Source organism: Megascapheus bottae, chromosome X (genome assembly GCF_031878675.1).
Source record: "Megascapheus bottae isolate mThoBot1 chromosome X, mThoBot2.hap1, whole genome shotgun sequence".
Lineage (NCBI taxonomy): Eukaryota > Metazoa > Chordata > Mammalia > Rodentia > Geomyidae > Megascapheus > Megascapheus bottae.
In genome coordinates, this window is record NC_143547.1 from 33,971,861 (window position 1) to 34,114,433 (window position 142,573).

Here is a 142,573-nt window from a genome sequence, read left to right on the forward strand (position 1 = left end):
TCCACAGTAATGTGGAAAAACACCTCATATTTTACATTCCATTCTTTTTATTCCCAAGTGAACAAACACAAAGTATTTTCCACTCATTTTATTTAGATCATGTAGAATTAAAGTTTGATTTTTTTCTGTTGTGTAAGATGTGAATGAACAAAATAGTTCCAAATGGAATTGTACCTTCTGTTCTTCTCTGCTAATGTCCTAGAACTAGGTAACTGAATTTGCTATCTTGTCAAGAACATAGGAGTTAATATAGCTTCTATCAATACTGTGGCCAAAAGATACCTGAAAATCTCACCAAGCCTGTACCAGTGCAGGCCTCCATTTGTCAATCAAGCAGGTATGTCAACCATGTCCAGGTGAATCAAAGATGATTCTTACGTTAAGGGAAAAATTGACCCCAAAGGTTTCCTGGGAAGAAAGTGTGTGCTAATTCCTCATCTCAGATCCTTTATTTAAAAATTCCTTCCATCCAAAAAGGCCAAGTTTTAATGTGGCCATGGCTACCCAGGAGAAGGTGAACAAATATCAGAAGGAGGCAGTCTGCTACCAGTGTTGGCTGGAAAATGAGTCATTATGTCAGAACCCTCATGGCTCTAATATATAATTCTCACTAGATAGAATCATGTAGTGATTCTGACTGATTTTCCTTTTTACATAATCAGTCTTTTCTTTCTGTCCACTTTAATGATCTTTTCCTTGTTTGCTGATGATCCTGTGCAGATAGTGTGGTGGCTGGACATTCTTTTCTATTCTAGTCTATTTGCTGTTCTAACGGCTTCTTGTAGCTGAATGGGCCTATCATTTTAGATGTTCAGGAAGTTCTCTGCTATAATTTTGTTGACTGTGTTTCCTATCCATCGCTTTAGGTGCCTGCTTTTCTCCTTCTGCAATACTCATCAGTTTAAATTAGATCTTCTGATGGAGCCCTGGGGTTCTTGCAAGCTCATCTTGTTTCTTGGATTTGTTCTGGATAATGGTCCTCTCTTTCTCTGTTACATTTAATATGTCTTCAACCCTTTAGACTATCTTCAATGTCATCTATTCTGCTGTCAAGGCTTTCTTTGTTTTGTATCTTTCTCCCTTCTAATTAGTCATTTTTGATGGCTTCTATCTTTATTAAAATTTTCTTTTAGGTCTTATATGGACTTTTTACCTCCTTGATTTGTGTATGTGTGTCTTCTCTATTACTTGGCTGGGCAAATAGTTTTTCTTTAGTCTCCCTTTCTGTCTCTTGGAATTCATTTAGCTTTCTGTTTTCAGACTCCATTCATTCTTCTAATAATCATTGGCTAGTCTCATGCTCACAAATTTCCTGGTATAGGCTTTTTATTGTATTTTATTGTCGGGATAATGTACAGAAGGGTTGTAGTTACATTCGTCAGGTAATGGGTACATTATTTCTTGAACATTGATACCACTTCTCATTTTTTTTGTCCCCCATTCCTTCCCCCACCCACGCCCAATCATCTTGTTTTCCCCTTTCCCTTCTCAGGTGGAAAAAGTGTAGGCTTTCTATCTTCTCATTAATCATACTCTCTAGTAGTGTTTTTCAAACATTTTAAGAACAGTCTTCTAGGTTTTTAATTGTCTGCTCTGCTGACTGGTTATTTTCTGTTGGAATTAAGCTTCCTTGACTTGTCATTTTTCTTGTGCTTCTATGATTTGTTCTTCCCATTTGGAAACCCTTTTTGTTTTATTTTTGAGAGGAACTGTGGTCTTCCTAATATGTTTGTCGATTAGCCAGTCAATGGTCTGATATTCTGTTGTGTTTTGTTCATTGGGATCCTATTTTTTAAGTGTAGGATTAGAGTTTAATCCTGTTGAGTCACTGTGATGTTAACACTTGTCTGTCAGTTGAAAAAAATAGAGGTTGTTGGGCAGAGGAATTTTGGGAGGGTAGATTTTCAGAGTGAATTATGGGTGAAAGAATCCTAATATTATAGAATATTTAGCTGAAAAGGTTTGAAAAATAAGGTAGGTAATAGCTGAAAAGGAAGAAACAAACAAGGAAGAGAAACCTTATACTCTACACTACTGAAGAAAATCAAGTTGAGAGGCTGTGCATCAGATTCTTTAAACACTAATATTGCTACTCTAAAAAATGGTCAGTTATTCTCCTACCTAAATACAACTTATTTCGGGTGGAGAAGGGTATTGTGATAAAGAAAATGAGAATTCATTGTAACTGTTGAATAATTCAATTGTAAGAGTCAATATGAGCCAATGCAAAAAAAAGGAGACAAAACTGAAATGACAGGACACAATATAAAGTCAATAATACACACATACACACAAAATACAATTACATAGACTTTCAATCAATGGTTTTACATCATAGATAGATATTCCTCTATCTAATATGCCTTCCTTTTGGGGGAGGGGTATTATTGTGCACTAAGGGAGATTACACACACACACACACACACACACACACACACACACACACACACACATATATTTGTACCCAGTGAGCAAATCACTTTTAAGGGTCAGGATAAACCAAAGCAAAGCAAAATGATAACAGTATGAACCAACTAGACTGAACCAAAATGGAAACAAAGACAGACAAATAGAAAGGGAACAAAAGAAACAAAAGAATAAACAAAAGAAACAAGATGAGAAAGACCAGAAAAGGAGGGAAAAAATGATAACAATGATAAAACAGAAAAATAAAGTAAGGAGGAAAAAAAGGAAAGAAACAGATGGCAAAAATATTAAACTTTCAAAACTGTAGCCAGAGTTAGGCATGCACACAACTAAGAAACAGGCTTAGCAATCACCATAGACTATATATCTAATACAAAATAGTTAAAAAAATAGTAAGTTCTCCAGTTTGTTTGAGGGATCTTGTGTCTCTGGATGTGAGGCATACAATATCTCAGTAATCTCTGCTTTAGTTGCTGAAATATCCAGATGTCCTCGTAGCCAAGGTCTGGGCAGTATTAAGGGTTATAGTTCCTTACTTCATTGGTAGCAGGTGTCTCTGATAGTTGTAGGTTGGTTCTGTACTGCTAAAGTACAGGAGGCTGGGTCATAATTGATTTCTGAAGCCTTCCTGTTATGGGAGTATGGCTGTTACCTAAATTCCCACTTTAATACACTTAGGAAATAACTAGTTTGTAAAAGCCTAAGTGTATTAAAGTGGGAATTTAGGTAACAGCCAAAATAAAAGAGAAAAGGTGAATTCTTTAACCAATTCATTTGCAGAACCAGAAAGATGCCCTGCAGCTCCTCTCCAAGACTAAATTAAGCAGCACTGGCTTTTATCTTATCTGTAACCTAATTTCTGCAGAAAGCTTAGAGGGCTTGGGTATAGGCAGAGCTGTAGCATAACTGGAATATGTAGTTTCCCAATATGGCAGTGATGAGGGGCATTAGTACCTAGGTTTTGACTCTCAGTATAGCCTGGAAATACATAGGCTTTTAAGAGCTGTCTAGGTTTTTTCCTCTTTGTTTTTTTTTTAATGTATAGAGGGGTTACAGTTATAGTCACCAGACAGAAGATGCATTACTTCTCACACATTGATACCCCTTCTCATGTTTTTGTCCCCATTTCTCTCCCCTCATCTTCCCCCCCCCCCGCCTTTCCTAGTTCAAAGAAACAAATGAATGTATGTACAATATGTCGGGTAACAAAGTCAGATACTGTAAAACTATGAGGCTAACCAAAGGGCAACAAAAGAGAAGAGAAAAAAAAACATAGTACATTAAGAACATCAATCACTCATAATTAAGCTTTTGTTTCCATGTCCTAGAAGTCCATTATTTTTGCCTCATCCTCTATGGCCTTATGTATCTAGGGTTTGAGTCTGTCCCCTATATGAGAAGTGTGCCATTTTTGAAAAGAGTAAAGGAATCTAATACCCTTGTCCCATCCCTCTCTGTTGGCTAACAAAAGGCCAGCCCAGTAGGAGGTAGCCCTGTCCCATAGCAGTGAGCAATTTGAAAGTTGGCAGCATTCCAGACGAATTCCATAGATAGGGTTCCTGGCCAGAAGCTCTTCTCCCAGGGGGGGTGTCTTCAATGGGATACTCAGGGTTCTCAGTGATGATTCCCATTGTCCCATGGAATGCGGGATTGTCTGTGTGTCTGTGGCTCATTTGGATGTGCATTCTTATTCCTACTTTGTCCTATGTGGGCTCGTTAAGTTCCACATTGAGTTATATGTAAGCCAGCAGCTCAGCTGCCACACTGCTTTCTGTCTTATTATGCACGCACTATATAATCTTCTTTGTTAGTGTATATCTCTAGATAATTTTAGTTATTTGATGTGACTTTCTGGGTATGGATTACCTACTGGGACACTAAATCTCTCCTTGGTCTGAGAGCTTAAATTGTTTCCCGTTCTCAATCCATCACCATTGAGCAACTCTGCCTATTTCTTCTAAGAGTGTCTCAGTATATTGTTCTAAAACTACATTAATTTTTTACCATTCTTGGCATTAGTTAGGATATCTCGCAGGATCTTTCATGTGCTAGGCACAAGCTCTCCACCTTGGCCACACTTCTTGGTCTAAATGTGCAAATTTCAGTGATATAAACAGGTCACCTGATCTCTGCAAAAGGGTTATTTTGTAGGAAAAAGAACATGTTACCAAAACTAACTCTACTCTTCAAAAGATGGAATTACATGTGAGAAAATACAATGTTAATACCAAAAATGTGTATTTGTATTTAAGCCAAAATATTATCACCTATGTTTTTTGTGCTGTCCTGGGGCTTGAATTCAGGGCTGGGATACTATCCCTGAGGTTTTTTTTTTTCCTCAAAGATAGCATTACAACCATTTAAGCCACAGCTCTACTTCCAAATCAACTGGAGTGATTAATGGGAGATAAGAGTAGTAGGGGCTTTCTCAATAGGATCTTCAGATCCCAGCCTCTGGAGTAGCTGGGATTACAGGCATGACCCACTGATGCCAGGCTAACCAAATGCTTTGTCAGAATTACACAGCATTTCCATAGAGTCTAAAGAACACTCTCAAGAAGATTGAGTACACGGTATCTGAATCCCTTGAAGCATTTTAAGGCAAAATAATACCCTTGGTGATATAAAAAAGTGAGGAGAGTTACTAGAGAAAGCTATTAAAACATTGATAGCCCCCCTGTATGTAATTGTTGCTGATATTGAGTTCAGAGCAATTTCAGCCATTTCCCTTCACTACAATAAATTTCAGTGTTGAATTGAATCCCGATTCTGATAGTTTACAAAACTAAATCACAATTTGGCAATATTCTCATTTGTTCTTTCATGAAAACTATAGACATTTTACTAGGCTATGGAAATTTTCAAAGAAAGACTTGTTTTATTATTTTTAAGAGAGAAATAAGACATTTTTATGGGACTTGGCACTCTCAAGCAGTCTTACAAATGTTGGCACTTAGGTATCACCCAAAGAAACAATCTAAACACTATGAATTCCTCTGAAAGTAAACTTTAAAGGCTACAAACCTATAATTCTTCAAATGTATATATTTTATATATACATATAACTGTTCTACTCTTTTTTTCTCAGCCTTATAAAAATGTTGTGCCTTTAACTGAACATTCGTTAATTGAATATTTGTTCTTCTAATATATCAATGATGCTTTTTTTGCCAGTCCTGGGCTTCAGCTCAAGGCCTGAGCACTATCCTTGGACTTTCTCAAGGCTACAGCTCTACCACTTGAGCCTCAGCACCATTTTTGGCTCTTTTTTCTATGAATATGGTACCGAGGAATTGATTCTGGGTTTTCATGCATGCTAGGCGAGCATTCTACCACTAGGCCAAACTCCAGGTCCAATGATGCCTTTTATGAATTTTTATTTTTGTTGTAAAGGTGATTTACAGCGGGGTTATAGTAATATAAGTCAGATAAATAGCATATTTCTTTTTTTAACAATGTTACTTCTTCCCTTCTTTCTCCCAGTTTTTCCATTCTGTCCTCAACCACAAGTTGTGGTGGTTGTAGTTCATTTCAAATGCAGTGTCTACTGAGTATCACTGCTGCATTTGTTTATACATTGTTGCACCATTTCTGTTCCTCCTCTTACCCTTCCAGCAATAGATAAACAAGATGAAAAGAAAAACATTTTAAAATCAATAAAGCAAAAGCACCTTGTTTCCATTTCTTGGTGCTCATTTCAATAAATATTTTATATGGTTAGATGCACATAGGTATCACACCTTTGTGTTCCTCTCCTAAGATTATTCTAGTTTTGTCTTACTGTGCATAAATGCTTAGAGACCTGAATAATGTATCATGCCATAGTGTACTTTTAAATCATCTTGTGTGTTTACTTGTAGATTTATAGGCACATTGTAGCTGCCACAAATGAGAGAAACCATGTAACCTGAGTCTGACTTACTTTACTTAATATAATTTTTCCAAGTCTTTCCATGGTACAGTATTATTTTTTCTGATGGATGAATAGAATTCCATTGTGCGTATATGCCACACTTGTAAGACTAAATTTTAAAAAGATTTTTGACAGGGAAATTCTGATAGTTTTAGAAAACTAGCTTAAATTGGACTTAGTATGATCTTCATATACTGATAAATATTTGGCATCTTGCTATCAAAACATAAATTTAATACTCAAGATGAAATTTGTACTATAAAAATGGCTTACAATTCTTATTTGAAATTGCACTCATGTACCAAAATTCTTCATACAATTTCCCATTCTCTTGTTACTTAAAATACAGTCCAAAGAAGAGAAAGAACATGTTTATGTATACTCAGGTAATTTTATGAATTAGGTTAGGGTTGGAACCAGGAGCTCCTAGTTCATCACGATGGATATAGCCCCCGCTGCTGCAGGCTATGGAAGTGAGCCTCCTTCAAGATCTGGTTGATGTAGATGTACAGATCTTGGCACAGCGGGGTTTCCTCATGGAAAGATGGAGTGAGGTTGGTGTTGACATCAGCAGTGATCATGGTCAAGTTTCTTTCTGGTGCCCTGGATGCCTCTGGGCTATCAACGCTGCTGTTGTTCCTTTCATTATCAGTGTAGGAACACTGGAAGGAGAAAGACAGAAGGAGCATGTAGCCATTATGATACTGCAAGAGTTATCCCACTCAGCACTGTCAGGAGAAGCATCACACTTATATACGTGGTTAATTTACAGAGTAAACTGTAAATTACTAAACAGGGAAGGCTGTTCATCCTGTCCTCACTACACAACTGTAAAATAAGTTAGGATCAATAATCTCTGCTTTAATGAACTGGAAGCAAATGTCTAAGTTGCACAAAGTCATGCAGCTAATAGTGGTAGGGTGAGTGTCCTAAACATGTGCTGGAGTTCCAAATGCCTATATAATTTCTCTGTAAATGTTAGTACCATTTGTTTCTATCTCCTGCATCAGACAATAAGTACTTATCCTCCTAGGAAGTCATTAACTAGTACTACAAAATGGAGTTGAAATTAGGGCCATAAATGTATAGTGGAGCATGAGTATAATTGCAAAGATCATGAATAAGTTGCTACCTGCATACATCTACTCTTACAAACATTATTATACACTAATATATGATTATATTGCATATATATGCTGAATGCAGACATATATTATCCTTAGATGTCAATTCAAACTCCACACATAACCTTAAAGGCATTATGCATGTTTTAGGAAAGTTATATATTAATTATGCATAATGAATTTTTCAAGTTGGTTATTTCTTTTAATTTTTAATTTGAAATAACTATACCTTCACAGAAAAGTACAAAAGTTATATAGAAAGATCCTAGGGACTCTGTACTCTGTCTCCCCAGTGTTTGTTTTTCATGTGGTATAATAACCACATCAAGGGATTCCCATTCAAAAAATGTGTTTCACAATTCATGTTTGTGATGCTTACCATTTGTTGGTCTCATATTTGTAGACATGGTATATTGTGTGTATGTGTTGTGTATTTCAGATTACTTTTCAATGAAGTGTTTATGCATCTGTTTTAAAAATGTTCATGACTCGCTGAGTGTTGGTGGCTCATTCCTGTAATGGTAATTACTCAGGAAGCAGCGATCTGAAGAAATAAGCCATGGTAGGAAAGTCTATGGGATTCTTATCTCCATTTAACCACTCAAAAGCCAGAGGCAGAGCTGCAATTCAAGTTGTAGAGTGCTAGCCTTGAGCACAAAAAATTTCAGGGTCAGCACCCATCCCAGGAGTTCAAGCCATAGCATTGGCACAGACAAAAAGGTTCATGATAGACTTTGCATGGCACTAATGAAATGATGTCTGAGAGGATATCAGCAACAGCTTTCCAGTGGATTAAAGGCAATGGAACAAAATCAAATCCAAAAGAGAAGAAAAAAATATACTCTCACGCTGGGTGCTGGTGGTTCACATCTATAATCCTAGCTACTCAGGAGGCTGTGATGTGAGGATCATGGTTCAAAGCCAGCCTAGGCAGGAAAGTCTGTGGAGACGCTCATCTCAAATTAACCACTAGAAAATCAGAAATGGTGCTGTGGCTCAAAGTGATAGAACACTGGCCTTGAGCAAAAAGAACTCTGGAACACTGTCCTAGGCCCCAAGTTCGAGCCCCACAACTGACAAAAAAAATGTACTTTCAGCCTTGAATACAATAATCTAGGACATGCAGTGTCACAATATAGCCTAGTTGTAAATATTTTAAAATTAAGTAAGCTGATATAATGAAAAATATATCAAAGTAGAAACATAGGTAATCCTCACCTACAGGAAACAAGTGAACCTGTAACTGTTAGTCAACAACTTAGTTGGTAACATCTGGTCAAGTTACAAAGTTCTGGCCATGCTTGAGGTGCTCTGGTCCAAGGAGAGGACATGGAGTGACAGTCCTTCTACCTGGTGCTCATAGGAACATGAACAGTGGCTAGTCATTTACTCTTAAAATTCATGCAGAAAACTTTATAAAGCTCCTTTATAGTCTGCTAGTAATGTATAGCTTAGTAAAATGGTCAAATGAGAAGAGTTTTGTGATATTTTTGATTTTCTATTCAATATGAGGACTGAATTGTATGATTTAATGTATGCAGTAAATTAAAAGGAGAAAGGTTCGGGCCAGGAGTTTGGCCTAGTGGTAGAATGCTTGCCTAGCATGCATGAAGACCCGGGTTCGATTCCTCGGTACCACATACATAGAAAAAGCCAGAAGTGGTACTGAGGCTCAAGTGGTAGAGCTCTAGCCTTGAGAAAGTCCAAGGACAGTGCTCTGGCCCTGAGCTCAAGCCCAGGACTGGCAAAAAAAGGAGAAAGGTTATGTGGCCATATCACTTACCTCTTCAGCCTGAGGATCTGGAAAGTCCGGACTTCGCTTACTCCTTTTTAAGTCAAGAGCATATTGGTTTCCTTCTGAATTGCTGCTTATTTTCCTTTTCCTGAAAATAAATTGAAAGAGAGAGAGAAAATTATATCATCCACCAGGCTGATCTTCTGAACACATCAATTGTAAGTCTATACCAATGTATAAATTTGAGATCTTGCCTGAGTAAATGAAAGCCTTTGTCTGCTACTCCAAAAGTTGTTAAGTTGGAATCATCCATCATCAGACACTGAGGGAAAAACAAAAATTGTCATTCAAGCCTGGTGCTAGCGGCTCATGGTTATAGTCCTAGCTACTGAGGAGGCTGAAATCTGAGGATTATAGTTCAAAGCCAGCTTGGGCTGGCTCTCATTTCTAGTTAACCACCAAAAAACCAGTAGAGTATTTGTGGCACAAGAAGTAGAGCACCAGCCTTGAGCCAAAAAGCTAAGAGACAGTGTCCAGGTCCTGACTTCAAGCCCAAATACCCCCACACACATACACAGAAAGAGAGAGAGGGAGGGAGAGAGAGAGAGAGAGAGAGAGAGAGAGAGAGAGAGAGAGAGAGAGAGAGAGAGAGAGAGAGAGAGAGAGGGAGGGAGGGAGGGAGGGAGGGAGGGAGGGAGGGAGGGAGAGAGAGAGAGAGAGAGAGAGAGAGAGAGAGAGAGAGAGAGAGAGAGAGAGAGAGAGAAACCCTGGAGTATAAACTGTTTTAAGTTTCCCAGACCACCCTAATAACAATAACTGAAGTTTGAGGAGGGAAAAAAACACAGAATATTAGAGCTAAAATTGTAAAACTCTACCTAATTTGGTATAGCATCTTCATTGCTGTAAATTCAAGATTATATTATTTTCTCCCCTTCCATATGATAATTCTTAAAATACATGAGGTATATGGACACTGCAAAGATATTTCCTGTGTACCTTTTGGCCTGTGCTGTTGCCATGCCAGTGAAGCATTATGTCATAGTAGTTGCTTTATTTGCTTATCACCAGGAGGTTGTGGTTATATCCTTGGAATGTTGTTCTGTTAAAAATGTTGCCTATAATCCCAATTATTTGTGAGGCAGGGTAACAGTCCAATGCTAACCCCAGAACTTAAGAAATCATATGTCAGAAAATCAGGCTGCGCATGGTGCCTCAGGCCTGTCAGATTATTCAAGGTATATGTCTGACATTATCAGGAGGTAAAGCTCCCCTGCACTGGCTGTTCTCACCAGGATTTCATAATATTCACAACATCTTACTTACACAGCTTACCCACAGCTATGAATTCCCACTCTCTTATACACTTCTGCTCCTTTTTTCCTCCTCCCTAACTACCTGGCAACACTTTTTTATTTTATTTATTTTTTATTGTAATTAGTAAAAGGGTTACATGATATTTGCCAGATAGAAGGTGCATTAATTCACATACATTGATACCCTTTCACATGTCTTGGTACCCATTTCCCTCCCCCCCCACCCCCCACCTGTCTTGGTTTTCCCCCCTTTCCTATCAAATTTCAAATATCCAAATACAAATAAATTCAATATATCAGATAACAAAGTGTGATACTATACCAATATGAGATAACCAAGGGTCAGCAAAGGAGATGAGAGACAACATAGTACATTAAGGACAACAATCATTCATTATATGGCTTTTGTTTCAATATCCTGGAGGTCCTTTCCATTAGCTTCATACTATATGGCCTTATGTATCAAGATTTTGCTCTATTGCAGATCTCTGCTAATAGAGCCCAAGGTTTCTACTGATTATGACGAATGAGGGAAACCATTGAGCCTAATTTCCTTTGAGTCTGGCTTACTTCACTTAATATGATTTTTTCTAAGACTTTCCATTTCCTAACAAATGGGGCGATGTCATTCTTTCTGACAGCAGCATAGAATTCCATTGTGTACAAATACCACAACTTGTTGATCCACTCATCAACTGAGGGACATCTAGGTTGGTTCCATATCTTTGCTATGGTGAATAGTGCTGCAATGAACATTGTTGTGCTAGTGGGTTTAGTATGTCCTTGTTTCTGGATGGTTGGGTAAATGCCAAGTAGTGGAATTGCTGGGTCATAGGGGAGTTCTATGTTTAGCCTTTTGAGGCACTGCCACACTGCTTTCCATAGTGGTTGAACGAGTTTGCACTCCCACCAACAGTGTAGTAGTGATCCCTCCTGGCCACATCCCCTCCAGCATCTGTTGTCATTCGTTTTCCTGATCCTGGCCATTCTAACTGGAGTGAGGTGGAATCTTAGAGTTGTTTTGATTTGCATTTCTTTTATGACCAGAGATGTTGAGCATTTCTTCATGTGTCTATAGGCCATTTTTGTTTCTTCTTCAGAGAAGACTCTCTTTAAGTCTTTGGCCCATTTTTTAATGGAATGGTTGTTACTTTGGAGGTTAGTTTTGGAGTGATTCAATTTTTTGAGTTGTTGATATATTTTAGATATGAGGCCTTTGTCCGTCCTGGCAACACTCTTTAGAAGGACTTCACTCCTTCCATATTATATGCTCTTTCTTAAAAAAGTAGGTTTACTACCAAGTCACCAAAAGAATACTTGGCAAACTAACGCCAAAGAAACTGATACATCTTGTAAGTTTACTGTTATTTAATGAAATCTGATGCTGTGGAAAGATAAAACAAAGCAAAACAAAACCAGGGTTATACAAATTTCCCATTATATATGAGAGCTCTTAAAATGTATGTGGTATCAATCCCTTATGGAAGTAGCATGAACACTGAAGACATAGTTCCTATGTGAGGTTAGGCCATTGCAGTTGCCATGCCAGTAAGCATTATTATTTGAGATTGTATCTGCATTCCAAACTAATTCTGAGACAGAGACAGAAGGCTCACAGTTCAAGGCTATCCATAAGCAAAACCTTATGTCAAAAAAATCATCTTGAAATGGTGTCTTAACTACTTAGTGGAAGAAGTAGAAAGACCATATCTGGGGCAAGGCATCAAAAATGAGCAACTAGAAGCAAGGGAGATGAAGAATAAAGTAGATAGCTTTGATAGCAGGTTGGCATAGAGGAAAACAGTTGATTTTTGAGGGTTAATTTTATAGCCTGATATCCTTCCAAAGTTTTGGATCAGCTCCTGAGCTCAAGGAGCTGATTCAAAACTTTGTGCCTTCACATTTCCCGAGCCAATTTTAGGGCAATGTTTGACATCCCTTTCTGTCATATCTTTCAGTTTTTCTCAGCCCCTTACAAATAGAGCTGAGCGTTTCCTTTTCTCCAAGGAGGATGGGCTTTGATGGACCTCAGCAAGGTAGGCTCTAATGAAACATATTCATTTTTAAGGGAATGACTTGATAAGAATGTTCTGGAGAATCTCAAAATGGTTAACATTTCCCTTCCTCTGATGAGACTTCTCTTACCTTCACTGCAAAAACTTAGAGATCACAGAGGGAAGACACACAAGGTGTGTGGTTCCTCTCATCTGGGTGTATTGCAGTTTTGTCCTCTGAGACTTGTTTACACCAAGCTGCCAGAGATTCCTCAGTTAACGGTGAAGCTAATCCCTACCCAATTACTGACTCCCATAAAGGTGTTAACTCTACCAAGGTATGATATTTTTCTTTCTCTTTTATTTCTTCCCTTCTTCACTTTCCTTCCTTCCTTTCTCCTTTTTTTCCTTCCTTACATCCCTTACTCCCTCTTTCCCTCCCTCTCTCTTTCTCCTGTCCCCTTCTCTCTTTTGGTGGTACTAGGGTTTAAATTTGCCCTTAGGCTAGCTAGACTGGCTTTCTACTAGCACCATTTTTGTTGGTTATTTTTGAGATAGATTCTCACAAACTTTAATGCCAGGGCTAGCCTTGAAGACTTGAAAAAGTCTTTTGAATATTTTTTTAGTGATACTGGGGATTGAACTTAGGATCTCATGAGCAATACCTGTAACTGTCCAATCTGTGACATTCTTATTCTACGTGTCTTCCTTTAGGGGTGGTCAGTGATGGTTTGGTACCTGACCTCAGTTCTCTAGTGGATTTAAGAAAAGCTGTTTTACTGTTCTTGGGAATGTAAATGTATTCAACCACTCTGGAAAGCATGATGGAGGTTCTTCAAAAGACTAAACATAGAGCTCCCCTAGGGGAAAAACAAGAGGATGGGACAAAGAACAAAGAGTGAACCCATGTAACAGTGATAGTCACAAGACAATATGTTGGAAATGAAGTTTACAAGTTGGGAGGGAAGGGAAAGTGGGAGGAAAAATATGTGAAGTTGTAACAATGTTCAAGAAGAAATGTATTCCCTACCTTACAAATGTAACTGTAATCCCTCAGTACATCACCTTGATAATTAAATAAAATTTAAAATTAAAATATAAATAAATAAGAAGAGCTGTTATGTTTCAATTTGTTTAGTTTTTACTTGTTAGGATGGTGTTCCAGCCCTAATCTAATAGGAATAATCCCTAAATATATTGACAACTGTAATTTTAGCCTATTTGTTTTTAATTACACAGAGAAAATTTTGTTCTATTATATTTATTGTTCTCCTATCACACCATCCCTCCATTTCCCATCTGGGAAAATTCAAAATGTCTTTATGTTTCCCAAGTATGTCACTAAGTTTCTCTGCTTATCTTATTTGGTGTGAAATTAAGAGATTATTCAGTACAACAACAACAAACAATACAAACCTAAAGACCAATGTCAACACATCAAAAAGTAAGTGGGCCCAAGGTTGCCATCCAGAATGAAATTATGTTCAACCAACCATACACGCAGAAACCCCAACACCCAATTTTTCCTGTAAAAACCACTCTTATTAAGATTGTGATTTTTCCCTCAAACAGTAGAGTATCAGTCCTCATTTTGCCTGCCAAAATTAGTAAATCTTTATTTCCTTTTCACCAAGACTCTGATCTCCTTAATTTTGACCAGGCATTGAGTTTGGTGAGTGAATTATTGACAAGAAATTGGATTACAATGAAGAGATGCAAGGAGAATACACACTCTGAAATTCTGGACTAGAAGAATAGAAGATAGAGGGGCCAGGAGAGAAGGGGCAGGGGGCACCAGTACAAAAGGAGGTGGCCCTCTTATCCTGCTGAACTTCAACAATGACAACAGCCAGAGTTTCCATTCAGAAGGGTCCCTGAGAAAAAAAGACATAGAGCCAAGCCCTGGCGGTGGGTAGAGGGTTGGGGGGGGCATTCCCCATCCCAGCTACCCTGTGTCACCGGATAGACCCCCCCCCAAAAGGGTCACTACTTGGAAGGCTCAGCCCCCACAGCTAGGCCAAGAGAGAAACCCTAAGGGCCCACCTACAGGCAGCACTGATAACCTCCCATGCTCACCCAGGAGGAGCCTGTTCGAGAATTGCTGGAAACAAAGGGTTTCAGAATGAGGATGACAAGAACTCTCCAAGAAAGCCGCTTGAAAAAGAGAACCCCTTGGGTGGTCCTGGAGGGGCCCAGTTCAATGGTATTGTTTTCTGGGGGAGGAAACAAGACCCTGAAGGTGCTCAGAACCAAGTAAAAGGGAGGTGAAGCAGCTTTCTAGAAAAACCCCATGCCAGTTGCCCGCCCGCCCCCCCCCCCCACCTCAGCCCTAGTCCACCCATGCCCATAAGCAGACAGGGCTTCCCTTATGCACACGCTGTGCAGAAACGGACGGCATCAGCTCTGCCTGCCCCTACTTAAGGGTCACTAGCACCCTACCTATGGAATAGGCCTGCGGGGAACTCAGATCCCAAGAGCCCTGAGAGGCCTCTGGTGAGACCCAGAAGAGCACGAAAGTCCTTTACCGCAGCCGCCTTCTCAAGCACTAGGACCGTTTCCCCAAGGACCGTTTCCTCACGGACCCTCCACACCTTACTTTGCTCTCGCGAGAGCTACAGAAGTAGTTAAGAACTGCGTAGGCACAGGGCGGAGGGCCTGGTGGGTTGCCACGGGATGCCACACTGCATTTACGAGGCTTGCCCACGCGGACCCCACAAAGCAGGTGAGTGCTGATCGTCATGTGAGTGGGCTAGGCTTCCCGCCAGATCTCCCACCTGGAGTACATCTCAACAGTTAGCCTGAGAACCTACCCACAGGCCATTTTGCCAAGGTACCTGCCTCTTGCCTTGAACCCCTATGGAAGGACAGGACGGAGTCTGGCAAATAAACTATTTGAGTAACTTCAAAAAGCTTCCTCCAAATTTTTGCTTCCTGACTTTCCTGACATCCTAGGAAATTTGTGTCTTCTGTTGAGGGCTTATTCCACTCCAGGCATTGCAATCTATGGGAATGAACCCATTTAATCATCACAATCTCCCTGTATCCTAGATCATTTCACGTTTTGCACATGGAAAAGTTGTCTCCAAAAGGTTAAAGGACTTACCCAAGATATCATACCCAGTGTGGTTGAACCAGAATTTTGGCTCAGGTCTGCCTGCCTGACTCCACAGGGCATACTACTATCACATGTCTTGCAGGACATGCTGGATTGAAGCTGTGAATTCATCTGTTTTAGGTAGCAGCCATTTTTCTTAGTGGTAAGTAATACAGAACCGGTTTTTTTTAAATTCTATAGTGTGCCTAGTGCCAGTGGTTCACCCCTGTAATCCTAGCTACTCAAGAGGCTGAGATAGGAGGATTCACAGTTTGAAGCCAACCCACTCATGAAAATCTGTGAGGCTCTTTCCTCCAATTAATCACCAAAAAAGCTAGAAGTAGGGGGTAGGTCAGGTGGTAGAGCACTAACCTTGCACACAGAGGCACAGGGATCACACTCATGTCCCAAGATCAAGCGCCAGCATCAATACACACACACACACACACACACACACACACACACAAACACACTAGGTACTCTGTGGGCAAAGTGAAAATTTCTACCATTAATTGAGATGAAACTTTGAGATGACATAGAAGTTTGAGGCTTAAGGTTAGTGCTTCTGGCTCAGCTCAAGTTCCTGGGATCCCTTTGGGACCTCTTTAGAATGACATTAGTGAAGGACGAACCACTCCAAAGCCAAATCCTGTGTGGATACTCCCTGGAGACCAAGGTCGATGGCCTCTGTACTATTTCCTATACTACTGGCTGTTTAGGAAGTTCAGGTAACAATGATTTATTAATTAATACTTCCAATTTCCCAGCACAGCTGAGATTTTCAAATTCCCAATCAGATATTCATCTTCAGAATTTAGGAATGAAAAATTGGAACTGTTTCTGGATATGGTAGCTCATGCCTGTAATACTACTAAGGACACAGATCTGAGGATAGCAGTTCAAAGCCAGACCATGCACAAAGGTGGTAGAGTGCTAGCCTTGAGCTGAATAGCTTAGGGACAGCACTCAGGCCAAGAGTTCAAACCACACAACTGACCAAAAAAAAAATGAAACGGCTGAAAACTCCTGAAATCTTGTTATTCTGTATTTTTCACAACATTCTGAGCTTTAAAACAAGAACAGCATGCCCCTGAACATGTGGCTTATGCCTGTAATGATAGCTGCTTGGGAGGATCCTGGTTCAAAAGAATCCCAGGCAAGAAAATAGGTGAGACTCCAATTAACCACCAGAAATCCACAATCTGTGCGACTCAAAGTGTAGAGTGATAGCCTTGAGGAGAAAAGCTCAGGGACAGTATCCAGGCCCAGAGTTCAAGCCTTACAACTAACGGACAAAACACAAACACACACACACACACACACACACACACACACACACACACACACGGCTAGATTGTAGCAAATATTTGAAAACTGTAGCTGGACATTGGATATAAGTAACTCATACCTGTAATCATAGCTACTCAGGAGTCCAAGATCTAATTATTGAGGTTTGAAGCCAGCCTAGACACTTAAGTCCAATTAACAGGCAAAATGTTGGCTAGAGCACCAGCTCTGGGTGAAAAAGCTGAATGAGAGCTTGAGGCCCTAAATACCAAAACACACACAAATACATAGACAAACAATAACAATAGCAACAACTGGAAAATGGCAGCAAATGCTACTGGATAATATCTGAATAACACAAAATGTTTAAATGACCAACTAGATTAATAGCACTTCATATAATTTAAAAATTGACAGTATAGGGGATGACTTATATATAGGGTTTTCTTGGTTTTGTTGTTTTATTTTTGTTTTTTTTTGGGTGGTACTGGAGCTTGAGCTCAGGGCTTTGTCTTTGCTAGGCAGTCAGTGTACCATTTGAGCCATGCCAGCAGCCCAAAGTTGATTTATTTTCAAAACATGTTGTTTCTTGCAAAATCAATTGTCAGGGCCAGGATCTTGGCCTAGTGGTAGAGTTCAAGCATGCATGAAGACCTGGATTTGATTCCTCAGTACCACATACATAGAAAAAGCCAGAAGTGGCACTGTGGCTCAAGGGGTTGAGCTCTGGCCTTGAGAAAGCCCAAGGACAGTGTTCAGACCCTGAGTTCAAGCCCCCAGGACAGGCAAAAAAGCAATTGTTGGATTTGTATAAAAGACACTGAGTGTAACCATATTCATATTCACCTTATTTGTGAATATGATTCTCTGTTAACAGCAGACAGGGCCACAGAATACAGTCTTAACATGTTAAGAACAATTTTAACCTATCATAAGCTATGAAAGGACTGATTATATGTAGCAACTTCTCTCCTAAGCTCCTGTCCCAAGTTTTGGAAATGTCTACCATAATTTCAGATTCTATGTCAGCTGTGATTGGATTTTGAGGCTTCTGTTCCCAAGGGCTGCTGGGCCATAGATAAAGGAGCCGGTGGCTCACATCTATAATCCTAGCTTCCCAGAAGGCTAAGATCTGAGAGTCTTGGTTCAGGCACTCAGGGTAGAATAGGCTGTGATACTTAATCCTGCAAATAACCACTAAAATGTCAGAAGTGGAGCTATGGCTCAAATGAGTGCTAGCTCCCAGCAGGTAAGTTCAAGAACAGATCCCAGGCCTTGTGTTCTAACTTCAGGAACGGAATACACACAGAAAAAAAGTAACAATGACAGTGACCTGAGAACAGGATCTTCCTGAGTTAAGTTTCTGGGGAAAAGAGGTAGAGTATGTTCAAGTTGAATGGACAGAACTTGGGAGATTAATTACCTGCATTAGGGGTACTGAAAGTTGGAGAAGAGTCTGAGAATGACTGTTAAGTGTCTATGACACCATCAAACAAGGTTTTCTTAGAAGAGGGAGGGCAGGACCATAGGATATCCATGTACAGGCCTTTCACCAAAGAGAGACTGAGATGCCAGTATGAGCCTAAATGTAATCTATGGGTAGCATGCCTCCAAGCATGAAGGATGAAACTTATCATCTTAGACACAGGAGGTGAAAGTCATAAATATACTGTTTTGAGGCTATCCTGAACAACAACAACAAAAAAAGAGTTAGTGAAACCCCGTCATAATAAATAAGCTGGTTAGCATGGTCAATTCCCATTGTCCCCGTTACACAGGAGGCCATGGCAGAAGAATTATGGTTTAAGTCAGGTTTCTGTGCAAAAACCTAAGAACTTATAGGAAAAATAAATTGGCCACAAAAAATGCATAACTCAAGTGATAGAGTGCCTTCATAGAGGGCAATGGTCCCTAGATTTAAACCCTCAGATTTCCCACACAACTCTGCAATTGTGTCCAGGCTTCAATGCTTATTGTATGAGTCTATCATTCTGAGGCCTGTGAGCATCAGTTTCATGTTCTAAACAATGAGAAGTATGGAAACTTTCTGGGATAATCTCTAAATACTGTTTGTCATCATTTAGTAAAAAAAAAAAACAGGTTCTATCTGTGTACTATAAGTAGATGTTCAAGTGTGCAGTAGTTTCTTGACAAAAGAAAAGCCATCTTATTTCTATAGCTTGAATACATATACAAGATGTCTAAGCAGTTGCCATGTGTTTTCTTTTTTGTAAACAAATGAAAGAATAGTGTAAAAGTAGTAGAAACAACAGCAAGGCACACATACCTGCCTAACTTGAAAACTTCTACCATCTTCTCCCCTGTATGCTTGCCACACCCTCAGCAAAAGGTGCGCTTTATGATGACATCACGGCACTGTTATGTCACTCCCATAACTGGGAAAGTATTCTTTGATCACCAGGGTCTCAATTCCTCACCAGCACGGGCAGAGGGCCCTGCAATGCTGTCACACTATCCACTGGGTTGGGGCGGAGATGTGTGGGTTACTGGGTCTCCATGAGGGATGAGTGCTGGCTTGCTCATGACAAAGTGAAGGACATCAACTGTTTTGCCACTCTAAGAAACTGATCCCCATTCAGGCCTTGAATCCTCCTCCTGTAGTCAGACACAGTGAGTCCAGCACAAAGAGTGAGTCATAGAGTCTCGAACAATGTTAATCTAACTAACCCCATCCATTCAAAGGGAGAGACCTGAGCTTCCATCCAGAATCACTCACCACAGCAGATGATTGCCAGATACTCCAGCTTCTCACTCGTGTGTTGATGACTTATCCTCAGGAGGCCTAACTGTGTCTCCCAGGGAAGCATGTCATATTGCAGAAAGAAAAACTCAAGCACCGTTGAGAAAGGCAATCTCCTGAAAACACGCCAGGTAAGAATCACTTTATCCACACAACCACACACAAGTGGTATTTTTCTGGGTAACTGTAAGTGGGCTTCCTGGTCCAGGTCTTGTATCCTATCTTCAGTGATTATACTGGGAAATAAGGAAGAGCACCCTATCCCTGAGTCAGTAAAGGAAATCCCATAAAGAATTACACTGGTTGAGCTGGGCGGTGGCTCACACATGTAATCCTAGCTATTCAGGAGGCTGAGATGTGAGGATCAAGGCTCAAAGCCAGCCCAGGCACAAAAGGACCTGATAGTCTTATCTCCAATTAACCTCTAGAAAAGGGAAGTGGGGCTTGGCCCAAGGGTAGGGTTGTAGCCTTGAGCTGAAGACCTCAGGGACAGCGCCCAGGCAGAGTTCAAGCCCCATGACCTCCCACACACACACACAAAGAATTAGCAAGGCTTAAAAGGGGTGTAGGAGAGGAGAGCTGCTAAAGTGCCCGGTGGAAGAAAGGGGCTCAGCCTAAACTGGATTCATAGCCAGGTCCACAGTGGGATGACTGAAGCAAGAGCAGCTTCAGGGTTAGTCACACTGTAGGAACTCTCTGCAGGTGGGGACACTATGGGGTGGAGGCTTTTGTTTCCACAGCAGTTGGGAGTTTCCTCTACCTTCACAGCACCGCTGGCCTGCCTGGCTCAAGACTTTGGAGCTCCAGTCCTTCTCCAGTGTTCACTCTGTAGCTAATATTGATCCGGTGTGGGACCTCCAGGAGGGGACCCAGAACATTACTATGAGTTGTTAAAAGTAGTATCAAAGTTAAGATGACTCACAAAAGATTAACTCTGCTTTCCCCATACAGCCCTCTGGGGAGTGCCCACCCTTACCCACACTAGTCAGCTAAAGACAAACAATTAACATCCTTCGAAAATATGGGGGCCCTACCACCTTCCATGCTCTACACCAGTGAAGCCAACCAGTATCATGCATATCAACAAAGTACTTCTGATGAAGTAAGTCCACACGACTCTGTTATGGTATACACAGAGTATTTTTTTTTAGCATCAACTCCTTTACCTGAATCCTGATCACCTGCTATATTTAATGTGATGTGTCCATGTCTAGGAGTGACAAATACATAGTGTATGTGTCAATTGGGCTCATTCCCTGTTCTGTTTCCAAAGAAAGAGTGCAGCTGTTTGGATGAAGGGGGATGTTCCAGGCTACATATGATGATCTGAGCCTTTATTTCAGCTCTTACTGTGTCTTTCAGTTCTCTGTCTGGCCTGACCCTTGCTGTCTCCTCATTCTAAGCCCCTATACTCTTGCATTCACATTGTTTATTGGCATGTACTTTATATAATAGAGGACACAGGGATTCAAAACCAGATCTCAACACCTAAATCGTTCTACCACTCAGCCTCTTTTCTCAGTTGTGACTAATACTATCTCTCAAGGATTAGGGACAGGCTTTAAAAGGTAGTGGATATAAAACACCTGACATTCAGTCTGGAGATGACACCCAATAAATAGTATCTGTTGTGTCATCAGGCACAGGAAAGGGTAAACACTAGACACTTAGGAAACATATTTAAGAATGGTTTAAGGCAAATGCTTAAAAATATTTAGAAGACATAGGAAACCACTTGCCAAACCAAATGTGTGGCCAGTGACTTCACTTCAAATTCTTTCCTCTTTTCTAAATTATTTTTTTCTCAAAAAGGGTCCAACTTGGTGAAGCTCATCCTAAGTTAGGGCAACTGAAAGTTCTTTGTTCTAAGCAATCAAGACCTTTATCATTCTGGGTGAAGGACTGTGGGTGAAATTAAGTTCAACTAAGGGGAGATAAATTAAGGGAAGCTATTCCATCATTGTTGCATTCCTTTGCAAACAAGTGGCAGCACTTATTCCCTAGGTGTGAGAACCTCAAGATGCCCACTTAGATGGGACTGCCTCACAGAATACATTGGGAAAATGGGGAAGAGCTATGATATTAAAAAGAGAGTTAGACACCTTTTGAGAGCTATGGACATAGATTAATTTCAAGAACACCTGTCCAGCCTGCATGAGGCCCTGAGTTCAAACCTCAGGACCACCAAAAAAGTAAAAGACACTTTTGATAAAGCTGTGGTTCAAACTACATTAGTGTTTGTTTACTAAGAAATGGCAACCTAGGTAAGTGCTGGTGGCTCACTCTTGTAATTCTAACTACTCAGATATCTGAGGATCAGGGTTCAAAGCCAGCCTGACAGAAAATTCCACAAGACTGTTTCTTAAAAAAAAAAAAAAACTAAAAGTAGTCAGAAGTGGAGCTGTGGCTCAAGTGGTGGAGAGCTAGCTTTAATCAAAAGAAGCTCAGGAATGACACTCAGGCCCTGAGTTCTAACCCCAGGACAGGCAATTTAAAAAGGAAAGAAATAGTTGCCTGCCTTGTCCACTTAAAGGGCTGTAACTGGGGTTTCTTTTGGTGTGTGAAGTTCAATAGGGAGCAGATTGTGTTAAAACCAGTATTGCAAATATATATAACAGTCTATTTTCTTGTTGGTACCTATCCAGAGGAATGATGGAATACATTCAAAGTATAGATTTCGGTTGCTGAAATTGACAGGAAGTCTTCTTGAACTATAGTCTTAGTGTGAGTCCCAAGAATATACAGAATAGTATATAGTTACTACAGATTGTGTGTTTCGTGTGTGTGTGTGTGTGTGTGTGTGAGAGAGAGAGAGAGAGAGAGAGAGAGAGAGAGAGAGAGAGAGAGAGAGAGAGGGATGAAGAGAGGGGGAGGGCAGAGGGAAGGGAAGGAGAAGGAGAGAATGTGTGAGTGAGTGCTGATACCAGTGTGTGAACTCATGGTCTTCACTTTCATGGTTTCCTTGACCATGAGTGGTGCCCTACCACTTGAGCCACACCTCAAATCTGGTTTTTTGTTGGCTAAATGGAAATAGATTTGCAAGCACTTTCTGCCTGAGGTGGCTTCTAAAATCAAACCTCGACATTTCAACCTCCTGAGTAGCTAGAATGATAGATATGAACCTGGTTTGGAGTCTGTTTCTAATATGTGGTCTTTTATTGGAGAAGATGGAAGAACACAAACCATGGGAGATCTCAACATCGACTCAAAAGAAAATGAAACTCCTGAAACACAGAAGATCGAGCTATGTCAAGGCCTCAGGACCTTTCTGGCGTGGCAGAAAGGTAAAGTCCTTTTCTCGTGATGCAGAGCAGAGGAGATTCAAGTGTGAGTGCTATTACTGCAAGAAGTATCCAGGAACATCTTCTGGAGTCTCAGTGGACAGGAAAGCCACCTCTCATTCTTCCTCCCGGGATAGTCTCTCCCTGAACTTCAGTAACTTGACACTCAATTCTGGTACCATCCAACCCCCCTTTGGGCAAGAATGGACCCAAGAAAGGGAGATGAGAGAGGAACCCTGGCAGCAACATCCTCAAAGAGCATTTCAGACACTTGTACACACAATGGGCAGGATGTCACTAAGATCCTCATCCTCAAGCGAAGGAGGTGCAGAACAATTCATGTCCTGAATAACAACGTCTCCAGCCCCATGTGAGACATCCTGATAGGAACAGGATCAGGACAGTGACAACATTCAGCCAGATGGCAAAACATATAATCAGCTAGCTTTTCAACCCAATTCTATAATCATAGCAATCTTTTGCTAGAGTCTACCCTTCTCGGGCATGTTGAGAATAGCTTCTGAATAGCAAGAACAACTATCTAGTAATTATTCTTTCCTCTGCCTAGTACAATTTCCATGGGGTGAACTGTCCTTTTCCTTCCTCGACTTTCAGATTTTTCTCCATTAACTTATAGCCAATAAAGTGTACAGCATCTACATCCTATTCATGCCTTGCTGTTGTCCAAGTTCTTTCATTTCCTTTTCATTGTGGTCCAGAAGAAGCCTTGGGGATGTGGATGAAGAGGAGGTTCACTTTTACTTTGAAATCTTTGTAGATGAGTAGATAGCTATAAAGACAATATATACATATATATACATATATATATATATATGTATTGCCAGTCGTGGGCTTGAGCTCAGAGCCTGAGCACTGTCCTTGGACTTTCTCAAAGTTAGAGCTCTACCACTTGAGCCTCAGCACCATTTCTGGCTTTTTTCTATGTATGTGGTACCGAGGAATTGAACCCGGGTCTTTGTGCATGCTAGACAAGCACTCTACCACTAGGCCAAACTAAAAAAAAAAAGACAATATATTTCTCCTAAGCCTACCATTGTAGTACAATATAAAAGATAAAAGCCAGAATATGAGCCTGGTACCAGTGTCTTACATCTGTAACCTTAGCTACTCAATAGCTGAGATCTGAGGATCATAGTTCAAAGCCAGACTGGGCAGAACAGTCCAAGAGACTCATCTCCATCTACCTACCAGGACAAAGCAGAAATAAAGCTGTAGTTCAAGTGGTATAGCACTACTCTTGAGCAAAAAAGCTCAGGGATAGCACTCAGGTCCTGAGTTCAAGCCCCAAGACTAACACACGAAATAAAGCAGTATATAGATACTGGTACGATAGGTATATATAATTTCCCTATCACTTCATTGTATGTGTAGTTTTGTATTAACCTCCTGCAATAAATTCACAAAGCTGTTCCAGCCCCACAAAAACTTCACCGTAAAGACTGTAGCTTTGTAGTCACTCGGCACCATCCTTAAACTGAGTAACCACTGAAACATCCTCATTTCTAGAATTGTCTCATTTCTTGAATGTTATACAAAACAGAATTATGTATGGTGGCAACCTTTATGAGTTGGCCTGATTTCCTCTCCACAAGGCATTCAGTTCTATGCATCTATATTCCAAGTCTATGCCTTGGAGATACAGCTCAGTGGTCCCATATTTATTTAGTATGTATGAGGCACTAGGTCAAATACTTAGCAATACACAAAAGACTCGTATCTACTCTTTTGCTGTAATGCATTCAGAGTAAAGATGCATCATCTTTTATCTATTCACCTGTTGGTGGGTGTTTTGGTTTCCAGATAATGGAAACCAAATTATTACAAACTATTAAACTATTACAAAGAAAGCTGTTATTCTGTGTACCAGTCACTTACCTCTATAATCCTCGCTACTCAAGAGGCTGAGATATAACTACTCTGGTTGAACACCTGCCTGGGCTGATAAATCCAAGAGACTCTTTCTCCAATGAATCAACAAAAGTACAGGAAGTGGCAAAGTGTCAGCCTTAAGCATAAAGGCTAAGCTATACAAAAGAACCTAAGTTTAAGCCCCAGTACCATCAAAAAACAAAGCAATAAATAAAGCTGATACGAAGTACACTTAGTGAGGACTGAACCTCTCACTTCTCTCGGCATGAATCCAGAATTGTAATATGTAGGTAATACAGAATGTGCATGGTGGAGTTGGGAGCCTAGCCTAGTGGTAGAGTGCTCACCTAGCATGCACAAAGTCCTGGGTTCAATTCCTCAGTACCATATACACAGAAAAAAGCCAAAAGTGGTGCTGTGGTTCAAGTGGCAGAGTGCTAGCCATGAGCAAAATGTGTCCAAGGACAGTGCTCAGGCCCTGAATTTAAGCCCCAGGACTGGCCAAAAATAAAAGAATGTACATGTTTTGATTTTTGACAGTCCTGGGGCTTGAACTCTTGACATAGACACTGTCCATGAGCTCTTTTGCTCAAGGCTAGTAACCTATCACTTGAGCCACAGCACCATTTTGAGCATTTTCTGTGATTGATTGGAAATAAGAGTCTCACAGACTTTCCTGGCCAGGTTGGATTTAAACTGTAATCCTCAGATATCAGCCTCCTGAGTAGCTTGGATTAAAGGTGTGAACCACTAGACCTTGGCTCATGTTTTGATAATTTAACTTAACTATAGAAATGTGTCCCAGATTTGCAGTTACATTTTCTACACAGACCATCAATATATGTGACATATCAATATGTCATGCCTATACATGTAACAATATATGTCACATACATTTTTTCTACAGCATCTCGATGATGGGAATAGTCACATTTTTGGCCAATTTACCATTGTGGCCAGTGTCCTTATCAGCCACCTTTATAGCCCCTTTATGGGAAAAGGTCTGCTACACCCATGATCACTTTTTAAATGCTACTCATGCCCTTCATTCCCATGGATAGAAATTGCTGCTTGGGGACGGGAGTTTGGCCTAGTGGTAGAGTGCTTGCCTAGTATGCATAAAGCCTGGGGTTCGATTCTTCAGTACAACATACATAGACAAAAGCCAGAAGTGATACTGTGGATAAGAGGTAGAGCTCTAGCCTTGAGAAAACCCAAGGATAGTGCTCAAGCCCTGAGCCCAAGCCCAGTACTGGCAAAAAAAAGAGAATAAAATATCATTTACTTGAAAACAAATAAAAGTGTAGATTTTATTGTTATTATCACTACAACCGTGAGTAATGTGGTCTACTTAAGCAGTTCCATTTTACTCTGACATAACCGACCCTTGGTACTTGAAAATTCTACAATAATTTACAAAGTACACTATTTTTATAATGCTTCAGTTTCTTTATCTGTGAAACCCAAATAGTGATGTTACTAAAGACAGAGGAATGCAGCTATAAAAAGAATAAATTCTATTATGTTGATAAAGAGCAGAAAATACTTCCTAGTATTTTAGATTGACCTTTTATGTCTTGATACTCTAAATAAAGGCATCAATTGAAATAAGGGTGGCATTTGAAAAGGATGATCCTGGGTGGATATATTTGAAAGAATATGAACCAACATACCACAGAGTACTTGGATATCTGTGTTTATATCCGTACTGTTCATAAAAACTCAGCTTCCGGTCTAGTGCCAAACAATTTATCAACAGATAAAGAAAACAATGTATGTATATATACATAACAGAATATTACACAGCTGTAAAGAATAAAATATCATGGGCCGGTAGTTTGGCCTAGTGGTAGAGTGCTTGTCTAGCATGCATGAAGACCTGGGTTCGATTCCTCGGTACCATATGCAAAGAAAAAGCCAGAAGTGATGCTGTTGCTCAAGTGGTAGAGCTCTAGCTTTGAGAAAACCCAAGGATAGTGCTCAGGCCCTGAGCCCAAGCCCAGGACTGGCAAAAAAAGGAATAAAGTATCATTTACTTGAAAACAAATGAAAGTGTAGATTACCGTATTTAGATTTAAAGCATGTTCACTAGGCTACATATGGCATTTCTTCACTCATATTTGGAATCTAGACCTGAAATAATAATAATAATAATAATAGATAGGTGGAAATGCACCTTGGTCTGATGTGGAGACCCATTTCAGTTTTCCCACTTGCATTTCCAATCATTTATTATTATTATTATTAATATTATTATTTGAAAGATTTATTCCATGGAATTTCACTCCTCCATATAATATTCTTTGGGCCACCAAATTGTTTATATAAGGCAAGAGGGGAAATAAGTTTCAAAATTCCATAGTGACTACTCTCATTGTGTGAAGTACACTATGGAGATTCAGTAATCCTGGTTAGTAACCCAGTTGCCTTTTTTTTGTTTTGTGCCAATCCTGGAGTTTGAACTCAGGGCCTGGGTGCTGTCCTTGATCTTTTTTGCTCAAGGCTAGCATTCTATCACTTGAACCGCAGCTCCACTTCTGGCTTTCTTTGTGGTTAATCAAAGATGAGAATCTCAAGGGCTTTTCTGTTCCTTCTGGCTTCAGCCTCTTGAGTAGCCAGGATTGCAGGCATAAGCCACTGGCCCCTGGCCCCCAGTTGTCTTTTATAGATACCAAAGGCATGCTGAAACACACAGGCAGGAGAGGCAAGGTTCTTGGAGAGATGAGGTTCTTCCTGCTTTACCTTTATGTCAGTTCAGCAGCCAGGTTCAGATCACTGTCAGTCATCCTAATCACCATTTCCTTGCACTCAATCGTGTGCATGTATTAACTCAGTATTGAAGTTGATGAAGCAGTAGCAGAAGTTGCCATGTGAGCTCTTCTGGCCTGTAAATTCTATGAAGATATAGAAACCTGATATATTAAAATAAAGACACTACATGGATATGTGGTGAGTTTGGTCAAGATACCTTTAGAATAATTTTTTAGAATGATTCAGAGATCCAAGAGTTGTACTTAGAGGCTGTGTTAGCTGATACTAATGAACATATAACTCTGTCTCTGGTAAATCTGACAGGACATCTCATCTGTGATTACCCTAAAGAGCAATCATTCAAGTGTGTCTCGTTTAGTCTCACAAGGATCTCAATAGAAGATTGCTTTCTTTGTAGGTAGAAGACAACAGATAATAGAAGGTTGAGACTTGATGCACTACTGCTAGTTTTTGAGTATAGAAGAGGTACATGTAATACCACAAAGTAGTCATTAGACTATGATCATTATTCTCTGTCAAAGATTCTGAAGGAATTGTAGACCAGTGTCATGTGCCTATAAGAAACTGAATTTTGACTCTGATTGATTGTGGAAGTGATTCCTCCCCAAACGAACAACTAACATCCTATTCTAGGTCACATCTTATTTTCTGACTAGTGAGCTCCTTGCCAGAGAACCCAAACAAGTCTTTCTCTCGACCAAAAGAACTAAGAGACCCTTATCATGGAGTACAGATCATGGAGTACTCATTAATACTAATACAATTTTCCCTCTGTTCCATCACAGAGATTATCCTTATTAAGAAGTACCCTCATCCTCATCATTCTTCTATTACTGACCCCAATTTATTATTCTCCATTCATCTTAAACAAAGGTCCTGCATCTCGAATTTATGTGTTCTTTAGGCTTCTTTGTTTATCTCTTGGTAGAAAGTTGAAAATCCTTTCCAACAACAATCTGACTAATCACCTTTCAGTTATTTTAGCACTGACCTCATCAAAATTCTGAGTTCTTATGCCAAGTATCAGATGAACCATTCAAATTATCTGTGTTTCTGAGTAGGGGAAAAGGAGAAGGGAAGAGGACTCTGTTCTAAATATGTGGATTTGACTTTTGTTGTTTATGGAGTTATTTTACTTTTTTCCACAGCTGTGAGTTTACATCCCTAGTGCCCTAACACCCTTCAGCTCCTTCCTGAAAGCCTTCTCCAAGTCCTAAAGCCCAGTACGATGTCTAGAAAACCTCCAGGTTTACCCTTAGTTTAAATTTTTCTCTCTCCCTCTCTCCTTCTCTCCTCTCCTCTCCCTCTCTCCTTCTCTCCCTTTCTTCTTCTCTCCCTCCCTCCTCCCCCCGCCTTTTTCATTTGAATTCAGTACTTGGCACTATCCCTGTCCCTGAGCTTCTTTCATTCAAATCTAGCACTTTAGCACTTGAACCACAGTTCCATTTCCAGGTTTTTTGGTAATTTATTGGAGATAAGTGTCTTATGGACTTTCCTACCTGGGCTGACTTCAAACCAGAATGCTCAGGTCTTAGCCTCCTGATTAGGCAGGATTACAGACAATCATGCAAATTCTTTTTTAGTGAAAAGACTAAACAAAGAACATCAGACTTAACTGCTTCCAGTGAGAACACCTGTGCCGCGCTCCATTATCCATCTGATGAAAAATCCTATCCGTTTCCTAATCAATCCTTAATCTCAGAATAGAGATTTTTATCCTATAAGATTTGGGATAAGTGTCCTTTAAAGCGTCAGTTCAAGAAGCCTTTGATCTATTTGTCAAGAGTAACTCTAATAACTCCACAAGAGCAATACCCCTAGTTCTCTGGATGTCTCTTGGTTGATCTTGGCCACAATGAACAGGGGTGTATCACAGTGGGGTTGGATGATAGTTCATAGCATAGCTCTTATTAGAGTAAAGGTGCAGGATGATGACAGATCACATTTCTGATAGCAATTAATAGGTTGTAAAATGGACATATTTTAAGTGTAGGAAAGAAGCGAGTTCTTAGTGATGGCTCTGGTGTAGAGAGTAGGAAAAGGTATCAGAGGGAGCTAGAACAGTGTATACTCAGAAGGGGAAGATAAGTTAATGTTTCAAAATGTCAAGACTGAGATGCCTGCGAAATTTAGATGAAGAGAGGCTATGACAGGGTCTTTAAAGACCTGGCAGAGAGAAGAGCACATCAGCCAGGAAAATTCATTTGGACTATCAGCATAGGAATATCACTCAGAACCATTAGGAACTAGATGACATCACTAATCACATCACATCACCAAAGATTGTGCCTTGGGAAATTGCCAAATCTCCACGTCAGATGGAGGATTTGATTCAACTGAGAAGGAAAATTGAAGGGCAAGAGAAAAACACGTGTAATGGTGGGACATAGCTATATGAGATATATGGTAGCTTATTTTCATGGCAACCTTGATATTTTTAAGTTCAGATATCACAACCTGAGGACTCAGTCTCTCTAATAGCTTTACCTAGACCCCTCTAAGCCTGTCTTAGAATCTGAGTATTGTCAGATGGTTTTGATGTGCTAGGTAAGGGAAGAACTTGAGCACTTCAAAGGGTGTCTTTTATAAACTCCAGTAGGCCATCATTTGTCTTCATAGAATTTCTTTACTCGCAGGATTGTGTCCTAGAATACTGAGTTTTGATCATTACCTTGATATCCAGCCTCTTGAGCTGGATATCATGCTTCAGATGATAGGGAATAAGCTCACAAGCAGTGGTAATGACCCCTTTGGACTCTTTGTAAGCCCTACAGGTTTCTTAATAAGAAATAGGGAAAATTCTGGCTTCCAGGAGGAAAAACAATTCCCTTTGCTCTGATCAATTAAAGACTTCCTAGTTTGGAAATTCTTTTCTCATTCTCTTACCAGCTCATAAAATGGGATCAAAAGCCCCATGCAATTAGTTCTTGATTTTACCTTTTTAAGTTCTTGCCATCAATTCCATTCCAAATAAGGTGATGTACACAAGCAGATCAAACATGTATATACTGTTCCAATATGAGAATTTAATGACTTGGCCTCTCTTGCTGCCTGTGAACACATGATGAGCCTAGGTCTGGTCTGTTTGGTAATGTTGGCTTCTCTCTAATTACTCATCTCTTAGAACTTGTGGATAGAATTCTTTTGACATTGGATTTCAAATTAGTGGGGTAATTACCACCTGAATTATCTTCCCTCTGTTGACACCTATAAATCCAAAGAAATCCTCACTCAGCCCATCACATACTCCACTTTTGACAGTCTCCTAGGTACTGGTACTCTGCAAGAAATGCTCTCAAATCAGTTTGTAGAGTTCATCAAACACATACTGTACTGGATCAGGGCATAGATGCGGAAAAACAGAAGGATTATTGGAGGACCAAAAGAAATTTACAATAATATTGACATGCACACAGTCCTTTATGGGGCTAGATGCTACCCATCACTGAAGAGCATGCTATTTAAGGAAATGCATTTGATACTCTTCACTGAGATCTGAGATAAGAGAAACCAGCAAAGATATAAGGAAACAATATAAGGCATATAGAACCCAAAGAAAATGAAGAGATAACTCTGTTTGAGATAGGTTTTTGGAAATTAATGATTCAGGCCTAGGGAGAAGGACTTTCAGGATCAAGGGTTAGTAAAGTGAGTGGCATTTTGATATGGAATGATTTGGTTCTCATTTTTTTTGCTTTGTGTATAACATTGTATTTTTGCCTATTTCACGAACTCCCCATAATAATGAGAAAGTATTTCTTATTCACAACTTTAAATTCATTTGATTCATAAGAGACTGTGCACAAACAAAGTATTTTTAGATAATGTAGACTAAAAGTTTGATCATTTTTCTGTTCTTTTAGATAATAATAAAAGGTTCATGAAAAAGGCTGTGCTGGTATCGTGGGAACTGGTTACTAAATACGCTGTATAGTCACAAACATGAATGTTATCATAGCTTCTAAAAACATTTGGCTAGAAGATGCCTGGAAATCAGCAGCCAGTCAAGCCAGGACCAGGTGTGCTAAACATGTCCAGATGGGTCCTCGATAATTATCTTATTTAAAAAGTGAATTGGGAAGACTAAACTTTCAGGGATCATTTCTATAGTATGTTACTAGAGAAACTCCCCTGGTTGTGTAGAGTACAGCAAGGTGACATAAATATCCCTTCGCTTTGTGTTCACAAAATTTGAACTCTGTAACATGTATAGTTCACTAATTTGAATGTTTGTTCAATATAATGAACTAGAAGGAATGCAATTTTCTGTAGATGAATGAACCAAATGGTAACCATTAAATAATTGCATTTATATGTTGCAATACATTTCAGAGGAAGCATTCACGCTGCAGGGAATAAGGTACCTCTTTTAGCACCTTAGTGCAGTTTATTGTGGTGCTATTTGTTTTTACCTGAATTCTTTCTTCAATGGAAAATGTTATTAATCTTCCTTTCATAGACCTTCTATTTTTTGTTCCCTAAGTTAGTTTAAAAGTCCTTGTTATGGGGCCAGGAATTTGGCCTAGTGGTTAAAGTGCTTGCCTAGCATGCACGAAGACCCGGGTTCGATTCCTTGGTACCACATATATAGAAAAAGCTGGAAGTGGTGCTGAGGCTCAAGTGGTAGAGTTCTAGCCTTGAGAAAGTCCAAGGATAGTGCTCAGGCCCTGAGCTCAAGCTCAGGACTGGCCAAAAAAAAAGTCCTTGTTATGTTTATGATAAGGTATGGTTAGCATGCTTAAGACCCTCTCCCAAGTCTCAGCACTTTAAACAAATTCCAAATTTTGAAACTTGCTTCCTAAAAAGTCCATAGAAGTCTGATGAGTATGCTTTTAGTGGAATATGGATACATTGATACCATTTAAAAAAACAACTTACATATTTTAGACAACCTTACATACTTAATGCTTTCAATATAATGTTAAAAAACATTTTGTATGCTAACAATCAATATATTTGTTACAAGTTATAAAGTTCAGAAGTGTATACAACATTGACAGTTCCTATTTCTTTTAGTCACAGGAAAATATTTGTTAATTTTGTTTCCAAAGTGTCAAAAATCATGCACCCACTTTTACACTTACAAATTTTCATATTTATTACAAGATGGTTTGAAGGTCCAAGAATAAAAACAAATTAGGGAAGATAATGTATAACAGTTACATGATATGTTGTTTTAAGGAACTTAGCTAAATGTTTTTTAAATTTGTCCTAATGAATGTGTCAAGAATGAGTTTTTTAGTGGCTAGTAGTTTTAACTCCCCACCTCCGGATTTTAGATAATTTGAAATAACTACTCCTTTATTGGAGAGATGATTTATTTAAATTCCAAAGCAACCATAAGAAAGATTTTATAATTTTAAAGCTGCATCTTCCATGCTTATAACATGTTATATATGTCAACATTTTATTAAATCTATTTTAAGTGAAGAAAAATAATTATGGTTAAAAATTCAAAGACCTATCACTACCCTATGTGCATCTCTTGAATTTTGACAAAAGAATGGGAAAACAGGTAGATTTTTTTGTCGTTGTTGTTGTTGATTTAGGGGCTTGAACTCTTGACCTGGATATTGCCCTGGAGCTCTTCAGCTCAAGGGTAATGCTCTACCACTTAACCAACAGTACCATTTCTACTTTTCTCACCATTAATTGAAGATGAGAATCCCAATAGACTATTTGTGCCGGGATGGCTTTGAACCGCCGGCTCATAGGTAAATTTTTTTTTATTAAGAGTTGATCTTAGAATTTAGGAAATGGTGAGTGATCAACTGCTCAAGGGATTGAATTGTCCAGTCAGTGGTTATGTAAAGTTTAAGACTCTGAAAGGCATTGGCCACTAATGTTTTTTAGCCTCTCTTTGTTTTTTAGGAATGTGGTATACTTTCAGGAATATACTGCACATTTATGAATAAGTATAGACAACTGGGGAACACTGGAGATAGGAAGACTATTGAAACATTTTGCATTTGAATTTGGTTTTAAGACTTAAACTTTTTTTCTTTATAAAATAGTAGAATCAGACTGTCCATTCCAAAATGTCTTTTCTCTAAACACAAACGAAAACTAAATGTCAGTATCTCATGATGGTGGACAAAAGGAGTTAATGCAAATAAGTAAATAAACTTTTCACAATGTTAAAAAAAAGTGAATTGGGGGAACAGGAGTTTGGCCTAGTGGTAGAGTGCTTGCCAGCATCCACGAAGACCTGGGTTCGATTCCTCGGTACCAAATACATAGAAAAAAAAGCCGAAGTGTGATGTGGCTCCCTGTCCCTGAGTTCAAGGTCCAGGACTGGCAAAAACAAAGGGAACTGGAAAGATTTTGGAGAGGGTGGGGATATTTGCATTCTATTCCTAGTCTCAGATTCTGTATTGAAACATTCCTTCCATTCAGAAAGCCCAAGTTGTACTGTGGCCACAGCTACCTGGGGAAAGGAAAGATAGTTCAGAAGGAGGCAGTCTGCTATCACCATTAGCTAGAAGATCTTAGGTATTGTGTCAGGAAACTCGAATCTCTAATACAGTGTCCTCATTAAAAAATGGATAAACAGTGATGTCATGTAGAAAAAAATGAGAATATAGGCTACATTCACCATGTATGCATCACTTCCAGAAATGAAAGGCTGGATGTACATACCGCTTCATTATCCTTGGTTAGGTGAATAGGAAACTGTCCTATGGGAACAATGTCAAGATTGTGTTATTGTCTCCCAATAATCAGGTGCTGTTTAGAAGGAGCAAGGTCTCCATGTAAATTAGGAGACCATGCAAATAATTGTCACTGCTCTAAAGAGAAAACAGCAAGGTAAATCCCAATGCTACCCCAGGGAAGAATGACATATGTCACCTAGCCAAGGTGTTTGGCATCTAATAAATGTGGAGGTGCAAGTTTTATGCAGATGAAATGGAGAGACCACACTCAAGCAGACAAGTAGCTCATGAGTAAGAAATGTTATTTAGCAGGTCATCGTTAGAAATTCCAAGTGTGTGTGTGTGTGTGTGTGTGTGTGTGTGTGTGTGTGTGTTTCCCATTGAGTGTGTATTTCTTCTTTTCCCCCAGAAGGCATTCTGGGTAGTGACCATAACTTGAGAAACCAGGTATTTCTGGTAATGAGCACATTTGATGTTCACAATTTTTATACACACACACACACACACACACACACACACACACTTTTTCCTAGGTGTTTGAGTTCTAGTTTAAGTGTTCAAAGCACTGGCATCACTCAGCTCAAATGCTAGATTTTAGCTTCTTTCAAAATACCCAGTGAGAGCCAGGCACCACCAGTGGCTCACACCCATAATTCTCTCTAGACAGGAGGCTGAGATCTGAGGGTGGCATTTTGAAACCAATTCAAGATGTTGGAAAGTCTGTGAGAGTCTTATCTCCAATAAACTACCAAAAAAAAATAAAGCTGGAAATAGAGCTATGTAGTTGTGCCTCATGTGGTAGAGCACTGGACTTGAGCAAAAAAAAAAAAAAAAGCCCTAAGTTCAAGTCCTGTGTTTTCCAGAATAGTGTGGTGTGTATTTCAGGATTCAAACACCTTGGGTTATTATTCTTATTTGAAGTGTACATATTTTGGAGTCACTATATTAGTTGTTCACTGAACAGTATTGCCTGTTTCTTTATTGTTATAGAGAAATTGGTAGTCAAGTATCTTTTCTCTGATTCCTGTTATGTGTGTATTTATATACACATATATAATATATACATATATAGTACACATATATAGCATATATATTTTATGTGTGTATTATCTATGCACATATGTACGTATATATGTGTGTATGCACATGTGTGTAGATGTATATATGTACATGCATATGCAAATATACCTGTGTTTGCATGATTATATATGCATATATAATCATGCATACACATATATACACACACTGTTTTAATTTTTTATTGTTGGGGTGATGTACAGAGGGATTGTAGTTACAGTCATCAGGTAGTCAGTACATTACTTCTTGAAAGTTGTTACCCTTTCCCATGTTTTTCTCCCATGTTCCCTCCCTCCACCCCCTCCTACCCATCTTGTTTTTCCCTTACTTTCCATTTTTCTTTTTTTTTCATATATTTTTATTGTAATTAATAGAAGGGTTACATGATATTTGCCAGATAGGAGGTGCATTAATCCACATACATTGATACCCTTTCACATGTCTTGATCTTACTTTCCCTTTTTCAAATAAGCATATATACAATATACCAGGTACCACAGTCAAATGTAGTAACAACATGAGATAAACCATAAAGGGAAAGAAGAGAACAGGAATAGCTTCATACAGTACATCAAGAACAACAATCATAAAGATAAACTTCTGGTTTTCATATTCTGGAGTTCATTTAGTTTAGTCCTTATAGGACTAATGGAATTTGAATGATGATTTCCTTGAAGCACCTGATTCCAAGGTGGTGGGCTGTGAGATCAAGAGACCAGGATGCATCAGGTTTTCTGCCCAGAAAATAGTAGTTGTCAGTTTTCTCTCCTTTCACAGCAAAGTACCTTAGGATTAACAACCCACTCTTCCTAGTGGAAAGTTCATAAAGCATAAAAAGTCAGATCTGAGAACTATGAATAAATAGAAATCATTTTTGCCCCTGGCAAGCTTTGAAAAAACACAATATTAAAAACTGACTACAATGAGATTTTTTATTCAAAGATATAACATTTGAAAATAAAAATTATTCAAGGAAACATGTGAGTGCGCACACACACACTTTTAATTTCCAAGGTAGATTCTAGGGAAAAAATATTCCAGTCTGATACCTGAGATTTTTTTTTTGCTTAGAGTAGAATATTTACAGTATTAAAAGTTCCAATCTTAGCTCTAGACATTCTATCCTGCCTTGATTAGCTGTTTTTGTAAGAACATTTCTTTGGTTGCTGAAGCTTCAAATATTGAAAAGTAGACTCTCTCTCTCTCTCTCTCTCTCTCTCTCTCTCTCTCTCTCTCTCTCTCTCTCTCTCTCTCTCTCTCTATCTTTCTGTGTGTGTGTGTGTGTGTGTGTGTGTGTGTGTGTGTGTGTGTGTGTGTGCAGATAGTGGTGCTTGAAGTAATGTCCTCACATTGGCACTGGGTTTCTCCTGCTCAAGACTGATGCTCTAGCATTTGAGGTATACATTCACTTCTTCATTTTTGCTGGTCATTTGGAGATAAGTCTTACCAAGCCAGGAACTGGTGGCTCAAGGCTCTAATTTCTAGCTACTCAGAAAGTTGAGACCCGAGGATCTCAGTTACAAGCTACTTGAGCAGAAAAGTCCATGAGACCTTAATCTCCAATTACCAAAAAGAAACCAAAAATGGACGTGTGACTCAAGAGGTAGAGCGCCACCCTTGAGGGGAAAAGTTAAGGGACAGTGCCAGACACTGAGTACATGTCCCAATATGGACACCAAAAATTGTCTCACAAACTTTTCTGCCTGACTGACTTTAAGCCATGATTCTCAGATCTCAGCCTTTTGAGTAACTAGGATTACATACTTGAGCCATCAGAGGCCAGTTGAAAAGCCAGATTGTTTTTGTCAGTCTTGGGGCTTGAACTCAGAGCCTGTGCACTGCCCCTGAGTGTTACTGCTCAAAGCTAATGCTCTACTACTTTGAACCACAGCTTCACTTCAGATTTCTGGTAGCTAATAAGAGTCTCATGGACTGTCCTGCCCAGTCAGGCTTTGAACCATAATCCTCAGATCTCAATCTCCTAAGCCACCAGTGCCCAGATTGAAAAGCCAAATTTTTAATAAAAAGAAATTTGCATTATATTAAAACGTGGTGCCACATCCCTCTGAATAAATACTACTATTTCTTCCAATTGTGTCTCATTATTATTCCCAAACCACATTTATTTGATCAATATTTTCAGCACTAGCGATGGAGCCCAAGAACTTTCATGTGCTAGGCAAATGCTCTATCACTGAGCCACAACTTCTAGCGTAGATGAGTCCATGTAAGTAATGTAAGATTTCAGCTAGTACTCATTAGAATTTTTGAAAAAGAAAAACAGACAAGCTGGGCATGGTGGCTCATGCCTGTAATCCTAGCTACTTAGGAGGCCAGCCCGGACACAAAATGAACTGAGACTCTTATTTCCAATTAACCTCTGGAAAACGGGCAGTGGGAAACCATTTCCCTCATGTGTAATAATTAGTACACACCTAGGAGTATCCTAGCAGAGGATTACAATAGTGCAAAACCTAGATACATAAGGCCATATGGGATGAGGCTAAATGAAAGGACCTCCAGGATATGGAAACAAGAGCTTTATCTTGTGTGATTGTTGTTCTTAATATACTATGTTATTTCTCTTCTCTTTTGTTGCTCTTTGGTTAATCTCATATTGTTACTGTATATGACTTTGTTACCTGGCATATTGTATATACATTTATTTGTTTATTTGAAATAGCAAAGAGAAAGGGGGGGAAACAAGATGTTTGGGAGGGTGTGGGAGGAAGGAAATGGGGACAAAAACATGAGAAGGGGTATCAATGTGTGAGAAGTAATGCACCTACTATCTGGTGAATATAACTGTAACCCCTCTATACATTATAAGTTAAAATGTTTTAGAAAAAGAACAAAAAAGGAAAAGAAAATGGGCAGTGGGGCTGGGCTCAAGGGTAGAGAGTTAGCCTTGTCCTGAAGAACTCAGGTCGAGTTCCAGCCCCATGACCCACAAAAAAAAGAAAGAAAAACATGGGCAGTTGTTCTCCTATATAATCTTACAATGCATTTTAAATCAGACATCAGTTCATGTGGTTTACATGCTTTCAACAGTAACTTTAGATATGTAAGACTGAATGTCAAAAAGTTGAATATCAAAAGTTTTTATGCCAAAATTTTATTTATTATAACCATTTTGTCTGTTAGAGTTCTACTAAGTCTGAGAATTGAGAGAACTGGAGAATTGAGAACATACAAGGTGTCTTAATATTCCAAAATCTTAGATATGTTTTCTCTGACAGTATGAAGAAAGTGTGTAGACAGTAAAAAGAGGTATTCTACTATTCACAATCTTGACCATGTATAATTACATTGCTGGTACAAACAACAATTTTAGTAGAACCTCTTACTTCACAACATTTCCTTTCAGTGAAACACTGAATCTTATTTCCTGTACTTTATAATATGAAAGAGGTATTTCTACACAGGAAATATGGGCTCTTTACTCACATCCCTCCCTATATGTGCATGGCTGTGTCAACTGACCACTCTTCTTCAAACTGAAGAATTAGAAAGTTTAAGGAAGCAAACTGATTCAGATAGTAGCATTGGGAATTTGGTAGAGCTAGCTTAAGAAAGTAAGCTCTACCCCAAAGCCCACCATTGGACTTTCAAGAACCTGGAAAACAGTGATGGTCAGCATGTCTAAATTAAACAATGCCTTTAAGTAAGGATGTTGCTAATAAAAATGGCTCATATAATTTATGATCCTTCAAAAAGAAAATGTTGTGAAAAATTACACTTGTTTTCCCTTAGTAATCAGACATGACATAGTTTCAGTCATTATGCTGCCATTGAGAAGAGAAAGATCTTTTCGTTATATTAGACTTGCCGGGAGTTTGGCCTAGTGGTAGAGTGCTTGCCTAGCATGCAAGAAGACCTGGGTTTGATTCCTTGGTATCACATACACAGAAAAAAGCCAGAAGTGGTGCTGTGGTTCCAGTGGTAGAGCTCTAGCCTTGAGAAAGCCCAAGGACAGTGCTCAGGTCCTGAGTTCAAGGCCCAGGACTGGAAAAAATGTTCATTTACTGTGAAATGACCATGTCTATTGTTCTTATAGCATACCTAACATTACATTGAACTTTGAATCCCAAGATCCCCATTGCATGATCCAAATCAGTGTTGAAGGCTAACATAACTTTAAGTTACTACATTAAATAATGTTAAATGCCTCCCAGTTATATTAAAAATTAGGAAAAATTACACCACTTCTACATCTCTTTTTTTGCCTGTCCTAGGGCTTGAACTCAGGGTCTGGGCACTGTGGCTGAGCTTCTTTTGCTCAAACTAGCACTCTACCACTTGAGCCACAATACCATTTCCAGCTGTTTTCTGCTTATGTGGTACTGAGGAATTGAACCCTGGGATTCATGTATGCTATACAAGCACTCTACCACTAAGCCACATTCTCAGCCCACTTCCACATATTTTAATAGCCTATTTTCTTTTTTTCTAAATTCTTGTTGGTGCTGCAGCTTAAACTCACAATCTCCCTTAGCTTTTCCCCCCAAGTTTGGTGCTCTACCATATGTTCCATACCTATACTTATGGGTTTTGCTGGTTAATTGGAGGTAAGAGTCTAGTCTGGCTAGAAACTATGATCCTCAGATCTTAGCCTCCTGACTATTTAGGATTATAGGCATGAGCACATGATCTCCCGGTACCTTACAACAGTCTCCCTTTCAGTGAAAATTATTTTCTGAAGTATAAAACTCAGTTTCAAAAGCAGAATGTTGAAATCATGTTATAATATTAATCTTGATTGTTCTAAACACACCTGTAGGAATGAAAAGCCTCTGAAACTGATCAGAAATGATAACTCACAGGGGGCTGGGCGTGTGGCCTAGTAGTAGAGTGCCTACCTAGCATGTACAAAGCCCTAGGATCAATTCCTCAGTACTAATACATAGAAAAACCTGGCAGTGGTGCTATGGCTCAAGTGGTAGAGCTCTAGCCTTGAGAAAGCCCAAGGACAGTGCCCAGGCCCTGTGTTCAAGCCCCAGGATTGGCCTCCAAAAAGGAAAAAAAGAATGAAATTATCGTTCAGAATTATGGCTTTGTATGAAAAAAACAATTCTGATCCTTCCAGTTCCCAATCTACAGCCCAAATCCACAATCTCAGGGCTGCGATTAAGAGAGGCTTTCTATTACACAGTGAACTTTTCCACAGTGAGGCTGAGAAACTGCTGTTAGGATGAATAATAAACTGATAAGGTGCATAAATCCCAGGAAAAGTTGGAGATGAAAGACAAAATCATTCAGAGAGGCAGAAATGCAAACTGCTAAAGTATCTAGGCAGCTTTGCAACAGACTTGCTAATTTAAAAATGCAGTTTTGAGTACAAATCTTGCGTTTTCCTAGGGAGCTCCGCAAAGAGGACAGCGCCACCTGCAGGATCTGTTGCGTGTAACTAGCGAAAGTAGCTTGTTCTCCACAAAAGAACCTGAAGTCCATTCTTTTTTCAAGCTAACAAAAAGGGAGTGGGAGGCTGATGAGGGGCTCAGGCTACTGTAAGGAGCAGCACTGCCATCTACAGATCCTGGAGAATGAAAGCCACCAACCCCGGAGAGAATCCAACATGTTCACTAGGATTCTGTCTAGACCACCCAGATCTAGAGAAGCGAGGATGGCTGAAGTCCACGAGCTAAGAATGAACTGTTAGCCGACAGCATTAGGTCCTGTGTTCGGTCTCCAGTGTGGAACCCCTCTCTAGACCCTCCCTCAGAACTATACAACAGCAGTGGGCAGGCCCAGTTCTGCCACAAATGTGCAGATGTTCCTGGATAGGATTGGCAGATTACAGGTCTGCGCTTTGGCCACCAGTGAGGTTACTGCCAGTCTTTGTCTGGGGTCCTTCTGCCCTTTTCTTCCAATCCTGTTCCCTTTATTATAATGGACAGAAGCAATGATGTCCAGGACTTGGCTGCCCAGCTGTCACAAAGTCTGAAACCACCAATTCCTGGATATTGTTCTCTAACTCACTCTATCCTTGGGTAGTCTTTGTCACAGTGTTCCTCTCAGCTCCCTCTGCACTTATCCTAACTGAAGGCTTCACCATCCACTAGGTTCAGCAGCTAGTATTGGAGCTTCTCACCTGAAATCTTCTCTTCCCTATGCAAATGTCTTATCTGAGCTGGTGCCCTGGGGAATAGGGAAGACTACAATACAAGCATGCACACATGATGTCTGATTCTTTGGCCCACCCTCTCTTTGCCTGAAGAGCCACCTCTGGTCTTCCAGCTCCTAATCTAGAGCTCACATCCACAGATTTCAACCTCCTGAAAGCACCCCCCCCCACACACACACACACCTGCCCATGCCTCTTTCTCCCTCCTGCCTAGCCTCCTGGCATTAAAATTAGCCCACTCTGCATCCATCCACACATATATCTTCTCATTTATCTGTATGCAATAGCTCTTTTTAAGTAGATGCAAACTCTTAAAAGAACATGGACCTCAAATACAAGCTCCCAGATAAGCACACAGGAGCACCACATGCATATATATATATGTGTGTGTGTGTGTGTGTGTGTGTGTGTGTGTGTGTGTGTTTGTGTGTGTGTGTGTATGTTCTACATATACATATATGTGTGACCAATCTGACTATATATAGCATATGGTAAATATAGTCCATGAAAGAGTGAAACTCCATGGTATAAACCCTGTGACTGCTTAACATACATTATAACAGAATGAATATCATGAAGTTATAACATGTTTCAAATGTCGGGGCAGTGGGAGGAGAATAATAAATGGCCAACATCTAGTCTTGCAGAGTCACATTCCACACTTTATTTTCTTTTTTTTTTGCCAGTCCTGGGCTTGAGCTCAGGGCCTGAGCACTGTGCTTGGACTTTCTCAAGGCTAGAGCTCTACCACTTGAGCCTCAGCACCATTTCTGGCTTTTTTTCTATGTATATGGTACCAAGGAATTGAACCCGGGTCTTCGTGCATGCTAGGCAAGCACTCTACCACTAGGCCAAACTGCAGGCCTCCACACTTTATTTTCAAAGATGAACCTTATAGATGCTACATTGTAGTAGTTCTAATGAAGTTTTTTCTGTTCTTGGGTTGATTTTATTTTTGTGTTTGTACTGAAGATTGAACTCAGGGCCTGGGCCCTGTCTCTTAGTATTCTTGCTTAAGGCTGGTGCTATACCACTTGAGCCAAGCTCCACTTCTGGCTTTTTAGTGGTTAATTGGAGATAAGAGTCCCATGTGCTTTCCTGCTAGGATTATCTTTGAGCCATGGTTTTTAGATCTCAGACTCATAAGTAACAAGAATTGGGGTGTGTTCATCAAACACATATTATACTGGACCAGGGCTTAGATGTAGAAAACCAGGATTATTCAAGGACTAGTCCTAGCTGTTGTTGTGTTTTAGTTTTGTATTAAGTGGCAAATATCTTGGCCTTGACAGGACACAATCTATGAAACTATTGACTCTTCTGTGGGAGGCCATGTTATTTCTGCTGAGTATATACATATATTTTTTTTCTTTTTTTGTGGGTCATGGGGCTTACACTCGGCTTGGGTGCTGTCCCTGAGCTCTTCAGCTCAAGGCTACCTCCCTACCCTTGAGCCAAGCCCCACTTCCCATTTTTTAGGGGCTAATTGGAGATAAGAGTCTCAGGTTCTTTTATGCCCAGGCTGGCTTTGAACCTTGATCCTCAAATCTCAGCCACCTCAGTAGCTAGGATTACAGGCATGAGCCACAGCACCTGGCTCTGCTGAGTATATTTTTAACCATTCATTTGTTGGATAAATACAATATACCTAGAAAAATTGCAAATATATAAAGAATTTTTATTATATCTGAAATCTAACCTAAATTAATACTTTTTGTTTTGTTTTCTAAAATGGGTAGTCTTACTCAAGCCAATAAGGACACACTTAAGCTCTATCAGGGTTGAATGAATGCATTCTTAAGTCTTCTGACACTTTCAGTAATTCAGTAATTCACTGATTTATCAGACAAACTTCATAGTGTTGAGAATTCATTATCTATCACGGTCCTTCTCTGAATCATCACTTCATCAATCTCCTTATAAAACTTGTAGTGGTCCACCCAACACATACATACTGAATTTGTTTGAAGTCAAACAAATCTCCTAATGACATCTGATCCTGACAACAACTACATTTCCCATGTCACTGACAAGATAGAACATGATTTCAAGGAGGGTCAAGGCACTTACTAAGCTTGAAGGAAATAACTTCTTCTTAAGGCTAAGAGACTGAAGTCATTTTAGGAGAAAATGAGGTAGGACAGATTAGAGGAAATGAGGTATGGTAAATAGCCACCAGGAATTCAGAAACAGTATATTTAGAAACATAGGAGTATTACCTTCTTTTCTCTAATCCTTATACTTCTTCATAAATTGTAGAAGGAAATAAAAAACAGCAAGAATAGCTTTCTCCATCTGCCCTTGTCTTCTGACCCAAAATAACTAATGGGCTCTGAAAACTGAGCTAGGATACCATAAAAAGACATGTACCCTGGAAAAGCAAATAAGAGAATGACTCCTCCAGGCACAAAGTACTTATCTCAAGGATAGACATCTGCTTTATGTCAGGATGCATTCTTTCCTTGAAAGGATTCCCCAAACATAATGGTCAAAAGTTTGAAGAGCAGGTCAATCTTCGAGATTGTGAGCCCAAGTAATAAAAGTATAAGACTAAGAGTGATTACAAGCAATGATAAACAAACACTTATCTTCGAGGAACTTTAAAACAGACACTGCCTTTATCACACATATATATATATATATTTAAATATATTTTTATATATGTGTGTATACATACACATATATATATGTGTGTGTGTATATATAATCCATGCTGTGGAAGAACTCATTGTGTCTCCTTTTGAGCACCCACACTGTTAGAGTGTGCCTTTGCCTTTCTGCTTGCAGAAATCTCTGCAATGTTTTCTTATCATTTTGACTGTTTGAAATTCCTTGATGAAAGTGAAAGGTCCTAAGTGAAGAATCCTTACTACTGGAGGTCCCAATAACAAGTTCACTGCCTACATAAAATAGAGCTGTGGAACTTCACTTTCTGAGCTGGAAAGTGGTCATAGGAACATTCCCACAGTAAACAATTACAAGCTTACCTTATGACAAAATGAAGTCATAGTATGTATTCCTGAATCAACTCAGTTGAAGTGTTTGACACAACTAAATATACATTGAGGAGAAATGTAACAGAGTAGGAATGAACTTTTTACAATCTGATAAACTGTACTTTTTAAAACTAGGTCTCAGAATAAAAAGTATAAATTTTCCATTTATTATGAGGAATAGGGAAATGATTTTACTATAAAAAATTTTACTCAAAAACTTACAAGGTAGTGAAATTAGGAAAGGGTGGGGCTGGGAATGTGGTCTAGTGGTATAGTGTTTGCCTAGCATGCACAAAGTCCAGCATTTGATTACTTGGTACGACATACACAGAAAAAGCCAAAAGCTGTAGTATGGCTCCAGTGGTGGAGCACTAGCCTTGAGAAAGTTCAAAGATAATGCCCAGGCCCTGAGTTCAAGCCCCAGAACTGGCAAAAATGTTAGGAAAGGGAATAAAACAAAAAAAATTAAGTATCAGAAAATAAAGTGTTATTTTTTTTCAGAGACTGTATGCTGATCACAAAGAAAAAGTAAAATTTTGAATTAAGAACTATATTTTGAAATGTATTTGGATAAATCAATATTCAAAATTTTAGTAATATTAGAGTTTGAACTAAAACCCTAATGTTTGCTAAGCATTAGACTCCAACATCATATTCAAAAATATTTTCTCTACCTACCAACTCAAAACAGAAAGTTTCATTGGAGACTTAGATGGACATCTTAAATTCTAACCCTCTTGTATAACATTTTAAAGGCACAAAATAAAAAAAAAATTATAAGCCAGAAGCTGGTGGCTCACACCTATAATCCTAGCTACTCAGGACGCTGAGATCTGAGGATCACAGTTCAAGGCCAGCCTAGACATGAAAGTCCATAAGACACTTACCTCCAATTAACCACCAAAAACCCAGAAGTGGTGCTAAGGCTCAAGTGATAATGCACTAGCCTTGAGCTGAAGAGCTCAGAGACAGAGCCCAGGCCCAGAGTTCAATCCCCACAACCAACAAATAAGTAAATAGTAAAAAAAAATTATATATACATATATAATACCTACAATTTCAAAAATACAATTTTCCATAGGATCAATATAATTTTTCATAGAATTAAATAACTTTGACATATGGTGCATATGAATTTTTTGCATGTAATTATAAGTTTTTATTGGAAATAATTGAATAGTAAAATATCTGATAGAAGGACAGCATTTGTGTGGTTGCAGATGTCTCATTTACACCCGTGATTTCCCTTTATCTGTAAGAAAACATAGCATTTGGGAACATTAATTAGTAAAATTTCATTGAGAAGATGCCAAAGGAACAGAAACAGCACACACGAAAGGGTTTGAAGCAGAGACCCAAGAATGAACTTTTGGCTTGTATACACAATGAACCCCTACACAGAATGTGAAGATAGAAGTGCACATCCATTAGTGGTATTCGAAACATAACACTTTCTGATTAAGCAAGGAAACCTAAGAGACACTTCAATATTGGATGAGCTGATATAAGGGAAATTTTCAATTGAAAGTCAGAATCGAATATACTATTGGAAAAAATTCAACCCCCCCCAAAAAGCAACTGTCATTTAGATGTTTGAATCAAAATTATATTATAAATATTAGAATAAAATGTTAATGTCACTGTTGAAATGGCTTAAGTGAAATCTGTATAATTTATAAATGATAATGTTGTATTTGTTTGATTCCTACCATAGAGAAGTAAAATATATTTCTTAGGGATATTTTAGCTCCTGGGCAGTACTTTTTATGCGACAGTGATACTCACAAGACAATATGTTGGAAGTAAAATTTACAACTTGTTGTGGGGGGAATTGCAGGGGAGTTAAATTGGGAGAAAAACATGGGAGGGGGTAACAATGTTCCACAAGAAATGGCCTTATTACCTTACATATGGAATGTTACCCCTCTGTACATCACCCTGACAATTTAAAAAAAAAGACTCCTGAAAAATGGTCTGTCTACATTTTCATCCATTGTTCTGGTCCTCCTCACATGCTTTAGAGAGCAGCCCAAGCCAGGTGCCAGTGGCTCATGCCCATAATCCTAGCTACTCAGGAGGCTGAGATCTGAGGATCACGGTTCAAAGCCAGCTTGGGAAAGAAAAGCCCATGAGACTCTTACTTCACAAAAATCAGAAAACTCCAGAAGTGATTCTGTGGGTCAAGTAGTAGAGAGTCAGTCTTGGGTATGAGGAAGCTCAGGGGCAGCACCCAGACCCTGAATTCAAGCCCAAGACTAGCAGAAAAGGAAAAGCAGTTCAAATGAGTGCCTGTGGCTCACATCTATAATCCTCAGGAGGCTGAGATGAGGATTACAGTTGGAAGACAGCCCATTCAGGAAAGCCAGTTCAACTTGTATGTCCAATTAACTGCAAAACAAGTTACAAGTAGAGCTGTGACTGACATGGTAGAGCACTAGCCAAAAGCACTAACGCTCTGGGACAGTACTCAGCCTCTGAGTTCAATCTCCAGGACTGACAAAATAAATAAATAAATAAATAAATAAAATAAAAACAAAAGGAATTGCATTGTGCATCAAGGGCACAGGTTCTTTTTGGCAACATTAACAGTAGGAAGGACTGGACTTTGTGGGTTTATTTTCCTGCGTTATGAAATTTGTTTTCCAAAAGAAACCCTACATCGACTTTCATTGTATTTTGCAGTATTGTCTACTGACGAAAGTTGAAGTCTGGACCAAAGACAGGATTTCAATAAAATTGAAATTAATTTTCTCATTTAATAACTGAAGGATTTAGTAAAATGTAAAATTTGTCTGCTACTATAAAAAGGATTTTTTGGGGGGGGCAGGGAATGGGGACCAAAACATGAGAAAGGGTATCAATGTTTGTGAAGGAATGCACCTTCTATTTGGTGAATATAATGTAACCCTTCTATTAAAATAAAAAATATATGGAAAAAAAGATGTTCACTTTATTTTGGTGCTGCTGTTGTTAGCATTATTTTTTTTGTGGAACTTGAATTCAGAGCCTGGATACTGTCCCTGGGCTCTTTCACCCAAGGCTAACGCTCTACCACTTTGAGCCACAGTACCACTTCCTAGATTCCTGTATATAAGAATCTCATATACTTTTCTGCCTGGGCTGTCTTTAAACCGCAATCTTCAGATCTCAGCCTCCTAAGTACTAGGATTATTGGTATGAGCCACTGTGCCCAGCTTGCAGAAAGTTGGTTTTTGTCTTTTATTTTTTTATGGATTGTGGGCTTGAACTCTGGGCCAGGTTGCTGTCCCTGAGCTCTACAGTTCAAGGCCACCACCCTACTCCAGGGCCTGGGCATTGTCCCTGAGCTCTTCAGCTCAAGGCTATCACCCTACCCCTTGAGCCACAGCACCACTTCCAGTTTTCTGGTGATAAATTAGAGATAAGAGTCTCATGTTCTTTAGTGCTCGGGCTAGCTTTGAACTGCGATCCTCACAGAGTAGCTAGGATTCAGGCATGAGCCTCCGTGCCTGGCTGAGAAGTTGTTAAAGAAACTTACTTTGTTAAATGAAGTAGGCCCAGCTTCTCTATGCAAAACAACCCATAATGAAATCCAATGTACAAATTACAAAAAAAATAGCAGTAAATGATTTCATCAAAGAATTGCTTATCTACAGCTTGATGTATAACAATGTATTACTGGAGGGTAAAGGGCACCAAGACATGTGAAAGGGTATCAATGTATGTGAATTAATGCACCTTCTATATGGCAAATATCATGTAACCCTTTTATTAATTACAATAAAAAAGAATAAAAAAAATTTAAAAAAAGAAATGATTCTGGATCTGAACAAAGGAAAACCTGCAGTGGGCATTGCAGTTATACACCGACAATATAAAAACAAGTGATTATTATTGTATCTCAATAAAAATTATGAACACTAAAAAAATCATACTCAGAAGAAATAATTTTATTTAAAAAGTCTTAGATTTATATAACTTTAGCTCTTGTATTAATAAAATTTAATAACTTAGAAAAATCCCTCTAAGAAGTGTATTTCATCTAGCCAATAATCTTCTACTTTGGCCCCAGCAGAGAAGTCCAAAAAAATCTCATCAAAACAAAACAAAACAAAAAAGGCACGGTGTCTAACACCTGTAATCCTAGCTACTCAGGAGGCTGTGATCTGAGGATCAAGTTTCAGGTTCAAAGCCACCCGGGACACAAGCACAAAAGGACCTGAGACCCTTATTTCCAATTAACCTCCGAAAAATAGGTAAGTGGTGCTGTGGACCTCCTGAAAAATGGGAAGTGGTGCTGTGGCCCAACGGGTAGGGTGGTAGCCTTGAGCTAACTAAAGCTTAGGGACAGCACCAAGCCAAGTTCAAGCCCCATGACCCACACAAAAAAAGTTTTGCCAGGTGGCAGTGGCTCAAGCATATAATCCTAGCTACTCAGGAGGTTGAGATCTTAGGATCACAGTTCAAAGCCAGCCTGGGCACTAAAATCCATGAGACTCTTATCTCCAATTAACCTCCAGAATATTGGGAACCGGCGCTGTGTGTCAAGAGGCAGAGTAGTAGCCTCAGGGACAACGCCTAGGCCCAGAGTTCAAACCCCACAACTAACAAACAAACAAACAAAAAAAAACCCCTCTTACTGAATTCCAGAGTTCATTGAATTCTCCCTGAAAATACCATTACAAAACAGGATACAGTAAAGTTGCTTAAACAACCATGTTCATTTCAGCACTATTCACCTCAGCCAATGAATGGGAGCATGCCCCTCACTAGATGAATGGATCAAAAAAAAGTGATAAATACATATACTCAAGGGAATTCCACTCATCCACTAGAAAAAATGATATGGAATTATTCGCAAAGAAATAGACTAGGAAAAGTATCAGGTTAAGCAAAGTCAGGCCCAAGAGTCTAGGGGAAAATTTTTTCTCTCATAAGTGGAAGCTAAGGCTAATTCATAAATGTATTAGTAAATATTTTGGGGTTTATATACAAATGCATACAAATGCATTAACCAAAATATTGTATTTAAAAGCAACAACTCAGGGGCCGGGAGTTTGGCCTAGTGGCAGAGTGCTTGCCTAGCATGCACGAAGAACCAGGTTCGATTCCTTGATACCACATACATAGAAAAAAGCCAGAAATGGTGTTGAGGCTCAAGTGGTAGAGCTCTAGCCTTGAGAAAGTCCAAGATCAGTGCTTAGGCCCTGAGCTCAAGCCCAGGACTGGCAAAAAAAAGCAACAACTCAATGATGTAATTCTTTTATTTATTTATTTTTTGCTTGTCCTGGCACTTGAAAATCAGAAACTGGGCACTGTCCTTGAGCTTTCTCAAGGCTAGCACTGTACACTTGAGCTACAGCACCACTTCCAGTTTTTTCTGTGCATGTGCTACCAAGGAATCGAACCCAGGGCTTAGTGCATGCTAGGAAAGCACTCTACCATTAGGCAACACACTCAGCATGATGTAATTCTTTAGAAAGGCTAACTCATAGTAAAACGAAATATTAGGAAATGGGTACTTAAAAAGTAGGTTAATGGGATCAAAGGTGGAGGGATAAATGAATGAAGAGGGGAAAGTGGGAGACTTTAGTCATATAATTAAATAAACAGTACAAAATTAAGAAAATGGAGAGGAGGGGTAGAGTTAGGAGAAATGAGGATGAAGAATGAAAGGAATGATACCAATCATGATATTCATAAATTGGTGTTGTTGAATAGTAACTGATTCATTTGTACAACTATAGAAAGATAACAATTTTATGTAATAAAAAAGAAAAAGAAAAAGATGATATAATATATGAAAAAAATTCTTGCTGGAGAGGTGACTCTAGTGTTAGAGCACCAACCATGAAAAGGAACCAAGGAAGTGTAGGAATCTTAGTTTAACAAGAAAAAAATAAATATACTATACCAGCTTTAAAAGTTGTCTTAGAGGGGATGGGAGTTGGCCTACTGGTAGAGTGCTTGCCTAGCATGCACGAAGGCCCAGGTTCAATTCCTTGGTACCACATGCATAGAAAAAAGCTTGAAGTGAGTGCTGTGGCTCAAGTGGTAGAGCTCTAGCCTTGAGAAAAGTCCAAGGACAATGCTCAGGCCTTGAGTTCAAACCCCACAATTGGCAAAAAAATAGTTGTGTTAGGATAAGGCAAAACCATCATGTTATGATGAACTAGATTTTAACATTGTGTATAATGACTGAAATTAAACAAAATACCCCAGTTCTTTGGATTTGTTAGAGTAGTACTTTGACTAGGACTGTGTTTAAAAAACACATTAAATACAATCTTGGGGAGAAAAAAAGGCACACTGCCTTATGGTATGAAACAACAAATGGAGGAAATTTTATGGCCCTCTCCAGGCAATTTTCAGCAACATTTCAGATTCCTTTCTAATATTTCATTCCCTCATCTTCCCTGCATTCACTACTCAGGATTCATATCTCATTTCCCCAGCAAGCATTCTTCCTCTGGACTCACCTGGAACAGTGCATTATTCCTCATCTCCTTTTTTCTTCTGGGATGTAATATTTTCAGTCATAGCTGGTGCCACCACTGGCTGAACACTCCCCTCCATAACATGCTGAGCCTAGGAGTGTGAGAAGGTGCAATTTTATTAGTAGTAAATGTCAACAATAGATAATACATGTCTGTATATCATATCTATAGTCATTATGCATCACATATATGTGCAATATCCACAAAAACACATATAAAATCTAATTAGAACTCAAAAACACACATGCATGTACGTATGTTCATAGTAATGCTACTCTTCTCCCAGACAGGCTACTCTACATAGTAGGCCACAAAGATTATGAAGGTACTTTCATCTACATTAAGATCAGTGAGTGCCAACTCTTGAATAAAGGCACCATCAGGCAGGCATAGGACATATCTCTGGAAAAGGGATGAGCATATTCATGAAGGCATCACAAGAATATCATCAACTAGGCTCCTTAAAATCAAATGTTACTCATTAGCAATACACCTCTGCATTTTTATACCTGCACCTATTCTAGTTTACAACATTTAAAAATAAATTGGTGGGCCTTGAGTGTGGCCTAGTGGTAAAGTGCCTGCCTAGTAAGCACAAAGTCCTGAGTTGATTCTTCACTACCACATACACAGAAAAAGCTGGACGTGGTTCTGTGGCTCAAGTGATAGAGCTCTAACCTTGGGAAAACTCAAGGACAGTGCCCAGACCTGAGTTCCAATTCCAGGACTTGCAAAAGAAAGAAAGAAAGAAAGAAAGAAAGAAAGAAAGAAAGAAAGAAAGAAAGAAAGAAAGAAAGAAAGAAAGAAAGAAAGAAAGAAAGAAAGAAAGAAAGAAAGAGAAAGAAAGAAAGAAAGAAAGAAAGAAAGAAAGAAAGAAAGAAAGAGAGAGAGAGAGAGAGAGAGGGGGGGGGGGAGGGAGGGAGGGAGGGAGGAAGGAAGGAAGGAAGGAAGGAAGGAAGGAAGGAAGGAAGGAAGGAGGGAGAAAGTCAGAGAGAAAGAAAGAAAAAAGAAAGAAAGAAAGAGAAAGAAAGAAAGAAAGAGAAAGAAAGAAACAAAGACAGTTGCTTTGACTAAAGCTCTGAAGTGTAAATATACTCACAACATCAGGTTTTGTCTGCACAGCAGGTATTTGAGGATCTGCTTCTGTTTTGGGTAGAATTTTCCTTGATCTACGCATGTTTCACTCTGAAAGTAACAATAGCATTAGAAAATGTACCTCATGGACAATACATTTGAATATATCTCTGGTTTAAAGAAGAAACCTCCATTGCAAATATAATAAATTGTGGTAACACATTAATAATATTTCATAGAACAATTGAAATATCCAATTTTGACTCATCAAAAACTTGTCCTAGTTTCTCTGGTTTCCAGATTGTTGATGATTTATTTTTACCTGAATATCAATGATCTATAATATTCTATCTCCAACCTTAAAAAGGGACCTCAGATATTTCTGAAGCTTAATTTGACCCCCTATTGAGGAGACAGGAAAATACTACTAGAGAATGGATCGCATTTCCATGAGCTGAGCCATTTTGCCTGGGAAAATAGCACACATTGGATGGAAGAGAGTCCTTCATTCCTCTCTGTGTAGTGCTAGGCCTAGCTATCTCTATCTAGGAGAGTAGAGAGAAGTTGATTCACACAGTAGTTGATTCACTGCTCTGGAATCAACTTTCCCATCCCTTTTCCAACTCCCTTCCTCTATCTGGGTCCTGAATCAATCCTACCACTTCCAGATTTCCAGGCCTTTTCCTCACCAGCCTCTGCAGTCTTCTGGGCCCCCACGGTGGACCCCGGTGTCTGTCCTGTGGCTAGCCATCTATGGATTTGTCCCAAACGACCCTCGCTGAGGTCAGGGAAGCCCTCCACTATCAACCCAGTAGCTCTCCCCTCTCTCCTGACCCCTCCCCTCCTGGGCCAAGACACCAAGACAAAAGTCCATAGAGACAGTGGCTTCTGTCCTGGGAGAACCACAACGACTCTGAGGCCCATTCACCACCCAGACCACAAGCCGGACCCGCCCAAGGCCCTCTGGCTTCTCCCCAGGCCCCCTGAAACTACAGCAAGGGCTCTTCTGAGGCCTGAAACTACAGCTAGGGCTCTTCTGAGGCCATACCTGGAGGGTTTTAGCGAGAGAAACCGGCCACAGCAGGAGCAAATGAGCACAGCCACCAGAGGACCTGGTGATGCCCCCTCCCGGCCCAGCGCGCAGCTCTGAGCTAAGAATGCCTTGCCTGGCTGACGTGCTCCTGCACTGTGAGGATCGCCAGGCTGGGGCAGAAATCCCCTGTGCGGCTCCTGTGGAAAGGACACTTCAAGCTGTCTGTCCTAAGACGGAGCACAGGCTTGCACCTCACTTTGCTCTGCTCCTACCCCAACTATCTCCCGTTCTCAAGAACGTAGGAGAACAGCCCCAGTTACCCCAAACAAAGGGATCCGGCTGAAAACACATGGTGACAGCGACAGATTTGAAGATGTTACTTTTTTTTTTTAGTGCCAGTCCTGGGGCTTGGAGACACTCGTGTTTATCTTAAGTCCAGTTGCACTTAAAGAATTTTCGGTGATTAATTGGAAATAAGAGTCTCACAAACTTTCCCACCCATGCTAGCTTCAAATCACGATCCTCAATTCACAACCTCCAGAGTAGCTAAGGTTATAGGCATGAGCCACCGGTGCTCAGCTAAGGTATTACTTTCATACATGTTCCAATCCAGTATTTGCATCCTTCTTTCTGCCTTTTCTGTCATAGAAGCAATGACTTCACCCATTCTTGTAGGATAATCACATTCAGGTTTGATGGCTTTAGTGCTTTTTGGATAGCTTCCTTGTATATTTAAATGGGTCACATGTATAACATACCACAGTGTGGATGGACTGTGGTTGTCGCATTAGTTTCTGACATCACTTTTAGATAGTATTTTCAACTTTTATTTTTGCCAGTCCTGGGCTTGAGCTCAGGGCCTGAGCACTGTCCTTGGACTTTCTCAAGGCTAGAGCTCTACCACTTGAGCCTCAGCACCACTTCTGGCTTTTTTCTATGTATGTGGTACCAAGGAATCGAACCCGGGTCTTCATGCATGCTACACAAAGCACTCTACCACTAGGCCAAACTCCCGGCCCATCAACTTTTTTTCTTTTTGTTGTGCTGGTACTGGAACATAAAATCAGAGCAAGGGAGCTGTCCCTTAGCTTTTTCACACAAAGCTAGTGCTTTACCACTTATGTGTCAGCCCCACTTCTGGCTATTTATGGTGGCTAATTGGAGATAAGTTTCTGATGTACTTTCCTATCTGGGCTGACTTCAAACAAAAGATGATCAGGTCTCAACCTCCAGAGCAGTTAAGGTCAGATCAGATCAGAGCAGTTAGGATTACAGATACCTGTGCCTGGCTGCTTTTTATTTTCTGTTGAGATATCTATCCTTATTGCTATCATCCTTTGTTAATTGTTTTTGCCTAATTATATTTGGACATCATAAAGTTATGATATCCAAAACACATATCTCAAGAAGACAGACATCTTCCCTGGACACAGGAGAAAGGGTTAAGCACTTGTTATACATTCTGAAACATTAGTACGTTCTGATAAATGCCATTTGAATTGTTGGTGTTGTGTTGAACGTCCTTAAGTCTGTATTGCAAGCACCCTTTTTTACTTTGTGTGAGAGAGAACATCAGCAGTTTCTGGATCTGTGATTCCCATCACAGCCTCATAGCCATTCCTGTTTGGCTGCTCAGAGCACTTCCAGAAAGGAAGCCCTTGGCAGTGCCTCAGTTGGCCCAAGCTAGCACATCCTCAGCGCCTCTGACTCCTCCGAATCCTACTGATGCAAATCTGTTTTCTCATGACTTATGAGCACCCGCTGCATCCTGGGAGTATAATCACATCCATTAACCAGGTGAAAAGAATAGGAGCTTGCACATCAGGTGCCATCCATCCTCTTACCTACACGGGAATCTCTTGCCCCCACCTCCGAAGGGTACCCTTAACCTGTACCTTCTAGCTCATCGTCTCATCCAACAAGAAACTATAGATCCAGCATTCATGTACTGGGACTGATCTCAGTTGGATCTGGAAGCTGATATGATGTCATTTAAGGCTTTCGAGGAACTTTCCATAAAACCAGAATTTTTGCCCTTAGGACTGTCAAGCTAGAGTCTGACCTACTCATGATCCAGGCTGCTGCTAAATCAGTGCATCTTGTGTATGAGTGGTGGAGTTTGTAGAAAGCCATTATGCAAACTTTTAGTGAGCAAAAGAAAATATTAGACATCTTCCTTCCTTAAACATAACTGCTCCTGATAAGAGGATAAAAATGAAGGAAGAGGGCCAGGAATGTGGCCTAGCACTAGAGTGCTTGCCTAGCATGCACAAAGGCCTGGGTTCAATTCCTTGATATCACCATACCCAGAAAAATCCTGAAGTGGTACTGTGGCTCAAGTGGTAGAGTGCTAGTCTTGAAAAAGCCCAAGGAAAGTTCTCAGGATCTGCGTTCAAGCCCCAGGACTGGCAAAAAAAAATGAAGGAAGGTCTTAAAGACCATCTTCATCACCACTGATGAAAAGCTGGGACTTTCAGAAAGAAGGGGAAGAGATTACCACAGGCTGCCTCCACCCATCCACATGCAGAAAGGAATAATCCAAATGGACATTCCAAGCTGGGGCTCCTGCAATATGTGACCTCACTATGAATGGATATTTCAGACTATTCCTCCACAATTTTTTCTGAGGCCTTCCCTGATTTGCACATGAGACAGCCCTGTTGGCAAATGAGGGCATCACTATAAATGTGTTAATAATCACCCAATGGCTGAATTTTATCCAGTGAAACCAAGTTCTCACTGTTAAACCACAGCCACCATGGGGCCACTAGTGGCCCAAATGAAAAAGCCACCCTGATTAATTAGGAAGCTCACATGGGGACACAGCAATACCCTGAACCAGAGACATTAAAAATGGGCAACCAGGGTAATTTCCATTTTCTAGGAGTGTTTCTTAACATCTAGTTGATGGAGAATCCAGGTGTGAAGTCCAATGCTTTCAGTAGTGTCCTTTGTCCTTTATCATGCTTTAAAATGAGCTAATTGTTTCAGTATGATATAAACATTTGTATATTGATTTAACTGGAAAACATCCATTGTATCATAATAACCCTTGGATTTATTCTTAAAATATTTTTAATTAAAAATTGGAGTTCAGGGATGGGAATGTGACTTAGTGGTAGAGTGCTTTCCTAGCATGCATGAAACTCTGGGTTTGATTCCTCAGCACCACATAAACAGAAAATCCAGAAATGGTGCTGTACCTCAAGTGGTAGTATGCTAACCTTGAGCAAAAGAAGCTCAGGGACAGTGCCCAAGCTCTGAGTTCAAGTCCCAGGGCTGGCACAAAAAATTGCAGCTCACCATTTTGTCCCTGAGCATTCAAATACTGTTATCTTATTAAGTGTATTGTGTGTGTGTGTGTGTGTGTGTGTGTGTGTGTGTGTGTGAGAGAGAGAGAGAGAGAGAGAGAGAGAGAGAGACAGAGACAGAGAGAGAAAGAGAGACAGAGAGACAGAGAGACAGAGAGACAGAGAGAGAGACAGAGACAGAGACAGATACAGAGACAGAGAGAGAACATGTGTGTGTGTGAGAGAGAGAGAGAGAGACAGAGACAGAGACAGAGACAGAGACAGATACAGAGACAGAGAGAGAACATGTGTGTGTGTGTGTGTGTGTGTGTGATGGTCCTGGGGCTTGGTCCTTGAGCTTTTTCTTTTTTGGCACTCTACCAATTGAGCCACAGTTCCATTTCAATCCTTCAGCTTGTTAATTTCACGTGAAACAGAGAGAGAGCAAGGGAAGGTTTGACATGGTCTAAAAAGAAATGTAGTCTTGACAGGTACTGGTGGCTCACATCTGTAATCCTAGCTACTCAAAAAGCTGAGATCTGAGGATCCAGTCTGCATAGGGAAATCCATGAGAATCTGTTCTCCAATTAATCAAAAAGAACAGGAAGTGGTGCTATGGCTCAGATGGTAGAGTATTATCCTTGAGCAAAAGGTTGCTCAGAGAAAGTGCCCAAGCACAGGATTCAAACTCCAAAACCAGATAAAATAAAAAGGGAGAAAAAAAGGAGGAAAGAAGGAAGGAAGGAAGGAAGGAAGGAAGGAAGGAAGGAAGGAAGGAAGGAAAAAAATTGTAACCATCTTTATAATAAATTTTTTAAAGTTGTCATATGCTTCTAATGCCAGGGCTTGCATGCTTACATTTATATCAGCAGTGTCCATAATAACCCACCTCTATAACCAAATGAGTTGCCAAAATTTGATGAACAAATAAAGACATTGGGGTATATTTTACTCATTACCTGACTTATGTCATTGCAATGCCAATGTGCATCAACTTTACAATGACATTTTTTTCATTTTTATTGTAATTAATAGAAGGGTTACATTATATTCGCCAGATAGAAGGTGCATAACTTCACAAATATTGATACCCTTTCTCATGACATGGTCCCCATTTCCCTCCCACTCTCCCCCCACTTATTTTGATCCCCCCTTCCCTATCCAATATCAAATAACCAATTAAGCACATATAATATATATCAGATATCAGGGTGAAAAATTGTAACAATATGAGATAACCAAGGGATGGCAAAAGAGATGAGAGATAACATTGTACATTAAGGACAACAGTCACTCATTATATGGCTTTTGATTCCTTATCCTGGAGCACCCAGGCACAGAGTTCAAGCCCCACGACTGACAAAAAAGAAATAGTACAATAACATTTTTAAAAAGAAAATGAGATATATATGTATATATATATATAACAGTAGCACATAGATGTAATACTACAATTATATTGAGTTGAAAATGGATAGAAGTATAGATCGTCATGTTGGAATGATTTAAGTCAAAAGCTCATTAAACCTCATATGGAATATGTTCATTCTTTTTTTTTTGCCAGTCCTGGGCTTGAACTCAGGGCCTGAGCACTGTCCTTGGACTTTCTCAAGGCTAGAGCTCTACCACTTGAGCCTCAGCACCACTTCTGGCTTTTTTCTATGTATGTGGTACCAAGGAATCGAACCCGGGTCTTCATGCATGCTAGGCAAGCACTTTAACCACTAGGCCAAACTCCCGGCCCCAAGGAATATGTTCATTCTTATTTAAAATCCAGACCTGAAGTGAGAATAATAACAATAATAAGACAAATGTAAATGTAGGTTGGTCTGATGTGGAGTCTCATTTCATCGTTTCCACTTCCTTTATCACATATATACATTGAGTATTCTGGAGTATTTGCCCTCTGTTCCTTTTTTATTCTACTCCCAATTACAATCTAATTTCTGCTTCCTGATATTCATTTTAGTTAACTGTCTTTTAATTGCTTGAAAGCCTATCCAATAGAGTTTTACTTCTGTATATACCACTCTTTGGTCCACCATACTGTATATATAAGGCAAGAAGAGGAGAGAGTTGGGCGCTGGTGGCTTACATCTGTAATCTTAGATACTCAGGAGGCTGAGAGCTGAGGATCAAGGTTCAAAACCAACCGAGGCACAAAAACCATGAGACTCTTATTTCCAATTAACCACCAGAAAATCGGAAGTGGCACTGTGGCTCAAGGGGTAAGGGCGCTAGACTTGAGCAGAAGAGCTCAGGGACAGTGTCAAGGCCCAGAGTTCAAGCCTCACGACCAAAAAAAATAAATTAAAAAAAAACAGAGGAGGGGGAAATAAGTTTCAAAGGACATTAGTGACTGTTTTCATTATTTAAAGGACATCATAGGGATTCCGTAATCCTAGTTAGTGTCCCAGTTGTCTTTTAGACAGATGATCAACCAATCCCATACCTCAAAGGCACACTAAAGCAGACAGGCCAAAGAAATGAGGGCCTTCCTAAGGGCTGGTTAAATGTAATGCTGAGAAGATTCTGGTCATCAGATGTACTCAACTCAGAGAGTCCTTCAAAGATAGCTCACAGGTCTCTAAAAGGAACACAAGCCTAGAAGTTGGCAACATAGCATTGCCTGCCTGCCTTCTAATCTGTCCCACAAGGACCACCGTCTCAATTACCTTTCCTCTAGTGCTTGAGCATCTTCTGGAACATCCACTTGTTTTCCTTCTGCATCTCTAGTTAGCACTTCTCCTCAGACTTCTGTTGCTGTTGCACCCCTTCAGGCAGAATGCCCGCTGGCTAATGCCCAGGCTAAGGATCAAGCTATTGAGACCCTGCACTAGAGATTCCCAGTAGGTAAGGTACAGGATGCCTTCCTCTCTCCAGCCATCCCAACAATAATCGGTTTGCAGCCCTGGCAGTATCAGCATATACAAAGGAAGGAAGCTATTCTGAGCTCTGTCACTTCAGAGAATCTCTTTTGACTGGATATGGTGATGATGCCTGTGAGTCTGGTGGCCCCAGCTTTTTCCCAGTCATTTCCTCCCTATACTACTACACAACCATCCCATCTGGCAAAAGAGCAGGGGCACCAGAACTGACATCACAGATGAGTGCCTTAGTTCTTCTGAGAAATAAGGTTAACAGACTATCATGCCCTCTGGGGCAGGACCTACAAAAGTTATCTGGGTAGACCAAGAAATCAATACTGGCTCTCACTCTAGAGTGGAGCCATAGGAGACTATCTAAGCTGAAAACCAAATGAGGCCTTTGGGTGACATGGGAAAATTGAACTGGTGGTTTTGCAATAACTGAAATGGAACTTTGAATGTGGGAGGCAGAATGTTTCATTGAGGGACAAGAGAAAAGAAGGCTCACGGTTACACATGTACTTTATCTTCCTGTTTCTTCTCTGCCTTGGTATGAAATGGGGCTGATAATTCAATCCACCTTCTAGACTTCTTAATCTTTGCTGGTCCTGGGATTTGAACTCAGGGCTTGGGGCTTGGTGCTCATGTCTCGCACCACTTCTGGCTTTTTCTCTATAGTTTATTGGAGATAAGAGTTTCATGGACTTTTCTGCTGGTCTGGCTTCATTCAAACCACAATCCTCAGATCTCAGCCTTCTAAATAGCTAGGATTACAGGCATGAGCTACCAGCACCTAGCTTTCATAGGCTTTTATGAAGATTTCATAAGGTAATCCATGTCCAGAGCTTAGGATGGTACATCACACACCACGATCATTTCCAGAATGCTTCCTGATATTCTTTATTTTGTGTGGAAAGGCCTGGGGTTAATGTCTTGGAGTGAATTGTATTGCTGCCTGGCTTAAATTTCTCCATACTTACTCTAATGAATTAAATTATTCTTACTAATTATTTGTATTCTCATGAATTAGCAGACAATCATATGTACCCTCTACCTTAAGAGTGATGTAAATATATGTCTCAGTTTTATAAAGTTTTAAGAGTCCATTACTTTAAGCCTCCACATACTTTTGATTAATTGCCCTCATAATCACTGGTATGAGTGCTTTATGAGAACTTGCTCAGCATCTCATTTAAATTCCTGTCTGAAATGCACTGAGAACATAGGCAACTTGAAATGTAAAGTATGATTCTAAAACCTTTGCCACATGGTTAGAGACAAGGAGCTTGCTGTGATAAGAAGTACTTGTTCTCATTTTTTTCCAGCACTGCACATATATTCCCAGATGGGATGCCCAGACAAAATACCGGCCAGCAACTTAAATATTGTCCAATAGGGCAAGGAGTTTGGCCTAGTGGTAGAGTGTGTGCATGAAGACCTACATTTGATTCCTCAGTATCACATACACAGAAAAAGCCAGAAGTGGTGCTGTGGTTCAAGTTGTAAAGCTCTAGCCTTGAGAAAGCTCAAGGACAGTGCTCGGCCCTGAGTTCAAGCCCCAGGACTGGGAAAAAAATCTTGCACAGGATCTCTTTTTTCCATTTATATAGAGTACCAAACCATATTACATGTGTAAGATCTTATCTTCATAAGTGTAATTATAGAGGCTATTAAAGTTATCTCTCAATATAAACAAAACAAGTTAAACAAAGGGAAATCAGATCCAACAACTTCTTACCCAGCTAGAATCCTGAGGGGCAAGCCTTGCCAGTCAACTGACATAGGTCCTTAGACATAGGATGAGCTAGGGTAAATTAATAGGTATGAAGAAACCAGAGCATTCTCTGTTCAGACTTACTAAAGGTAATTGGGAGAGGAAAAGAACTCTCTCCTGTAGTTTAGGTGTCATGATTCAGCTTTGGGCCACAGGAATAGCATGTGGCCACCACTATGAATCAAAGTCTTTTCAACACTTTGTCAGATGTGCTGACACATCCATCCCATTTACTCTGTGGTGGAATTTGTTCTAAATCATTGAGAGACTGTCACAACAGGTGAAGTTCAATTCTCCCTTCCTCTTCTGGTTCTTTTAACAGTTGTTGTTGTTGGTGGTGGTGGTGGTGGTGGTGGTGGTGGTGGTGGTGTGTGTGTGTGTACAGTACTAGGGGTTGAACTCAAGACCTCAGTACTGTCCCTTGACATCTTCACTCAAGGCAGGGACTCTATTAATTGAGCCACAGCTGCATTTATACCATTTTTGCTGATTAGTTGGAGAATAAGATTTTCATAGATTTTCTTGCCCTGGCTTTTTGTGTATGCCAATCCTGGGGCTTGAACTCAGCACCTGGGGGCTGTCCCTGAGCTGCTTCTTTTTTTCTACTCAAAGCTCGAACTCTAACTTCTGAGCAACCGTGCCACTTCTGGATTTTTTTTAAGTATTTTGTTGGAGATAAAAGTTTCACAGACTTTTCTGTCCAGGCTGACTTTGAACTATGACCCTCAGATCTCAGTCTCCTGAGTAAATATGATTATAGGTGTGAGCCTCCAACACCTGTCTTGCAGTTTTAAATTTAACCTTAACATTAACTTTGAATTTGAATTTTCTGTAATGGTAGGTAACAGTGGGGTTGAAATGGATGCTGAGGGTTCACAATGAAGTTCTTAAAAGAGTGCAGTAAGTGATATTGATGGATCATCTCTGTAGCAGTGAAGATGGACTGAACTAGACATATTGAAGATGGATCCCAAATGAGAGTTCTTTATGAAGGCTTTGATGAAGAGAGTGGGCAAATGCATCACACTTTTGCAGAATAGCATAGAATGAGAAGGAGAAGATAATGTTTGAAAATAGCAAGGTGAGAAGACTGAGAAGTTTAGATGAAGAGAGGTTTGGGCAGTCTTTAGACCTGGCAGAGAGAAGAGCAGATCAGCAGAGAAATATAGATTTGGATTATCAACACAGGAATATCAATCAGAACCACTGGGAACAGGGTGACATCACTGGTCAGAGGAAGAGATCGTGTCACCAAGGATCTCAGGGAACTCTAAAAATCACTGGTGAATGGAGGATTTGGCTACCTTGAGAAGGAAAAGCAAGGGGCAAGGGAAAAATATGTGCTGTGGTGCAATACAAGAGAGAAATGTAGTAGATTATTCTCCTGTCAGCTTTGCTATACATAAGTTGGATCACCACCACCATAACACATTCTCCTCATTACTCTTACCTGGAAACCCATCTCTGACTTGAGGTCTGAGGTTTGTCTGAGTTTTCAATGTACTTGATAAGAGAAGCACTCAAAGGCTTGGAAAATGTCCTTCATGTGGACAGCCACAGGTGATTGAACCTCCTTCTCCACCACCCAAAGTAGTTCCAAGCTTGGATCATGATATGTCTTCACAGAATTTTTTACTCTCAGAACTGTGTTTGGAAATATTGAATTTCATAACCACCTTGTGCTCCAGGCTCTTGAGCTGAACAAGCTGAACAAGGGATCTTTCCGTGTTCTTCTTAGGAACAAGCCCACAAGGATTAGTAAAGGCCCCTTTGGGCTCTGATATAAATCTCTCTGGTTTCTCAATGAAACATGCAGAAGTATGAACTCATAGGAAAAAGTTCCACTTGCTCTACTCAACTAGAGTTCTCCTTGAAGGAATGTTTGAGAATTCTTTCCTCATTCTCTTATCAGCTCTGAAGAAAAGAAGCCCAAAAATCTTTCTCCAGGAGCCCTCTGTAATGAACTCCTGGTTTTACCTTTACAGGGCCTTGACACCAGCTTCTGTTGGCCCACTCCAAACAAGGAAACTGCAAACGCGTATCACATGTGTATATATTGCTGCAGTTTGAGAATTTCATGGCTTCTATTCAGTTGCTACTTGTGACAACACAACGAACCTGGGTCCATTGATCAGTGGTGGTTTCTCTGTGACTGAGCAAGCCTTAGAACTTGTGAGTAGGTTTTTTTTCTGTCATATTTCAAATTGATGATTAAATGGAACAATTACCTTCCTAGTTACTCTTCCCTCTGGTGACACCTGTGAGTAGGTTTTTTTCTGTCATATTTCAAATTGATGATTAAATGGAACGATTACCTTCCTAGTTACTCTTCCCTCTGGTGACATCTGTGAACTCCAGGAAGTCGTCATCCTGTCGGCCAACTATTTTGCCTTGCAGCCTTCTAGGCGCTGGAACTCTACACAAACTATTCTGTAACCAGTATGTGGAGTTTATCAAGCACATTTTGTAGTGTACTATTGTAGAGATGCAGGAAACCAGAAGGATTCTTTGAGGAATCAAAGGAGTCCATAAAAATATCAAGGGGGCACAAAGTCCTTTATATACAGGGCAAGAGGCTGAGTCACTGGAACAGAGAACTCCTACCAAAGGAAAAATAGTTGATCTTCTTCTTGAGCTCAAGAAATCAACAGGGGGGTCTAGAAACATGCCCTAGTGTTAGAGTGATTATCTAGCATGCATGAAGCCCTGGATTTGATTCCTTAGTACCACATAAACAGAAAAGGCTGGAAGTGGCATTGTGGCTCAAGTGGTAGAGTGCTAGCCTTGAGCAAAAAGAAGCTCAGGGACAGTGCATAAGCACCTAGTTCAAACAACAGGAATAGAGAGAGAGAGAGAGAGAGAGAGAGAGAGAGAGAGAGAGAGAGAGAGAGAGAGGGGGGGGGGGGGAGCGAGCCAGGTACAGTGTCTCACACCTGTAATCCTAGTTACTCAGGAGGCTGAGATCTGAGGATCAAGGTTCAAAGCCAGCCCAAGCAGAAAAGACCTTGAGACTCTTTTTTATTTTATATTTTTTATTGTAATTAATAAAAGGGTTACATGATATTTGCCAGATAGAAGGTGCATTAATTCACATATATTGATACCCTTTCACATGTCCTGGTCCCCCTTACCCTCCCTTCCACCCCCCTATCTTGGTTTTCCCCTCTTCCCTATCCAATTTCAAATAACCAAATACAAATAAATCCAATATATCAGATAACAAAATGAGATACTGTAACAATATGAGATAAGCAAGGGATAGCAAAAGAGATGAGAGATAACCTAGTACATTAAGGACAACCATCATTCATTATATGGCTTTTGTTTCAATATCCTGGCGGTCTTTTCAATTAGCTTCATACTATGACCTTGAGACTCTTATGTCCAATTAATCACTAGAAAAGGGGAAGCAGAGCTGTGGCTTCAGGGGTAGGGTGGTAACCTTGAGCTGAAGTGCTCAGAGACAGTGCACAGGCCCAGAGTTCAAGCCCCATAACCCACAAAAAGAAGAAATCAACAAGGATTCATACAACACAAATGACCTATGGTCACTAACTGATGAATAGGAATGATCCTCATTGAGACAAGTTTTCAGAAATTAATGAACTAGTCTTGGTAGAAAGAATAATAGGATCAAGGGATTGTTGGTTAAGTGAGTGACATTTAAGTTTGTGGTGATCAGGTATTTTACATAACTTCCATAATAATAAGGGAAGAGCATCTCTTATTTCATAAGTTATTCTTTTCATTCCCAAAAGACTACACATGCAAACTATTTCCATTCATTTTGCTTAGATAATATAGACTGAAATTTTGATCATTTTCTGTTCTGTAAGACGAGAATGAATGAAAGATTTCCCAATAGAAATGGATGTGTACTTTATGTTCTTCAGTCTAATGTCTCTTGCTAGTGTCCTATGAATTGGTAACTCAGTTTGCTATGCCGCCAGGAACAATAAAGCTATCATAGTTTATTTACAGTACTGTGGCTGGAAAATGGTTGGAAATCATCATCCAGTCAAACCTACACCAGTATAGGACTCTACCTATCATTTAAGCATGTGTGTGAACCATGTCTAGGTGGATCGATGATAATTCTATTTGTCCTTAAAAATGGATCTGAAAGATTTCTTGAGGAGAATGTTTGCCTCTTATTCTTTGTCTCAGATTTAAGCATTCTCATGTATTCAAACATCCCTTCCATTTAGAAAGGTCAGGTTCTACCATGGTGAATACACCTGGAGGAAGCAATCTGCCAATAGTGTTGGCTGTAAGATCTGAGTTACTATGTTAGGGTACTTGTAGTTCTATTACAGGTGAACAATTTTGGAATATAGAACAGAACAAATTTGTAGAGTGCATTCTTCATGTGAGGCTCTACTGAAAATCTGGATGTGCATCCTGCTCTGTTCCCTTCTGCTTGGTTTTGTGAATAGAAAATGTGCCCTTGGAAACAATGTCGTTGTCAAGTTACTGTCTCCCAATAACCATGTGCTGTTTAGTAGGAGATAGAACCCTATGTAAATAGGGAAAGAATGTAGATAATTGTCACCGCTCTAAAGAGAAAAGGCACAACCCAATGCAACCCCTTGGAATAATGCCAAAATTCACCTAGACAAGGTGTTTGGTGTCTGATCAATATGGTGACGAAAGTCTTATATAGGTGAGATGGAGCAAAGAGGTCCAGAATTGTTCAGACAAGCAGCTCATAGATATTTGCCAGTGTTATATATGTGTTAGCTAGCAATTACACAAGTATTTTTTTCCAATTTTCCTGAGTGTATGTTTCTGTTTGCTTAGTCAGTCAGGGATTCATTCTAGATAGTGACTATAAATTGACAAACAAGTTATCACTGGAGATGGGCAAGGTTGATGTTCATGATTTTTACACACACACACACACACACACACACACACACACACACACACATGCGTGCGCTTTTTCCTGGGTGTTTGAGTTCCACTTCAAGTGTTCAAAGTGTTAGCATCATTCAGCCCAGGTGCCTGCTTTCAAATCCTTTCAAAATGCCCAGTTAAATGGACAGCTCCAGCTCCAGTTCTGAGGGTTTACCAAATCTTGCTTATAAAAGCAGATCCATAATAGAGGATGGGGAGCCTGTTCTGAGGTGGAACACACATGGTTTTTATCATTAGCAACACTGTTCTCCTTTCTGTACATTCATGAAAACACTGACCTTTCTCAATCCCTTCTGGTTCAGATATGAATGTGTAATTTAATACTCCAGCATCCATATTCTCCCCTTCTCCTGTGGATTAGGTAATTCATACCATAAGTGTCCTAAGGATTGCTCTCGGGAAATTAGATAGACCTACCTTACTTATGGGCAGGACCTCACCCCAAGCACTGTCCCTATCTTATTATGAGTGAAATATTTTTTCTTGTGTTCTGTCTAGTCTACTCAGACACATTTCTTATCCAAGGTTCCATTTCAGTTGGTGAGCCAACTTCATTTCCGTTTTCCTTCCTTTTGTTTTCATGCCAGTCCTAGGGCTTAAACACAGAGACTGGGTGCTGTCCTTGAGTTTTTTGTTTGTTTGCTAAAGGCTAGCACTTGAGCTACAGCTCCTTTTCTGGATTTTTTAAGTAACTAATTGGAGATAAAAGACTTATGACCTTTCCTACCTGAGCTGGGTTCTGACTGAAATCTTCAGATCTCAACTTCCTGAGTAGCTAGGATTAGAGGCCTGAGCCAATAATGCCCAGGTGATTTCCCTTTTTAACTCACTTGGAAAAAAGAAATTCAGAAATCTTTATTTTTTGTGCTCTTATACAATAGAAAACACTTCTGCTTCTGAGCAGAGAAGGTATGGAACTTGTCAGTGTCATTCGTGCCTAAATATTTTTTTCTTTTAGATTATAGGACCTTAGTTGACTCAGGCTTTACTTAGATTGAGAAAAAAAACATGTGTTTCTTCTTAAGGAGAGTTGCAGGTTTTCAATTTAAAACCAGGAGGTGCAGTGATGAGAAGTTACTTTCTAGAGTTTCCACACAATGCCCTTAGTACCCTTTGTTTAAGTTGAGTGACATGTCATTACATGTACACTATTATTTCTGGGGGGTTCCAGAATAGTATTGTATGTATCAGAATTCAAACATCTTGCATTTTTATTACTTTAAGCACACACATCCTGGAGTGCCAATTTCAATTTGGCTAACCCTTTAATGAATAGTATTGCCTACTTCCTCACTTTATTGTTATCAAGAAATTGGTAGTGAAGCATACTTGGTCCATTCCCAGTTACAAAGACCTTTACAATACAAATTACTTCTTGTTAAGAATCTCATTTTCCAAAAAGAAAGTTAACTTGTTTAAAAAATTGATGAAACACTATGAAAACATACAAAATAATATGACAGTCTAGAATTCCACTCAAGTTCCTGGTGGAAGGAGATGGGAAGATAGAATATCAACTATAAGGGAAGCCTGAGATTCCTGGAGACAACAGATTGGTATTTGTAGCTACAGTGGGAATTCCAAGTTTTCCTAGCCTTAAACCACTGTGTAGATTTGGTTCTTGCTCTTAACAACAGTCTTGTGTTGGAGGCCTATTATTTGAGATTGAGCTTCTCTGGATCCCTGAAAACAAGAAAGAAAATCTTAGCAGTCAAGGTTCCTAGGTATATATAAAGCATGAAGAAGAATGAGCTCTATGAGATTTCAGACTCAACCAATCCCCAATAAATGGCTTGGAATCCAGATGTGTCTTAATTTTATTTCTTCTCAAGCACCTTTCCCATCTACCCACAATTTCTTTTTTTTGCCAGTCCTGGGCTTGAGCTCAGAGTCTGAGCACTGTCCTTGGACTTGCTCAAGGCTAGAGCTCTACCACTTGAGTCTCAGCACCACTTCCGGCTTTTTTCTATGTATGTGGTACCGAGGAATAGAACCCAGGTCTTTGTGCATGCTAGGCAAGCACTCTACCACTACGCCAAACTCCTGGCCCTTACGCACAATCTCTTTTTTTTAAAGGAAGAAATATCATCTGTTGTTTATTTTCATGCCTGGACTGGGGCTTGAACTCAGGGCTTCTCACTGTCACTTGACCTACCCACAATTTCTTAAGCCAGAAATTCTATGAGCTTTAAATCTGTGTTCTCCATTTGAATCTGTGTGAGATATGTGTATACCAAATGCCAAAATGTGCACTGTATTTGACAAGTTCCAAAAGACAGGGAAGCTGGAATTTACTGCCATGAACACCAACCCTCTTTCTTAAACATATAGGCACTCCTACCTGTCTAACTACATTGGTACGTTTTTTATCTTTTGATAGTTAATCTATTATGTTCCAATTAAAGTTGTTGTCTGCAGCAGAAAAAAAAAGAATCTCATTTTCCAGTTGGGCTTTGGTTGTGCAAGCCTGAAAACCTAACTACTCAGGAGGCTGACATCTAGGGACCATTGTTTAACGTCAGATCAGGCAGAAAATTCCATAGGACATTTATCTGCAATTAACCAGTGAAAAGTTGGACCTGGAAGTGTGGCTCAAAAGCTAGACCACCAGCCTTGAGCAAAAAAGAGCCAGTGACTGTGCAAGGTCCTGAGTTCAAGCAACACTACCAGCATACACACACACACACACACACACACACACACACACACACACACACACACACACGTGCATGCATACTATGCACAGACATGAACAATAGCAATTTTATTAGAACATCCCACTTCACAATCTTTCCTTTCGGTGCAACACTGAATCCTATTTCCTGTACTTTGCAATATGAAAGAGGAGTTTCTACACTGGAAATGGGGGCTCTTCAGACACACTTCTCCCTGTATCTGCATATCTGTGCCAGCTGCCAACATCACCTATCCACTCTTCTTCAGACTGAGGAAATAGCAAGTTTTGGGAAGTAAACTGATTCAGATAGTAACATTGGGAAGCTGGTAGAGTCATATTAGACTTGCTTCATAAATAGTGTTTACTGTTAAGTGATCATATCCATTGTTGCTATAGACTGTTGGGAATTATGCCACTAACATTGTCTTTATTTTTTTTGTATCCAAAGATCCTTATTACATGATACAAATCAACACAGCAGGCTTACATGATTTTTTTGTGCCAGTCCTGGGGCTTGAACTCAGAACCTGGACAATGTCTCTGAGCTTTTGTACTCAAGGATAACACTTTACCACTTGGTCCACAACTCTGCTTCTGGCTGTTTTTATTTTAGGGCAGTTAGGGCTGTTGGTCTGTTTGAAGTTTAGTGTTAGGGTTGTTATTTCTTTTCTAGTTTGTAGGAGCGGAGTTTGCTTTATTAGTTTCAGGTGCTACTAGGTTTAGTGGCTGTTAGGACACTTAGGGTTCTCTGGGTCGTTAGGATTATGATTTTGGAAATTAGCATCAGGTGTTTTTAGGGGTGTGGCTGTTAGAGATGTTAAAGCTATTAGGTTTCTTTATTAAAAGTTTTTATTAATACTGAGTTTTTACATTATATTTCATGCTCTATGAACAAGTATTCAAGAAAAAAATCTCTAATGCAATCACTGGCACATAAATTTAAGAACATAATTAAAATTAAGCTGACTCTTACATTCTATACACATATATTGGTATATTATATAGATCAATATGTATCTATGACAAAGACTGCTTCTGGCTTTTTGGTAGTTGATTGGAGAAAAGAGTGTCATGGACCCTCTTACCTGTACTGACTTCGAACTGGGATCCTTAGATCTCCGCCTCCTGACTGGCATAAAGCCACAAGCACCTAGCTAACTAGACTAACTTTAAGCCACTGAACTAAATAATACTAAAATGCCTCCGAGAATCTCAGCGAACGCAGAAAAAGAGTCTGGCTTGGCAATCCAATCAACTTCCTCCTCCCAGAGATGTTCTGTATTCCTTCCTTGAGCAGTTGTGCATTCAGGCCCTTAGACAACACATCATCATGACCTTGAGCAGTTGTGCATTCAGGCCGTTAGACACCACAGGACCATGACCTTAGTCATGGGGATCTATAGGTGTCCTGTCTTTTTGCCCCTCTGGATACTTACACATGAGCAAAGGATGGATTGGACCCCAGAAGTGTGTATCAAAGCAGGTACCCAGTTAGAGGGGATAAACTACTCATGAAAAACTCAGGCAGACTGAGGAGAACCTCTGATTGGGTTACTAGTATGGTACACAGATTATAGAATCAATTTGGAGTCATGTAGTTCTCTCCTATGAACACCTCATTAATCATTATATGATAAACCTAACATGGTGCCCTCCTTTGTGAACCTGCCTGTCTAGCAGGAGCTCTGTTCACCTTTGTCTTCAGTAAATCTTCACTGCTTAACTTTTCCTTCAGTGTCTGTGGATTCTTGAGCCAAGACCATAGAGACAAAGGGCCTGATTTAGGTGTTACAATTTTTCAGTATCATCAGGTGTTCAAGCTACGACCCTCAGGAGAGACAGCCAACAATGACAGCTAATCAAAAAAAAAACATGGGGCAACAAAGGGCTATTCAATCTACCAAGGAAATTGCTCGCTGTATCTTATTAATTTGATCCTAAGTGATATATACTACACAATTAAGGAAAGAGTCTTGCAATTGAAAGACGTGGACTCTCTACAGAGTCTTTTACCAAATATCCAAATGGCCCTTGTTTAAGCCAGCTGAATGGGTGAGAAAAGTATAATTGATTTTAATGACACAGGTAAATGCTACCTGCAAAATGCTTAATGATAATAATATACAATAAACTGTAGATTCATTAAACTCTAGTATTATGAAGCAACCAGTATATATGTTGCATATATGTGTGCATATACATGTATGTGCAGATGTATGCATATGTGTATGTGTATATGTATAATGACACTATGTTTTTACTTTCTTTTTTAGGCCTCTACTAAATGCTAGGTAGCATCCTCCCCCAAGAGTCCATTCAAGGAAACAGAAAACAGCACCTGCCTTCATAAGGCTGTCTTGCCATGTTGTTTTGAAAACAATACTTTGGTGCTGTGGCTCAAGGGGTAGAGCTGAAGAATTCAGGGACAATTTCCAGGCCCAGAGTTCAAGTCCCACAACTGACAATAATAATAATAATAATAATAATAATACTTTGAGTTATTAGTGTTCTGAACCCCTTTCATTGAAACATTGGACATTTAAAGATACTTTTGCATTTGAAACAAAATGACTAATCATTCTTTCTCAATTTTAATTAGCATATTAATTTTAATTAGTGTATATTATCTGTGTAAAGTAACTATCTTAGTGATAGTTCTCTACATATATATACCTCGCTTTGATCATAGTCACCCATTCTCATCATTTCTTCTCACCCCCTACTTCCACATCTCTTAACATCACTCCATCTTCTTTTACTGCCAATACTAGGGTTTAAACTCACACTCTCTCTCAGCGTTTTTCATCGAGGCTGGCAGTCTACCACGTGACCCACATCTCCATTTCCAGATTTTGCTGATTACAGGTGAGAATCTCCCTATCTTTCTGACCAAGCTGGCCTTGATGTATAATCCTCAGATTTCAGCCTCCTGCGTAGCTAGGATTACAGTCGTGAGCCACCTGTGTCCAGCAAATCTTGCTTTAATGAACATAATTTTCCAAAATATAAAAATGAGTTTCGAAACAGGATGATATGAATCTTGGTTGTTTTTAAGCAAACCTATAGGAACAAGAAGCCTCCAAGGAGATCTGTCAGAAAATATTATAGACAGTTAATTATGTTTTCATCCAGACTCTTAGGGCTTTATTTCTTAAAAATATTTTTATTATCTTTACGTAGTTGTACAGAGAAGTTGTCATTCACCAAAGCAGCTTATGAATACAGTGCATCTTTATCACCCCTTTTAACATTCTCACCCACTCCTCCCAACCCATCTCTTCCCTTACTTATTTTAATTTTAGGTTATGTACTGATTTTTTTTGCAATTTAACAAAGCAGCTTACATGTGTCACCACTTCAATATCTTCACCCCTTTTCCACCCACCGCTTCCCTTATACCATTCTATAAAATTGTTCGTAATGAGATTGAATAACTATGGCAAGGATGAACAATCAAATGACGAAGGTACATAAAGCCTAGGAATAGGTGGATATCAAGGACAAGAGTATTCGTAGAAGCAGAAATACAAGCTGCTAAGGGATCTAGGTGAACATTCAACAGAACTGCTGTTTTGTTCCCATATGGTGAATTGTCCTTGGGACCACAGCAGAAAGTGCAGCGCCATCTGCAGGACATGTTGGATGCAGCCAATGGGGGGGGTGGAGCTGTTGTTCCTGTTGTTGTTTTATCTCAAACAGGCTGTAGGCCTTTTCTTTCCTTCTTTTTTTCTTTTGGCTCAAAAAGTAGGGGCAAAAAGGGTCTGAGGGTTACTGCATGGAGCAGCACTGCCATCTACAGATATGGGAACATGGCAGCCACCAACCCCAGAGGAAAATCTATTTTTCCCAATGTGTTTCTCTCTAGATCATGGCTGGAGAAGCCAGGGGGACTAAAATCTAGGAGCAGAGGGTAGACTATTACCAACAAAAGGTTCTCCCTAGTCATGCACAAGCAACAGCAGTGAGCAAGGCCAGTCCCACAGTAAATGTACATCTGTTCCTAGGCTAGGATTCATAGAGTTCAGGACTGCACCTGGATAACCAGTGAGGTTACTGTCATCTTCATTCTGGGGCTCTTCTGCTTTATTCTTTCAATTTTTTGTTATCTGTATTGTAATAGATACAACCAATGGTGTCTAGGACGCTGATGGAAAGCTTACCCTGTTTCTAAAACATTGGGAGAGTCCATGTCCTATTCATTATTATATGGACATAGCAGATTTTGTCTATTTACTGGTGGATACTTTGATGACTTCTGACTTTTGGCAACTATCCATATATCCATATATATATACACACACACATATAATTTAATTGTAATGAAGTCCAATTTGTTGTTTTCCTGTTGAAAGGGGTTACATTGATCAAGATACATTGTATTCAATTGTATTCACTAACTACTTTGTTGAATAGCAAAAATGACAATGTGAGGGTCACCTGAATTTTTTCTTATATTGTCATTGTATTTTAGGAATCTAATAGACTCAATCTTTATGATGTTTAGATGTGTGTGTATGCTTGTGTGTGTGTGTATGTGTGTATGTGTGTGTGCGTGTGTGTGTGTGTGTGTTCCCCAAGACTTGTTTTCTCATCTGCATTTATAGTCATTACTTAAGTCCATGTAGCAAACTATATCCTAAGATACTACATCTGAAAGTACAGTACTATTTCTACAAACTTAAAAACTGTAAGAATGCCAGGAAACTTGGCTCATGCTTGTAATCCTAGCTACTTAAGAGCCTGAGATCTGAGTATCACAGTTCAAAGACAATCTGGACAGGAATGATTGTAAGACTCAACCACCAAAAGGCCAAAAATGGAGTTGTATCTCAAGTGATAAAGCACTAGCCTTGAGCAGAAAGGTCAGGGACAGTGCAGAGGCCCTGAGTTCAAGCCTCAGGACCAGAATCAAAAAAAATCAAAATAGTGCTTGTCTCCAGTGGCTCACACCTGTAATCCTAGCTACTCAGGAGGCTGAGATTTGAGAATTGCAGTTAAAGCCAGCCTGGGCAGGAAACTCCATATAACCACCAGAAAACCAGAGCTAGCACTGTGGCTTAAAGTAGTAGAGTGCTAGCATTGAGCTGAAGAGCTCAGGGACAGTGCCCAGGCCCAGAGTTCAAGCCCTATGCCCAACAACAGCAGCAACAACAACAAAAAATGATATATCTAGATCTAGATTTAGATATTGACATGGATATATACTTGTTTTCACACAGGTTTATATGAATCAGTGTTTTCTCACAATGCTGTTATTTTTCATTATTTTATTTGTGTTACCCAGTTGTTCTGTACCTCCATTACATGATTGGTTCTTTTTCTCCTAAGCCTATCAGTCAGCTATACCAGTTGTGTTCTATAATTGTAACTTTTTATTTGTATAATTTTCATTTATTTTTTTGTCAGTTCTGGGCTTGAGCTCAGGGCCTGAGCACTGTCCTTGGACTTTCTGAGAGCTAGAGCTCTACCACTTGAGCCTCAGCACCACTTCTGGGTTTTTTCTATGTATGTGGTACCAAGGAATCGAACCCCAGTCTTTGTGCATGCTAGGCAAGCACTCTACCACTAGGCCAAACTCCCAGCCCTAGAATTTTTATTTTTATTGCGAGTTCTCATTTTTACTCTTATGTATGCTTGTGTGTGTGTGTGTGTGTGTGTGTGTGTGTGTGTGTGTGTGCGTGTGTTCTACAAGACTTGTTTTCCCAAGTTTTATTTTTATTAAGGTTTCTAAAAATTGGGTTGCTGGACACTGGTGGCTCACGCGTTAATCTAGCTATTCAGGAGACTGAGCTTGAAGGATCATGATTTGAAGCCAGACTGGGCAGGAAACCCTGTGAGACGATTATCTCCAATTAGCCTCCAGAAAACTGGAAGTGGTTCTGTGACTCAAAGTGATAGAGCCCTAGCCTTGAGCAAAAGAGTTGAGGAACCCAAGCCCTGCATTCAAGCCCCACAGCTGATAATTTTTTTGGTTTTATTTATAATAGGTGCTATTATATGTCTATCTGCCATACTTGAATAGTCACATTCCATACTTTACTTAGAAAGACAAACTTTATCAATACTATATTACAGTTGTTCTGATGCAGTTTTGTTTTTCTAAATGTTGTTGTGTGTTGGGGTGTATGTGTGTGCACACAGGTAAGTACATGTGCATCCGCACCAGTACAGGGGATTGAACTCATAGCCTGGGTTATCCCCTTATCATTTTCATTCAATGCTGGCATTCTAAAACTATACCCACAGCTCTACCTGTGGCTTTTTGCTGCCTGCCCAGGATGATTTTGAATCATAATCCTCAGATCTCAGCCTTCTGAATATTTAGGATTGCAGGCTATAGCCACTGGGCACCCAGCTGATGTTGAGGTTTTATGTTTCATTTTGGATAGCAATTATCATTGCCTTGACTGGACATAAATCACTGAAGCTCTTCTATCCTAAGGGCATGATATTTCTGCTGTGCACTTTTTCAGTCCAGAATCCCAGCATCTCCCTTTCATCTATCTTGTGTTTTGGTCAGTGGATGAATTGCACAGTTTATTTGCAGACATTTCAGTTGTAAAAATACAAAAATCCTAGTCAAATTTAATATACATAATAAATTTTAATACCTTATCTGAGTATTCTGTATTTACTAAGTTTTATAGCTTTTGTTCAAGCCAATAATTTGACTCTCTGTCACATAAGTAGTAACAAGGCTGAATGAGTGCATTCAACGGAATATCAACTTCATGAGTGTTCTAAGGTTTTCCTTATTCTTCTTGGCTTGTTAGCATGACCCTGATATACACACAATTTACCGACAAACTGCTATTGAGAATTCAATACTTATCATTGGCCCTTTCTGACCCTTCACTTTAAACTCACCCTGTAAAAAGTCTAATGGACCTGAGAACATACTTGTTCTGATTTCACAGCTTCACCATATCAAAGCTGTGGATCTCCATCATCTGAGCTGGAGAGAGAGCATGGGAACATTTCCAGCATAAATGATGCTAACCTCACCTTCTGACAATTGGTAGTACTGTGATTTCCTCAATAAGCACAGTTGAAGCATGTTTATATATGTTCAACCTATGTTCCAAGCAATGTAGGAATGGATTTTTTACAATCTAATAAATGTACCTGCTAAAAGTCCTGTGGTTTTCATTGAAAGAGGAATAGGAAAATTACTTTACTATCATCATGTTCATTCAAAACTTTATAGACCAGTAAGTAGGTAAAGGGAATAAAATGAAAATGTGTTGAGGCAGAAACAAAACCCTAGTCAAGGATTTTGCAGACTCTGTGTGTGATGAACACAAAGTAACTGGAAATGAAATTTTGGAATTAATAAATATATCGAATAATGTTTTCAGTTAAATCAATGTTCAAAAAAATTTAGGCAATACTCGAGTTTACACTAATGGCCTCCCACTTGGTAGGCAGGTTATCTAGTGCTAAGTTATGCTTCAAAACCCATATTCAAAAATACTTTACATGCCAACTCAAATGAAATGGAAACTTTCACTAGATGCTTAGATGGATATCTTAAATTGTAGTACTCTCGTACAATTTTTTCAAGTTCACAATATGATAACATAAAAATATATAAAATTTCAAAAGATAAAATTTTCCATAACATCAAAGACTAGAAATAAATTTGACACACAATACACAGAAATTCTTTACGAAGAACCTTCAGACTTTACTGTAAGAAGTAAAGTATCTTGTAAAAGCACATCTGACAGGTTGCTGTCTTCTTTTATTTCTGTGCTTTCCCTTTACCTATAAGAAACATGGCAGAATATTAACTAGTAGAACTTCACAGAGAACATGCTAAAGGAATACAAACAGCACAGCCAATGAATTTTATGAAAGGAATGGAGGCAGAGTCTTGGGGAAAACTTTTAGCTTATATGTAGTGAACCCAAGCATAGAATGTGAAGGTGGACTCTAGCTTCTATTAATGGTATTCTGAAAAAAACAAAACAAAACAATTTTGGTAGATAAGAAAACCCAAGAGAATCTTCAACCTCAGAAAAGATTGAACGCAATGTTTAAGGGATATTTTGAGTAGAAAAGCAGACATGAGTATTTTTTTTGGTCCAAATTCAAACAAAAATAGCACAAAATGTTTTAACAAGCATGACTTAGATGTCTTACTGAAAATAATACTAAACATGCACTAGAGCAAGCTGAGAGTGTGGCCCAGTGGCAGAATGCTTGCCAACAATGCACAAAGCCCTGGGTATGATTCTCCAGGACCACATACACCGAAAAAGCCAGAAGTGGTGCTGTGGCTCAAGTGGTAAAGTGCTAGCCCTGAGAAAGCTCAAGAAATATGCCCAGGTCCTGAGTTCAATCGCCAGGACTGGCCAAAAAATTGCATTAGAGCTAAAACACTAATGTCATGTTTGGAATGCTTAAATCACATTTGGAATGGTTGAAATGAAATATGTAAAAAATGATAGGGTTTCATTTGTTTGAGTCCTACTATAGAGAAGTGTAAAGTATTTTTTTCTTTCTTTCTTTTTCTTTCTTTCTTTCTTTCTTTTTTTTGATGAGTCATGGCACTTGAACTCGCCCTGGGTGTTGTCCCTGAGCTCTTTAGCTAAAGGCTACCAGTACACTACTCTTGAGCCAAGCCCCACTTCTAGTTTTGTAGAGGTTAATTGGCCATAAGAGTCTCCAGTCCTTTTGTGCCCGGGCTGGCTTTGATCCTTGATCCTCAGATCTCAGCCTCCTGTGTAGCTAGGATTATAGGCGTGAGCCACCTCGCCTGGCTGAGAAGTGTAAAGTATTTCTTAGGGTACCTTTAGCCCCTGTATAAGTTATTTAATATAAACTCTACATTTTCATCCATAGTTCTGGTACACTGAGCAGGAATGCCCCTTTCACATGCTTTAAAAAATAGTTCAATTTGTAAGAGAAATTATATGACCAACATGTACTACAAATGTGTTACGCATTTCTGGAAAGCAACCTATCATAAAAGTATTACTAGCTGTAGGTTAGTAGCCTTAAATTCAAACATGCCTTTTTATAAGAGTTCACTTTTCATAAGGAGCTGGTGGTTCATCATGTAATCCTAGCTATTCAGAAGGCTGAGATCTAAGGATTATGGTTCAAAGCCAGTCTGGGCATGAAATTCTCCAGTTAGCCAGCAGAAAACCGGAAGTGGCACTGTAGCTCAAAGTGGTAAATGGTTAACCTTGAGCTGAAGAGATTAAGGACAGTGCCCAGGCCCAGAATTCATGCCCCAAAACTGCCAAAAGGAAAGAAAGGAAGGAAGGAAGGAAGGAAGAAAGAAAGAAAGAAAGAAAGAAAGAAGGAAGGAAGGAAGGAAGGAAGGAAGGAAGGAAGGAAGGAAGGAAGGAAGGAAAGAAAGAAAGAAAGAAAGAAAGAAAGAAAGAAAGAAGAAAAAGAAAAGAAAAAAGTTCATTTTTCTGCTGGGTGTTGATGGCTCACGCCTGTCATTCTAATTACTCAGGAGGCTGAGATTTGAAGATCGTGGTTAAAAGTCAGCGCAGCACAGGCAGCAAAGTCTACGGGACTCTTATCTCCAATAAACTACTTTAAAAAGGAAAAAGCCCAAAGTGGAGCTCTGATGCAAGCGCTAGAGCACTAGCCTTGAGCAAAATTTGTTTTGCTCAAGAAATACTTTACACTTCTCAGCCAGGCGAGGTGGCTCACGCCTATAATCCTAGCTACACAGGAGGCTGAGATCTGAGGATCAAGCATCAAAGCCAGCCTGGGCACAAAAGGACCGGAGACTCTTATGGCCAATTAACCTCTACAAAACTAGAAGTGGGGCTTGGCTCAAGAGTAGAGTACTGGTAGCCTTGAGCTAAAAAGCTCAGGGACAACACCCAGGGCGAGTTCAAATGCCATGACAAAAACCCAGGCCCTGAGTTTAAGCCCCAGGATAAGCACAATGAAGCAGTTCATATTTCAGTATGACTTTGTGTTTCTGTCTTGCAGTCTGAAAGGCATTTGAGATCTGATCTACCTTATAAGAATGTTTACATGTCAACTGACATTATGGGAATGTTTCAAGTACTTTTTATTTTTGCCAGATGTGGGTTTGAATTTAGGGCCTGGGCACTGTTCCTGAGATTTTTTGGCTCAAGACTAGTGCTTTACTACAGTATTGAGCCACAACAACACTTCCAGTTTTGTCTTGATTAATTGTAGGTAAGAGTCTAATGGAATTCCCTGCACAGGCTGGCTTTGAACTCCAATATTCAGATCTCAGCCTCCTGAGTAGCTAAGATTTCAGGTGTTGAGCCACTCAACACAAGCTCAAGTACATTACTAAAGAAATAATGTTAGAAAATAGGAAAACACATGATTCTTATTCTTTCATTTCTTTGCTGGTCCTGGAGTCTTGAACTCAGCACGTAGGCATGTCCCTGAACTCTTTGTATTGAGGCTAGTGTTTTACCACTTGAGACACAGTGCCACTTCTGGCTTTTTCTGAGTAGTTTATTGGAGATAAGAGTCTCATGAACTTTCCTGCACAGGCTTTCTTTGAACTGTGATCCTCAGATCTCAACCTCCTGAGTAGCTAGGGTTACAGACGTGAGTCACCAGAGCACAGCGTGATCTCCATTCATGATGCACACAAACATGCTTTGGCATGGAAAAGGACACACAATCTGGTAGAATGCATCCCTAGACATCAGAAACACCTCAATGGTTACCTTTAACTCTTTTGAAGAGCCAGTGTCTATCCATCAGCTCCCAAGCCAGACTCATAATAAAACCCCTAAAACATGACTTATGAAGAGGAAGTAATAATACCCATCCACTCTGATTATGCATAAAGACTTTTGATGTTTTACTCTAGTGTGGTAATGCATGTAACCCATGACAATCTCAGGAAAATCATAGCAAAAGTTTTCTATCACAGAAAGTAAACCCCTACAAAAGACAGATATTTTCCCAAGACTTTACTCAAGCAATTTAATGGAATGTTTTATATGTTTCTATTGTCATACTTCTTATTACACTAGACATATTAAATTAGTAATCTTACATATTGAATACTAAATCAAGACAGGGATCAGTGGCTCATGCCTGCAATCTTAGATATTCGGGGTAGGGCTATTCAGGAGGCTGAGGATCACAGTTTAAAGCCATTCCTGACAAAAAAAATCCATGAGACTCTTATCTTCAATTAACTACCAAAAACCTTGAAGTAGAGCGGTGTGGTAGAGTGCTGTCTTGAGCATAATAGCTCAGGAAGTGAAATGAGGGATGCAGAGGCTAACCAACATAGAACCCCAACTCCACAACGCTATTGTTTTGTTGCATATTAGTCCTTATCTTGAGATCAATTTAGACCAGGGTTTTTCTTGATCTCAGAAAATGTAAAGGTCTTCAGATGTTGAATGAATGAAGGGCATTGGCCTGTGGGGGAACCTCAGGGACAGCACCCAGGCCCTGAGTTCATTCCTCTGGACTGGCACAGAAAAAAAAGAAAGAAGAGAGAAAAAGAAGGAGAAGGAGGGAGAAGAGAAAAAGAGGAAGAAGAAAGAAGAATGGACATTGTGTCTCCAGAGCACAGATTCTGGCGTTAGAGTGGTTGGTGGGGAGGTTGGTTAGGGAACTTGAACTCTGGGCATGGGCACTGTCCCTGAGCTCTTCAGCTCAAGACTACTGCCCTACCCCCTTGAACTACATAGTCACTTCTGGTTTTCTGGTGGTTAATTGGAGATAAGAGTCTCACGAACTTTAGTGCCGGGCTGGCTTTTAACCATAATCCTTAGATCTCAGCTCCTGAGTAGCTAGGATTACAGGTGTGAGCTACTGCACCCAGCTCAGAGTAGTACAGATTCTTTTGCTGGAAACATTTGCAAAAGTCAGAGCTGGACTTTGTAAATTTATTTGCTTATGTTATGGAACCTGTTTTCCAAAGGAAGACCAGAGGATAAAGCACAGCACGTTCATTTTTACTGTATTTTGCAGAAAATATAACCTCGTCATGAAATCCCTGTTACTGCAGAAATGAAAACAAAACTTTATTTTGATAAAATGAAGTAGATCAAAAGCCCCACAAATAAGTCCAATGTACATAGAACACAAAATACCAATAAACTATTTCACCAATGAATCACTTATCCACAGCTTGATGCACAAAACATCAAGTTGTTTCAAGGAAGAAATCATTTGTGTCATGGCAGTATTTGAATTTTTAACTTTAGATGTTATATTAATAGAAAATTAATTACCTACTAAAATCCACTTGTAAACATGTATTACATCAAGCCATGGACCATGTGGCTCACGCCTGTGATCCCTTCTGTTCAGAACACAGATCTAGAGGATCACCATTCTAAGCTGGCTCCAGCAGAGAAGTCCAAAAGACTCCATCACAAAATTTTTAAAGCAGCCCAAAGCCTTTCTGGTGGTGTGACTCTAGTGGTAGAGCACCAAGCAAGCAAGCCAAGAAAGGCCCTAAGTTATAATCCCAGCACTAATAACGAAAGAAGTATATTATTACAGCACAGCATTTGCCTATTTCTTAAATGATCAACTTTAGAAAACATTATCAAATAAAATCAGTAAGACTATCAAGCTATAGAAATCATTCACTGAGCTCTTGACATTTAAATTTGGGATTAGGCTTTGTTAATCTTATGAAGGCCAGAGAATTTTCTAAAGTAAGAGCTTACTATTGGCAATATGTATAATCACACTTGTGTATAGTGACTGAAATGAGAGAAAGTGACAGTGATTTGCAAAATTAGTACACTAACAAGGACTTTATTTCCAAAACACATAAAATATATCTTGAGGAAAAAGCATAACGTATTAATATATAAGACAACAAAAGGAAGAAAGTAAGTGGAAGTTACATCCACCTTCCATCTTGTCAATTTTTAGCAATATTTCAGACCCCTTTCTAACATCTTCCTTGTATTTCACTATGCAGGATGTACATCCCTTTTCCCCAGGAAGCATTCTTTCCCAGGATTCACCTGGAATCACACATGCTCCCTTACCCATTTTCTTCTTCCCAGATTTAATATTTTGAGTCTTAGCCGGTGTTGCTATTGATTGAGGATTTTCCTCAGTAACATGCTGATCTTAGGAGTATGAGAATGCACAATTTTATTATTAATACATATCAATAATATATAATACATATCTGTATGTCATATATAGCATTATACATGATGTGTATGTAATTTCCACAGATAGGAAATATAAAATCAAATCTTAAATTGAAAATGTTGTGAAGAGCAGTACATATATGCCTGTATATATAAAAATATATACATATATATTCATAGTGATGCTACTCTTCTCCCAGATAGGATACTCCAAATAGTAGCCCTGCAATGACTTTTCCACTATTTTCATCTACACAAAGATTAGCATCGGGATGTGGTGGCTCACACCTGTAATCCTAGCTACTCAGGAGGCTGAGATCTGAGGATCAAGGTTCAAAGCCAGCCCAGGCACAAAAGGACCTGAGACGCTTATCTCTAAGTAGCCTCTAGAAAACAGGAAGTGGGCTTTGGCTCAAATGTAGGGTGGTAGCCTTGAGCTGAAGAGCTCAGTGACAACGCCCAGGCCCAGGGGTAGGACAGCAGCCTTGAGCTGCCAAAAGCTCAGGGATAGAGCACAGTCCGAGTTCAAGCCCCATGACCCACAAAAAAAAAAGATTAGCACATACTAACTCTTGAGTAAAAGCATGAGGAGAAGGCAGTCATGGGACATATTTCTAATAAGCAGATGAGCATAAACATTCGGACATCAATGGAATATCATCCTCCATGCTTATTAGACTCAAGTGTAATTGACTAGCAGTGCACTGTTGCACTTTTACATCTAGTCTACTTTACCTGAGTCTACTGTAGTTTACATTTAAATATAGATTACTGTAACTAAAAGCCCTGCAGTGTGAAGATACTCACAGCATCAGGTTTTGTCTGTTGAGCAGGTATTTGAGGATCTGCTTCTTCTTTGGGTAGAATTTTCCTTGTTTTATGCATGCTTCACTCTGAAAGTAACATTAGCATTAGGAAAATGCATGTCATACACAATATATTTAACTACATGACTGGTTAATTTTTTAAAATGCCCTTGTAAATTTAACACATTTGGAGGTACATTAATATTTCATAGAGAAATGTGAAATATCCAAATTTTCCACTCAAAGCACATTACAACACATGTGGTTAGTACATTTCACTTAGTCACAGTCATAACCTGAAGGCCCATTAGAACAGAATTCTGACTTGTTCTTGCTTCTCTGGCTTAGATTGTAGACAATCTATTTTTACCTGAACATCAATCATCTATAATCTTCCATCGCTAACCTTTAAAAAAATGGACCTCTGACATTTACTATGAAGTTTAAATTAACATACACCCCCATCATGGACACAGAAAAATACTGTTAGAGAATGAAATGAGACCACAGTTTATTTGGATCACATTCCCATGAGCTGGGCCATTTTTTTCCTGGGAAAATAGCAAGTTGGATGGAAGAGAGTCCTTCATTCCTCCCTGTGCAGTCTTGAGTTAAGAAATCTATCTAGGACTACCAAGACAAAAGTCCATAGAGACAGTGGCTTCTGTCCTGGGAGAACCACAACGACTCTGAGGCCCATTCACCACCCAGACCACAAGCCGGACCCGCCCAAGGCCCTCTGGCTTCTCCCCAGGCCCCCTGAAACTACAGCAAGGGCTCTTCTGAGGCCTGAAACTACAGCTAGGGCTCTTCTGAGGCCATACCTGGAGGGTTTTAGCGAGAGAAACCGGCCACAGCAGGAGCAAATGAGCACAGCCACCAGAGGACCTGGTGATGCCCCCTCCCGGCCCAGCGCGCAGCTCTGAGCTAAGAATGCCTTGCCTGGCTGACGTGCTCCTGCACTGTGAGGATCGCCAGGCTGGGGCAGAAATCCCCTGTGCGGCTCCTGTGGAAAGGACACTTCAAGCTGTCTGTCCTAAGACGGAGCACAGGCTTGCACCTCACTTTGCTCTGCTCCTACCCCAACTATCTCCCGTTCTCAAGAACGTAGGAGAACAGCCCCAGTTACCCCAAACAAAGGGATCCGGCTGAAAACACATGGTGACAGCGACAGATTTGAAGATGTTACTTTGATACATACTCCAATCTATCATTTGCGTCCTCCTATCTTTTCTGTCATGCCGATCACTCTGGTAGAATAATGACACTCCTGGATGTACTTCTTGAATCGCTCTAGGGGATATCAGCATCTTTATCCTGTGTAATGTAGAGCAGTATGGATGGACTATGTTGCATATGTACCTTCTTGGGTTTTTCTGTTTGTTATGTTTTGTATTGTATTGTTTTGTTTTGTTTTGTCAGTTGGTCATGAAGCTTGAGCTCTGGGCTAGGGCACTGTCCTTGAGCTCTTCAGCTCCAAGTTACCACCCTACCACTTGAGACACAGCACCACTTCCTGTTTTCTAGTGGTTAATTGGAGATAAAAGTCTCACAGACTTTTTAGTGCTTGGGCTGGCTTTGAACCGTGATCCTCAGATCTCAGCCTCTGAGTAGCTAGGATTAAAGGAATGAGACTGTTGGTGGTTAGCTCTTTGCCTTTTCTTATTTTCTGTTGACATATTTATCCCTTCTGTTATCATCCTATGTTAAGTGTTTTTTGTCCAATTATATTTTAAAATATAATGTTTGTCCAAGACACAGTCAGGACACAGCTCTCCCCAGGGCACAGCCAGGATTAGGCAGTTGTTGAAGATTCTGAAATATAGCTAAATTCTGGTAACTGTCTCTTAAATTTTTGTGCTGTGTTGAACTGTCTTTAAGTGCATTGTAAGCTTTGATTTTAAATTTCTGTGAATGATTAAAATAATCAAGAGTTATTGATTTGACAAATCCTTACATTATGGCTACTATTCTTTAATGGAAAACTCATACAATGTGCCCTTTAAAATAACTGGATCCTTAAAAATCATATTAAATGAAGTAAGCCAGACCCAAAGGAACATAGGCTCAATGGTTTCCCTCATTTGTAATAATTAGTATAAACCTAGGACTCTTCTAGCAGAGGATTACAATAGCTCAAAACCTAGATACATAAAGCCATATAGGATGAGGCTACATGAAAGGATCTCTAAGATTTGGAAACAAGAGCTTTATCTTGTGTGATTGTTTTTCTTAATGTACTATGTTATTTCTCTTCTCTTGTGTTGCCCTTTGGTTAATCTCATATCGTTACAGTATCTGACTTTGTTACCTGTCATATTGTATTTATTCTTATTTGTTTATTTGAAACAGGGAAGGGAAGGGGGGAAACAAGATGATTGGGAGGTGGTGGGGGCAGGGAAATGGGGACAAAAACATGAAAGGGGGTATCAATATGTGAGAAGTAATGTACCTACTACCTGATGAATGTAACTGTAAACCCTCTATACATTACAATAAAAAGAAGGATAAAATAACTGGATCCTTTCATTGTCTGATCTGTATAAGGCTTAGATTATTCCATATAATTGATATATAAAATGCCATGATATCCCAAGACCCCATTTATTTGAATACTTTTCTATAGGTGCAATAGTTGATTTATTTGTGGATTTCAGCTATTACAAACATGAAGCTAGAAGTACATACTGAGTGATCCCCAATATTCACTTTAACTATTTTGATTTGACATGAAAGTAGTCCTTGCTGAGTACTGGTGGTGGCTTATAACTCTAACCTTTCCTACTCAGGAAACTAAGATATGATGATAAAAGTTCAAAGCCACCAGGGCGGAAAAGTTCATGGGACTTTTGGAAGTGTGATTCAAATGCTAGAGTGCCAGCATTGAATGAAAAAGCCAGCAAGTTCGCAAGGCCCTGAATTCAACACACACACACACACACACACACACACACACACACACACACACAAGCGTGCATGCGCACAGTCATAACACTATGTCACACCATCCAGTAGAAGAATGGCTGAATAAACATTGGTGATAATATAATTTCTTATTATCAAAATCATCTCAGACATTGTGAGTCACTGCTAGATATATTGCACATTTGCTAACCTGGTAGCTATTGAAATGATGGCTCACAGCTCTCACAATAAAACGGTGGTCACAGTAACCTATGATGCATGAGCTCACTGAGCATATCCCAGGGCCTCCCATAGGCAGAGTGAGGACAAACAGGAAGGAGTGGGCAGCAGGTTAATGAAATTTTCTGGAGGCAGGTTTTGACATTTAGGAAATCCTACCACCTCTTCCTTCTTACCACACACTCATCAAATAACATTCTTGATATTCTTGTGCTTGGTATTTCTTACCACGCTGTCCTACTTCATCGTATTGACAGCACAGGCATCATCATTTCCTGTGCTATATTGAATGTTTTAGTTCTTAAACTGATGAAATTGTTATTTTAAAGTCCTGACATGAAAGCTGATCAACAGGTACTGTCACTGCTACAATGAAGGGGAGAGTATGGCGATGATACGATACGGAAGGGGAAGATATGAACAAATCTAGAAGCCAGGAATTGCCTATAATCCTTTCTACTCGAGACTGAGATCTGAGGATCCAGTTAGAAGCAAGCCTGAAAAGGAGTCAGTGAGACTCCTATCTCCAACTGACTACTAAAAAGCTCAAAGTGAAAGCATGGTTTAACAAGCAAGGTAAGCCTTGGACAGAAAATATCTAGAGACAGTGCTCAGGCTCTGAGTGCAAGTCCCAGTTCCACTACCCCCAAAGGATTTAGATCCTGAGAAAATGCCATAGGAAAGTATGGTACCCATTTACAATGAAAATATGTCAATGTATTAGACTATCAGAGACAGAATAGAATTGCAAATAGAAGAACACTTTACTTTTGGTGTAACTCTTTTATTCATTAGCTAATATTTTTCAGATACTTTTCTTTTTGCTGGTCCTGGGGCTTACACTCAGAACCTGGGCACTGTCCCTGAGCTGCTTTTGCTCAAAGTTAGATCTCTACCACTTGAACCACAACTCCACTTCTGGCTTTCCACTGAGTAAAGATAATGGTCTCAAGAACTTTCCTGCCTATAGACACATGAAGAAATGCTCAACATCTCTGGTCATAAAAGAAATGCAAATCAAAACAACTCTAAGATTCCACCTCACTCCAGTTAGAATGGCCAGGATCAGGAAAACGAATAACAACAGATGCTGGAGGGGATGTGGCCAGGAGGGATCACTACTACACTGTTGGTGGGAGTGCAAACTCGTTCAACCACTATGGAAAGCAGTGTGGCAGTGCCTCAAAAGGCTAAACATAGAGCTCCCCTATGACCCAGCAATTCCACTACTTGGCATTTACCCAATCATCCAGAAACAAGGACATACTAAACCCACTAGCACAACAATGTTCATTGCAGCACTATTCACCATAGCAAAGATATGGAACCAACCTAGATGTCCCTCAGTTGATGAGTGGATCAACAAGTTGTGGTATTTGTACACAATGGAATTCTATGCTGCTGTCAGAAAGAATGACATCGCCCCATTTGTTAGGAAATGGAAAGTCTTAGAAAAAATCATATTAAGTGAAGTAAGCCAGACTCAAAGGAACTTAGGCTCAATGGTTCCCCTCATTTGTAATAATCAGTAGAAACCTTGGGCTCTACTAGCAGAGATCTGCAATAGAGCAAAACCTTGATACATAAGGCCATATAGTATGAAGCTAATTGAAAAGACCTCCAGGATATTGAAACAAAAGCCATACAATGAATGATTGTTGTCCTTAATGAGCTATGTTATCTCTCATCTCTTTTGCTGTCCCTTGGTTATCTCACATTGTTACAGTATCTCACTTTGTTATCTGATATATTGAATTTATTTGTATTTGGTTATTTGAAATTTGATAGGGAAGGGGGGAAAACCAAGACCGGTGGGGGGTGGGGGAGGAGGGTAATGAGTACCAAGACATGTGAAAGGGTATCAATGTATGTGAATTAAGGCACTTTCTATCTGGCAAATATCATGTAACCCTTTTATTAATTACAATAAAAATAAAAAGTTTAGAACTAAAAAAAATGAACTTTCCTGTCTTGGCTGGCTTTGAACCTTGATCCTCAGATCTCAGCCTCCAGAGTAGCTAGGATTATAGATGTGAGCTATTAGTGCCCAGCTTCAGGTGTTTTAGCAAAAGTATATTTATGCCAGGCTCCTGTGGCTCAGGCCTGTAATCCTAGCTACTTAAGAGGCTGAGATCTGAGGATCAAGGTTCAAACCCAGCCCAGGCATGAAAATCTGTGAGACTCTTATTTCCAATTAAGCACCAGAAAACTGGAAGTGGCACTGTGGCTCAAAGTAGTAGAGCACTAGCTTTGAGTAGAAGAGCTCAGGGACAGAGTCCAGGACCAGAGTACAAGCCCCATAACTGACCAAAAGAATATGTTTGTTTCATAAGTATATAATATGTTCATAGCAAGCATCAATTTGTGTGAAATATACTGAAATACAAAAGCTGGCTCATCATGGTGATATATGCCTATAGTCACAGTGTTCACAGACCAATGCAGGAAGAACACAATTTAATTCTGATTTGTGATGCATAGGAAGGCTGATGGGTATTGTATAGCAAGACCCTAAAACAATAGTTAAAAAGGAATAGGCTGTACTATCAGCATTGAAATTATTTTATGACTCATGTGAGTTGGCTAACTTCCAAAGTCATCTTTATAATTCTTTTAGAGTCAAACATAGGATGCAAAGAATCTGCTTTGTAGACTTAGTAAGATGTGACATCCTAGCCTGGTTCAAGTTATAAACCTTGACATAAGAATTCTTTGCCCCAGGGTGGGAGTGTTGCCTAGTGGTAGAGTGCTTGCCTAGTATGCATGAAGACCTGGGTTTTATTTGTGGGTACCACATACACAGAAAAGCCAGAAGTGGTATTGTGGCCCAAGCAGTAGAGCTCTAGCCTCGTGAAAGCCCAACTACAGTGCTCAGGCCCTGAGTTCAAAGGCCTAGGACTGGCAAAAAAAAGAGGGGAGCCATGATCATAACCTAGTAGTAAAGTGCTCACCTAGCACGCATGAAGCCCTAGCTTCGATTCCTCTATGGTAGAATGTTAGTCTTTGCTCCTCGGAAGTGGTGCTTTGGAGTGCTAGCCTTGAGCAAAAGCAGCTTAGAGACAGCATCATGCCCAGAGTTCAAGCTCCATGACCAAAAGAAAAACAACAAAAAAGAATTCATTGCTCCTAGCTGGGTGCCTGGGTGCTGGTGTCTCATATCTGTAATCCTAGCTACTCAGGAAACTGAGATGTGAGGATCACAGTTCTAAACCAGCCCAGGCAGGAAACATCTCTGAGACTCTTACCTCCAGTTACCCAACAAAAAGCCAGAAGTGGAGGTGGAGCTCAAGGTAGAACACTAGCCTTGAGCAAAAAAGTTTAGGGCAGTGCCCAGGCCTTGTGTTCAATCCCCCGGAACTGACACAAAAAGATTATTTGCTCTTGAGAAAGAAAACCATACTTTGTATTCTGATTTTTGTGGGGGAGGGGTAAGGCTGGACACCTGAATTCCTGACTCACTGTGATCAAATCTTAGAATGAAAAACCCTAGAACAACTGGCTGAGAGACCCCACACTCTTGTTAGTTTTACTTTAATAGTCAAATATTCCAAGTGAAAGTACAAGAAAACTCTAGAACTAGAAACAGAAAGAAAGTTAAGTTAAGCTAGGCGCTGGTGGCTCATGCCTTTAATCCTAACTACTCAGAAGTTTGAGTTCTGAGGATAACAGTTCAAAGCCAGCCTGGACAGGAAAGTCCTTTTGAGACTCTTGACTCTTATCTCCAATCAACCACTCCAAAAATCAGAAGTGGTGCTGTGGCTCAAGTGGTAGAACAGACAGACAGACAGACAGACAGACAGATAGACAGACAGAGACAGAGAGAGAGAGACAGGCAGAGAGTATAAATTTAACAATCTGGAAATCCTCCAGAATCCTCTCCTCAAGTAAGAAACTGTTTAGCGTAGAGCCTAAAAGTGCCAACTTCCCTGGAGGGAAGAAAATACTCAGCTCCACCCCCTGGGTAAGTCCTTAAGGAGCTGAGGAAAACTGAAAGATAATGAAATAGGATGCATTGGCAACTGGAAAAGTTGAGGAATTTCTTTTCGCAACATTGACAGAAGGTGAGAATGGTTCTCATATATTCGTGCATTACTCATTATTCTAAATAACAATGTAAAAATAAGTCATATATTTCTACATCGCCAGTATTATCCAGTGAATACCATTAAAAAATCTGAAATCTGCAATCACAGATAGGATTTAAATTACACTTCAAGTGAGTTTTCTGAAGGAATAGTCAATGGATTCATGATGCATTCCAAGTTTGACATTATTATTCCTGTTACCTCATATTTGGAATACTATTTCCAAGAAACTGTTTAAAAGCTATTTTTTAAAAATTCTTTGGTTGCTTCATAATGTCTTATCTTGTTCGATTAAATTTAAAATTGTAACTATAAAAATATTGCTTTCTATTTAAAACTTTAAGTTTATCAAGCCAATCAGTTTTAAAGATTCACCATTTCTTATCTCTCCTTATGCTATGCAAAGATTACTGTGTTTGCAAAAATATAACTAATGTGCCTTAAAGTCTACTTTCAGAGGACCTGAAGAGGTTTAGCTTGATGTAAACTAAATGGGCAACCTTAATTATTTTGTGTGCCAGTATGAGGCTTGAACTCAGGGCCTTGTATTCTTTCTTGGCTTTGCAGGAAACCTCACACTCTACCACTGAAGACACAATGCCCCTTGTGGCTTATTGCTGGTTAATTAGAGAGTCTCATGGACCTTTGATCCTCAGATCTCTGCCTCCTGAATATCTAGGACCACAGATGTGAGCTGCTAGCACCTTAAATTTTATGAAATCAAGATTGTAGTATTTCTAGAAAGACTATGACATCTCCTACCAAGAGTCAAGAGTGGTCTAGAACCACAAAAGTAAGCCACTCCTGAATTCCTAATTAAGAAAACAAATGCCATCCTGGGGCTCAAATTCAGGGCCTGAGCCCTGCCTTGGACTTTCTCAAGGCTAGCATTCTACCACTTGAGCCACAGTACCACTTCTGTCTTTTCCTGTGAATGTTGTACTGAGGAATCAAACCCAGGTCTTCATTCATTCTAGACAGGCACTCTACCACTAGGCAACACTCCCTGCCCCTAAATTCCTAATTAAAAGAATTGCCACCAAGACATGAGAAAAGGTATCAATGTTTGTGAAGTAATGCCCCTTCTATCTGGTGAATATAATGTAACCCTTCTATTAATTAAAATATATATGAAAAAAAAGAACTTGACAGAAACTGGCATGGTGATTCATGCCTATATTCCTAGCTACTCAGGAGGCTGATATCAGGAGGTTGTTGCTTGGACTAAAATTCATATATTGCTAATACATATTCATATATTAAATCCTTCATTAAAAATGTATACCCCTCAGTACAATGGCATTAGAAAGGGGCCTCTGGGAAGTGTTTAGGTAGAAAGCAACAAGCCCTGGAAAAAAGCAGGCCTCCAAAAGATCCTTTCCTCTTCTCACCACATAAGCACAATAAGGAGACACGCATCTGTGATCTAGAGAACCCACCTCATAGACACTTCATTCCATCAGCATCTTCATCTTACATCATCCAGCCTTAGGAATCACAAGCTCAGGGCCTGAGCACTGTCCTTGGCCTTTCTCAAGGCTAGAGCTCTACCACTTGAGCCTCAGCACCCCTTCTGGCTTTTTTCTATATATGTGGTAAAAAGAAATTGAACCCAGGTCTTCGTGCATGCTAGGCTAGCACTCTGCTGCTAGGGCCAAACTCTTGGCCCTGTTATTTCAATTTTTTAAAAAGCCTGTAAAAATTTATATATCTACACAATGTAATTTTACTCATCCATCAGAAAGAACGATATTGCCCTGTTTGTAAGGGAATGGAAAGATTTGGGGAAAAAATATATTAAGCAAAGAAGCCACACCCAAGGAAAGATAGGCTTCATGGCTCCTCTAATTTGTAATAACTAGAATATGTCTAGAATATTCTTAGGAGAGAACCACAATAGCTCAATAGCTGTAGGCATGTGACCATATGAAACGATGGTTATCCAAATGAACTCTAATGTTCATGGAAACAGAGTTTTTTTATTGTACTGTTTGCAATTATTTCTTTTTTCTTTCTTTTTTCCCCCCTTAGGTTTATTCCCTGATGTCACTGTTTTTTTATTGCTGTACTCTTTGTCTTGTATGTAAATTTATCTGATTTGGGGAAAGGAAGGGGAAGCACAGAAATGGTGGAACAAAGAGTGAACTCATTAAGCAGTGATTCTCATAAGAAACTATGTTGAAAATGAGTTTTATAACTTGGAGTTCAGGGGTGGGGAGAAATTGGGAGAAAATGAGGGAAGGAGTTCACACTACCCCAAAAGAAATTTACTCATTACCTGAATTATGTAACTATAACCCCTCTGTAAATCACCTTTACAGTAAAACTTAAATTAAAATAAAACTCTGTAGTGTTATATAACACAAAGTCCCAGCTAAGTCATGTTATCACTGTAAATGCTGTTCTTGACTGACACATTGTAAGTAAAGGTGAACAGAAACCAGATGGTAAAGCAGACAAGCAGAAATCACACCTGCTAACCTCACATTGGACATAAGACTGATAAGTTTACCTTAAATTTTTACAGTATTCTCCAAAGAAGTTTATATTTACTCCTATCTCATGGTATCTATTCTTGGATCTTTTTGAAGTTTTATATTCTGATTGAGCTAGCACCAAATATATATATATTGTTTTTGTGCCATCCAGAGCCTTGAACTCAGGGCCTCAGGGGCTGAACACTCTCCCTGAGATATTTTCACTAAAGCCTAGCACTCTACCACTTGAGTCATAGCTCCACTTCTGCATTTTTTGTGGGTCATGGAGCTTGAATTCGGACTGGGCCTTGTCCCTGAGCTCTTCAGCTCAAGGCTACCACCATACCCTTGAGCCAAGCCCCACTTCCCAGTTTTCTAGAGGTTAATTGGAGATAAGAGTCCTTTTGTGCCCGGGCTGGCTTTGATCCTTGATCCTCAGATCTCAGCCTCCTGGGTAGCTAGGATTATAGGCGTGAGCCACTGGCACCTGGCTCTGTGTGATTCTTATCTCTAATTAACTATCACAAATGCAGAAGTGAGCCTGGCGAGGTGCCTCATGCCTGTAATCCTAGCTACTCAGGAGGCTGAGATCTGAGGATTGTGGTTCAAAGCCAGACAGGGCACAAAAGTCCATGAAACTCTTATCTCCATTTAACCACAAGAAAACCAAAAGTGGTGCTGTGGCTTGTAGTGGTAGAATGCTAGCTTTGAGGTGATGATCTCAGGGACAGCTTTCATGCCCAGAGTTCAAGTCCCACACTGAAAAAAAAAGAAAGAAAAAGAAAGAGGTGGCAGGTGAGAAAAAAATAAAGAAAGAAAGAAAAAATGAATCATACAGACTTTTGTGCTTAAACTGTTTTTTTTAATTATAATCTTTAGATCTCATCCTCCTGAGTAGCATAGATTACAGTGCCCCTGCCAGTGCCCCACCTAGAAATAATGCTTATATTGCTTTCCTATGTAACAATCTCACTAAATACACAACGGAATTTTAAAAACCTAAAATAACTGTATACCTAGGAATCCAATAACTTGCTTAGAAATGAGAGAAGCACCTAAATAGATATTTCTCCAAAGAAACACAGAAATTGCCTGTGGAAAGAAGCTCAACGTCTCTAATAATCTAAGCAACACAATTCAGAACCATAATGAGAAACTGCTTTAGTATTCCTGGAAGGCTACTATCAAAAATAAAAGATATCTAATGTAAGGGAAGTCTTTACCCTATTACCTTTACACTAGTCTTTACACTATTGTCGTGTAATACAGAGCTGTTAATAAAAAAGCAAAACAGAGGTTTCTCAATAATATATAAATAAAAGTTCCATGAGTCTTGTATGGTTAGCTCTCCGTACTTACAACAAATACCTGACTTAAATAACAAATATAGGGCCTGGAGTGTGGCTTACTGGTAGACTTCTTGCCTAGCTAGCACAAAGACCCAGGTTTGAATCTTCAATACCACATACACAGAAAAGGCTGGAAGCGGTGCTGTGGCTCAAGCGATAGAGTACTAACCTTGAGAAGGCTCAAGCTCAGTGCCCAGGCCCTGAGTTCAAGCTTCAAGACTGGAAAAAAATAACAAATATAGAGAAAAACTTCTTTGTCTCTCCATTTTAGAAAGTTTAATCCATGATCATTATCCTCTTCTTGGCCATGTCCCCAATGACCTGAACACCTCCTTTTCACAAGGTTCTACTTCCTAAAATTCCCACCATATGCTAACAGTAAGAAGCTAGCACCCAGCTAGCTTATTTTTTCATGCCTACTATTTCATAGAAAGGCCTATGTAGCAGTAAATCCCACGTTGTTTCAAGAGCTGCATCAAAACCCCTCTTATTCTCTTTTTGTCCCCATTTTGGACTTTTCATGACAGTTTCAGTGGTATTTCAGTTCCTAAAATGTCCACTAGAGGGCAAGAGTTTGCCATAGTTCGCACCTGCTGCCTTCTGACAGGTCTACTTCCTTTCTCTTCCAGGTCACCATTTTGATTCCTATTTGGCCAGAACACAGAAAAGAAATGAAATGCATACTTCAGATACATGATTCAAACAGGATGAGAGTACTCATCTTCCTCCAAAGCTGTGTGTGTGTGTGTGTGTGTGTGTGTGTGTGTGTGTGTGTGAGAGAGAGAGAGAGAGAGAGAGAGAGAGAGAGAGAGAGAGAGAGAGAGAGAGAGAGAGGAGAGAGAGAGAGAGAGGGAGGGAGGGAGGGAGGGAGGGAGAGAGAGACAGAGAGAGACAGAGAGAGACAGAGAGAGACAGAGAGAGAGAGAGAGAGAGAGAGAGAGAGAGAGAGAGAGAGAGAGAGAGAGAGAGAGAGAGAGAGAGAGAGAGGGAGGGAGGGAGGGAGGGAGGGAGGGAGGGAGGGAGGGAGAGAGAGACAGAGAGAGACAGAGAGAGACAGAGAGAGACAGAGAGAGAGAGAGAGAGAGAGAGAGAGAGAGAGAGAGAGATTGTTATTTCTTAAGACAGAATCTCACTGTCTGACCAGTCATGTATGTCCATGTTAACCCTATTTTAGGTTTTCTGGTGATGTCGCAGTGATGAGTGTACGCCATCACATCCAGTTGTCTTCCATTGAAATGGTATCTCATAGATTCTTGTGCCTGGGCTAACCTGGAACCATGATCTTCCCAATCTTAGCCTCCTACATAGACACACACTATTGCATTAAGCTATTGAGAATGAGTCTTGTGAACTTTGCTGCCTGGACTTGTCTGAAATCATTCATGCTCCAGTAATCCTAGCTAGGATTACAGTAGTTCCAGCTTTCCAGATCTCCCATTCTTCCCCCTCTGCCCTGCATGTCCAGGTAGATTAGATTATCAACACTGTGTCATGCTTTTCTCCCAGTGCTGGGTTATGAACCATGTAGGAAATGGTCCCAGTAAAATTGTTTTTGTTTTTATATTAGTCTTTTAGTTTTTAAGTTAAGTAATACTGCCCAATTTGCCCAAGGGATATCATTTATGAAATGTACTTGAATTCTTACGTAAAAGTATAACCTAGCTAATTTTTTGTGTGTGCCAATCCTGGGGCTTGAACTCAGGGCCTTGGTGCTGTCCCTGTACTTTTTTGGCTATTTGGGGGGGGGTAGTAAGTCTCTAGCATTTGAGCCACAGCTCCATTTCCAATGCTTTTGTTTGTTAGTTGGCAATAAGAGACTCACAGACTTTCCTTCCTGGGATGGCTTTGAACTACCGATCCTCATTCGAGGCGTCAGTAGCTCATGCCTGCAATCCTAGCACCAAAAGCTGGAAGTGGAGCTGTGGCTCAAGTGGTAGAGCTTTAGCCTTGAGCAAAAAAGCTCAGAGACAGCACCCAGGCCCTGAGTTTAAGCCATAGAACCAGTACACACACACACACACACACACACACACACACACACACACACACCCTTTACTGGTACCATGACAGATCCTATAATTCCCACATTAAATTGGAAAAAAGCGACATCCTGATTGTTGGGAATGTGCTCCCTACTCCATGAAAAAGTGGTGATGCCATGTATACTGTATCCCCTCATAACACATCCCTAGCAAAAGTCCAAAGCCCAGCTGGCCATAATGGCACAAACCTGTAACCCCAGAATTTGGGAGGGAGATACCAGAAGATTGTAGACCAACACAAGCTAAATAGCAAAACCTTGTCTCAAAAGTTGAGGAGGTGGCTGGGCATGGTGGCTCATGCCTGTAATCCTACCTATTCATGAGGCTGAGATCTGAGGATCAAGGTTCAAAGCCAGCCTGGGCACAATAGGACCTGAGACTCTTATCTCCAGAAAACAGGAAATGGGGCTTGGCTCAAGGTTGGTAGCCTTGAGCTGAATAGCTCAGGGACAGCACCCAGGCATAGTTCAAGCCCCATGACCCACAAAAATAAATAAATAAATAAGGTTGGGGAGGTGATACTCTATTTTTGAGCATAAGTTTCCGTTCTCCATTCATTGGCTATTGAACAAAACTTCCAGCCTGTTTCTAGGATTATTTAGTAATATATGAATGATAAGATAAAAACGGACAGATTTGCTAACACTCTCAAGAGTTTAATCTGAATGAGGAGTCAGCCAGGTCTGGCCTGGCCTCGTGGTGAGCAGGGTGTGGCATTAATGTTTTATCTATCATAGATTTAAAACATTGTTCTAGGAGTAAATGTCAGAATGATACTTAACCAAATGATTTCTTCTGTTTGGAGTTTTTCTTTGGTCTTCTACAAAATTATATGCAATGTGCCTTTCTACACAAAACTTGATTGAAATGGGCTTCTTTGATGCAGTGTATTCTGAATAGGAAGTTTCTTTTATCAGCAGAAAATGATTTGTCTGTCAAATATCGTTAATAGCTGACAGTCCACATCAACTCCTGTATAGAGGTTAGATACATGCAAGCCATGGGTCACAGATTTCAGTTTCATGTTTATAGCTTTATTCTTTTCTAAATGAAGTTCTGCTAAGCAGTATGATCCACTCTTAATGTTTACATTATAGGTGGAGGGCAGGCACAGCTTTAAATGAAATCGAGCTACAATCCAGCATGTTTTGACTTTGTGTCAGATATTACATTCTTTAACTTCCCCAAATAAAGTTTGCAGATTACTGGATAGAGGTCCTACTCTTCTTCTCTTGAATTAATTTCCAATATTTGATGTCATTGACATTTTATACATTTTGAAATTTTATTTTTTTTATTTTGAGTAGCATATAGAACAATTCTTTTCTTTATTTTTACTTTAAAATTTGTTATTGTAAAAGTGGTATACAGAATGATTACAGTTACACAAGTCAGGTAATGAGTACATTTTTTTTTGAACAGTGTCATCCTTTCCTTTTCTTTCATTTTTTTCCCTATCCATCCTTCCCAACAAATTGTGGAGTTCATTTTCCACATAGTGTATAGTAAGTTTCAATGTTGCCTTTGTTCACCCTTTGTATGTCCATTTCTATGCTCCCTCTTGCCCTCCCCAAAACAGATACACTTACATATAAGACAAAAGGTACAGAAAAAACAAAAGCAATGACAAAGGAGAAAAACAAAAAAAAGCGTTTGTTTCTATTTCTTGGAGTTCATTTCAATAATTATCATTTTATATCATCATATGCACAGAGCTATTGAGTCTTTGTGATCCTCTCCTAATAGTACTTTCTTTTGGTCTCACTGTGAATATCTAGAGTCCTGTATAATTTTAACCTTCAGTGTGCTTACTTTTCGATTTATAGGCACATTCTAGTTACTACAATGAGGGAAATCGTGAAACCCACGGGTTCCTGCTTACTTCGCTCAATATAATTTTTGGAACACTTGGTGTTGAACATCGATTTTTTACCAGTACTGGTGCTTGAACTTAGGGCCTTGGTAATATTTTATAGCTTTAATTTGCTCAAGGCTGGTGCTCGACCACTTAAGCCACAGCTTCATAGTCTCTTTGGCCCGAGCTCGCTTGAACCATGACCTTTATATCTCAGTCTGCTGGGTATCTAGGATGACAGACGTGAACCATCTGACCTGGCTTGAAAATTGATTGTTTTACTCATAAACTTTGCAAAATATAGAAATTAAATTCCAAATTCTCTCCTCTCCCTCCCTCTCTCTCCATTTCCCTCCCTCTCCCTCTGTCTCCCTCCCTCTCCCTCCCTCTCCCTCCCTCTCTCCTTCTCTCTCCCTCTCTCTCTCTTTCTCTCTCTCTCTCTGTCATTTGTGGGGCTTGAACTCTGGGCCTGGGCATTGTCCCTGAGCTCTTCAGTTCAAGGCTAGCACTCTACCACTTGAGCCACAGTACCACTTTTGGTTTTCTGGTGGTTAATTGGAGATAAGAGTCTCATGGACTTTTGTGCCCAGGCTTTAAACCGCAATCCTCAGATCTCAGCCTCCTGTGTAGCTAGGATTACAGGCATGAGCCAACGGTGCCCGGCTCTAGATCTTTTAAACAACATGTACCATTAGATCAATTTTGAAAGTCAATATTTTTTGCTTTGCCATTTGAAGCATTATAGTTTTCAGTTCTTCTCAGTTTACCACTCCATACACTTTGAAGTGAAAAGGAACATTTTCTACCATTAACCATGATGTTTCCAATGCCTTTATACAGGTGCACTTAATCAGGATAAAAAAATCCATTCTATTCCCAGGTCACTCAGAAGTATTTATCAATCATGATTACATCACTAATTAGTTGTAGTATATCTACCGAGTTCATCAAAACATATTTTCCTCCACGAACTTGTTAATGTAGGATAATTTTTCACGTGTACATCTCCAAACCTCCATGTGCTTTGCCACTTCCACCAACCTCTTCCATCCTCTTAATAATAATAACAAAAACAATAATAATAAAAACAGTTTTGCAATTGAAGACTCTTTTCAGAACCTAACTTGCATATAGAACTGCAGGAGACAAATTTTACATGTACTTAAACTATTTTCCTGATTACAATGTGATAATAAAAAAACATTATTCAAATACAAATGGATTGTATTTTTCTACAAAATAAGCAAGAGTTCTTTTTTTGTGTGCCTGGGCTGACATCGAACTGTGATCCTCAGATCTCAGCCTCCTGAGTAGCCAGGATTACCCGCGCCTGACCAAATCAAGACTTCTTTAGACTTAAAACTGAATGAGAATGATTAGGAAAAAGCTACAAACAAAAGAATAGCAATGAGGGACAAACTCAGGCCAAATTCCTAGGATCTCACTTGCCTATCCAGTTTCCTCTTGGGCTATGACAAGAAAGAACGACTTTGTTTCCATCCTGATTCTGTCAGAGTGGCTGTTGGATTGTAAGAAATATCCTTACACTCACTGGGTATATCTCTCCACTTCTAAAGTAAGAATTACAATACTAGCATTATTTTTCACTATGATGAATAAATGAACTGACACATGAGGTTGTCATTAGAGTCCAAACAGATGTCGTTTGTTGGCTTGCTTTCCTTTCAAGAGTTTTCATTTCATTTGCATTTATTATACCATCTCTATCATGAGATTCTGCTGTTGAATTTCATGAATGGGTATCGTTCCCTTTTCAATAAATTTGGGCTGAACTGATTTAAATAAATACATCCATAAATAATAGTATCCTGCAGTTGTTGTCAAACATAGTGGCAAATCTACCGTTGGTTTTTAAATGACAGACATCTGACAAATGCTGCTTTCAGTCATGGCGTGTGTCCAAAAAAATGCTCTTAGCTGTATTTATTGCCAAGGGAAATAAATCAGGCCATTGAATACCTCATGACACCCGTCTGCAGGTCAGGTGATACAGCAGTCTTCAAGCAGCACTGTGCCGGTTGCCATGGCCACAAGCATCACTTCTGTAATGATGTTTGGTTAGCTTTCCGTAGATTTTCCTGATGAAGAGACCATGAGCATAAATGGATTCCAACGGCACATTAGTTACTGTCACAGCAGAAACATGATTAGCATTCTGTCATCTCCTTGCTTCCTTAGTTCCCCAGTTTGGTGTTAAATCACTGTATGCTGTTGATCCCACAGCTCTACACTAAGGTATAAAGGGGCTTTATTGTCCACAGAAGTGCTCTAAGATGAATGAATGTGAAATTACTAGGATTTACTTCCCTAGGGACAGCTCCACACTAAGCTTTTTCATTCCCTTTTTTTTCCAGAGGGAATAAGAGGTTATTTTTCTGAGATTCTGTGAGCATGCAGCCTACCTTTGCTCACATGGGCCATGTAACTTCATGAAAGGACCCAAGGGGAACATAGCAGATCATCTCCCCTAATGGGCTAGAGAGAAGCAAAAGGACACAGGCAAGGACCCGATAAGTATTACATCTACAATATTATGTCTACTGGAGTCCTAAGAAAAATCCTTAACACAATAAACAAGAGATGATGGTTATCATCTTTCAGGAAATATCTGCAATGCTGGAAGTTTAAAGAGCGATGGTACACAATCCTGGCCATGGAGAGCAACTTGTGTGTGTAGCCTAGTAGCAGAGTGCTGACCTAGCATGCACAAAGACCGGGGTTCGATTCCTTGGTACCACATACACAGAAAAGGCCAGAAGTGGTGTTGTGGCTCCAGTGGTAGAAGCTCTAGTCTTGAGAAAGTCCAAGGACAGTGCATGGGCCCTGAGTTCAAGCCCCATGGCTGGCAAAACAAATCAGGCTGGAGATGATGTGGCACAACTCTAATCCCAGCAATTGGTGGGGTGGGGAGAGGTTCACAGGCAGTTGGTCCAGGGTAACCTAGGCTACTTAACAAAATGCTGCCTCAAACAAACAAAAGAGTGTGAAACATTTTAAAGTAAAGATTACAGGGTCTCATCTGTTATCCTAACTATTCAGGAGGCTAAGATCTGAGGATCACACACTTTAAAGCCAACAGCAAAGTCCATTAATCCTATCTCCAATTAGCCAGCAAAAAATCTGGTCAGGAGCCAGTGGCTCAGAAGGCTGAGTTCTGAGGATCACAGTTCAAAGCCAGCTCAGGCAAAAAAAAGTCTGTGAGACTCTTATCTCCAATTAACCATAAGAAAACCAGAAATGGTTCTGTGGCTCAAGTGGTAGAGTGCTAGCCTTGAGCTGAAGAGCTCAGGGAGAGTGCCCAGGCCCAGAGTTCAATCCCGGGTCCTCCTTCCCCCAGCACATGTGCACACATGTGTGCACATACACACACACACACACACACACACACACACACACACACACGCTTAGAGAGACAAAACAGCTGGAAGTTACTGATCTATCATGTTTGAGATCTTGAATCAATTGCAGAAAGTGGCATTGTGTGTACAACATCGGTAATGATGTGACCTCTGTTGACCATAAGCACTGAAAGAAGATAAGTAGACTCCAGAAAATGGAAACCAAAACAGACTCAATCCATAATCGAAGCACAAAGGATGAACTGGGAGAAAAAAAAGAGTGCCCCGAAGTGAGAATTTAATGGCATTCTTGCAAGATGAGGTAGCTGTATGATGGTAGACATGCACGCTGAGATTTACAGCAGCAATTTTACACCTTGCCTATAAAGATCACCCCTCCAGATTCCTCACTGGTACAAGAAATATGGGGTTCATATACTTTCTCACAAATCACTTAAGATGCATTGCTTTCTATTCACTAATTCATACACATGAATGTCCTGAGGTTGGTTGAACTTTAGTAGATGTCTTTTGGCTGTCTCCAATTCCCTTTCTTCTCCTGTGGTGGAAATGCTGTGTGCTTTCTGGTATGTACACAGTTTCCATGCATTTTTCTCACTTTATTGCCATTCATACTTCACATTTCTAATTGGCCCAGGCCTTTCTAATTTGTCCTATGCATCTATGGGCTTTCTAATGTACGAACGTTGTCGTATCTGCAAGTGTCTATGACTACTCATGATTTTCCACTCTGAATTAAATGTCTTGATTTGAAATAAACCACCACATTATTTCTAACACTGTCTTTCCCCAATATTCTTTTCTAGTTTGATCCCTTTATGATGTAAGAAAACCAGAGGTAAGTAAGAAGTTCCTAAAACTGCTTTTTCCCTCTTGTTTTTCTTAACTAAATTAAATATTTTTCTTAACTATATTAACAACTTTAACTGCATAAAAACTTGAACTGGAGCTGTGGCCAACTGGTAGAGCACTAGCTTTGAGTGGAAAAAGCTAAAGAACAGTCAAATTCCATGTTCAAGCTTCAGTACTCTCTCTCTCTCTCTCTCTCTCTCTCTCTCTCTCTCACACACACACACACACACACACACACACACACAACACACATATACATACATACTCAGACAGAACATAAAGAGAAACATTTGAAGTATAAAGGAAAAACACAGGAAAAGGACCCAGTAAAAACACAAAACAAACAAAATTGAGTTGGATCACACATATAATATTATCTGCTTAGGAAGCTGAGATCTGAGGATCACAGTACAGAATTAGCCCAGATCAACAAACCTGAGAGACATGTGTCTCCAACTAATGAATAAAAAGCCAGACCTAGCCATGTGGTTCAAGTGATGGACTGCCAGCAAGACCTCAAGTCCCTGAGTTCAAGCCCCAGCACCATCATAGAGGACACAAGCATGCACATACATAGACACAGACACAGACACAGGCACAGGCACACAAAGTGAATAGGATAGCATAGAAGCAAGAATCAAACACAGTGGCAGCCTCATTTTCAGAGGGAAAGTGCACACTTCTATATCCACCAATGACTGCGCTCTCATAAAGCTGCTGATGAAAGACTGGGTGATTTCTGAGACCGGGTGTTCCCCCCACTTTTAAAGCTAAAATAATTTGATTCATATTTCTGTGTCCATGTAGAAGACTTCACTGATGGCATAGTCTGTTCTTCAGACCTTTTGTATATGGAGACTTTTGTCATTCAGTCATAGCTGCCCATAAGTGAAGGCTGATCAAAATAAGTACCACAATTTCTGAGATTTATTATGAATACCAGTGCTGACTGTTTCTGGACAAGTGGTAACTGAAGATCACAGGTCCCTTCTGAGAGGACAGAAATGTATGAAGAGACATTTCCTATGATGATTTATTTACTGTATGTTTCTTCCAGTAAAGAAACCAATGAGAACTGGGCAGGCATGGAGGTTAGGGAGAATAGAAGAAGCAGTGGGATTGTGACTATGTCTCTGAGATCTGTAGACTCTTTAATCAGGAGCCACAAGGCTCTGTATTTCAATTACACCTGTGCCCCAACACTACATATGAGGTTCAGGAAGGATTTCTTATTCCCCTGTGTAGTCAACTACTCTATGTTAGTAGGTAAATGGACCTAGTTAATGGGAGAGGGAAAATGCATAGTCATTATAATTACACTTCTCTCACAGTATTTTCCTAATGTTTTCTGGATGAGGAACCTGGATATAAAACCAACTACATCACTAGTTTCCTTTGTCACTTATTTTCTTCCAGTTCCTACGACTGCTTGGACAGAAACTATACATAGAGAGATGCAGAGTCAAAGAAGACTGAACATAACCAAAAGATAGGAAGTTCTGTAGGTTATGATAAATTTCAAACCTGTGGGAGTATTCATATCAGACTACATTCTATGTGCTTATTTTTTGCCAGTCCTGGGGCTTGAACTCAGGGCCTGAACCAGTGTCTCTGGACTTTCTCAAGGCTTAAGCCTACCACTTGAACCTCAGCACACTTCCGGCTTTTTTCTATGTATGTGGTACATACCCGGGTCTTTGTGCATGCTAGGCAAGCACTCTACCATGAGGCCAAACTTCCAGTCAGACTATATTTTTATTAAGTATCATCTAGTCTTTTGTAAAATACAAAGAAACATTCCTTTAAAAATATTCTACTTTAGAGGTCAGGAGTTTGGCCTAGAAGTAAGAGTGCTTGCCTAGCATGCACGAAGACCCGGGTTCCATACCTTGGTACCACATACACACAAAAAAAACCTGTGGCTCAAGTGGTAGAGCACTAACCTTGAGAAAGCTCAAGGACAATTCCTAGGCCCTGAGTTCAAGCCCCAATCCCCGCAAAAAAGACTCTAATTACATATGGGTAATGAACTGCCACGTGAACAAGTGACATGAAAATCAATTTTCAAAAAAAATGAACATAAGTAGTAATTCAACACATGTAAGTTGCATGTCTTCACATTAAAATGAAAGTTAAATTTCTGACAGTTTTTGCCTTTTTTTAATCTGACAAGATTATGAAAAGATGAAAATGTTTGAGGGGGCCAGGAACGTGGCCTGGTGGTAGAGTGCTCGGCTAGCATGCATGAATCCCTGGGTTTGATTCCGCGGTACCACACTCATTGCAGACTCCATAAGTGGTTCTGTGGCTCAAGTGATAGAGTGCTAGACTTGAGAAAGCCTAAGGACAGTTCCAGCCCCAGGACTGGAAAATAAAATTAAAAAGTAGGAAGTGAAAAATGTTTGAGGATATATAGTATCGATAAAACTACAGGGAAGTGGATGCTCAAACCTCAAATAAATTTGAGCACATTTTGGTGAATATTTTTATTTTGACCATTTCTGGCCAAAATTAAAACTTTATATCCTTCAAGTATTAAGCTTTTTATCCTGTTTTCAAGATTTATCTAACTTATATCTAATTTGTTCGTTCTGTTTTATTTAAATCTATAATTTATCCTAAAGTTTTTCTATGAGTATAGCCTTGTCACTATTAATATCAACTTACAGTTTGTGCTTATAATTATATATAATTGTATGACCTATATACCTTCTGCTATGGAACACCTGAGCTGACCAAGGAAGAACATGATCATAAAGAAAAACAACACACAAGTTTCATTATGTGAGGTCTGAGCAAGTTTGGTAGACAAGAGAAGTCTCTGCTGGCCCAAGTGGTGGCAGGGTACTGCCATCCAGAAAAAGAGAAAGGCAGAGGCATATTCAGGAGGAAGGGAAAGACAGAGGAGCTGTACAGTGACGAGTTTTCCTTTTGGCTTCTTTCAAAATTATTTTTTTTAATTTTGCTAGTTCCATGATTAAAACTCGAGGCCATGTTTTTGCAAGACCTCAATGCTATCATTTGGAGCTGCAATTCCAGACCTGCTGTTTATGGTTACCCTTTTTCCCATTATTTATTGTCCTTTCTGCAGTTTCAGTTAACTGTAGTCAACTATGTCATAATATCCCCCACATCATTATAAGAAGAATGAGCACAGCATTACTGAATACATATTTAAGAGGTCTATACATATAGTTAACTTATTAGCTATGTCTTTAATATAGTCAAAGGAGATAAACATGTGATAAATTGTAAAATGCATTTGTATTGATGCAGTGGTATTTTTTAAGTTAAACTTTCACTATAAAATAAAATACAATAAAACTGCCAGGTGCTGATGGCTTATACCTGTAATCCTAGCTACTCACGAGGCTGAGATCTGAGGATTGAGGTTCAAAGCCAGCCTGAGAAGTAAAGTCCATGAGATTCTTCAATTAGCCACCAGAATAGTGGAAGTGGCGTTATGGCTCAAAGTGGTAGAGCACTAGTTTTGAACAAAAGAGCTCAAGGATAGCACCCAGGCCCTGAGTTTGAGTCCCATGACCAATAACAACAATAAAAAATTCACTAAAATACTATTATAAACTGGACACTGGTGATCATACCAGTAATCATAGCTACTCAAGTGACTGAGATCTGAGAATCACACTACAAGATCAGCCAGCCTGGGCAGGAAAGTCTGTGAGATTTTTTTTTTAATCTCCCATTAATCCCCAAAAGGTCACAAGTTGAGGTGTGGCTCAAGAGCACTAGCCTAGCGCAAAACACAAAGCTCAGGGATAGAGACCATGCCCTGAGTTCAAGACCCAGGACTGGCACACAGAGAGAGGGGGGTGGAGGGAGTGAGAGAGTGCGAGAAATAATATTATATATCTTACAGAAAATAATGTAAGCTGGGCACTGCTGGATAATGCCTGCAATTCTAGCTATGCATGAGGCTGAGATCTAAGGATATCAGTTTGAAAACTGTAGTTGGAAGCCAGCGCAGGAGATGAATCCAAGAGACTCTTGCCTCCAATCAACTACCAAAAATTGGTATGTGCAGGTGTGGCTCAAATGGTAGTGCACCAGTCTTGACCAAAAAAAAATGTCAATAATTTGAGATTCTGAGTGAAAGTCCAGTTGTTGGCAAAAAGGAAAAAAAAAGAACATCCAAAACTATTAACGTCAAAGAATATTCTTTCCCCATTTTGTCCTCTGAAACCTTTGTCAAAGATCAGTTGATTGTACAGGTCTCTGCACATGTTTTTATGTCAGAACCATACTGGTCTGATTACTGTAGCTTTGAAACCTCTTTGGAAACAGAAAGTTTGATGGCCCTGGATTTTCTTTCTACTTTGCAAAATTACTTTGACTACTTTAAGTCTTTCATGATTTTATATGAATGTTAGGATTGTTATTTCTATATCTAAAAATGTCAATTGGAGCTTGATGAGTATATCTGTGGCTTGCTCTAGGTAGTGTGCATATTTAAAAAATTAATAATATTGACCTTTCATTTATTCCACGAACATGAGAGGTCTTCATTGGCTGTGGCTTCTTTAATTTCTTTTGGCAACTTTTATAGTTTTGTGCGTGCAAGTGTTTCATCTCCTTAAAGTTATTGCTATATTATTTTTAAATAAAGTAACAATTTTGTTATTTTGCTTTTTTCTGTAATCTATTTTGTTTTGTAGCAATATAGATAGGCCACATTTATTTATTAGTCTATTCATGATAACGTTCTACCTCTTACTTTTAAACTAGATATGCTTGATGAAGATTTTTCTTTTTCTTTTTTTTTAATCCTGTCTGGTGATTCGTGACCTCTAGTCACTGCACTTTCACTCAATTTAATTACTGATAAAAATCGAGTTTAAATCTACCATATGATTTTGTGGGGTTTGTTTTGTTCTACCTGATGGAGATTACTAAATTGCAATTGAATAAAAGCTCACCTTCTCCTGGAAAATATTAAATACCTAGGAGAGAAAGAGATTCAGGTTACACCTGACTAGCAGTCTTCTATGTCTTGGTGTCTTTTGTCTCTTTCCTCTTATTTTCTCCACAGTGGAGGCTTTTCTCTGTTAATATCATTTCCTCTGACTTTTCAATATCATGACTAAGCTTTAGTGGCAGACAGAGATGTTTTGCTATGTAACTGGAGAAATGATATAATTTTGCCCATCAAAGCTGGTTTTAATGCTATTGTTCAAGTAAACCCTTCTTATTCTACGGTCAGTCTCATAGGTGGAAAGCTACAAAAGGAATGTGATACCATACAGGAAATTAAAACACCATTTTCCATTTTCTTTAAAAAAAACATTCTCTAGATCGCTGATATTTCAATTTTCACATTATGGACAACATTTTAGGTACTATAAGGCATTTTTCAATCTGTTCTGGGTATATCTTAGCCTGTGTATGGTTTTTAGAATGCTTTAATCTTTTCTTTGTGTTGTTCTTGTTTAGGTTTCAACACATTATGATTATATTCTTTTTGTTTACAAATGTGTAAGATATAATTTAGGATTATATTCATGTAAGATGTAAATTAGGATTCTATTATTCTTTTTGTTTACAGATGTGTAAGTTACATCTTAATCTTAAAATGAATGATTGTTTCCAGGACTTAACACTTGCCATTTCTGTTTCATTTTTTTGCCTAACTTCAACTAATTCTCCATTAAGCATTCACCAGCTGTGGAAAATCTCTTTTTATGATTGCTGATACCATTATGGGAGGGGGCCAATGAACTCTTTCTCTCTTATCTACCTTCAAACTCTTCGACAGCAATTTTCCTGTCTAAGATTCAGGAGTATCTGAAACAAGTGGCATGTACCACAGCACCCAGCTTTGAGACAATTATTCACTATTTAAATTTGTTTATGGTTTTTACCTAATTTTTTATTCTGTGATATATATATATATATGTATTGAAGGAGAAGATAAGGATCACAGTCTAAATAGGTGTTGATTCATCCACTAAAAGTCAGAAGTAAACCACTTTACTTTTTTTTGTCGGGATAACGTGTAGAGGGATTACTGTTACATTCATCAGGTCGTGGGTGCATTACCTCTCGCACATTGATACCCCTTCTCATGTTTTTGTCCCAGTTTCCCACCCCCACCCCTCCCAATCATCTTGTTTTTCCCCTTTCCCTTCCCTATTTCAAATAAACAAATAAATGTATATACAATATAACAGGCAACAAAGTCAGATACAGAGAGAGAGAGAGAGAGAGAGAGAGAGAGAGAGAGAGAGAGAGAGAGAGAGAGAGAGAGAGAGAGAGAGAGAGAGAGAGAGAGATGGGCACCGTGGGTCATGCTAGCTACTCAGGAATCTGAGATCTGAGGATCATGGTTCAAAGCCAGCTCGGCACTAAAGTCTGTGAGACTCTTATTTCCAATTAATCACCAGAAAATTGGAAGTGGCATTCTGGTTCAAGGGGTAGGGCGGTAGCCTTGAGCTGAAGAGCTCAGGAACAATGCCCTGGCCCAGAGTTCAAATTCCATGATCAACAAAAGAGAGAGAGACAGAGACAGAGAAAGATACATTAAGAACAGCAATCGCAAAGATAAACCTCTTGTTCCATATCCTAGAGTTCATTTCATTTGGTCTCATCCTATATGACCACATATACATAGTTTTTTTAGCTGTTGTGATCCTCTGCTAAGAGAGACCTAGATGTGTGCTGATTATGACAAATGAGGGAAACCATTGAGCCTATGTTCCTTTGAGTCTGGCTTACTTCACTTAGTATGATTTTTTCCAAGTCTTTCCATCTCCTTACATATGGGGATATGTCATTCTTTCTGATGTCAGCATACCCCATTGTGTATCAACACCACATCTTCTTGATCCATTCATCTACTGAGAGGCATCTGAGTTGGTGCCATATCTTAGCTATAAATAATGCTTCAATGAACATCATTGTGCTAATGGATTTAGTATGTCATTGTTTCTGGACGATTGGGTAAATGCCAAACAGTGGGATTACTGGGTCATAGGGGAGTGCTATGTTAAGTCTTTTGAGGAATCACCATACTGCTTTCCAGAGTAAACCACTCTATTTTTGATTAAAATTATTTCATGTCATAAGGAACAATGTTGAGTTTTGTTCTGGCAGGAAATTATCAGACTTTAATGGACTACTGAAACTCATTCACATTTTTCTGCAAGGTTATTCCTGCTCTACTTTCCTAGCAATGTTTTAATGAATGTTTTTGGCAATACTGTGGTTTGAATTCAGGGACCTGTGCTTGTGTGTGTGTGTGTGTGTGTGTGTGTGTGTGTGTGTGTGTGTGTGTGTGTGTGTGTGTGTGTTCGCGCATGCTGGTCCTGTGGTTTGAACTCAGGATCTGGGTGCTGTTCCTGAGCTTTATGTTCAAGGCTAGCTCTACCACTTGAGCCACAGCTCCACCTCTAGCTTATTGTTGGAGGAGAGGTTGAGAAGGGCACGTTTTAGTTCAAGATAAGAGTTTTGTGGACTTGACTGCCTGGGCTGGCTTTGAACTGTGATACTCAGCCTCCTGGGTAGCTAGAATTACAGGCACAATAATCCATCAATAATACTGCTTCACTGGTAACTTTTTGAAATAGGGTCTTGCTTCCTACCAGGGCATAAACCTGAGCAGTGACTCACCTACTTTATGCTTACCCACATTGCCGGGTTTAGAGGTACTACCACCCCTCCAGCATCCCTTCCACGAAGATGGAGTCCTATAGCTTGGTCCCAGCTGTCTTGGATCAGCTGTTCTCCCAATTCCAGTCTCTCTTGTGGCTTTGAATGATAGGCATACACCACTGTGCCCAACTATGGGCTGGGAAGGGGTCATGCAAACTTTTCTAAACAAACTAGCCTCAAAACATGATCCTCCCATTCTCAGCCTCACGGTAGCTAAGATTATAAAAGTGTGCTTGATTAAAATCTTTAAATCCTAACCTCAATTTAGTTTCTTGCCAGACTAGAAAACTAAAAACTTCCTGACTGACACCATTGTAGTTAGTTTCAGTCCCACACATGGGCCTATCTTGAGAGTTACCTCTTTTGAAAAGTGACAGAGAATTGGGTGTATGTCCAGATAAGGAGTTTGCAGGAGATTATGTTCTTTTTCAACATCACATACCACATCACTTTGTTGTTTGTTTGCTTTTTGTGCAAGTACTGGGGCTCAAACTCAGGGCCAGGGCACCCTCCCTTAGGTTTTTTGTTGTTGTTGTTGTTTGTTTGTTTTTGTTTTTTGTGGGTTTTTGCTCAAGGTTTTCTCTCTACCACTTGAACCACCACTTTACTTCTAACTTTTTGCTGGTTAATTAGAGATAAGAGACTCACAGATTTTCCTGTCTGGGTGGGTTTCGAATCACAATCTTTCATCTCAGTCTCCTGAGTAGCTATGATTAAAATTATGAACCACTAGCCATGAGGACACACGACTTTTTGGAATGAACTAATGATATGTACTGCAGTGCCATAGAGGAGACTTGAGGGCATTAGTTTTATCGAAATAAACCAGTAACAGAAAGATAAATAATATATGGAAGCTCAGAATTGATCTCAAAATACAACTTTTCACAAAACCCATATAATGAGTGATTGTTGTCCTTAATGTACTATGTTATCTCTCATCTCTTTTGCTGTCCCTTGGATATCATATGGTTACAGTATTTCACCTTGTTATCTGATGTATTGCATATATGCGTTTTTGGTTATTTGAAATAGGATAGGGAAGGGGGGGAAACAAGATGAGGGGCTGGGGTGGGGGGAGGGAAATGGGGACCAAGACATGAGAAAGGGTATCAATGTTTGTGAAGTAATGCACCTTCTATCTGGGGAATATAATGTATCACTTCTATTAATTCTATCAGGGGATTATAATGTAACACTTCTATTAATTACAATTACAATAAAACTATATGGGAAAAATATCACTTTTAAGCTTAAGCCTATAAGGTGAGAGAGCATGTTCCTTTGCTCCAATAGTGAATGGCCTATAATAGAAATAAATATGGAGCTTCCTCCAAAAAACTAAAATAGGGTCCGGGAGTTTGGCCTAGCAATATAGTGTTTGCCTAGCATGCACAAAGACCCAGGTTTGATTACTCGGTAAGACATACATAGAAAAAAGCCAGAAGTGGTGCTGAGGCTCAAGTGGTAGAGCTCTAGCCTTGAGAAAGTCCAAGGACAGTGCTCAGGCCATGAGCTCAAGCCCAGGACTGGCAAAACAAAACCTGCTATGTGATCCAGCTATACTACTCTTAGGAACACATCCAAAGGAAAAAATCTTTAACATAGAACCAAAATACCTACACATCCTGTTTATAGCAGTATAGTAAGCAAAATATGGTATGAGCCTAGATTTCTATTAGTTCCTGAATGGATAAACAACATAGTATACGGGACAGGAGCATAGTCTAGTGGAAGAGTGATCGCCTTGCATGCAAGAAGCCCTGGGTTTGATTTCTCGGTACCACATACACAGAAAAAGCCAGAAGTGGTGCTGTGTCTCAAGTGGTAGATCACTAGCCTTGAGAAAGCTCAAGAATAGTGCTCAGGCCATGAGTTCAAGCCCTAGGACTGGCAAAAAAGAATATGATATATTAGAGTACTATATGAAATATATGTTTATATAATAGATTAATATTCAGCCACAAAGAAGAATGAATTATTGTTTGTAGAAAAATAGCTGGGTGCTATAATCCTAGCTACTCAGGAGGCTGAGATCTGAGAATCAAAGTTCAAAGCCAGCCTAAGTAGAAAAATCCATGAGATTCTTTTTTCCAATTAACCAGCAGAAAACCAGAAGCGGTGCTGTGGTTCAAAGTGGTAGAGCGCTAGCCTTAAGTGAAAAAGGGCAGGAAATTCCATGAGACTCTTACCACCATTTAATCACCCAAAAGCCAACCATAAAGATGTTGCTCAAGTAATAGAGCACTAGTCTTGAGCACAAAAGCTCCGAAATAGTGCTCAGGGTCTGAGCTCAAGCTCCAGGGCAGGCACACACACACACACACACACACACACACACACACACACACACACACACACACATACACACAATGCTGTCACAAGGTAACACTAGTGACAAATGACAAGACAAGACCTCAAGCCTAGGGTAGAAATTTGTGAGACTGTAGCTGCTCTGGTGTGAGAACATAACCTTTAAGAGGAAAGACATTGTCACTCCCCGTATCTCGGAGATTCATCTGGAGAGAGCCTGTTTAAGACTGATAACTCTGGAGGCCTGAATACAAGGAACAAAGAAACAAGAAAGTCACAATTCTGAGAGTCTTGGGACACCCTGCAACAGAGTATGGGTAGAAGATGGCCACAAGTGGTGGCTGATGAGAGGGAAAATGTTGGATGGGATCTTGAAAGTTTGAGCTACAAGGAACTATGTGGGCACCATAGGGCACTGCCAGCATAGGGCACCAGTGGCAGCAAGGTAGAATGTCTGAAGTTTAGGCATGGGCAGTTCAGGAGCCAGTATCAAGGGTGCCAAAGCCAGGGTAGTGGCAGTTTGAGAAAGAAGCATGGTACTGGCTTGAATCCTGTCAGCAATTTCCTATGGATGTATACATTTTCTGGGGATGCATACATTTCCTATAGAATCATACTTCCCATGGATAAACGCACAATTTAAATGAGCACATTAGTTGGTGGTGTTGTTACATAGGATGGAAATGTTGACTCAAATAACCACTGGCAGATATCTATTAGGATATCTATTATTTCTATTAGAAATCATAAATAAAATTAAAAGTACATGCAGTGTGATATCACTCATCTGGAAGTGATGTGTCATACACTCTGGAACTGGCATCTAGCTGATGTATTGATCAATGTTTCACTGCTTGCAACTCGATTATAAAGACGTGATTGCAGTATAGTCTTATACCATTTATCACAACTAGAAAATTCAATTAATACTTGGCAAAGCATTTTAAACTCCCACCATCTCATTAGGGAGATGTGTTTTCCACCTGCTTTCTCAATGATGCCACTAACAGCTATTGGGCCTTTCTAAAGTGCCAGGTGCATTTAGTTACATTATTTGATTTAGTCCTCACAATACTACCCTGAGATGAATGTAATTATCATGTTTTACAGATGAGGAATATGAAACCCAGCGAGATTAAGTGAATGACAAAAGGTCGAACAGCTAATAAATTGGATGTGAACTTTAGGTGTGCTGGACTCCACACATTTCATTTTTACCACTAGATTATAAAATGCTCTGATATCTGGCTTTTGACTTTGCTTTTAGCCAAAGGGGAAAAAATACACGAAAACCAAAAAGCCCAAAATGGAGAGATTAAAAAAAAAACTTAGCAAAGAGACTAGAATTTTCCATTAGCCAGAAGCTCAGCTACATTTTGCTGGGGACATAATGTGAAGACAGTGCAAAGAGGAAAATAGCTGCTGACGGGTGGGATTGCTAGGCAACAGTTTATGAAATCCACTGAAACCATGGCAATGGAACACTGTGGTCCCAGACATGCACTTACTTAACACTCAAGAGTACAGACACAGCTCTCCAGAACATCTGGTAAGATAAATCAGCAAGGCTTTAGGCTTTGAAAATGAAAAGCATCATCAATATTGTCACTGTCACTGTTGCTAGCACACATGATATAAATATGCCCATCAATGAATCTCAAGTGAAGACTTGCTCTCAAATTCTTACAATTTAAAATGTGATTAGCATAGGGGGGAACTGTGTACTAACATATTTTTGCCATTTATTTTCCTTGACAAATTTTCCACTTTCTTCCTTTATTAAGCAGAACTATTCACTTGGACTAAAGAAGGTAACTGCTATACATGATCACTTAAAATTAGACGGTGCCTTGGGGTTTACAATGTGCCTTGCTACAATTTGTTTCTAACAATAACACTGAAGCAGGGATTGCCATTCAAAGAAAGCAAATCTGGAAGCCCATCAGTGGTGGTTCACGCCTGTAATCCTAGCTACTCAGAAGGCTAGGATCTGTGGATCACGGTTCAAAGCCAGCCTGGGCACTAAAGTCTGTGAGACACTTATCTCCAATTAACCACTTGAAAACCGGAAGTGGGGCTGTGGCTCAAGTGGTAGATCGCCAGCCTTGAGCTAAAGACCTAAGGGACAGCACCCAATTCCAGAGTTCTAGTCCCACGACCAACAAAAAAGGGGGGGGGGAACCAGGGGTTTGGCCCAGTGGTAGAGTGCTTGCCTAGCATGCACCAAAACCCAGGTTCCATTCTTCGGTACCACATAGATAGACAAAAGCTAGAAGTGGTACTGAGGCTCAAGTGGTAGAGCTGTAGCCTTAAGAAAGTCCAAGAACAGTGCTCAGGCCCTGAGCTCAAGCCGAGGACTGGCAAAAAACAAACAAAAAAAAACTAAAAAAGAAAAAGAAAGCAAATCTGGATATGGAACCAACCCAGAAACCCAGATGCCCCACAGTTGATGATTGGATCAACAAGCTGTGGTATTTATACACAATGGAATCAGAAAGAACAACAGACTTGGAAAAAATCATATTAACGAAGTAAGCCAGACTCAAAGGAACATAGGCTCAATGGTTTCCCTCATTTATCATAATTGGACTCTCCTAGCAGAGGTCTACAATAGGGCAAAACCTAGATACACAAGGACATATAAGATGAGGTTAAATGAAAGGACCTCCAGGATATGGAAACAAGAGCTATATATTGTGTGATTGTTGTCCTTAATGCATTATGTTATTTCTCATCTCTTTTGTTGTCCCTTGGTTATTCTCATATTGTTACCGTATCTTACCTTGTTATCTGATATATTGTATATATGTTTAGTTGTTTATTTTGAAATAGGATAGGGAAGGGGGGAAACAAGATGAGGGGAGGGGTTGGGAGAGGGAAATGGGGACGAAAACTTGAGAAAGGGTAGCAATGTTTGTGAAGTAACATACCTTCTATCTGGTAAATATAATGTAATCCTCGATTAAATAGAATAAAAATATATTTTAAAAAGAAAGCAAACCTGGAGCTTTAAGCAACATGTACAGAGGTACTTTGTTGGTCAATAACAGAATTTAAACTGCTACAAATATATGCTTCTTGGAAAGGGCTTTTCTATTCAAATTTCTCTCTCTCTGTCTCTCTCCTCCCTCTCCCTCTCCCTCTCCCTCTCCCTCTCCCTCTCCCTCTCCCTCTCCCTCTCCCTCTCTCTCTCTCTCTCTCTCTCTCTCTCTCTCTGCCAATTACTAGGGCTTGACTTCGGGCCTCTCATTGTTTTTTTTTCACTCAAGGCTGACACTTTACTCCATAAACCTTAAACCACACCTCTGCTACTAACTTTTTGACTGGCTTGACCCAGATTCTCAGAGATCATCCTCTTGAGTAGTTAAGGTTACAGGTATGAACCACCAACTCCCAGCTTTAAAGTTCTTTTTATGTGCTTTCGTAATTTGTATCAAAAAAATAAGTGGCCAAGCTGTGGTCCTTTCTGCTCTTCTTGATCCTAGAGTCATCCTCCTGGGATTTTTCAGTAAAAACACGTACCTAATTCCAGAGGCTTGCACTCTAAAAGTTTCATCACAGAAACATACCCTTGGTCTAGTAATAAATCCAAATTCATCTTGTCTTGTACAAATTTGTACCAATCCAGCTTCTCTATGACCAGAGCATGACTTAGACCAGCAAAGATGGAAACCATTTTGTCATAAGTACTTTTTAGGCGAGACTAATCCCTTTGTTTCTTTATTCTTTCCAGAATCAATTGGAGTCACTAAAAGAGAGGGAGGGGCAACAATGTTTAAGAAGGAATGCACTCACTACCTTATGTATGTTACTGTAACTCCTCTGTACATTACCATGACAATAAGATTAAATTTTAAAAATAAATATAAAGACATATATGTATATGTACACACATATGCACACACGCACACACACAGCACTGAGGTTCTGAGTTATCCCATTTTCTGGTATCTTAAACAAAACAGAAAATATGATCTATTTTTCCAGTTCAGGTTTGATCTTCTCTGTTGCCATTGTGGGCAGAATGTTGCAGTTGGATATGCATCATACCTGAATTGCCTATCATAGAAAATGTAGAGAAAGTTCTAATAGAATCCAGTCTTTCTGGCATGTTATAGTAAAAAAATACTGGCTTATTTATTTTATTGGTCTAAATTATTATCAGAGAGCTTGGATCAGACATATACAAACACAGTCACCTTTGACAAGTTGTTCCTCACTAGAGTCCCAGAAGATTTTTAAGTTTAGTGTAACTCAACTCAGAATAAATTTGTATGTTAGAAGCCATGGGGGTGCATCTATAATTGCAGTGATACAACTCTTGGTTAATTCATGTATGTAGAAGAGTCAACCTACCCACTATCTATCTACCTATTTGTCATCGATCTTACCTATCTGTCTCATTATCTAACACCCAGAGTTTTGGAATTTAAACTCAGCATGTGGTGTTAAACTAGAAACTAATATTTTAAATCCATCAGCTTTAGCTAGGTATAGTAGAGCAAGCCTGTAAATCCAATATTTGGGAGGAATCTCAAGTTTGAGGTTAGCCTGGATCACATAAGGAAACCTGGTCTCAAAACACCAAGGGGGGAAATGTAAACAAGGAAATGACTATAAAATTACTTTTCCAGATCTAAAACATTATACAATCATAAGATGTGGAGTTCAAAAAAGGTTGAGTTGATAGGTATGGAATCCTACTTATCAGAGGCTGAGGGATTAGGAATAGGATTAGGAACATATTGGTCATAGGAAACAGAAGTTTGGTTAGCTAGGAGGATAGCATTCAAAGCAAGCCTGGGCAGGAACAGCCTGGGAGACTGCTATCCAATTAAGCCCCCAAAATTCAGCAATAAAGCTGTGACTCAAGTGGTAGGGCACAGTCTTGAGTGGAAAAAGCTGAAGGATAGCACCCATGCCCTGAGTTCAAGCCCAGTAATGTGGGTTATGACTCTAAAGACAAAGACCTATAATAGTATTAAAACCTTATGGTAATTTATTTTCATTTAGTTTAGTTTTTGCCAGTCCTGGGGCTTGAGCTCAGGGTCTGGGCACTGTCCTTGGGCTTTCTCAAGGCTAGCACTCTACCACTTGAACCACAGCACCAGTTCCAGCTTTTTCTATGTATGTGGTACTGAGGAATCAAACCCAGGTCTTCATGAATGCTAAGCAAGCACTTTACCACGAGGCCAAACTCTCAGCCCCAACCTTATGATAATTTTGAACAACAAAATCAAAATCTACATCTATCTGTACAAACAAAAGAATATAAACAAAAGAATATATCCTTGAATATATGGTACAAAACTCAGTAGAGTTACAAGAAGAAATTGATGAATATGCAATCACAGATATAGATTTTTATTTTTCTCAGTAATTTCTAGATGAGGTAAACTAAAGCTTAGTATATTAGAAATGAGTTGCTCAAACAAAGTTGATCTAATGAATCAGTATACAGGACAATGAATAATTAATGAGTATATCTAGAATAAACAAAACATTTATACAAAGTAACTACATACTGGAACATCTAGAAAATCTCAACAATGTCCAAAATACATTTTTATCATGTCATCTGTCCATAATAGGAACAAGTTAGTATTTAAAAACAAAAGATAATCTCAATTGCCTGAAATACTTGAAAATTTAAATATTCCGTCTAAATAACTTGTATGTCAAGGAGCAAGTCATAGGTAAAGTTTTTAAATATTTAGAATGAGGGGCTGGGAGTTTGGCCTAGTGGTTAAAGTGCTTGCCTAGCATGCATGAAGACCCAGGTTCGATTCCTTGGTACCACATACATAGAAAAAAAAAGCCAGAAGTGGTGCTGAGGCTCAAGTGGTAGAGCTCTAGCCTTGAGAAAGTCCAAGGACAGTGCTCAGGCCCTGAGCTCAAGCCCAGGACTGGCAAAAAAATAAAAAATAAAAAATAAATAAAGATTTAGAATGAAAGTAAACATAGTACACATTAAAATGATCAGAAACTAGCTGAATATTGGTTGCTTACTCCAGCAAAATTACTACTATCAAAAAACTAGCAAGTCATAATAGTTCAAAAGCTATGCACATTGGGGCCGAGAGTTTGGCCTAGTGGTAGAGTGCTTGCCTAGAATGCACCAAGATCTGAGTTCGATTCCTTGATACCACATATATAGAAAAAACCTGGAAGTGGTTCTGTGGCACAAATGGTAGAGCTCTAGCCTTGAGAAAGCCCAAGGACATTGCTCAGGACTTGAGTTCAAGCCAGGACTGGCAAAAAATGTCAGTGTTGGAAGCATGGTTCAGATGGTGAAGCACTAGACAATAAGCACATGCATCAGATACCCAGTTCAAGACTCACTCAAGGAAAATTAAAACAAATTAGAAAAAAAAGCTATGCACGTAAGGTCATATAGGATGAGACTAAATGAAATGAACTCTAGGATATGGAAACAAGAGGTTTATCTTTGTGATTGTTGTTCTTAATGTACTATTTCTTTTCTCTTTTTTTTCCCTACTGGTTAATCTCATGTAATTCCTGTATCTGACTTTGTTACCTGGTATGTTGTAAATGTTTATTTGTTTATTTAGAAGAGCGAAGGGAATGGGGGGAAACAAAATGATTGGGAGGTGGTAGGGGAGGCAAACAGGGACAAAAACTTGAGAAGGGGTATCAATGTGCGAGAAGTAATTTACCCACTACCTGACGAATGTAACAGTAACCCCTCTATACATTACCCAACAAAAATTAAAAATAAATAAAATAGCAGAGTCTGGTGCAGTGGCTCACGCCTGTGATTCTAGCTACACAGGAGGCAGTGATCTGAGGATCAAAGTTCCAAGCCAGCCCAGGCAGGAGAGTCTATGAGACTCTAATCTCCAATTAAGTAGTGCTGTGGTTCAAGTGATAGAGCGATAGCCTTGAGCTGAAATGTTCAGGGACAGCACCTAGACACTGAGTTCAAGCCTGACGACTGACAAAAAAAAACTACCAGAGTGCTGTCAGATCATGTCTGTAATCCTAGATACTCACGAGACTGAGATCTAAGGATCATAGTTTGAAGCCACCCCAGGCAAGAAAGTCCTTCAGACTCTTATCTATAATTAAGCACCCAAAAAAGCTGGAAGTAGAGTGGTTGCCTAAGTAGTAGAGTGCTAGATTTGAGAAGGAATAAAAAGAAAAGGAAAAAAAAAGCTCAGTAAGAGGGGGAAAAAAAAAACTAGCTGAGTGCTGGTGTCTCATGCCTGTACTTTAACCTTAGCTACTCAGAAGGCTGAAATTTAGAAAACTGATTCCAAAACAGCCAGGGCAGAAAAGTCTGAAGGGTTGCATCTCCAAACTAATCAGCCTAAAACAGAAGCTAGCAACATGTTTCAAATGGTTGAGCAGAAGGCTAATCAGAGCAAGGCCTTGAATCCAAACCTCCAAAACAGATGTCAAATACATCGCAAGTGATCAAGTAAAAAGTTCTAGACATATATGTTTATATTAGCAAGGAAGATTAAAGTAATGAGCTAATTAAATACCTAGATATATTTTTAAACAACAGCATAGAAGGAAGCATGAGAGAGCAAGACATATGACCCCCAAAAACTGATTATTTGTCAGAAGGAAGCTAATGAGAGACTGAGAGAGAATAAGAGAAATTACAAATGAGAAATTCTATGGATGACAAGAGAACATTAAATACAGAATACTCATTTTTTAATTTTAATTTTATGTTGCACTATGAACAATTTTACGTTAAAATACAATTAAACTTACAGTGAAAAGACAACTCTCTGCTATACCAATATATAGATTAAAGAAAGGAAGAAGCTTGGTGCCAGTGGCTCACACCTGTAATCCTACCTACAGAGGAGGCTGAGATCTTAGGATCGTGGTTCAAAGCCAGCCCACATAGCAAAGGCATGAGATTCTTATCTCCAATAGATGGAAGTTGTCCTGTGGCTCAACTGGTAGAGAGCTAGTTGAGCACAAAGAGGCTCAAGGACAGCACCTAGGCCCTGAGTCAAGCCCCAGGACTCGCACAAAAAAAGGAAGGGAAGAAAAATATAGACATGGGGAGCAGAGAAGGAAGGAATAAGGAAGAGTGGGACAGTTGTTAAAGAAAGAAAAGGTTAAGGTTACAACCTTTAGCATAAAAAGGAAGACAGTACACAATAGATCTTAATGGAACTTGAAACTACACTAAAATTTCTCTCTCTCTCTCTCTCTCTCTCTCTCTCTCTCTCTCTCTCTCTCTCTCTCTCTTTCTCTGTGTTTTCCTTTCTCTTTTTTTTTTAAAAAATTGTTTTATTATCAGAGTGATATATAACGGGGTTACAGTTATATTTGTAAGGTAGTGAGTACATTACTTCTGGAAATTGGTCCCCCTTCCCATATTTTTCTCTTATCATTATAGTTTCATAGTAAACTTATTTCCCAAACTAATTCAGTAATGTTGAAATTCAACATATTTACCAATTTCTAATTACAAGTCAGACAAAACTAAGTTTGTCAAAATCATGAATGTCAGATTGCTACTTAATGTACGAATAGTTTACAACCCAGTGCTAACTAACATTTGCATGGATGAAAACCAAAAAAGGAGGATTGGAAGAGATTGCTGGCTGTTTCTGTGGAATGTGGAAGGAAGGAAATGTTTTAAGGACCTCTCTATGGAGGGTTTTATGTCTCTCAACTGCAGTTGGATTAGAATCCCTGGAGTAGTTTCTAAACTGTGGATTCCTCAGACCACACCTCCCCCACACAAGGCTCTAATTTAGTGGATCTGGATCTGGGGAAGCTTGATCTTAAGAATTGTTTTCAAAATTCCTTGAGGGGGCTATATGTTTCTACAACCTCGAGTCACATAGGAAGTCTCTAACTTGAGCATGCATCAGAAGTTGCAACACAATGTTTTGAAATACAGATTGATGGATTCTAGTTCTAGTGATTTTGCTTCAGGAGGATCATGGAGTGGGTCGAGAATCTGCATTGCTAAGAAGTTCCTAGATAGTTTTGATACAATTGACTTAGAACCCACATTTTGAGAATCATTGTGCTAGACTATAGATTCTCAAAACTAATTGCAAACCAGATACAACTTGGAAGCATTTTCATAAACAGTGATTCCAGGGTACCTTTCTTAGATATTTTTCCCCAAAGTGTAAAATAGGTCCAGAAGTTAATTCAAATAATAGCTAAGTACTTTTATGTTTGCCATTTTGGGTTTTGAACCTACCCTCAGAATCTCTCACTTGCTAGGCAGACAATCTACCATTCAAACTATGGCCACAACCCTTTTTGTATTTAGTTGTTTTCCTGAGAGTGTCTTGCTTTTCCTGGGACTAATCTCTCCTATCTATCTCTCTCCTTAGCTGAGATTGCAGGTGCATGTGACCCTGTCCAGTTCTGTTAAGTGTTCTTTTTGATCTCTGGGCCTAGGCGCTCTTTCTGAACTCTTCAGCTCTACCATTCAAGCCACAGCACCACTTCCAGTTTTCTGGTGGTGAACTGGAGATAAGAGTCTCATGGGTATCTTGTGCCTGGGCTGACTTTGAACCGCATTCCTCAGATCTCAGCTAGGATTACAGGCGTGAGCTACAGTGCCTGGCTTAGATATTCTTTAGTTTGGAATCCAATAGCACTTTAAATCAACATTCTTGTAGAACATGTGAAACTGTTGGAATATATACATATATACGCTATAATGCACACCAGGCTTCATGAAAGTAAGGTTTCTAGTTTTTTTCTATATGTTTACCACCTGTCTCCTACACATTATGAGCTCAAAATGCTTACATTGGATTTTCTTATAGACTTACTGGTAGATGTAGAGATTTCTTTGAGGTACTAAGTGATGACCAGTATTTGAGATGTTCATGGTTAAGTAGAGTTTAATGGGATCTCTCCAATATATAATATTGGATCCTCTTCTCTACTGATTCAACACTCTCCCTTCAGGGATGAGGAACCTTATTCCTTCCTGTCAAAGGCCATTCAGATATTTATAGCATCATTCCAGGGCCATACAAAATTATTAATTCAGGCAGATAAGTTGCAGAGAGTTGAAGAGAAGTATTTCATGTCTGTCCCTGCATGTACCATGTATCTCATAAGGCCATGTATAGTTCTTACATGGTGTGAATGCCATGCATTTCCCACTTCTGTATGAATATATCTAGTCCCATTATTTTAAACACTGAAAATACATATCTGAGCTGGGCACTGGTGGCTCACGCCTGAAATCCTAGCCACTCAGAAGGCTGCAACCTGAGGATTGTGGTTCAAATTAACCACCAAAAAGCTGGAAGTAGAGCTGTGGCTCAAATGGAAAAGCACTAGCCTTTAGTACACAAGTTCAGGGATAGCACCTCAACCCTGAGTTCAAGCCTCAGAACTAACACATGCATGCATGCATGTATACATACGTACATACACACATACATACATATATACATACATGTTCAGATGCTTTTGTTGAGAGTACACTTAAACCCTGTGGTGTACTTGAAAAGTAGTGTGAGTGAGTAGGCTTAACAACAGTAGAGCTGTAATTTTGATTTTATGCATTATTGTCACTACATTCTTTTGCCAGTCCTGGGTCTTGAACTCTGGGCCTGAGCACTGTCCATGGGCTTTCTCAAGATGAGAGTTCTACCACTTGAGCCACAGCACCACTTCAGGCTTTTTCTATGTATGTGATACTGAGGAACCGAAGCCAGATCTTTGTGCATGCTAGGCAAGCACTCTACCACTAGGCCAAACTCCCAACATGCCACTACATTTTTTATGAAATGGATATTCCAAAATTTTTAGACCATTCAGAGAATAAGTACTCACAAAAGAACCAAAGTAAAAATGTCCTAACATATTATAAGGCAGAATGACCCATGTTATTTTTAAAAAATTAAATATTGGTAGCATCAATGTAAGTATTTAGGTTATATTTGCGCTTTTTCTTTGCTTTGTGCCTGTTCTGGGACTTGAACTCAGGGCTTGAGCTTTGTTTTCTTCTATCACTTGAGCCACAGCTCTACTCTGGCCTTTGTTGTTGGGTGGTGGGGTTTTGGTAGTTAATTAGAGATATATACTTGTGTCTATCAAGAATAATGTACAATGGAACTCTAGACTTCCATCAGAAAGAATGAGATTTGTACTCATTATAAGGAAATGGAATGACCTGAAAAAATTAAGCAAAGTAAGCCAGATCCAAAAACACATAGGTTATATGGCTTCCCTCATTTCTAGTAAGTAGAATGTATCTATAAATTTACAAGTAAACACACTGGATGTTAAAAACAAAAACACTCTGGGACATGATAAATTATACAGGTCTCTAAACAGTCGAAAAGTAAAACCAAAGGAGTTTATTCTTGGAACCAGACCCCAAAGGCTCACTAGCTATGTGCATATGATCAGATAAAATAACATTTTGCAAAATGAATGACTGTAAGAAATGGAAACAAGAGTTTTGTTCTCGCTGCTGCTGTTTTTGTTTTTTCCTTTTGTCTTGCTTATTAGTCTATTTATCTCAAGGGCTAAGGGGGGGTCAGAAAATGAGGAACAAAGGATGAACAAAAGAAGCATTAATACTCATATATGATGTGAAATGTAAACTGTACTACTTGCGGGTTGGAATGGGAGGGAAAAACTGGGAGAGAGGGAAGAGGTGACATGGTCCTTAAAGAAATGTACTCATGGCCAGGAGTTTGGCCTAGTGGTTAAAATGCTTGCCTAGCATGCATGAAGACCCGGGTTCGATTCCTCGGTACCACATACATAGAAAAAAGCCGCAAGTGGTGCTGAGGCTCAAGTGGTAGAGCTCTAGCCTTGAGAAAGTCCAAGGACAGTGCTCAGGCCCTGAGCTCAAGCCCAGGACTGGCAAAAAAATATGTACTCATTACCTGACTTATGTAATCCCTCTCTATAGCACCTCTACAAATAATAATGTGTGTGTGTGTGTGTATGTATGTGTGTGTGTGTGTGTGCCTGTGTCTGTGTTTGTGTAGCTTCCAACTTCGATCCTCAGATCTCAGCCTCCCAAGTAGCTAGCGTACAGGTGTGAGCCATTGGCACCTAGCTTAATAAATATATTTTTAAGCCTGGCATGATGGCTCACACCTTTAATCCTAGCTACTTGGGAGGCTGAGATTTGAGGATCCCAGTTCAAAGCAAGCCTGGGCACTTATGTCCATGAGACTCTTATCTACAATTAATCACCAGGAAACCAGAAGTGGTGCTATGGCTCAAGTAGTAAGTCTGTAGCCTTGAGCTGAAGAGCTCAGGGATAGCACCCAGGCCCAGAGTTCAAGCCCTACCACTGACAAAAATAAATAAACAAATTGTTATAAAAAGAACAAACTACTTGGGATCATGGTTCAAATCCAGCCCAGGCAGGAAAGTCCATGAGACTCCTATGTCCAAATAACCACTCCAAAGCAAAAGTGAAGCTATGGCTCAAAGTGGTAGAGTGCTAGCCTTGAGCAAAAGAGCCCAGGGACAGTGCTCGGGCCCTGACAAAATAAATGAATAAGAATTAGTCAGGTTGGGCCAGGAGTTTGGCCTAGTGGTTAAAGTACTTGCCTAGCATGCATGAAGACCCGGGTTCGATTCCTCGGTATCACATACATAGAAAAAAGCCGGAGGTGGTGCTGAGGCTCAAGTGATAGAGCTCTAGCCTTGAGAAAATCCAAGGACAGTGCTCAGGCCCTGAACTCAAGAGCAGGACTGGCAAAAAAAAAAAGAAGAATTAGTCAGGTGCCAGTGGATCTCCAGATTTCAGGCTGAGATCTAGAAAATGACAGTTCAAACACAGACCAGGCAAAAAAGTCTATAAGGATCTATATCCAATTAACAAGCAAAACCACAGACTAGAGGCATGACGAAAACACCAACCCTGAGTTCAAAATCTGTACCACAAAAAGAAAAAATAAGTGACAGGAACAAAAAATTTAAGAGACTTTGAATAAAAAAGCCAAGCAAGGGGCTGGGAGTTTGGTCTAGTGGTAAGGTACTTGCCTAGCATGCAGGAATACCTGGGTTCGATTCTTCAGTAGCACGTATGTAGAAAAATAAAGCCAGAAGTGTTGCTGTGGCTCAAGTGGTAGAACTCTAGCCTTGAGAAAGCCCAAGGACAGTGTTCAGGCCCTGAGTACAAGCCCCAGAACTGATAAAAAAAAAAGCCAACCAAGAGTTTAAGGCCCTGAGTTCAAGACTCAGTACTGGCACACACACAAAAGAGAATTAAATTAAAATATTTATTTTTTGTCCATTAGTAGACATTTAGTTTGCTAGACTTCTCGATTGCTGTAAATATCACTGGAAAAAAATCATGGGAGGGGCGGGGACTTTGGCCTAGTGGTAGAGTGCTTGCCTAGCATGCATGAAAACCTGGGTTTGATTCCTCTGTACCACATACATAAAAAAAGCCGGAAGTGGTGCTGAGGCTCAAGTGGTAGAGCTCTAGACTTGAGAAAGTCCAAGGACAGTGCTCAGGCCCTGAGCTCAAGCCCAGGACTGGCAAAAAAACCATGGTTGTAAACATATTGATATATAATTACTTTCCTTTGGAAAGAAATACACACACGTGGGATTGCAGCATTGCCGGATCATGCGGTAGTTCTTTTTTTTTTTTTTTCGTGTTTCAATTCAGGGAACAAACCTGCTCCCTGAAAGAGCTCAGGGTCCTCCAGGAGGGGCAGATGCATCAGCTGACAAAAATAGCCCATAGTGCACAGAGTTGGAATGGGGAATGTCAGGTACAGCCAGGAAAAACATGAACCCACACCCATCCTATCATATCTAACACAAGGCCAGTGTACCTCATTCAGTGTCAGACACAGGATTTGCCCTCATAGGGGCCAACAGAGATTTTTAATTGGAGTGGAGGGGGTCAGTAGATAGGCCTTCCATTCTCACTCTCAGGTTGCCAAGTGAGACAGAATCTTGGGATTTTTCCCAACTTGTCTCCTGACTTGCTGTGTGCTTAGGACCCTGTCATCACCCTTTCTGACCTGATATAGAGGAAACTAAGGCCTGACAAGGTAGATTGATGGGTGATTGCATGGACTATGGATCCACATGGATTTTCTGCTGACTCTCCACCCCTGGATGTGTGACTTTCCCCAGGAAACCTAACCACAGTCTGTCTTACGTCCCTCATGTGTGAAATGATGCTGATTGTGCTGGTTAGCACCTAGGTGCTGCTGGTGGGGAGAGGTTTCATTGTGTAAAGAAATACCAGGTGTTTAGTACAGATTCTGCTGCCCAGAGAACTCCAAGTCTGTGGACTCTATGTTCCTTGTCAAAACAGAAGCTTCTTTTCACTTCAGGGCCTTTGCAGTCATTACTCTATCTGCACAAATTTTTCCTGTACCTTATCTTCTCTTCACTGTGGTTTGGCTACAAACATCACCCAATCATTGGGACTGTGAGCAAGGCTCAACCGGTGAAGCAACTTCCTAGCAAGTGAGAGGTTCTGAATTCAAATCACTGTACTACAAAAAAATGGAATCAGAATTGTTCCTGACTTCTCTTCAATTTTTTTCTCTATTCTGAGGGAAGCAACTGTTAAGATTCAATAGATTATGAACAATTAACACTGCTGAACCTTTACATTCTGAAGAATTAGAATCACATTCTATTTGAAGTTCCCATAACTAAAACTCATGTTCATCAGTAGTGAATAATGTAAATACTCCTTATTAATAATTTTCCTGAAACCACACATTTGAAATAACTTTTACAAATCCAGAAATGTTTCATCCAGAAATGTTTCATCCAACATATCCAAAAAATAAATAAAAAATATTCCAAAAACCATCAGAGGATGAGGAATGTATATACATGTAAGATAGAACCACTTTTAAGTCTAAAATGTTAATAGAACAATACTAATAAAAATGAAAATGTATCTTTGCAGTTTAATTCATAATCTCATATGAAACTTGTCTTCCAAAATTCAGACAAGATTGTATTTAGTCATCTAGTGACAAAATAAATTTGGAATAGCCCATGTTTAGGTCATCAACCTTGGTCATGGTGTTAGGAAATAAGCATAAATACAATAATTAGCATTGCACCTATATTACTACTATAGCATAAAATATGTATGTATTAATTTTCAGGCAATTCATTATTCTGTTTCTTCCTTTGCATGAATGCAAAACAATTATTAGAATAATTTTTTAAAATACTTTATTATCTTCAAGTAGTTTTGCAAAGGACTTGACATTCAATGAAGTCATTTATAAACATAGTATGTCTTGATCAATGTCACCCCTTTCAATATTCTCACCCATGTTGGAAACGGGATGTTGGAGTGTTGCATAAAAATAAGGGCATAAAATCAAAAGCAGCATGGCAAGGAAAGTTTACCTCTGCAGGAGGGGGCAGCCGACTAGCCAAAACTCTGACAAACACAGAGCAGGCCAATTGTTCTCATTTTATCCCTAACCCAGCAGCTCCCCCACTCAGCTGGCTCTGATTGTATCCAATTGTATCTGAGCTCAGGTTCACATCTGCAAAAAGAAAGTGGCTTTAATTAAAAAGATGTAATTGCAACTCAAGGCGCCTCTAATAGGATGTCTTAGTTAAAGGGCAGCAAGGAACATATATACCTAACATGTAATTAATAAAGGCCAAGCCACCTGGCCAAAGCAGGAACTTTTTAGAAAACAATTCTCTGAGGATTAAAAGAAAGTAATTAACTACTTTGATGGGGGGAAAAGGGGTTTTTTTTCTCATACCCATTCCTTCCTTCATCTTTGTAATTTTGTAGCATATACGTTGACTTTTAAAAAAATTTATCTCTAGCTTTTTCTTCTCTTCATCTATCCCCCTCCCCTTATCTTATCCTATTGCTTTCAAGTACTTCTTTCCTAACATTTATTTTGTTGAACTATAATTTTGCCTTTCTAAGGAATTACATTGTTTGAGTTCTCTCTTAAATCTATCACATTTCAAATAATACATGGATGCACATTTGCATCCCACTGAAGTTTATTTATTTATATATTTATAAACCAATTCTTATTCCCATATACACATATGAGAACAAATGTGGAACCCCTGTCTCTCTGAGCCTGATTTACTTCACATAATTTTAGCCCCATGGATAGTAGCTTTCCTGGGGTTATGACCTTGGATTCAGTTTCTGTTAAAGGAATGAACAAACCTCCAGGGCTATGAACTCTTTGCAGATATAAATTATTGTACTGTGTATTTCTTACAATAAAATCTATCAGTCTGGGCACCCTGGTGGTTCACCCATGTAATTCTAGCTACTTAGGAGACTAAAATCTGAGGGTGGAGGTTCAAAGTAAGCCAGGGTAAACAATTCCCAGCTAACCACCAAAAAGCTGAAAGTAGAGGTGTGGCCTAAGTGGTACAAGTCCAGCCTTGAGCAAAAAAGCCAAGTGAGAGCTCAAGTCCCTGAGCTCAGGTATCAATAGCAGCACACACACACACACACACACACACACACACACACACACACACACACACAACCTAGCATCTTTCTGTAGTAAAGGATTGATTTGTGTTTGTTAGTTATATTATCCAGTATATGAATTGCATAATAGAGATGAAAGGGAGAAAAAAAACTAATAACATTGAGAGAACTTTGAAGTAGCAAGTTGGGAGCTTTTCTTGTATTTAGGCATGTGCTATATGTTGATCTTAAGGTGGAGACTGAAAAACATAACAGTGAAAGTTAATGCTTGCCATAAAAAATATTTTATTTACTCTTGTTTTTTACAAGCCTACTTGGATAAACCGATCGTAGATTGAAAGTATAGTTCCTTGAAAAATATTCAATACATCTAACCTAACATCTGTCATAGCAACACAGTTTGTTGAAAAGTTCTGGCTGTATGTAATTGAGTGCTGACTACAAACTAAGGGTTACTGCTGTTGGACAGTATCTTTTAAAGAAGTATTTTAAGTCTGCCTTATTCATCCAGCCAAAGGTCAAATTTCAACATTTGAAATATGGTTTCTACTCAACAAGTATATCTCTCTCCCGCTATCACATTGGAAAATTCGAATTTGGTTCATAAGTCAGAATCGGCCTATACTGTGTTTTACTGTTCATAACAGAAGAGGATTATTATTTCCATTTGAAGTGTCAGATGATACAAGTCAAGCTCAGAGAGGTTACCTGAATGCACACAGCTAGCAATGAACTTGACTTGCAGTCAGCTAAATCTGATGTCCATGCTTATGCTTCCTGACCTCTCCACTCCAGAATACTATCCACTTTACTGGTTGAAATGGTCCCTTAGGGATACCTACCAAAGAATTTCCATTGCTCCAACTCCCTCCTACCTGACCTCAATGAACATATTTTTTTCATTAGAGAGTAAGCCAATGGGGTGCCTCCCTCACGTGTGACTAGATCTATGGAAAGGTCAGGCCTGGATAAAGAGTAATTGGAGCCCTAACCTAGACCTTTAAATGAACCCAGCAGCCAAGGACATTATGGGGGTGGTGGAGGGAATGAAAGAGGATTTGGAGATTTGCTTAAATCTAGAGTGGGGACTGGGAAGAAGAATGGAGGGGGAGGCACAAAAATTATGAAGGAAATTACAGCAACATCTTAGAGACTTCACTTTGAGAGGCTTCAAAGAGGGTAAGGTAGAAATCACTCCTATCCTGGGCTTCCTCCTCCTTTAAGCATGGATGTTGGGAGTTTTTCGATCTCCCAGGCATTAGTACCTAAAGCCAGTAGAGGTAGCCAAAGTTCTGTCTTTCCCAAGGGGCTAAGATTCCCAAGTAGTCTTTGAACCTTTATAGCTACAGTATCTGCTCACCACAATTTCTTTTCCGTGTTATTTAATTTCTGTATCTGTCCCGGGAACTTTCTTCTAGGATGTGATGAGATGTGCTGGTGACATGGGTCCTATTTTGCCATGTTCAAGCCATTTGCGGAGGGTGGCAGAGTAGAAGGCAATGATGACCGAGGGCTTATCAGTCAGTGTATGTGTGATAAGGCTAGCTGTGTCTGCTACCTGGAGTCCCTTCTCTGCAAACTGGGATCAGCCCTTCCTAATGGTTTTTATTTCAAAGGCATGACTCTCAGGTTCTTGCTAGAGGTATTTCTGAGTGCATATTCACAATTGCAAGACCTTTTCTGTAAATCTGCCAAGGAAGGTAGGAGGTCTATTATATGGTGTTAACTAGAAAAAAATAATAAATTCTGGCATCTTGAGCTTTCTCAGATATATATATATTATTATTATTATTATTGCAGGTCCTAGGGCTTGAACTCTGGGCCTGGGTGCTGTCCCTGAGCTCCTTTTGCTCAAGGTTAGCACTCTACCATTGATGTTGACAAGGCAGCCAACAATCCCAACTACAGTACCCGCATGACGGACCAAATCTTCCCAGGTGGCCTTCACTCTGTTGTTATATGCTGAGCCTGCCATGCGTATCCAGCACCATCACCTCATGAAGGGCATCAGTTTAGACTTATCTCTTTTCATTCTGATCGTAGCCTTTGATCTCAAGTGGTTTGAACACTTGGTGAGAGACGATCACTACATATTTTATTTCCCTTGCCAATGGTAGAAATAATAAGAATATTCATGTGTTTAATCACCAAGGCCACCACCAGCTTCATCCAGCACCACAAGGATCAGAGGTTCAAGTGTGATGATGCCATCATCACCAATGCTAGTTTTAAGGACATACTGGACAGTGAAGGGTATTTACTCTTCTATCACAAACATGCCCTGGCACATGGCATAAATAATGTTACCCAACTACTCATCAAAAAAATCTATGAAGGAAATATATAATCTTCTGAAGCTTCATAAAGACTTCAAATAAAAGATAAGCTTATACTACAATAACCATCGCTGGAGTATAAATAATCTACAGTGCCTCTCACTGGTGGCTCATGCCTGTAATCATAGCTACTCAGGAGGCTGAGATCTGAAGATCCAGATTTGAAGTCATTCTGAGCAGGACAGTTTGTGAGATTCTTATGTCCCGTTAGCCAGCAAAAAGCCAGAAGTAGAGACATGACTCAAGTGGCAGCACATCAACCTTTAGCCAAAAAGCTGAGGAAGCGCATGAGACCCTAAATGCAAATTCCAGTGCTAGCAAAAACAAATAATTTTCAAAATATACAGCAAATCACAGAGATACACTTTGGAAGAATAAAAGTTAATTTTCAATGAATACCCTGGGCACACAATCCCAAACCGCTAGGAGAAAGAGGTTATTCAGAAGAACCTACTTCTGTATAGTCTTGGATTCCTTGAAGCCTTCTATATTCACACACACTCTAATCCAGTTCACATATAAAAGACGAAGCTCAGCCTGAAGCAATGAGGAGCCAGTTGTATACCTCTATCTGGGGATTTGAGTGGAGCCAGTATGTGCTATTTAGCAATCACTTGTTGACCACATCCCTTCAAGGCCTCTTCCCCTGCTATCAGACCAGGTTCTTACCCTTCCTCTTTGTTGGGCCTTCCTTCCACATTGAAAGAATAGAAAGGCAGAGGGAAAAGCAAGGAAACAAAAGAGTAGGGCTCAAAGGATGTCTTGTTCTGCCTCATCTACACCACTCATTAAGTGAAGATCCAGACTCAGCATATCTGTCTCCTGAGAAGTTGTAGACATAGGGAGTTAAACACTGAAAGGTTGTTGTTCAGTGCATTACTGTTCAAACACAAGCTTAAGCTTCCTAATCCCCTGTAGAAACCCTGACTGAGTCATCCTCTTTAACTCACACCACAATACTATTACTTCAGGTTCCATGGTAACTCTGCTTTTAATTTAGTCTGATACAGGTCAAATGGAGAGCCAGTGACCACACCTTAGCATAACTCTTACCTCTCCACCCAACAGGCACTCCAGGTAGCAGTGGAAACAAGGTTATGTCTAGGAATTTGGAGAATACATGGATATATAAAACCTCAGGCCTTCACAGATCTAGAGCTTGTCTATACAGTACTGTTCATTCAGCTCCTCTGCGAAGCAGGTATACCGTAAAGCTAGAATTGGCTGCCAGACGTATTTGACACTGACTCCTTCCCCCTAGGGCTTTTCCTTCCCTTCATCTCTACTCAATACAATGAGGCACTAGCCTCGGCTGGCGGTTATTCTCCATTCAATCTGTTTTGTCCTGAAGTTTTATTCAATTAGCACTGTATTGCATTGCTTATTGCAAAATTCCTGTGGGGGGTCTAATATTAAATTCACTGTTGGGGTTCTCTTCTGATGCACCCTATAGTAACCTATAACTCCTCTCTCACCCCCTCTCTCTCTCTCTCCCTCTCTCTGTCTCTTGTCTCTCTCTCTTACACACACAGTTTGAAGTCATGGCTTCCTCCTACCTTTTCCTCTTAATAAGAATCCCTTACATGCACAGATCAAACCAGTGAGATATTTCAAATAAAGTTTCTCCAGAAACCCTTATGAAAACCTGAACAGAGCCAGGAGCGGTGGCTCACAACTGTACTATTCAGGAGGCTGAGATCTGAGGATCATGGTTCAAAGCCAGCCTGGGCACAAAGGACCTGAGACTCTTATCTCCAATTAATCACTCCAAAACGGGACATGGGGCTTGGCTCAAGGGCAGGGCAATAGCCTTAAGCTGAAGAGCTCAGGGACAGTGCCTACGCCAAGTTCAAGCTCCATGACCAAAAACAAAGCAAAACAAAACAAAAAAGACCTGAACAGACCAGGCTAGAGATATCAGTATTTTCTGTATCTACAGAAAAAATCAGAGAGGGATATTAGGTGAACCTATCAAGGACTAAAGGCCTATAAGTGACACAGAATAGATCAGAACTTATGTTCTTAGATCTAACTTCAATACCTGTTTATCTACATAGATTTACTCCTTTTCTATACATATACAGAAGTCCAAATGTTATTATGTGCAGTTCATCTAATAACTCTACTTTCTCAATGTCACACACTTTCCCACCCAAGAATTTATTGACTAGATACACTCATATCCTATTCCACAAATTACACCAAATTTGGGAGAGGACTGGGAGCATAAGCTAGTGGTAGAGTGCTTGCCTAACATGCATGGAGACGCGGGTTCGATTCCTTGGTACTACATACACAGAAAAAGCTGGAAGTGGTGCTGTGGCTCAAGTGGTAGAGCTCTAGACTTGAAAAAGCCCACGAACAGTATTCAGGCCCTGAGTTTAATCCCTAGGACTGGCAAAAAAATGTAGTGGAAAAATGCATAAAATCAAAATTATGACATGGTAGATAGAGAAACACTAAGGTCTAGGTAGAAGGAAGAAATTCAAGACAAAGAAATGGGCCAGATGGACCACAGATATGAAAGCTTAGAATGCGAGCTGCTGTCTTGAGAGCAAAACTTAAACCGTGGTTCAAGATATAGCAAATCAATAGGTCCCACAGAACAGAGAATAGCCAATCAAAAATAGCTGAAGAAAAGACATGCAATCCCATCATCTGGGAACAATGGAATTAGCTGACTAGCAGCTGACCTTAACACTTGTAATAAACTACCATTTCATTTATCCTTGTCTTAGTAAATTCCTTTACTATTTGAACCTTGGGTCCAAATGTCCACAATAGAAAAGATGTTAAGTTTCATGAGCATTCATTCTATTTTCTGACAAAAGAAGTCTTTTCAGGGGGTGAAAGAAGGATGTTATTTATTCCACTTATTAACATGAATTAATTTTACATCAGGTCTATTATAATATTTCCATATATACATACGATATTCTTTGATAAAGTTTATAACCTCTGTTACTATTTCTTTCATTTTTTTCTTTTCTTTTCTTTTTTTTGTCAGTCCTGGGCTTGAGTTCAGGGCCTGTGCACCATCCTTGAGTTTTCTCAAAGCTAGCGCTCTACCACTTGAGCCATAGCACCACTTCCAGCTTTTTCTGTGTATGTGGTACCAAGGAAACAAACCCAGATCTTTGTGTGTGCTAGGTAAGCACTCTACCTCTATTACACACTCACAGTCCTGTTACTGTTTCTTAATCTCCCTCCTCTAACTTCATTTACCTTTAAAGAATTCATTTAAGAAAGGGTAGCACCTCTCTGCAACACATTGAGCACAAAAGCTCAGAGACAGCATCTGGGCCTGAATTCAAGCACCAGGATGAGCATGAGAAGAGAGAGATAATTCTCTTAAGAGCACATATAAAATCTTTACCATCATGCATTACTTAAATTTTAATTTATGGATGGACACTCTCACACACTGCCTGAAACTCTTGAGAAGGCTTGTCTGTGCTTAGTGTAGGACAAAGGCTTTTCATCTGATATTTAATTCACACAACTCAATGAAGCCAGTATATCAATTACCTCTACTTTTACAAGTGAGAAAATAGCCTTGAGCTATAAAGAACACTGAGATTGACTCCTTCTCCTAGTCCTGCCTTAGGAGACACCCTTGAGTTTTACCACCTCCCTAGTATTTCCCATGGCCTCTCATCCCAGGGGTAACTAGAAGTCAGTTTGTGGTTTGCATTTGTCCCTAAGGGAAGAAAAACGTTGGGTCAATTCTAACCAAGTTGGAACACCTTGGGCTGGGATGCAGCTCAGTGGCAAATCACTTGTCTAGCAAGTGCAATGAATTTTCACGATTCAATCCCCCGTATGAAAAAGAAATAAAGGAAGAAGGAAGGGGATGGAGGGAGGAAGGGAGAGAGGAAGAGAAAGAGAGAGAGTGGGAGAGAGACTGAGAAACCTGAAAGCGGAAACGTAGATTCATGCATATACGGATTGCATCTCATATATATATATATATATATACTTAAAACTTAAATATATATTTAAAACATATATACTTAAAACTTAAATATATATTTAAAACATATATATATATATATACTTAAAACTATAGGATGGGAACTTTGTACATGCTCAGATGCCTTCCAAATCTCTGGCAAACTATGATCCCTGTTTCCCTTAAGATCAGCCCATTCTCATTACTATAAACTCCTCCCACACACAACCCTAGAAAGCTGAATTTTTTAACCATGTGTTTTCTTCTTGAGCTACATAGCTTGGGCCCACAATTTCCCTTAAAAATGTTGCCCCCACTCCTTGCTTTGCTACTTGACTTTTTCTTATTCTGTCTTCATTTTGTTGTTGTTGTTGTTGTTGTTGTTGGAGGGTCCAAGAATGCAGGATCTTCAGCAAAGAACTGAAGGAAGATGCACATATACACATTAAATGGCCAAAAAAATCAGTTTAATAGAGAGAATGGAGAAGGCTGTTCAGGCAGTAGAAACTGTGAATAAAAGCAAGATGTGGATAAATTCAGTGTGCTCTCTGAACAAAGCAGTTCGAATCAGGTGGTGTGCAGGTAGTCTGGAGCCTAGAAACCCTGGAATGAACCACTCCACCTCTGCCTCTCCATTCCCAGTTTCCATTAGATCTCTGAAGCTTTTCCAAGGTCACTCTTAAAATGCCTTTTTGCCTCTCTATCCCCATGGCAACAGCCTTCAGGCTCACTCCCCCGCCCCTTGCTTCCTAGGTGGTCTGCCTGCAGACTGCCTGACCCTCTGTGAGGCTACAAACATTCAAGTATGATCCTGACTCAGTAACCTCACCAACCCCAGTTCCCTTGGTATCCCCATCTCCAGTTGTCACCCCCATTTGCCCACTTGGGGCATAACAATATTATTCTTTGGGCTCAAGAAAAAAGATACATATAAGTGCCTTTTATAAATGAATGTTCTGTGAGCCAAAGCAGGAAAGAAGGGCTGGGGTCAGCTAATGACTTCCAGGGTCACACTGGAGAGCTAATTATAGAATGCAAAGACAAGTCGCCATTCCTTTCCCTTTTGCCCAGTCCCTCAATTCTTCCCACTAGACTGCTGGCCTCCCATTCTCCATTCTGGTGAGGAAGCTGGCAAAAAGTGCACCACCCTACTTCCTTTCCAGATATCTGGCAGTGACACACTGGAAGTGGGGCGAGCCAGAGAGATCGGAAGGGAGATCTCTGACTTGAGGATGCTGAGAAGGAAATCTGGAGGGTCTGAGCTGGGTCATGGGTAGCTGGAAAACTGTGGCTTAAACACATAGCATAGAAGCTAGGGGGAACATTTTGTTGTCTGTGACAGGGACCACATTGTCTGCAGGAGTAGAGGCAATGTCAGCAGCCCCAGCCGAAAGAGAAGAGGTAAGAAGAGATTACCAGAGGAGAATGTGGCAGGCTAAAGGGATGATAGGATATGCGATGAGAGCAGTGGGAGCAGTAACAACTGAGATGACCCTTCTGAGGTTCTTTTATTGTACACTACTTCCTCCCCGTTGGCCTTCTGCTCATACCTTGGTGAACCTCATCTCCCATTTCGAACCCCGACTGAACACAAGGTACAGGAGGAAAATAACAGGCCTCACCAAAACTCCCTGGCTGTTATATAGAAAGCTCAGGTGCCTATAGCAACAGACAGAACTGAATGGCTTCCCAAGGACCAAGGGGCTTCCAGGACATTTAGGGCCTCCCTTGGCACAAACATCTTGGAGATGTCAAACAACTTACAGATATTGAGTCCCTATTCATTTTCAGTGCATGAACTGGGTCCTAATATCATGGAGACCACGTTCTTCACAAGCATTGAACACTTTTTGTAAGGTCCCACAACTTGGAGACTAAATACCTGGGATCCTCCAACCTTCTGGCTAGATTTAGCCACCTGGTAGAACCCCCAGTACATGGTAAGGTCCTACTAGTCCCAGAGGCCATGGGCAACTATGGGACCAGGATACGTCTGAGACTTCTAGCATTTTCTTGGGCCAAGTATTTCAAGGCGTTGTGGCAACTCCCAGGGCTTAGCAGTTCTTATGGCTGGAATAATTCACATGATGAGCAGTTCTCACAGCCAGATCACTGTTAGGAAACCCAATACCTCTGAGACTTCTAGTATTTCATAAGGTTTGGCCTTGTTAGAGACTCTAAGTCCTAGCTTGACCTTAAGGACTTTGGAGACCCCCTAGTGCCTCACAAAACCCTAGAAATAGAAAGGCCCCTAGCACTCACCATAGTAGAAATATACCCATGGACTTCAGAACTTCAAGGGTGTTGGGTACATGGAAGCATATAGGTCTATCAGATAACTCTAGCACCTGACAGGTTACTAGCACCTCTGTGATCTTAAGAGCCTTGAAGGTTCGATCTATGCCCTAAAGATCCCAAGAGTTTGAGCCTTAAAGACTCCTACCACCATTAAGGTGCCCAGTACCACTAAATACTAGAGAAATTTCTGAGGAACAAAACACCAATGAAGTCCCCTGGCACTTCTGAGAAGTCAACGACCTTAAAGATTCTGAGCACGTTGAATACTCCAAGTACTTCAGACACGGTGAATGCCTCAAAGACATTTGAGCATCACAGAGCCACCAAGAGATTGAAAGTCCTGCCATCCTGAAAGTCCTATGCACTTGTGAGGATCCCACCACTTTAAAAATACACTTGCATCCTAGAGACCCCCAAGTATAATAAAAGCCTGTGGTGCTTTCAAGGATCCAAGCACCTTCAACTCTCTCAGTACCTTGCATTCCCTAATCAGGTCTGAGTCTGTCAGGATATCAGAGTCCCCTGAAATCTTAGGGAGCTAAGCACTTCAGAGATCCCTCGTTCCTCGGAAACAAAGAATCTCCAATGTTCGGAGCAGTTTGAGGGCCTGAAAAATGCTAAGATCCCAACCACCACCAAATGGAAGAACAATTTCAAAAAATGATGTGAAGAATCATTTTCATGGTGGGCACCCGTGCTAAAGAGAGACTTATTGGGGCATTTCTGAAAGAATTAGAGTAGCCACTAGGGGAAAAAGTACAGAACATTTGGGAACCTGAAGAAAATAATTACCCAAGAGTTTGTACAACACAGATGCCTGGAGTATAAGCCAGTGAACAAGGGTAGTCCACTTAAGTATGCATTCTTCTGGGGATCTAAAGCAAATGAGGTAAACAGCAAAAAGGAAATACTTCAATTACTGGTCAAAGTCTATAACAGAGATCCTAAGGATTAGTCATTATAATCCAGAGCCTCTGAAACAAGAGGAAGCCAGAGCCAGAGAGAAAACCAAATGACTGTTGTTCAAACTAGAGTTCAAGTCACTACAAGTGTTTGTGACAACCCCATTTCACAATGCGCAGACACATCCTCTACCAGAAATACAAGCTACAGCTAGTGATAGAGAAATCATATACTTGGTAAGAAAGGACAAGCAAAGAAGTCAAAAGATCTCTCAGGACAAAGAGTATTAATTATTTGGAAGAGGAAAGGAGAAGCAAGAAACGTTCTTGGTGCCAGTCCTGGGGTGTTAACTTAGGGCCTGAGCACTGTCCTTGGGCTTTCTCAAGGCTATAGCTCTCCCACTTGAGCCACAGCACCACTTCTGGCTTTTTCTACTTATGTGGTACTAAAGAATTGAACCTGGGTCTTCGCACATGCTAGGAAAGCACACTCCTACTAGGCCAAACTCCTGGCCGTTGGTGCTAGATTTTGAGTTATGTAGGCCAAATTACATGTAGATCTTGCATTGCTTACGGCAACTTTTTTCTTTTTGACTTGTTTGAGGTTGACATTTTATATTCAAAAATCATAATTTCATAGAAGACCACAATGGTTGGTGGTATTTGACATGCAAGTTTTAGTTGACTTGAGGAGTAATTGTTTCATTGTTTTTTCAATATGAAATTATATGAGTAAAGCAACAAATCTCTGTACATTTGAATAGATTGAGCAGTAAAAAATATACAGCCTATATGAGTAAAGAAGCCCATGTATGTTATCCTCCTACATATTTTGTGTTTCTTATGTACAAAGATTGGTGTTTTTCAAGGGAGGTGCTTACTACAGAATATAGAGAAAATATAAGCACAGTCTGCTTTGTCATTCATGATTATCAACTACATGCGAAAAAACCATAGTATTCTGGGGAGAGGCCAGTTACCAAATGAAGTTTCTGAAATGTGTGGGAAAGAAAACTGTATAAACTGGTAGAGCTGTAACTGCTATTCTAGAGAAAGTGCATATGGTTCAGGAAAATACAGAAAAGCAAACAACGCCCCCTGGGGAGTTGAAAGGGACAAGGGGCATCACAGTGGGATACTTGAGAGTTCAAGAGATGCTCACAGACGCTAGGGAGAAGGGGGAGGGGCATCAGGATACAGTGTCCTCTGGTCTGGGGTTGGATATCTATTAGAAATTAACCCACATAGGCAGAAGGAGGTGTTGTCAATGAGCAGAGAGGGTATCATATCGGTCTGTGGAGATAGGAAACAGCCTTGAATAATCTTGGGAAGAGGGAGCAGGGTGAGGAGGGCTTCCATGAAAGAAGGCTTCTCTGGGGCACTAGAGAAAGGAGAGGGTATTGTTGATGAACAATACTCTGAGTTCTGAGCTGCCATTGGAGGTGGAGGAGGGTGGAAGGTGGAGGCGCTGAAGGCAGCATGGACTATGGGAAAAATCACACTTTCCTCACTGAACTACTGGAGTTCTGCCAAGGGGAAAGAACAAGAAATGAGGCAGGGAAGGGGGAGCAGAGCCACTGCAACCAAAGGAGGCAGCTGTCACTGACTTTATTCAAAGTAACATGGTTATCAATGATAATGAATGTGTAATAAGGGAACAAAATCCCCTAAAAAGCAGAGCTTCACCAGGCACTGGTGGCTCATGCCTGTAATCCTAGCTACTCAGGAGGCTGAGATCTGAGGATCTCAGTTCAAAGTCACCCAGTACAGGAAAGTTCATGAGATTCTTATCCCAATTAATCACCAGAAAAGGTTGTGGTGTTGTGGCTCAAAATGGGCTAGTCTTGGGCTGAAGAGCTCAGGGAGAGTGCCCACAACTGACTGACAAAAAACGCAGAGCTTCTTGGACACTACAAGAGACACATGAGAGAATCAAGTTGTGACAAATTTATGAGGCAAAACCCATACTTCTCTAAAAACTTACAGATTGTTTTAGTTCCCATTATTAGAAATATGTGTTAGACAGAGAGAAGAGAGAGAGAGAGAGAGAGAGAGAGAGAGAGAGAGAGAGAGAGAAGAGAGAGAGAGAGAGAGAGAGAGAGAGAGAGAGAGAGAGAGAGAGAGAGAGAGAGAGAGAGAGAGATAGTGCCATAAGAGGGGACTAGCATTTTCCCTTAACCCAGCTAAAGAAGTCAAAAGGTCATTCTCTCAGGTGCAATAAGTCACAGGGCTCAAGTTTGAGCTGACACACTATATCGCCATTGAGAGCAAGAAACACAATGCACTTCCCACCCACTCTATCACAGGCTCTCTGAATCCTTCACCTGCCCAGGCCCTGCCAGCAAATCTGGAGATATGGAAACCACCTCTCCCACTCTCCTTAGATAAACACTCACAAGGAGCTTTGGCCAGCTCCAGAGTCTACCCCCTAGGGCTAAATGTGTGAACTGAGAATGTCCTCCAATAAGAGGGCTGTGTGCCTCATTAGCCAGCCTTGTGAGGTTCCCAGTGACAAATGTCACACAGAAGAGTGTGACCACAATTCTTCCTACTTTTTCACCTGCACGTTTACACAGAGAGCCAGCTGTATACAAGCCAAGACCCTGGTACAGGGTAGACAAATGCAGAATTTTCTGCCAATGCCCAGGGACCCACACTTAGGAGCCTGAAGGCCAGTGAGGCTTCAGACAAAATGAAAGCTATGAAGTCACAGCAATTGCAACTTCATTCAGTAAGCTAGAAAACAGTGAGAGCCTTCTGGGATTCAGGCAACATGAGAGAAAGCAGGCACAGAAAATCAACAGGCATTGTGAGGCCCTGGGAGGGGCATGTTGGTCAGAGCAGCTCCAGAGGTAGACAAGGTGGGAACTCAAAGCAGAGATTACCAGATGACTTTCCTGCCTAGAGACACAAATGGCAAGATTCAGACCCTAAAAAGCACTACAGATCTATTGCCTGCAGTCCAGCAGCTGTCCTCCAGGCAACACCACTGTCTCTCTCTGCCTGCCAGTTTATTCACAGGATTTCTGCCCTCAAAGAACCCCCAAGGTCCAGGTTTCATCCTCCCCCACTGTGGAGAGGGAGGCCCACTTGAAATTCTCCCCCAGAGACAGAAGGGGGTTCAAAGAAGTCGATCAGCTCCAGGTAAGTTGGCCAGGAAGTGGCAGGGCCTGCAGATGAGAACTGTCTCTGGGATCTGCTTTCTGCCAGAGACTAGCCCCATATATTCCTGCCAGGCCTGATTGCTTATGGCTCATTTTACAGGAAGCTCCAGCTACCTCAGGGGAGGCCTTATGTCCTTCCAAAGACTATGTGAATCCGTGAATTCTTTAGCTCTGGTGGGAATAAACATCTGAGTGTTTATCCAAGGGCTTGTTCGAAAGCACAGGCCAAGAAGCTTAATGCAGCCAGTGATCCAGCAGTCCCCAGAAAAAGGGGAGCAAGTCTGGGAGTGAGTCTGCCTCCAGACACACTGCAGGAGAGCTGAGTGCTGGAACACTGACATCCTCAGGCAGAATCTGCACAGTGCTTAACAAACAAAGGCTGTGAACTTCCCTAGCCAAGACAGGGAGGACTGCAAGGGTTAGGGCCCCTCTCCTGTGGCCTGAGTTGCAGCCAGGATGCACTGCAAAGAGTTAATTTGGTCTGGATGAGGCAAAAGCTGATATGGGGCGGGATTTCCGGTGCCTGGCAAATGAATGGCAGGCCTGAGGCAGAGGCAGGCCAAGGGGCTTCTGCAAGGTGCTGTGCAAAGACTCATTGGAATATTTACACCACATCTTTCAGCTTGGAGCTGTATGCAGAGGAGCCACCATGCTGTGACTCTTTGGTTCTGTAAATCTGAAACTAAGCAGGCCCTACTCCATCAGAGATTTCATTTCCAAGAAATGAGTGGGAGAGCTGCAGTTTTAGTTCCAAGGATCACTGTCAAGCTGCAAGGAGCTGCTGGGTCCTAGAACATTCCAGTTGTTTAGAGCACGGAAAGAATAGAGAGCCCCCAAGTCCCCTAAGCAATCAAGAGTAGCAGCTGGCTTTACAGATCCCCTGAATGATTCCAGGCATGTGTGATGGCTGTGTTTAGCATGGTCTCTTACCCGTGCAGCAGGCGTGGACAGTAGTTGCCCCAGGTTGAACACTTGGTCAGGTTGAACAATTTAAATACTCAGATCTTGCAAGAAAGTTACAAGTGTCAACTGACTGGTCTGGGGAAGACATTAACATGAATCCAAGTTCAGCCACACCTGAACCCCACTCTGTATTTTTCAGGGACAGATTTCATCACTAGGACGCCTTGGCTTACCTCCGGGATAGGACAGTCTTGTGTATTCAAAGCCCATCTCAACTCTAGGTTACAATGATCAAGATCATGCTACGGAAGCACATTTGCCCTGACCACAGCGGCCGGCTTCATCCATGGGTTTCAGGTATGAAATGATTATTTCTTTGCAAGGAAAATGTGTCTACCTCATCACAACACATTCCTCTGAAATGTCACCACACTGCACTTTGTAATAGACCACAGATCATAGTTTCTAGCTTTCCCACAATGGAACAAACCAACAGTAACATTTCTGGACCTGGAACCTTACACTGAAACACTGTTGCAAATATAGGGTACAGAATGTGTTGGAAGTCTTCATATTTTGTGAACCACTACTTTGACAAGATGCTGGCATCATGATAAACAGTGAGAATGTGACCATGAAAAAAAGCATGGATGAGCTGGGTGCTGGTGGCTCATGCCTGTAATCGTAGCAACTCAGGAGGCTAAGAACTGAGGATCGGGGTTCAAAGCCAACCCAGGCACAAAAGTCCATGAGAGTCTTATCTCCAGTTAATCACCAGAAAGCTGGAAATGGATTTGTTGCTCAAGTAATAGTGTACTAGCCTTGAGCTTAAGAGATCTGGGACAGCATCTAGGACCAGAATTCAAGTGACACAATAGAAGGAAGGAGGGAAGGAAGGAGGGAAGGAAGGAAGGAAGGAAGGAAGGAAGGAAGGAAGGAAGGAAGGAAGGAAGGAAGGAAGGAAGATTGATGGCAGCT

At 40.0% G+C, this 142,573-nt stretch overlaps 1 protein-coding gene, 1 long non-coding RNA gene and 1 pseudogene across 4 annotated transcripts; 1 reads left to right on the top strand and 2 right to left on the bottom strand.

The window, feature by feature from the left end:
* Positions 1-6,637: 6,637 nt before the first annotated feature.
* On the bottom strand, positions 6,638-10,181 carry LOC150040805 (protein VCF1-like). The gene is made up of 4 exons (XM_090326406.1): positions 10,075-10,181; positions 9,454-9,521; positions 9,248-9,347; positions 6,638-7,002 (listed from the first exon to the last, which is right to left on the bottom strand). Exons 2-4 carry the CDS (start codon positions 9,513-9,515, stop codon positions 6,775-6,777), a joined length of 390 nt encoding a protein of 129 aa, XP_090182532.1. The 5' UTR covers positions 9,516-9,521; positions 10,075-10,181; the 3' UTR covers positions 6,638-6,774.
* Positions 10,182-31,670: 21,489 nt separating this feature from the next.
* On the top strand, positions 31,671-31,747 carry LOC150040806 (small nucleolar RNA U3; annotated as a pseudogene).
* A 13,829-nt stretch (positions 31,748-45,576) lies between these two features.
* On the bottom strand, positions 45,577-83,354 carry LOC150040807 (uncharacterized). 3 transcript variants are annotated; one of them, XR_016533848.1, is made up of 5 exons: positions 83,280-83,354; positions 82,457-82,542; positions 52,017-52,102; positions 50,900-51,008; positions 45,577-45,693 (listed from the first exon to the last, which is right to left on the bottom strand). It is a non-coding gene; the product is annotated as an uncharacterized LOC150040807 (long non-coding RNA). The 3 variants fall into 3 exon arrangements; XR_016533850.1 differs by lacking the exon at positions 45,577-45,693 and adding an exon at positions 46,744-46,829; XR_016533849.1 differs by lacking the exons at positions 82,457-82,542; positions 83,280-83,354 and adding an exon at positions 53,040-53,114.
* Positions 83,355-142,573: the final 59,219 nt, after the last annotated feature.

What these genes read in the sequence shown, in the direction of transcription:
- LOC150040805 (XM_090326406.1), bottom strand. Translation starts at nt 9,515, where the DNA reads ATGATGGATGATTCCAACTTAACAACTTTTGGAGTAGCAGACAAAGGC. An exon ending in AAAGGCTTTCATTTACTCAG is followed by an intron (nt 9,348 to 9,453) that starts GCAAGATCTCAA and finishes ATTTATTTTCAG; the next exon opens with GAAAAGGAAAATAAGCAGCA. An exon ending in CAGATCCTCAGGCTGAAGAG is followed by an intron (nt 7,003 to 9,247) that starts GTAAGTGATATG and finishes TTCTCCTTCCAG; the next exon opens with TGTTCCTACACTGATAATGA.